This window comes from Seriola aureovittata, chromosome 3 (assembly GCF_021018895.1).
Source record: "Seriola aureovittata isolate HTS-2021-v1 ecotype China chromosome 3, ASM2101889v1, whole genome shotgun sequence".
Classification (NCBI taxonomy): Eukaryota; Metazoa; Chordata; class Actinopteri; order Carangiformes; family Carangidae; genus Seriola; species Seriola aureovittata.
In genome coordinates, this window is record NC_079366.1 from 20522949 (window position 1) to 20644844 (window position 121896).

Consider the following 121896-nt stretch of genomic DNA (forward strand, 5'->3'; position numbering starts at 1 on the left):
CTACACGGATGTACATATTTCACTGAGCGATATGGATTTTCTTTTTCACCATCTTTTTCAGTTCAGGCCTATTTAATGAATACGGTTTGCTGTAGCAGAATAAGCGCATCAGTAATAAGCCAGCAGAGATAAAGATGAAGCTTTTGTTTGCTGTGTAATGATTCTAGTTTAGCGCCTTGATGACAAGGCACCAAACGACAGCCTTTCTAATGAAGCCGCTGTCAGAACCACCTTATGCACTTTCCCTTGACATCAAAATACATTATATTCTCCAGCGAGGCTCTGTGTATCGCAGCCCCGTTGTTAAAATAACCAGGAAAGTTGGTGTGGAGGGAAAAGAGAGAGAAGGAAGGAGGGGAAGAAAAAAAAACAGAGCTACATTAGCATTTCTCTCCTAATGAGTTCATAAGAGTGACCCCTCTGGATCTCACATGAAAAGGAAGATTTCCTGCTGCGCTGTGACCTGAATTCAGTTGTCTCTCACTTTAGATACTACATTTTGCATGTTGTATAAGGAAGGAATATAACTATACACAGGGCATAATTTATCACCAGCAGATTTCAGTTCCTTATCTCCCTGCTAAAAGACCAGTAGTCAATCTGAAACAGGAAATAAATATATGAATGCTCTACACATTGTGGTGACACACAAAGTGTTGATGAACATTATGCATATTTAGCATATTTTGTTTTATATGTTGTTTTTTCCCTCTCTTATAAAGTTGGGAGAGGATATCAGTTTAGCAGACAATATGAATTGTGTCAAACAAAATGCTCTTTGTTGGAACAACATTCAGTCAAGGTCCTCTTTAGATCTATTATTGTCTCATCTTTTATCTGTTCTATTTTCATTGCAATGCATAATACTTCAAACAGAAATTACCCTAATTATCTCCAGTTCGCTCATTGTGCTGTGTGTGTGTGTGTGTGTGTGTGTGTGTGTGTGTTTCAGTGTCTGTGTTTTGTGATGTCAGTCTTTTCAGTGTGTGATGATTTGTCAATATCAGTTCCTAAATTCACTTGCCAGGTGAGTTCAGTGGTGAAATCCCAATACCCTGCTGTCTATTCCACCTGCTAGTCAATCATAACAACTTCCTTGATGTAGAAATTATAGCCCTTAGCACTCGCAGCCATCTCCAAGAAAACGACAGGAAACAAACATCAAATTATGATGAAAAGAGCTTGCAATTAAAGCCAAGAAAAGACACCATCTATCAAACGTGCAAATCAAAAACGGGGGAGGTCCAAGGTGAGTGATTATTTGTGCTGCTCTTTGATTGGTAGAAGATGAGTCACCGTCTTGGGGGGGGGGGGGGGGGGGGGTATGTCTTGAGGGTAAAGTGAAGGAAGAGAGTTGCAGACGTGTGATCTCTTGATTTATGGCAACGCTGTCAGGAGGCTGTCTCAGACAAACTGTCATTAAAATGAAATTATCTCCATGATGGAAAAGGAGGGGAATTTGTCATGCTATGTATATATTCTGGATGTGTTCATTTTGGCAAGGTGAGGCTTGCGTATAGAACAAGTCTACAGCCATGCTAGCAGCTCTGTGATGCTGCATGGAAGTGTTTTGAGCTAGCTGCTAACGTGCGCATAATTTCAGTGCTATAATGTTTACCATGTTCACCGTTCAAGTTGAGCATGCTAACATTTACTATTAGCACTAAACACAGATTGCACTTGAAAGTTATAGAAATGTCATATGTTTTGCAGGTATTACCATGTAAACCAAAATATTGGACAATATAAAAATTTGACCTGTGCAAAAAACACAGTTCATAGATTAGCAAAGTTGCTACAAGTCACCTTCATGGTAACATGAATGTCTGTGCCACATTGTTCAGCACTGTTTCACTCAGAACTCCAAATAATCAACTTCATGGTGGCAGTAGAGGAGGAGCAGTCATCATGATTTATCATCTGGGAACCATGAACATCTGCACAAATTTCTTTAATAAATGTTGAGATGTCTCACTTGACCTGCAGGTGGTGCTAGAGGAAAACGATCAGCAAAGTCATTGGGATTCATCCTCTGGGGACCCTGAATTTCAATACAAATTTTCATGCTAATCCATCTTGAGATATTTAAAGGGGTGGACCAAACAACTGACCAACTTTTGTTATCCACAGAGCCATGCCATCAGCGTGGCTAAAAATGAAACAATGCAGCATTTCTACATTTGAAACATTGTACTTGTTCCCTCCGGAGGATCCACTCCTTCACTCATTCTACAGATTACCAAATCCAATCAGAAGACTCCTCCATTGTTTTACTCACAGAGAGATAAAAAGTGATTCATGCCAAATGGCACCTGACTCCGCCCTTCTATCCTCACTGGTGAGCGATGCTGACAGAAGAGAGAGAAGCACTCAGAAAGCTCCTCAGAGAGAGAGAGAGAGTTAGGGATCACTTTCCCTCTGAGACTTGGCTCACACTCACAGGCGAGACGGTATTAACTTACATTCTCCAAGCTTCAAAAACCAGAATGCTTGCATGCCGCCATCATCGCTGCAAAACATTGGACCAACATGCACAGACACAGTCTCCATCTCTTCGCTGGCTTTCCTCACTATCACAACACACAGCAAGTCCACATCACACACTGATACTCAGGTGCTGCCTCACTGCAGCCAAAAGAAAAATCCTCTGGAGCATATAATATCATGACAGGCAGTCTTTCTCCTCTGTGTGTGTACATGCAGCCCTGTCCCGCTGTCACTCCTGAAGACTAATGGGCAGATTAACACTTGGCTGACTTAGGTGCCTCGAGGGAAACTGATGGTGAGGGTGTTTACATACAAACTTCACCCAGCTGGGACGGCCACCTTCTCTGCAGCGGACAGGAATTTATGGAAATCTGCTGAGCTCGCCTAATGGCACCATAGGTTTCTATTGTTGATAGGGACAGTTATTTAACTCTGTCTGTGCTGTAGCACAGTGATTATATAAATATCTAACTCTTTCGCAGTTTGTCATCTTCTGAGTGAAAGTTTACAGGAATTTCCTCCAGTTGCTCTGTGGGAAAGGGCAAGGTCTCCGCTGGTGTAATTGATCAGAGGCATGACAAGGCTCCTTTTTATTGCACAGGGGCTACATATGTCCAGGGGCTGGCCAAGCTTCACCGCCGGCCATCTTCCGCTGTGCACTGCTGTGTTGTGTGCTACATTCTTCAGGTCCAAAGGGGAAGTGGTCCGGTCCTCTCGGTGCACAGAGATACTCCTTTCATCCCACTGTGTTACTGGAGAAAGCATTGAGCACTGCGTCAGGCCCTGCTGTGTCAGGGTCAGGGGTCAGAGCTGACCTGCTAAGAGGTCGCAGGGCCCCCATCCAGTCTGTAATCAAGCACACAGCACACCTCGCTGACCCCACTCCTCCGTCTGCGCCCGTTGCCCAGCCTCAGCCCGCCTCGGCTGCCTGAGATCAAACATGAAGCGGCGGTACCTCTGGCCCTGTGTTATCAGCCTGGGTGTCTCATCACATCAACACGCAGGGCTAAACAGTAAACACAGCCAGCCTGGTTTTGCTCACTCTGTGTGTGTGTGTGTGTGTGTGTGTGTGTGTGTGTATACCCTTGTGTACGTAGAATATCGAAGTCTGTGCATGACTGCACCCAGTTGCATGAAGGTTGGAGTTAGCTATCTGCGTTTTTCATTTTTATCAATTAAGATTTTGATTCTGCTTATCAGTTCTGGATCTTATCTTATTTGAGTTAAGTAAAACAACAAAAATATGTTAAATGTTTCGGCAAATTGAATATGCAATATTTGCTGATGTCATGTACTGCTTTGTCCACGGTGCATGACACAGGGGGCTGTCACAGGAAAAGTAAAACATTTATTTTCAAGTCAAGTGAGCAAGACAGCCATCAGATATTTTGGCGGACAACAATCGCGGTCACATGTTGTGATTGTGCCGCAGAGTTTCATTTGGGACAATATTACCCTGACGAAGTTCACGTACCACGCGAGTGAGTATACTGCGTATACAGTGTACTACACAGGAGTGTACTGACTGAAGTATCCGATTTGAGACACAGCAACTGACTTTCCCTCTTGTTTCATATCCCACTTCCTGCCCTCATGTGTTTCCCACTGCTGTGATTGTCTGCCCCGCCCTACACCTGTCTCATTGTCTTCCCTCTCTTAGTGTATTTAGTCTCTGTGCTCCCGTCCCTCTGTGCCAGTTCGTCTTCGTTCCTCTATCACAAGCGTACCAGCCATTTTTTCCCAGTGTTAAGTCTTCCTTGTTTAATCACTCTTATAATAGTTTTTTGATCTTGTCTCTGCCTCATCCCTTTGGATTTGTCTGCCTGTGTGTTTTTGACTTCCTGTGTATAAACCAGTTTCTCGGCAAAGAACCTGTTTTTGAGTCCACAGTCGTGCTTTTGAGTCCTCAGCCTCATGCTTTTATCACAGTTGTAACCATTTGTATTAAATGTAATTGCAACCAAATTACATTTTCCATTAACATAATGAGGATATGTTGCTAATTTACATGTCGACACTGAACGTGGTAAAATGCTCACATAACAACATATTTGTTTGCTAGAAGAATATCTGATTTGTCCACATGTAGTGACAACAACATTATTAAAGTTTTGGTTTATGGTTATGTTTAGGCACTCACAGCACTTGGTTAAGGTTAAAGGGAAAAGTGTGGCCTGGTTTAATACAGAAAAAGTTCACAGTGAGATCAGACATAACATGTTTATTCTTCTCTCCATAATCATAACCAAAGCGGGTTTGTTTTTGTTAACCAAACCTAACCACAGGATGGACTGTTGATGCAAACACTGTTCTCATGTGTGACAGTTGTGTGCTTTGTTCCAACCATGCAGCCCAACCACCTCCTGGTGACTCTGCTGTCACTAATAAAACAATGCAGCACAGCCAGCAATTAAGTTTCTTACAAAATGTATTTGCTGTATTTGCAGTTTAAATGAATAAATGTCATTTAGGAAACAGGGTTGTATAGTTGCCATTTGAAATCCGACATTCAATCCTCTTTTAGCTCTGTCTTTGGTCTCTACCAACTCGTGAGAGAAGTATCTGGTGCTTTAGTTGCAAAATGTTCTACTATCTTCACTGGTGCTGATGAGAGCGGTAAAACTGCATCTTGAGAAAGTCACAAAAACATTGAACCAAAGGAATTAGAAAAGCACTGCAGAGTCTGATCTTAGTTGGTTTGTCACTATGAGCAACCCTGTCGACATGCGCTCTCATTTGACCTATTGTTAATATAAATATTATTGATTGGAGCAGCTTTAAGTTGCCATAAATGTGCTTTTTTTAACTTTACTTTGCCTTTTTTTTGGTTGAAAAGTAAAAATTTAAGAAAAAAGTTTAATCTTTGCTGTTCTACACCTGTTTTCTCTCAACTTGAGAAAGCTGAGAAAAAGCTGAATAGGGCCTGTGTACGGGGCCCAAGGAAGCAATGCTTAACCAGGTTGGTGGCTGATTTCCTGTGTGTGCAAGCCTCCACCATCAGGATATTAACTGTTAAAACCACTGGAGTGTGATACTTACTCCTGCTGATTGATTTCTTCTAGTCTCACAGAGGAAACGTCTACAATTCCCGGGAGTTGTTACTAGAGAGGAAAGCATTTCCAGACACAGGCACATGCTGCCAATTTGACAGGTTTAGTTAGGCACCTTGGCTCCACTCCTTTGTTGTATTTAAAAAGCATCAGATGACTGTTTTTTTTTTCTCTTCTTTTTTTTTTTTTTGACGCAGGTTGTGTTTGACTCTGTTTCAGAGTGGGGAAACAACTAATTTCTTTCCTTTGTCTAAGGGTTTTCCCCCCACATCTACCAACATGAAGAAATTGTTGCAAATGAGTCATTTCTTCTTGGCAGGCCTCGGGCAAAAGAAACAAAAAGAATGGCCGTGTTCTTTTGTAGACAAAAGCGATTTACTTATCCTATCCCTGCTTGAATTATTTCTGATAAAAAGTTGGTTATCACTGATATTGATATTTATTGTCTATATATCTTAAATTGTATTTTTGAAAATTGTATTGTCTTTAACATGGTGAAAAGTGATCAGACACCAATTTAAGCATTCTGTGTGGCATTGTGCGAGAGTCATTGTGTCCGTGGAAAAAGAGTGTGTGCATACTTCATGTGTTGGTAAACGAGTGCGTTATTGTTCTTGTCGGTCTGGGAGGGGATATCAAAGGCAGGCCTTGTCTCTCAGTAACTGGCCTTCATTTCTGGGCTGACTCTAAACTGAAAAATGTCACATTTTCCCCTCCCCGTTCCTTTGAGCTCCAACATGTGTTTGCAGGTAATATTTCTGAAGTGCAATGTATACAGTATGGGGGGCCGGAGACGTAGTGTCTAACTGTAAAGCTGCAGCCTGTTTCGTCTTGTTGCTTAAAAAATGTGGCCAGGAGAGCGTTTGAACTCTTGGCCCTAGTCTCGCCCAAGTCACAGCCCAATTTAAGCCAAATTTGAAACAGTAAAATCCCAAAGGATGTATAGTAAAGTAGCTGTGCCAAAATCCTTGTTGCCCTGCCTCGCCCCGCCATCTGCTTCATAAAGTGTAGTCACGAAAGGCCTGTGAGAGTGAGATTTAGTGCCACCACACCTTCAAGAAATTTGAAAAAGTACAGCCTGACCAAAGGGCCACACTCTGTAAACATTCATACTATTTTTCCAAATTTCCTTGTGTGTAATTAAAATAGATATGGGGAAGGAATTTTATTCAGGGTGTGGTGACCTACTGGCCTTGCTGATTTTTCCAGTGTTTGTGCCTTCCTACTGCTGTTAATGTCATTTTCTCTCTTCTGATTCACTTGACTAGCCCTGGCTTTGACTTAGAGAAACGCTCACGAACAAGTTTCCCTTGAGCATTTCTCTGTTTTCATCTCCATCCAGGTTTGTTGCTTCCTAAATGTTTGATATGTCTGGGAATGCCAGGTCTGTCGGGGTCACCATCCCAGGCACTGTGCTGTCACACCCCAAAACAAAGAGGCAGACAGTGGCGAGAGAGAAACCTCTGATAATGATTTAAGAGAGGCCAGTCCTCCAGAGATTACATTTAAAATGTTCACACGTTTCCATGGACAGAAATCCCTCCCACCACACATGAAACATGTGAATGTTTCCTCTCTTTGTAGACTGCCACTGGTCTAGGTTCAGACTTAAAAGGCATTCCCAACCTCTTTATCGAGCCTTTGAGCCTCATTTTTATATTATTCCTTGCTCTACTCCAACAAATTCAAAGACCGCTCTCGTGCTATGAGAATTCCCAGGGTCAATGATAAAACAATTGATATGGAAAAGTCTAGCTCCTCAATGAGATTATGAAAAGGGGAAGATGTGCAACAGCCAACATCAGATATGTTATAATTTTAGACAATAAATTAGTCATGTGCCCTCCATAATGTTTTCACTTTACTTCTACCACAAGTACTTGTACAAGTACAAGTACATCTTGGCATTTAAAGGAAAAGTGCAACATTTAGCACTATCAGGCGGCATACTCACAATCACTCTTACCACACACATAACCATACAGAATAGCCTGTCCCTTCGCACAGCACCTTTTGTCACCATTACCATCAACAATGGTGTCTTTTGTAGCCAGGCTACCCCTTTCCCCCGTTTTCATTCTCTGTGCTAAGCTAACCGGCCGTTGGCTGTAGCCCCTCCATTTAATGGGCAGAAATGGTAGTGACTCTCTCATGTAACTCTCTGCCAGAAAGCGAATAAGAATATTTCCCAAAATGTCAGTGTATTCCTTTAAGACCCAGCATTCATCGAGAGGAACTGCAACATCCAGTCATGGACTTGTTTTGTCAAGATTTCAAGGCTATCTTGAGATGATGGACATGAGCACCAGTGCTGTTGACCCCTTGATCCCTATCATGCAGTCTGGATGCAGTGTGTCAATGCAGTAACATGACACATGACAAGAAGAGGAGCAAAAAGATTTTCACGCTCCTCAGAAAAAGAGATATTTCCTACCATGCTGCTGTTGCAATGAATTCAATGTTGTCACTGGCCAAAGTGCCTGAATGGAGACGTAATTGGTTACAGTCCACAGCCAACACTATAACCATACCGGACAGTGTGTTAGCGACCCAGCGTGTGAGTTGGAGCAGCGAATATGTGTTTTAGGCACCCCGAGTGCTGCTTGGCTTCGGTGCATTAGCGAATCCGGCCAGATGCTCGGCGTGTTCTGTCAGAGGGGATCGGGAAGGATCATGGGTGAAAATGAAATTAATCTTGGTCCGAAATGACATTGCACAACTGCCTCTTCTCAATGATATGAGAAGAGATTAAATAAGAAGAACAAACAAAGGGAAACTATCTGTACCGTGGCTGTTTGATGATGAGAGAGTGATGAGTGGGAAAATTCTTTGTTCTTGCGATTAAGATTAATGTAATGATCTCTCTGACCAAAACAGACAAGATGCTGTAATCGAGACAAGGAGTGAAATTCTCATACAATGTCCAATTAAAACACACCCTTTTTGATGTATAATTAAAATTGGTTAATATATAATATAACCTTTCAGTTGAGCATTACAGTTTTATGAGGCCTAAGTTTAATCTTCTGACACTCTGAAATTACAAAAGATTATTTAAAGGAAAGGAAAGGAAACATAAAAACATAAACATAAAGATTTTGTATTTCTTGATTATGAATTTTCATATTATGCAATTTGTGCTGAAAGTGTACATTTGGTTTTAAACTCATCCAACAAAAAGTGATGGAGTGTTTACAGGTAGATTGTGCAAAGAAAGGTGAAACCCATCTTGGAAAAGTGAGACAACAACTAAGAATAGGCCACATCCAATTATAAGCGCACGATACAAAAACTGTGTGAAAGATGCTCCTTAAAAACAAAGCCCCTCAACTTACCCTTCCTATTTTGAGCAGATGACACTGCCTTAGCATATATTACTCATGCATATTATCTTCACTAATCACACTATTTGTGGGCCTGATTGCAGCGTTGCTTAAGACGGGGTGAGCAGGGGGCTCCTTTGTGCCAGAGCTAATGATGTCCCTTTGTGATAGGGCTGGGTGTGAGGGTTGAGGACACTGGTATAGACTCCGAAGAGCTGCTGTGTGGGTCTTAGTGTGACTGGCAGCTGCAGTAATCCGCCCTTTGTGTCTTCAACAGGGCCCCACTGAGCTCCCCTGACAGGGACCGATGTTCCCAACTCCACCAGGCAGCCCAGATGGGCTGAATGACACAGAGGGAGAGACGGAGGGGAGGGAGATAGAAAGCATCCAGATAGAGAAGGAGTAAGAAAGTCAAAAAGAGAAGAGGGAAGTGAAAGGGGAAGGAAGGATAGGATCAAAAAATGGGTGGAAAAGGGAAATCCTAGGAGGAAAATCTGAAGGAGAGAGCGTGGAGGAATGGTTGTCTGTTTCTAAAAGCCTCCTGACAGCTCTGTTGTTGCTAAGACAGGATGGGCTCAGTGGCTTCGGATCAGGGCTGGTTTGTTTGCCCAGCATTTGTTTTTTGTTCCTTTGCGGTCACCCTGAAGCGTGCCTGAGTAAGTCTTCTGATTGGTGGAGGCACTCTGGGTGCAGCACAATTAAAATCCATGATCGTATGCGACTACAGCAATACACACACACACACGCACTGTCTCGTCTCCTTCTTTCTGTCACACATTCTTTCTGTGTTTATTTACAATTGAGTGGCCTTGTCATGGCGTCTGACATGGAAGTTTTTCTGTGGTTTGGGTTGGTCTCATCTCATTACTCTCGGTGATGTGGCGTGTGGGTTTCCTCCATGGCTCTACATGTGTAATCTATAAGTGAAGGGTTGCACAACAAGCTCCTGTAACACTTTTCACTTCTGCCACGACCACATCCTGCTCCACAACGTCACAAGAGATCATTACAAGAATCATGCGTCTCTCCTGTCACATGGGAAAATGTAGCATGTAAACACATTAGTATTTTGTGTGATTTCCTGTAAGTCTATTTGAAGCTTCGTCTCCAATGAATTATGTTCCTTTATAACTATGTCAATACTCAATCAATCCATTTTCAGGACGAAAGAAATGTAATTTCATAAAAATCAGCGAAAAGTAAGAATGTGGAGATTTTCATGGACAGTGTGGGTTGATATCATGGTCCATATACATGGACATTACTATTCAACCATGACTTTTCTAACTTAACCCTATATTTGTCACATGTATACTGTAAACAAAAAATCATTGCAAGTGAACAATATTTTGTCGGAAGACCTGAGAAAACACAAAATAAAATTGTTAATTAAGTCAATGTTGTTGCAAATAAATGCAATTCATGTAAGTTAATAAAATTAACAAATAAAAGTCAAACTGCATTATGAGAGCACCTTACAAACTTGATTTGATGTGATATTTGGATTGATCATAATATAAAGATAAAACTAGATCAACTGCAACTAACATTTATTTTCATCACTGATGAATATTCATATCATTTTCCTGATTTATCGATTAATTGTTCGTTCTACAAAATGTCAGAAAGTAGTGAAAAATGTATTGCAATCCCAGAACCCGCAGTGATGTCTTTAAATTTGTAGACTAACAGTCTGCGATAGCAAAAGATAGGAAACAGTCAGGCTGTTTTATTTCATGAAATGAGGAAACTAAAAGTCAGTCATGATTTTGTTATATTGTCACATACATTCTATCATTGTATCTATAAACACAGGGAGTAGAAAACAGGAGCTTCATGAACAATACTATTGCAATATTGACCATTTATGGAGGTAAGTGATAAAGTCACTGGAGCTGACATAAACTTGTCAGTTTCTCTATGTTACATCAGTATGAGTAACGTCAGATTTTAGTTGACGAGATTCGGGTTCTCTCTTGAGAAAAGCTCAGTGAGTCATCCAGCTGAGTGCCTCATAACAGATGCAATTATTGTAACAATAAAAAGAATTTATTTGAGAATATCAAAAGCTTTGCAAAACAGTCTGAGATGACTCACTTTCCCTCGTAGGTGCAGTCAGAAAATCTAGTCAAAGAAAAAAAAATGAGCAGTCTGTATGACTTGGTTGATCTGTTTTCTGAATGTAATTTCAGATAATTCATATAATTCACTGTTTTGATTGATTGATTTTCACTATAAACAATTAAAAAAAGAGTAATTATTGTATATAAGTAAATTTAAAATTTCTCTTTCTTTGCCATTTATGTTGATTGATAAACACTGGTAGCAGTCACTCACTGTGTTTGCAGAGTCAGTAAGAAAGGTCTCATCTTACAGCGTCTGTTTGGTCAAAATCTCATGACACTGTTCACTGGTCCCTACTAACAATCAATAAGTGCTGCAAAGCTTTTGGTCAGCAGGTAGCAAGCAGCAGAGTCAAAGTCAAGCCCAAATAAACCCCCAAGTGGAAACAACAGTTTCCTAAAGGCTTAAAAACTAACCCATACCCAAAGTCCCACACCATGATTTTATCTGCTCTTACTGCAACCGAGATGACAGGTCTTTGATTTTAGTGTGAATGAGCTCTTCACTTGAGACATCAAACAGATCATAAAGCAATGGGGATTTGAGAGTGATAGAAACCCCATTGATCTTCCGCTTTCTTCTTAATTTATATTTAACCATTGGCTTGGCACCAAAAAAGATTGTGTTTATGGCCTTCTAAAATCCATCATTAATTTCTTACTGCTAAACCCAGGGCAAACAATGTCGTAAATAATGTTAATCGCAGATGAAACTGTGTGATTTCACCGTCAACATTTCCTCAAACAGCACTGTATTTACCCCGGCTCCCACAACAAGCTGTTGAGCCCTAAAGTCTTGGTACTACACTGCGAGTAGAAGAAGTAATTGTCTGCATTGAATTGCATGAGCTCAAAATGGAACTTGCTCAGATGTGTTTGGAAACTAATTGGGAGACAGAAACAGCAAACAGCTTTGGTGAAGGGAGCCGGGTCAATGTAAATTCAAACAACACAAATTTAGTTTAAATAATATGGAATGCATCAATTCAGACAAGACGGTGTGTGTGTGTGTGTGTGTGTGTGTGTGTGTGTCGGTGTGTGTCGGTGTGTGTGTGTGTGTACGTACCATGGCAGTGTTAAATAAATTCATTAATTAAACAATCTAGTCAAACTTAATTTTTGCTCAGACCGGAGGTACAATTTGATTTTTAAACTAATTTAAAGTCAGAACATTTTGCTTATTTAATTTCATGTTTTATTCTAAAACAAAATATTGGGGTAACACATAATTGAATTTTGTCAATTTTGATATAGTTTTAAACAAAATTTTGGTGGAAGAAAACTTAACCCTTGTGGTTCGGCCTCATCACGCTCATCAGTGCTGTTTTCACTTGCAGCAGGCAGGTGTTTTCAGCAAAAAACTGTAAAAACTGACTGTACACTACAGCTCAGAACAAACTGCTCGGCGTCAAACAGCAGGCAGACTAAGTTAGGGACCAGCTGGTGGAGCATTTAGCAGCTAAAGAGCCGGAGATTTTTCAAAGAAATGATAAAAACTAAATACAGAGCTAAAAAAAAAAAAAAAAAAGAGTGAATATTTGAGTTACAGTTATCAAGTGGCCAGAAACATGAATGTTAATGTTGCTTTGTATTTGCTGGCAGGGTGAATAAACAATTGTTCCCTAACAATGCAAACATAAATTAACTTAACACAGAAAGAACATATTAATTTGTGCAAAATGATGAAAATAGTTGAAGTTATTTTGCTTTAGTAAAACACTGGAATAAAACGACATTAGAGAACTCATGAACACACATTCAACAATTTCTCTAACTTTCCAAAACCGACAATCTACCATTCTTACCCACTCGATGCAGTGATTTGCCGAGTGTTCACAGATGAGAACGTCCACCACTCAGATGTGGTCAGACATGCTGTATGAACTAGTTCCTTATGAGCATACTGACACCTTTAGACTCCTACCCTTGTGTTCCCTTGTATCAGTGTGTGTCCGTATGTGTGTGTTCAACCCTACGTACTCCTGCATATGTGCACGTGCATGACGACAGATGTGTTAAATGAAGGGCAGTTGAGTGGACCAAATCTGATGCATTCAGTCTGTAGATTTCCCAGTTTGGGAGCGGATTACAAACTGGAGCGCTGCAAATCCATCTTTCTATCTCTGTCTAATTGGCATGTCATAATTGCCACTCCACAAAGCCCCAGTGAAGTCTGGACACTGAATGTCTAAAAGTAGGTGTCTTTGCACCCCACGCTCTCCAGTCTGCAATTTTGGTGAGGGAATGTGGTGTTTGAGGCCTGCAATTCAATAGTTCTGGAAAACGAAAAGCTTAAATCAGGGCTACAATTCAACATAATTAATGCCCATCAGCAACCAGTAACTCACTTTTCCTTTTCCTTGAACTAGAAACATTATGTACATGCATGAAGATCTGAAGATAACCAGCTGCAAGACTACAAACAAGCAGCAGGAGCGCACATCCACAGCACAGAAAAGTGGTATATAACAGTAAAGGATGCAACAAAACTTTCCAGGGAGTTTATACTAGTTTCACATAAGTCATATTTGAGCTTGGTCTCAAGTGCTGCTTCATGAACATGATGAAATGGCCTTTTAAAGTACTCTCAGAGGAGCCAACACTTCAAGGGCTTCTTAGAACCCGCACCACTGCCTTGTATCACCCCGGGAGAGGGAGAGAAAAGCGGGCCAAAGAGAAATAGAAAAAGAACGCAAGAGACAGCGAGCAAGAGGGAGAACACTCCAAAACCAAAATGCAAAAGAGTCATAGGGGCCGAGATGAGCAGAGAAACCCTCACAGAGAAAAAGAAACTCAAAATGAAAGAGCGCAGAGCCCAAAAAAACTTTTATTCTGAGCTGATCCTCAGATCAGATGAGATAAGAGCACAGTAAGTTCAGTCTCTGCTTGCAGCTGAGTTCAGGCATTTCTTTTTCCAACTTACTGAATGTAGGACTAAAAGGAGGACCAGAGGAAGAAGAAGGCAAGAGCAGCATGAGCGTGCCCACTAGCTTTTAGTCAGGAAGCCTAATGAGTTCCTGTGGGATGGGGGCTGGCTGTCAATCACCCTCATTCTTCTCCAACACTATGCCGTGTCATCCTGTACACGCAGAACCAAGGGGCATGAAATAATTAGAGATGGCCAACCAGCCACAGTGTGACTTGGTTGTCTGGCAGAGGAAGGAAGTCACAGCGTGTCTCTCTTGTGTGAGGGGACATTTGAATTTGTTGGATTACGGTGTTGGAAGACAGTGTACCCGCCTTCACGACGACGTTAAAATGTGACAATGAGGTAATAGTGTTACAGCATATTGCGTAATGTCACAATGATTCCTGACTTATTGTGAGGGCGATGAAAGAAAAAAAAAAGGAAAAAAAGGTGAGCAATGGATTCAGCATATGATGAAAGGCAGCCCCTGCTGGTAGAGCAGCTGTGAGACTCTTTTTAAAGACGGGATGGCAGAGAACGAGAAGAAAAAGAGGGAGAAGCGAGTGAGTGGGGAGGAAAATATCAGGCCTATTGTTCAGTTGATTTTTTTTTTTTTTTTTCAAAAAGAGAGACGAAACAGAACGGACGGGGGGGACGCTGTACATGAGGCTAGGCGTCTACAATGAAATATTTATCAGTCACCATCTATACAGTCACCCAGAGCATGCAGGGGTTGATTATATAGACCATCCAGCCAATTAACATTTCTGTACCATCTATATTTGGACCTAACCTATTTTTTTTTTTTTTTTGCCATAAATGTAAATAAGAATTCACAAACACCGAAGAAGGGGGAGGTGTGTCGGAGGGGGGGCGACAAAATGAGCCATCCCCGAAACAAAACAAGAAGAGGGTTTAGTAACATCTGCATGTGAATAGACGCTGCCTAACATCGGCAGCGGCTGTAAGGGCTTTATGTAATTGCTGATGAACAATGTCACAGAACTGGCAGATTGGGGGAGGGACGGCTTAGAGGGTCATGTGATGAGAACTATCTTTCTACTGGAAGCAGTGTTTGAACCTTATGACTGTGCAAATCTAAATTTAACTGTAATAGCTTCTCAGACAATTCACGACGCCTCTAGGTAAGTGAAGGTAAGGGGAGACCATGAGTGTGATCTGTGAAGGGGTTGTAATGTGTTTTTATTCCAGTCAAAAGTATGAATGAGTGCTTCAACTAGTGAGTATTTTCATTATTGATAAATCGGCTGCTTATTTTCTCTATTATTAGTTTTTACTATGAAATATTAGAAAGCAGTGAGACATTAAAATATCAACAAGTCCTCTATGGTTAAAAAAAAAATGTTGGCTGTAGGTAGGAAACAGGGAACAAGCAGTGATCTGTTTGTCAGCCCATCCGTCCACCCCAACCTCCTCTGTCTATGGACTTTGTGGCTCTATAACAATGTCATTCTACTTCCTATTTTGCTAAGGCTTTGTCATTACAATGTAAGCAAATGTCATTTTTGGCACTTGCGAGAATGACTGATGTTCTTATTTTTCCTGGAAGAACAGCTTCAAAGATATCCAAGGTGACATGTTTCTTACTTTGTCCGACCAACAGTCCAAAACCCAAAGATATTCAGATTTGCAAACATACAAGACAGAGAAATTGAGGAAATCTCAAAAGTGAGAAACTGGAACTGGGAATGTTTCAAACTTTTGCTTGGCACATGACTCAAATAAGGAAGTATAAATCAAAATAGTTGCCAATTAAATGTTCTGTTAATCACCTAATCATTGTAGCTGTAAGTATAAACATACATAACTTCACATGTGCTTTCTGGAGTTTACATTTCTGTGATCCATCCAGAAGCCCAGGTTGAGTGAGCAGCCAGTGGGCCACACAGCTTAATGGATGGCCTTTTCATTAATTTAGCCCCCCTCACGCACTGTTAACATTCCTGACTGTTCGCTAACCTGCCTTCCGTACCTCTCCACGAGTCTTGACACGGAGTAAAAACACCCATGATCCGAGGTTAATTACATGTCCATCTCTTAACCAAAACACTGCATTGTATCCACTTTGGTTTGTGTAAAAAGCTGGCAGGGAAAAGCAGGAGTGTCTGTGCCAGGGTTGGTGGGATGGGCATCGGCTCAGGGGACGGAGTGTGAGGGTGTAGAGAGCAGCCAAGGTTGACCTACGGGGCGGGGCAGGAGAATTGGCCCGGGATCTGAGGCAGTGGTGTGAGGACGCTGGGGAGCCGCTCTATCTGTGGGCATCGAGCCAGCTGTGATCTACTGTATTTCCCTGTCAGACAGGCCAGTAATGCACTGATGCCAAGAGGAGAGGAGAGGAGCGGAGAGAACTTTTTTTTTTTTTTTAGAATAACCAGAACTATTTGAAAATGAATATTTATTCGATATATTCGATTTATGATGGATTATATACATGTAAAATTTAGGTTGGCCTAGAATAAATGGTTGGAAATGAATTTTTTATCAGAATTCTGAAGTTGTCTAATATGATCACTCAGTGCAGAACAGTAACACAACTAAACAGTGACATCTGTGAGTTTTTGGGTGAAACTGACAGACACTATGGACTTAAACAGAATTGGCAAAAATGAAAAAACAAGTTTTAGTCAAACTCGTAACTTTTAATCAGCCTTTAGCTCAAATCAAACCACATCATTAATCTCGCTTACTTCATACGGGTCAATGATCAACTCCCAGAGTGTGAATCTTTTACAAAAGCTTCATAACCAATAAACAACAGAAGCCAGTACTCAGTGAACTTTTTCCCCATGAAGTAGAACAGGACATGTTCACATGTTGACTGGATTACCATAAAAAGCAAGCTTAACTGTTTGTTTTGCTTAAAAGGACCAGGACTATTGGGACTATTGATTGGCAGTGAGATGGACCAATCAGTTCTTAAATGGTGGACAGGTTGCTGGCGTTACACTGGGACTGATAGGGAAGCCCGTTCTTTGTTTGGTTTCAAACAACGATGATGTGATTGTGACCGGTCATAGATCTGTCATAAAGTATGCGATGAGCAGCTGGACACCTGTCTACTCTGTACATATAACACTTATCACATGTTCATGTCACGACTCCAAGGGTACAGCGTGTCATATATTGTTTAGGGCATGTTGTCCAGAAGCCCTCTGAGACAAATTTGTAATGTTGACCTATATAGCTTTAATAAAAGAGTGCAGTGTTTTGGTTATTTTGAAATTGACAGCTGCAGGGATAGTTTTTAAGTTTTAGATAACACGAGGCCTTCACTTATAATTCTGTGTAATTGAAGTTATTTAAATAGAGCGTTTTGTCAATAATAAACTCGGCAAAATGGTGGGTGTAAGAGGCTATTTAATTCAGCTTACCCCCTTGCTTTTTTGTTTATTGGACTGTAGATACATTTAGGTCATTTTACAGAGACCCCAGAGTCCCAAAGAAATTATTTTTTCCCAATCTTGTGTACACAGAATAGGACTTGAGCACAACAGTATCTTGTACGCTCATTGTGCTATCTACCAATTTCTAGTTTGCATACGATATTTGATATACGAAGTTAATATTTTAAGTGTACATGTTTTGGGACTTCTGGCCTCCGTTAAATTGGTTTTAGTGATTTTTTTGTTTGTTGTTATGGCGCTGCTCAATCCAAAGCTTTTCCTAAGAAAAATAACTTCTTCTTTAAACTTTATAGGCTTGATTTAAGCTGGACATCCTTTAGAGCGAGCAGAGTGAGTCAACACTGCATATTATGTCCGAGCCTCCCTCAGCTGGGACATAGCACTATCTCCTACACTTTGTCTCCATCACCCAAAGGAATAGCTCATAAATGCTCTTGAACTTACTGCAGCTCACATTATCTCTTCCCCTCAACCACCAACTCTCTTCTATTTTTTTTCTCCACTCTTCTCTCCCTTTCCAATTTCCCCTCTCGGCTCTCTTCCCCTTCTCTTCTCCCGTCATTTTACCCATTTCTCTACTTCTCTCCCCTTTCTCCTCAGCCTCTGCTGTCCCCAGGGGGTATGAGACAGGCTAGGAGACTTGCTGTATGTGCCGCTGTCATGGCCTGAGCTCCCTAGTTGGGGATCCTTTGATGGTGGTGTTGGGGATTATTCATCCTGTTCGTTGGGCCGTATACCACTGTCACACAGCACCAGCAGCAGCATCACATGCAGACATGCACATACAGGCACACTCTTGAAAAATAACTACAGCAATATTTCCTACTCAAGAATTTTGACTTTTTCCATTGCCACACTTTGATGTTGGAACAGCTGTTGTTATAAGATAAGATAAGATGAACTTTATTAATCCCACAGGGGGGAAATTTGCATCGTTACAGCAACAGCAGGATATAGACGACAGTAGGTGTCATCATTGTTAAAAAGTATTTACATCATCATTGTATTTATATGAGGTGTAATATAGCACATTGTGTACGTGCAATGTTGCACATGTGTAAAGGAATGGTGAGAAAAACTAGTTGCATGTGTTACAAAGCAACGGTGTAAAGTTTTAATATGATTATTCTTCAGACGTCTTAAATAATGCCTGCAAATGGAGTTTCGTTTTCAGCGTTGGTTTTATTTTCTTTCTTTTTCAGCTGCACAGCAAATGTCTCATCAAGCATTTATTGTTAAATGATAAGTAAAAATGAGCTACAGCTAAAGGATAGTGAGAATCTTTTTGAAGTTGTTTTTTGTGACCACAGCAGTGACCTGCAGCTGTGAACCACACATACTGTACCACATCAAACATGTTTGATATCATCACTCACTGACTATTGTGAATTATTGTGATATATGTTCAAGTGAAAAGAATAGTTGGCGAGAACTATGGCAAGAATAGTTAATGGGAAACTGTTAAAATACCATTTACAGTACTCCATCATCATTTACACATTAAGCTATGGTAAAATAATGCATAAATAAATCCAAATTCTTAAAGTGTTGTCTAAGTAGGCTATTGTATGAAAGACTACATTGTCCGTAATGCAACAGACCAGGAAGCGGTGACACCAACTCTGTTGTTGTTTGACATGCATGGACTTGTGGCTATAAGAAGCAGAACTATTGTTCTAGTAAGGCTTCAGAAATGGTTTCAGTATTTTTGAACTACATTGAGATGAGAAGAGTTTATATCAAGGAGGAGTCAGAACTGAACTATTTATTATTCTGTGTGTGATCCTCACATAATTATCGAGGTCTCGTTTCTGATTGAAAGAGCTGAAATCCTGATGCAAAGGCTTTGAATGTGTCTGCATTGAGTCTGCTATCAAGAACCGCTACTAAATTGGAACTGGTTCCAAACATATTTATTACACCAGAGATCCCTACTTATTGATCCCTGAAAGCAAAGTTTGTATCTAATGCGCTTTTGTCTACATCAGTGGTTATCAATGTGTTAACATGTGTAAGAAGCATGTGCTCAAAAGAGTAGCTAGGCTTTGCTAAAGACAGTAATGATACAGAAAAATGTAATCACTGGGCAAAAATAATTGCTTGCAATGAAGTCGGTCTACATGACAAAGCATATCCCGCCCAGCATTAGAGCTAAACAGATGACTTGACGTGCAACTATTCTTTAAGTCATTCAACATTCCCCAGCTCTATCTTCTCAACTGTGATGCTCTTATGTGAAAGCAAACTGAATTTCTCTTGGTTTTGGACTGTTGGTTGGACAGAACAAGCACTTTCACGTTGAGCTCTAAAATTGTGATCGGAATGTTTCACTTCTTTTGGACCAAATGATTAACAGAGAAAACTGTCAGATTAATCAATAATGAAAAACATTGTTAGTCGCAGACTCTCATAGTCACAATGCTTCAGAATGTTAGGCAGATGTTCAGAAAATATTCATGTCTTTTTTTATTTTACTCTATAACCAAAACAGTCACCAAAGTATCTGAGTGTTCTGGTTTTCTTGCTCAACCGAAACCCCAGGAATCACAAATGACCACAATCAAGACGCGGATGTGGATTCAGATCAAATTTAAATGATGCCTGCTCCTGCTGTTCTTATACTAAATGTCTAGAAGATGAACCAGTTTCTATTTACTTAGACAGATGCTAGAGTTGGTCAAGGATGTGTCTGCTTTGTGTGACTGTGTGTGTGTGTGTGTGTGTGTGTGTGCTGGCTGCAGGGTGTGGCTGCTGGCAAATGGAGCATCAGTTCTCACCCAAACTCCTGTGTGCCAATCTTGAGGGCTGTCATTTTCTCTCTCTTTTTTTTTTTTTTTTTTGTTCTTTTCTTTCAGGGTCCCTTGAGGAATTTGGGAGCATCTCCTTAATGATCCTGAATGGTGCAGCAGTGGCAGTATGTGGGCTGCTGGTGTGTAGGCGAAGGGAGATGGAGCAGCAGAGCTCCACAGCACCTCATTAGGCCCAGGACTCCCGAGCTGGAGCCACATTAAAGAGCAGCCATGCCTTTCAACATGTGCCGGCTGGTCTCCCTTCCGCTTTCCCCACTGCTGGAGCAGTCGCTCACATTTCAGATGCATCCACACATACACAAAATGTAAGGGGGGGGGGGGGGGGGGGGGGGGGGGTGTATAGTGTAGTTTGGAGAAGATGAGAAAAAGGGAGATAGTATGAGAAAAAGGGGGGTTAATTTAATCCTGGCTGTTGTGTTGTTTGGTAGGATGTTTGCTATTGTAATGCGAGTTATTTGGCAACATCAGGACACCAGGAAAACAATCATGGCAGTGATGGATCTTCCCTATAGCCTGACTTTCGGAGCAGACGCTCCCTCGCATGTGCCAACTAGGCAGGGATCACAATAATCCACTAAAGCCCTCCACCTCTTCACACACTTAACAGAAGTGGAGGGAGCTCCTCCTCCCTCTGTGAAGTTTTGCTTCGGAGGCTTCGCGAGGTCAGCCGCGTTGTTATCGTTGTCATATTGATGAAACACTCAGCAGCTTGCAATCGGTTCGCAGCCCGCCCATATTTCAGTTGACAACTCGGCTCGCCTCTAAGAGCAGAGAGATTAAGTTGCTCCCTCCGTAAGTGCATGGAAAGAGTAAAAAGGGTGTTTGCTGAGGATCGGTATTGAAATTGCTGTGGGAATGTTTTCATGCACGTTTGTTATCTGTTTTTATGATTTAGACGAGTTTTGCTGTAAACAAGCAACCATGAGAGAGCTGTTTGGATGATATGATAAAACGCTCTTTTAAGTGTTGAAATCAATAGCCCATATAATCATAAACATGAGGGCATTAGAGAGTGATGTTCTTCTTTGGTCGAAAGGACATACAGTATGTCATATTAATGCAGTTTAATTCAATTAGCTCTTTGCTGGGCGTGCCATGGAAGCCCAGAGGGATATTTTGTTGATGGTATGCAGTGCGCAAAAAGTGAGTCAAGAGAGGATTGCCAGTTATTATGAAGATATGATAAGAACATTTGGTGTCATAACAAGTAACAAACTGAAAAGTTTTAAGTACGAGCAAAACAAGCCCACGATCTCTTTTGCACAAAGTTGGCTACGGTGACGAGTGAGGAACCCTAAGGTTTCATAAAGGGCTGAAAAAGGGTTTTTAGATGGAAGTAATAATTAAAATCAGACTCTCAGTCTGCCTGACTGTTTCTCTGACTGTCAAACAAAGAACTCAGTTTAAAGATGAAACTCTCTTAAAGAAAAAAAACAGCGATTGTCACCACACTGAACAATGTCATAAAAATAAAACACGCACCAAAAAAAAAAAACACAACACAAAGGAGAGCCCAAAGGTTCTTCCTCTCGAGCGAGTCCCTGTCACGAGTGACACAAGCAGTTATTTTCCTATTTTCGCTGTATTTCATTTAAATTTCCATTCTGTGTCTTAGAAATGAATATTTGATCTTTTCCCCCTGAACCTGTCACCGATGGGCCTTTGAAGCTGCGAGACACTGCATTGTGTTTGTGACACTGCGGGATATACAGGAGAAAAAGATCAAACTCCTCTGCGGAGAGAGAACATGAAAAGGTAAACACTGTGTCCTGGCGGTTTACCTGTTTAGAAGCCCTCTTTGTTTCAGATGTTCTGACCACAAATGTTTGGGGGCAACAGTCTTGTACAATGTTTGCTTTTCTGGAAATGATTGTCTACTTTAATGCTTTTTTTTTTTCTGACTTGGACTGTGTTTGTTCTGGGAATGCTGCTTCAGTCTGCAGAAAAACTTTCTCTCAGAGATGTTCTCTGTTCTTTTGTATTCTGCTGACTTTCCTAAGTCTGTTTTTTGTGTTGTTATGTGCCATGCATGCATGTGCGTGCGCTTGCATGTGTGTGTGTGTGTGTATAGTGGCAGCAACAGCAGCACTGGAGGTCTGTGCAGTAGCAACTTGTGGAATCCCCCTTCCTGAGATCAAATGGAAAAGAAGATATATGGGCTCTCGCTGCTTTCCAATTAATACTTCACCTGCATCTACGATAAGATGAAAAGTGATAACAGCGGAGACGGGGACAGCCAGAGGTGTACACAGAGTGTGAAACACAGATGGAATGAGCTTTTTAAGTGTTTTGGAAATCTTGGATTCGCTCTCATGTTGATCAACACACTCCAGCATAACAAGTGTGGAGCAAATATACTCGAAGGTGTGTAACAAAAATGTTGATTCTATGCTCCAGATTATAGGCCTATGTAAAAATAGAGAAAAACATGATAAGCACGGTCGCATAAAAAAGTGGAAATTGAGCACCCTAGTTAGTCATAATTGGCTAATTTTGTTTGTAAGGTCATGATAGCACTTAAAGCCTCTCTGGATCCCTTCCCGCAAAAATGCAACATGCAACACAGGCAACCCTTTTGTGTGCCAGTGAGCACTGATGTGCTTTCTGTTTCCATGCCAACTCACTTTCATCTTTCATCTTTCTTACCAGCTCATCCTACGCTTCAGATGAATTAGGTTTGTTACAAATTCTTTTGAAGTGCACACACAACCCCCCCATACCACCCCACTTCAGCGAAACAAAACAAAAACACTGAGGAGCTACAAATGTAAGCCAGTAATCTTGCTCGTTTCGGCTCCTTGGCTAACCAATGGCACCACGGACAGGATATTTCCACTTCATTTCAATTTGGAATACGTCCCTCGCTCCTTCTACCTCTTGGCTTCCATTTTCTGCTGTTGTGAGCTGCTCTGCACCACACAATTCATTTCCATTATGGAGACGGTCGCTGAGAGGGTTGCATTGTGGGTTGGTAATGATCTTCAATTACACTGATGCCAGTACCTAAGGGGTAAAAGGAAGGTGGAGGTCTCTTAAGGATCAAAGGTTTAGACCTGAAGAGGACGTCTGTGTCCTCGCAGATGCATTTTCTCAAGATGCTCCAGTGAATTCTGCCTCTGGACACAGAAAGCCAATTTCTAGGCCCTGGGCTATGTCTGTCAGTAATAGAGGTGCTGGAAAGTCTGGTATCGGCAGGTGTTCTGGCCTTTGAGATATCAACGATAAAAACATCAACTTTGCTTTCCTCTGCTCCTTCATTTTCACCTTGCATTTTGAACTTGAAGTTGATTATAAAGTTGGACTAATCAATATATATATTATTTTATCTTAACAATGATTGAAATGACTATGCGGAATGTCAAAGTGGTTACAGACAGTGACAAAGAGACTTTAGTTCCCCTCAGCACTAACAAGCATTTTAAGAACTTTTAGCTTATTGTTTTGGTTTTATGGCACGAAGGAACAAGGAAATAATAGGACTGTAGATGTATTTGTGTCAGGTTCATCTGAATCAAGTAAATATTCATTTATTATTGGCTGGGTTAAGCTATATAAGCTTAATTCTCCTTATTTGTTGAATTGTATGCTTGTCCCAGTTATGCAGAAAGACAAAAGTTACATTTTTTGCAAGTTTAGCTGACCTGCTAACTATGAATACACCCCTCTGCTAATGGTTAAGCATGGGGATGGAAATATTCTTCTTTGTGGTCGTGTGGCAGCTAGTGACAGAGAAAACATTGCACAGATAGAGAGAAGAAAGGATTCCACTAAATATCAGCAAATCCTGAATGTTAGTGTCGTGCAGTAAGTCAAGGGAGTGAAACTGAAACCAGGCTGCATTCTACAACAATTATCTAAAGCGTAGCTCGAAATGCACCATGAAGTAGTTCAAGACAAAAAAACTGAAGCTTCACAGTTCTGTGACTTGAGTGTTGTTGAAAATGTGTTAAACTTAAACATGCTGTGTCTGCAAGACAACAGCCTAAAAATATGTCAGAACTTGAAGCGGTCAGCAAGAAGATGTGGGTCAAAGTGGCCAAAAATCTGACCACAAATTAATGCTAATGTTGCTTCCTGTCAACTGTTTGGAAACATGTTCACCATAACAACTTTCTCACAATGAGTTTGCAGGGGTTGGGAAAGAAAAAATAAAATTGTGTATTATCTTCATGTTGTAATAACAAATTTTGAAATCGCTTCATTTCTTGAGTGATTTCATCTTTATTCGAGGCTTGATTAGGAGTAATTAACAGTCTACACATGTGGTACAAAGATTGCTGCAGATTACAACAAGATTGTTCAGATTTTAACACAGATAATTCAGTTCGAGGATTGAATTATGAAAATCCAAAGGCAGATCAAATATGCCTTTGAACCAGAGAAATACTCCTGGATTAGATCAGAAATTAAAAGCCACATATCCAAGAATCCTATTTATTAGTATATTTTATAGTTCATAGATCCCAAAACACTTAAAAAACACACAAACTATCACAGCCTACTTTCCCACAGTCTTCCCAGTACATATCCATCAGTCGCACTTTTGACTGCAGTGACTGTCTCGATAGTCAAAACAGTGACTCAAATATCAATTCAGAGATATTATAAATTGATTCCAAACTCATTTCAAAACACAAAGACACAATTTCTCTTTATATGACATATATAGTGAACCTTTTTAAGTCTCTTCTCATATTGAGCTTTTCACCTCGCCTTCTCCAAACTTTACACCAGTCTCAGCTGCGATATTTGTCCCTGGTGACATCAAACGTGCTTTACACTATCTGGGTGTTCTTTTGAAGTTCACTCGACTCAAGAAAAAGATGGAAAAATAAATAACATGCTGTCTGGAGTTTCACATCCAGTGTATCTGGGCATGAAGGGTCAGCTTTCTTTTCTTGGAGGAAAACAGGGAGGATGCCAGCTTGGAGCAACTGGAGTTTAGGAGACGAGTGGAGTGAAGGAATGAAGAAAGTTTTCAGGTTATCTCTACAGTTCATCTCATGGTGAGCAAAAGGTGAAAAAGAACAAATGCTTTAGGAAAAAAAAAAAAAATCAGACAGTCAATCAAACATAGACTTTGTTTGTCTGCTTGCAAATGAAGACTCATGCAAGTCATTGCATATGAGAGAACAAATCCTAGCCAGAGAGACTTCAATTTGTCCATCAATGTGAAAAAGCCAACACTGGCACAGCAGTTTGCATCTTGCTTGTTGGTTATTGAACCTGTCTGCTTCTTTGCTATTTATTCTCTTTTAGCATCTTAATTATTTTTCCTATGTGCTTTGAACCACTGATAGCCTGAACATGAGAAAGGATAGATAAAAACTGTCACAGTGATGCCACGGCCAAAGAACGTCAAAACACACACAAAGGAGATGCATGTAAACCAGCAAAATGCATGTAGACCATGTCGTCAAAAGATCAGCTTATTTAACGCTTGATTATGCCTGGTAGTTTGTGACGAAAATTAGAGACACTAAAATTCCTTGGTCAGCCTTTCAAAACTGGGATGCTGTGGTAATTTACTTGATTGGAATACAATTTTGAGGTTCAATTAATTCCAAGCTGATTTGGAATACATTACAGGAAGACTGATTTATTTAGGTTAAGCTTCCATTGGTGCTGTGCGGAAAAGTAAGGAGGCTTTAACAGAATGATATTTCATAGTACAGAAGTGAAAAATATTCAAGCCCCTTGAAAAGGCGTTAAAGGAGCATGAAAGGAGCCAAGGGTGATACTATACCCCTACAACATTTGGTTAATTGGAGATTGGTCACGGGCTGTAATATTTGACTGTAATCTGAAAGGCCTGTGAAAGCAGGAGTGTGCAGTGAGAGAGAGAGAGAGAGAGAGAGAGAGAGAGAGAGAGAGAGGAGAGAGAGAGAGAGAGAGAGAGAGAGAGAGAGATCAGCACAAGCTGTGAGGAGCAGCCAGTGATAAGATTAAACCCATTCACATCCCATAATGAAAAATGAGCAGCAGTAGCTCCTTTTTATCAGGCTCATTTCTTACATCGCTGCTCCTCTAGGTTGTTTTCATGTAAATAACTAAATATAAGACTCTACAACAAATGCAACAATGCTCGTTCCCTCGCATAATATGCAATAACATACATCCAATATGGTGTCGAATAGCAGGAGTAATCAGAGGTGGAGAAATAACAGCGTAAATATCAGCCCTGGCCTTATTTTCTCCCTGTTCCTCCGCGTAACCAAACTGACTCATTATGAACTTCAAAGACACAGATAGGAGTTTTAATTAAGAGAAATGCTGCGGAGCAGTGAAGATAAGTAACCCCCCTCCCCCATTTCCCCCTGCACACCCCCACCTCCACACCCCCTACATCCCCACCCCTCAGTGCTCAGACAACATCATTAGGACAGTACAGAGGGTGGTGGTGCGCAGCAGCCAACCATCGTCCCACCGCATGAAACCAAAATCACTGCGTAGCTTCTATGTGGTAATCCTCACATCACAGGTTCTTTGTACTGATGTGGAGTGACACTGTGCATGTTTCAGTATACACATGCAAACATAAACACGGGATTATCTGGCACCAGCAGAAGCGGCAGCGCCACCGCTTCCATCGGTGCTATCAGTCAGCTGTGCCGTGTGTGGAACAGAACCAAGAGGCTTGGAAGGCAGAAAGGTGCATTGTTTCCCAGAGCTTCATCCCTTTTCCTTGCTTTTGTTCAGATTATGTAATGCTGAAAAGGTCATTTTTTGCTCTCACAAAGCTCATCTGTTATGCCAGAACAACCATTAACCAGAGAGTGGAGATAAGATCAGATTACTTGTATTTTAGCCAGTGGAAAGATGCTTTTGAGATTTTATTGACCATGCCTCGGCCAGGGAGCTATCAGCTCTTTCATAGCATAGAAACAAGGGTAGAGCTGAAACGACTGCTCAATCAATCGATTGACAAAAATGATGATAATGAAATCAATTTATTATTTAAGTCATTTTCAATCAATAAAAAAAAAAAAAAATCAATAATGTTTCAAATTCTTTTCTTACATTTACTGGTTTTCATTGTCTCCTATGAGAGTAAATTTTAGAACAGTTGATTAAACCAAAGTAGGAGGATGGCAACAATTATTTTTTATGAATCAATTAATCTGCTGATTAATTTGATTAACCCAATAATATTCAATTTACTACATTGTGAGACCAACAAAAGCAGCAAATGCTCATTTGAGAACCATCATATTTTTGGTATTTTTGCTTGCAAAATTAACTTATCTTAATCAATTGATTAATGGATTAATCCAGTAATTGTTTCAGCCGTAGAGAAAACAAGCAATAAGAAGAAGCCAATTTGGCCTCTGAGAGCTCATGATAGATATTAAAAATAATCATTACATACAGCCGAAAACAAGAGCATAGCCTACACACAGCATTAAAGTTGTTTTTCCTCTCTTTTAGGAACTAAGGTTAACAGACTTTCACATGTTGATTAAATTCTAAAGCAATTTACAGTTTTTCCCAATCTAATTTTCTGCTTTTTTTAAAATAGTGATTTAATTATGAAGCCAGTAGTGATTTGTAAAACATGTAATTGTGTTAAATGTTCAAAATATAATGGATAATAAACATGATTTACTGCACACATATGTAAAACTACATACAAATTTGTACTTATATATACTTGTCTTGCAAAACTTTGTGCCTCCATTCCTGGTGATTCTCACGTTGTTTTATCATATGAAGAAAAAAGCTAAGAGTTGAGACACCATCAGTCTCTGGAGGGGCTCATAAAAGCATATTTAAAACCCAGTGGATAATGTCAAAATGTATTGTCATCAAAGTAAAATAGGCGGTCTGACTCAGAGCCTTAAAAAAGAAATGGTATTATGAAGTGACAGACTTTCAAAGGATGGCATTTTGTATTTGTACTCACAAATAAAACTTTAGTAGGTCAGTTATAATGACAAACATCCCTATGAGGAGAAGATGGTAAAATAAACATGTTAACATTACTTAAAGTGCTTTCTTACACTTAATTAGGCGACAATCAAAACTAATCTTACATCACACTATCTACCGTGCCAAGGCAGGTGAGTTGTGCCTTTGCTCGTCTCTCCCGGTGTTCAGGTGGATCCCTCCTGCCTGAGTAGACTGGGTGAGCTCTCAGACCGCCCACAAGCCCGCGGGCCTGCTGTGCGGCGGAGATCAGTAGCAGCGGAGAGAAATCTGCCCCCCCTGGGGGAAGGCCTGATGTCGGAGAGATTAATTGCAGACTACGGAGCTGCAGCATGCTGGGAGCACACATTGCTTGCAGGCTCAAATATATTCATCTGTGCACAGACACACACAAACACACAAGCCCAATCTCCCTCTCCCCCTCACAGGCAGGATCCATCAGCATGTTGAATCCCAGATGAACATTAAACCCCCCCCCCCCCAGAGGTGCTGCTCCTTTGTCTCCAGGTAGCGCTGCTTGGCGTTCTGCCCACCGCCTCCTGCTTTCATGTGGCCAAGGGAATTATCCTCCCTTTTGTGTGTGTGTGTGCAAGTGTTGGTGTGTATGGTTTGCACTAGAGTGTGACGCCTTCACAGGTACTAGCTTTCATATCTGTTTTCTGTTCTGGCATCAGGCCAGCCAGCCTACCTCACAGGTGGCTTGCTGGCCTGTTTTCCCGGAGGCTCCTGAGCAAGGCAGCGTTGTGGCTGAGGCAGCAGCCAGCCGACGATTACGAGAAGAGCAGTGAGAGGAGGGACATAACTCTCAGGCTGCCACACTCTAGTTAGTGGTAAAGGGTTAGGAAGCGGTTTGCCATGCATGTGTAGTGTGTGTATGTGTGTACAAGTACAGTAAATCACTGAGGCTTTTTTCATGTATACAGCGCGCCCCTGAATCGAAAAGACTTTTCCTGTGTGCTCATGCGTGGCTGTGTGTGTTTGCGTTTCCCCCATGTTTAGTTTTATTTGTACAAGGAGAAAAATTGAAGGTACAAACCCACAGTGTGCCGCACTGCTTATTTTGGGGAAACATAACAACTGGTATTTCCCACTCTTCAAAGAAAGCTGTATAATACTTGGTTTTGCTGTCTTCTGAGTGTGCTTTGTGGAGATCCCCACTGTGAATCCAGCTTAAATGCTTTTCCATCCCGCAAACTCTTCACTGAGCGCAGCGGCTGACTGAACCTTGAAGATGGCTCTAGAGTCTCAGCTAACTTTTAACAACAAAGATCATCAGGAGCTTTGGCGGTGCCATTAGATGTGTGTGCTCATGTTTGTCTGTGCGTGTGTCTAAAAATTCTCGTCATCTGGAGCTTTAGTGTTATCTTTGGTCCTCTACCAGCCTAGCTCTGCGTGTGTGTGTGTGTGTGTGTGTGTGTGCGCGCAGTGTGTGCGTGTGTGTGTGTTGTGGTACTAGTGGTGGTGATGTGGAGGCAGCAGCAAACTAACCACTTCTTTTAATTAGTCTATAAACTGGTTCAGGTGATTCATCGGCCATTCAGGCAAAAACGAAAAAAGAAAAAAAGCCTCGACTGCAAAGAAAGTTGTTGTTTTTGGAAAAACGTTGCATGTTAATTGTTGTCAAATCGTCAACATATATTTCATGACTGTGACTTACACTTAAAAAATGAAGAGCTGGCTAACTGCATATTAAAAAGACGTAAACTACTGGGCTGCGTGTTCAGCGTTTCCTGGCAGTGTTTGTGACTCACCACGGCTCCTCTAACCAAAGTCTTTACTGGAATCCAGCAAAGCCAATCCTTATTCTGACCTAAGCTATCACTAAAATCAGCACCTGTAGGCCTCTGTTCTGTGTTTGTGTATGTACATGCACCTTTGCCCTGATCTCCCAGTCCCAAAGCAGTGCAGGTATGTTTATGCTGCAGGAGAATGAGCCTGCAGGATAAGCAGCAGGTGGCCTCTGTCTTTAGTGACTACAGCTGGGTCCCGTTTGTTGATACTGGGAGGCAGGGGGAGAAGACGCCTGCTCAATATTCCTCCGCTCTCAGTCCAGCCTCTCACTCTGCAAATCTGTATATTTAAGGATGATGTTTGAAGGAAAAGCCTCTCTCTCTCTCTCTCTCTCTCTCTCTCTCTCTCTCTCTCTCTCTCTCTCTCTCTCTCTCTCTCTCTCTCTCTCTCTCTCTCTCTCTCTCTCTCTCTCTCTCTCTCTCTCTCTCTCTCTCTCTCTCTCTCTCTCTCTCTCTCTCTCTCTCTCTCTCTCTCTCTCTCTCTCTCTCTCTATTTACATGAGGTCACTCTATATTCTTTTTAGGAGACTGGTTTTGATTTTTCAGATAAAGACGCCTACTCAGAATGTGCCGTGCAAATGGTGAAACTATTAGTCGTATTAGTTCATCAACAGAAATTTTGATTACATTTAAGTCATTTACTGAACAAAGATGCCAAACATTTGCTGGTTTCAACTTTCCAAATGGACTGGTGGGAAGTAGCCTACATTTACTGGTAAAATTTCAGAGCACTTGTACTTTATTCAAGTATTTCCATTCTCTAAAATGTTATACTTCTACTCTGCTACATTTGGGAAAGAAATATTGTACTTTTTGCTTCACTACATTTTTTCTGACAGATATAGTTATGAGATACTTTGCAGACTAATATTCTACAAACAACACATGTCCAGCTTATGAAATATTAAAGGTTAAACTGGCCAAAAGTAAATAAAGTAGTGAAAATCTGCCCCAAGACAAACAGGTACTACATTACAATGCTGTTTACATATTAATGCATTAGTAATAATAATATATTAAAGTATATCATAATAATAACACAATGGTTATGGTTAATGAGTACTAACTATGTTGATAGTTAAAGTACATTTTGTTGATAATAATTCTGTATTATTATCATTTTCGAATGGTTGACTTTTTGTATTACTGCTAAACTAAAGTGAAGGATGCAAATATGTCTTCTACTGCTGCTTGAATGTTTTTCTGTTTGTTGCTCTACACTGCTGAAGATGTCATCTTGGGCTTTGGAAAATTGAGAAAGATTTTTTTCACTATTTTCAGATTTTGTATTAATCTGTGGATACATTAAAAACCAACATATTGAACTAAATGAAAAATAATCTTAGCTGCATAGTTGAGGTCCTGATGTAACCTCAAATATATTCACACATCACCATGGTACTAAGGACCAGAGCACAAACCTCTGACCATCCAGAGACATTGCCAAGTAATGCAAAACAGAGCCAATTCATTTCTTGGCAACCAAAACCACTACTCCATGATAATTTATGATAGTTTAATTTAAAGAAAAGAAATCAATTTTTAGATTCTGTAATATCACATAGGATACAAAAAGCTGGATGCCTCATCACTTCAGTGCCTAGAGTCAATATTTCTTCCAAAATAAAAATCCATTCTCCCACCCCCCCAGTTCCCTTTGATGTGTGGGTGTCTTGGTCTTACATCAGACATCAGGGTCAAAGCCTGAAAAGGCAAGTCAATTTACAGACAGACATCAGAAGGAGAGGCTTCTCCTGCACAGGTAGGGCCGAGAGAGCCGGGGCTGCAGCTCCACAACCTCCTCATCCTCCTCATCTGTCAGATTTGAATGGAACAGACAGCTCGGACAGCTCAGCTAAAGCAGGTTCATTGTTGGCTTCGTTACACACATCGATTTACGAGCAGGAGCGCAAACAGTTCAGCGCAGAGTCCTGAAGTGTGGGTTGACTAAGGTGGTGTGTCCACCGGCAGCCATAAAGTTTTGTATGTCGGTACATCAAAGCCCCAAGAGAGCATGGTCCAACAGCCAGTAAACCGCTTCATGGTATTAGCAATTTTCCCATGTGCCCTTATCGTCATGGATATCACCAAGTTCATTCAGAGAGACATGAGAGGGATGACAGGAAGCGAGAGCTCACTATGGCAACAGCGGTTGGTCCAGAGTGGCTGATTTCTGACTTGATGTAGTGGATGGGGTACGTGGCACAAATAAAGCAAATCTTGTTTACACGCCTGTGGGTGTATTGGAATTTCAGTTTGACCAAAGTTAAGATTTAACTTTTCTGTTTTGATCTGCATGAAGAGTATTCAGACCACTGAAAGCCAGCAAAAAAAAAAAAAACATGTTTTACTTTGAACTGTATTGAAGTCAAATATATGTCTTTGTATGAGGAGTTGTCAGACATCAAATAAATGCAGGAGCTAGTAAGAATACATACTTTTTTTTTTTTTTTTTCAAATCAGCCTCAGAAGAATGTTTTAATCTGAACCCTCACAGGACTGGAGCCTGTTTCATAGAATTAATTGCTTTGGCTGTTAAAAAATATTTAATTTCTTGACCAAAGTTTGTTGAAAATATGAAATGTGCATGCACAAAATCTCTGAAATGTTTGGCAAGATTTAATTTCTGTACACAAGGAAACTCAATTACACACCACCAGTTAAACATACTGCATTTTTTATTGCTGCATTCATTCTTCATTTTGATTTGTTGATGCACCCAAAATGAGACTGCATTAACATTTCAGAGATTGTGTGCATTCATGTCTCTTATTTTTGAATAAGCTGTTGTGTTGAATTTTAATGTCTCAGCGTTCAAAGGAGTCTCCATTCCTGGGGGGTCAAAAGGACAACGTTCTCTTATAGCTGATATAAAACTAATATGTATTATTACTGGCTGCAGCCCTCACATTATCTATTATATTCAACAATCTATTAATTACAGTTAACCTCAACACACTTCAAATCTTCTTTGGCGTGTTTTATTTCAAAATCTGACCTCTGTGTGATGCAGATTAGGATGTATGAAGGAAGAGAGCAACATATCCAAAAGGCAGAACCTCAAAGCCATAAACAACTCTCCCTCCAATATAATGATCTGGCAGGCTCACATCAAATACAAACATGGATGAAAGACAGAAGCAAAGCACCTCCAACACAGCTCCTGTATGTGCCATTACATGCAGCAGAGTTCATTAAGCTGAGTATGTGAGGAGAGATAAAGGCCCCTGTATTGGGGGCTTTCCCCCTTGCTAGCATACTGTCTGAACATGACTGCCAGTGTCTTTGAATACTGTACAAATGCATGGCTGGGGGCGTATTTTCATCATGCCTCAGATCCCAGATCCTGTCTTCTTTTCACACACATATGGAAGTTCCTTCTCTTTTCTGACTCTTTTTTTTTACTAGCATGCTAGTTAAATGGTACATACAGTGATTGAAATATGCCTTTGATAAGGATGAAGAATTGATTTATGGCCGTACTTTTATCATCGCTCACTCATAACCCACTGCCCCCAAGCACTCTATCCTGTGGAGAGGTTTTTGGGGAGGAAACCACCTGCTTTGATTTATAACCCCCACGGATTGAAAGTTGTAGTCAGGACTGCAGTGTGTTAAATCCTTGACATCTCTTCTAGGTCCAGTCCCACTGCCGGGCTCTGGGCAGTCCAGACTTTGAGCCGGATGGTCTAAATTATCAGTTAGACTTGAACAGCTTTCTTGGCTTACAAGAAAAAAAAAACTACAAAGGATGCAAATGGTAAGAATTAAAGATTATGTGTGATCCACAGAAAGGTGGCAAATGGTTGTGAATATTAGTACTGATTAAAAAAACAAAACAAATGTTCACATACTGAATACTATAGAGCAGGAGAATATGAAGTGTGCCACACATCTCAGGGCAGAGGGAAGCTGTCTAAGGCCAGAAGTACTGGCTATAAAACATGCATGTTTCAAAAATTACAGCCGAAGCATATCCAGTGGAGGAATTCCTGCTGTTTCGTTCAAACAGATGTAGGCCCTCTGGAAGTGACTTCCAGATTCCCTGAATAAAAACAACATTTAGAAAAAGCGACAACTTGTTTGTTGAGTTGAGAAAAGTAGCTGTCAATTTTTCCTTTAACTTGTATTTGTCACCATGTATTTTTATATTATCTATACACATGGGATGCTAACGATGGTGAAATAGTAAATCTCTCTCTTCAGTTGAAAAGGTACAAGAGGACCTTTTTATAGTGGCTCAACTGTCTGTTGTGCTGCATGTCAGGATACCTGGAGACATGTATATTGTATTTATATACACATACTTTACGTCACTTACAAGGTGTACAGAGGTGCAAGTATGTGCATTTATTTACAGTATATATGCATGTGTCCGCATCGACTTATAGATGCTGTATACCCTAAATATCTGTTCTTTCTCTCTCTTCCCCCTTTTAACATGTTTTTAATGTTTTGCATACCTTGACATAGTATGTAGTTGCCTATAGACCAGGAATGTGGGGAAAAATGACATGCAACATTGGCCCCCAGCCAGACTTAAAACTGGAGCTGTTGTGATTATGGTGAGGTGCTAAAATTCAACATTACATAACTATTATTATTGTAACTGTTGTTGTTATAGTTGCCATTATTACTGGTACAATTATTTTTCTTGTATTGCCTATTAATTCTAGTGTTCATTGCTCATTGTGCTCATTGTGACCCCTCTTTTAACATAATACTCCCATTCATCATGTAATATAAACAGAGTGGCTTTATGCTTTGTTTTGTCTTCACTGCGTCAACAGTTGTTTGTAACACCAAGCTACAGATGGGACTTCCTTCAGTGAAACACACTGGCAATAACCCGACAGGGGCTTCCGATACACTGGGATCTGCATTGGAAATGCAGTTCGTCTCCTAGGGCTACAGGCCCTCCTCCATTGTTTCACGGCTATCTTGACACCCACTCACCAGAATGGAGGCATGCCGCAATGAACCCTGGGATCTGTGATCCTGCCACCGATAGGCACAGCAGTGCCACAGATTCCATTAAGCTCCAAATTAAAGCAGGCACATCAAAGGGCCTGTGAGGAGGCAGCATGGAGATGTGACAGGGAGAGGGGGAACGAAAATGAGTGAGGGGAGAATAAAGAAAAAAAAAGAAGCCTCATTTATGCAATCCCCGAACGTGACAGAGCCTAATCCAAATCAATATCTCTGAGTGGTAGAGTGTTGTTACAATGCTAGTGTGGAACATATTAGCGGAAGATGAAAGCATCAAAGTGGTTAGCTAGATGAAATTATGTCTTTTATAGCACGAGAAATAATTGGAAAAATCTGTGAGAGCTGGCATACGTTTTTGCTAACATGACCACATGTGAACTGGAAGCAGTAGCTTTTCTTTAGCCCAAGACACATTTTGCAACCAAAGTTTCACTGATAACTGACTGACAGCTCAAAGAAGACTGTTTTCCCACTTTAACAGCCAACATAAACAGACATTATGTGTAATAACATCAATGGCCAATGGCAAAGACTTGACTTCAAGACACACCCACATTTCCACATAGTTTTTGACAGCAGACTAAAACATTTATACAATGCTATTAATGCTATTGATAATATTTATTTATTTTTTATACAGTGCATCCAATGCATTTACTGTGCATGTTGTCCATCTCAGTGGCCTCAGTCTATATCTGAGAGGCTTTATCTGTGTCCTCCATGCAGAGGGTAGAGCATGGGGGGGGACCACTGGGATCATATTGTCTCTATAGATAATCTCTATTTATTTTTCTGTCCAGGGTGGAAAATTTGCAACAAATCCCTTGGGTTTCTGCAAGTGTTTTATCACTTAGAGATGCTCCTGGAGATGCTACTTGTGATTGGGGAGTGGGAAGGACTCTACGTGATACTGCCCGCATAATTCCCAAGGCCTGTCAAGAAGCCTCTTCTGCTCAAACAACACCCAGGGAGCCTCAGAGCACTCTACTAGCATCCCTCTATGGTGGTGAAAGGGGCAAAGAGGGGTATTGGACAGGAGGGGTTGGGAGGGTGTTTTTTTGCGGCCCTACAGCAGTCTGCCTGATTGCATCGCCACACAAGCGTGCCTTCAAAGCCTTCCCCTCCCCACCACCCAGTTTGACCAGATAAGGGCCCCCTCACGCTGTGGTTCAGCTAGGGGACAGGAAGACACACGGAGGGGTCAACGGTAGTGCCATCTGCTCCCCATGTACAACAAATACTGAGCATCTATATCAACAAAATGCTTCACATATCCTGTCCTGCATATGGACTGGCTCCTAAGACTGTAGCTTTGATCCCTCTATAGGCTTTATATTGAGTCATATACTATGTAATGCATTCAGGATGTTTATTTCTCTGTTCATACAAGTTTCATGAGGACAATGTTGATTGAGTCAGTATGTTTGTTCCTTTATTTGGTGCCTTAGACAAATAATGGAGGGCTATTGTAGCGCAGCAGAGAAGACAGGCTGCTGCCAGCAGGCTGCCTGGTGTATACAGTGTTAACAATCTGCATTAAGGGGCATGCTGATGTAGGTCAGCTCCCCGTGACATCACATTCCTGTGTGTAGCTAACTGCGAGTGCCGCGACAGTGATTGACAGCGGGCACAACACATAAGACGTCTCATTCTCGGAGGGAAGGGCACGTTGGAATGCAATTTAATCTGCAAGTAACAATTCTAAAAATGGAGGATGGTGTATCATTTGCCTTACGGCATTTCTTGGATGAGCATGCCAACATCAACACCATACCGCCCCAATACAGACACACATGCTCCCATAGTTCCTGACTGGTTCTACAGTCTCTCAGTCTACACATCAAGCAGTGTCGGCAGCTGTCACAGAGGCCATATCATGTTGCACATTGGCAGCAAGGCCAGTGCCTCCAGGTTACTGCTCACTAAGGTAGCTTTTACAACAGCTTTTCATCTTTTTCTTTCCATTTCTTTATCTAATACGCCTTGTTTATCTGTCTTCTGCGTCTACTCTCCCTTGCATTTTTTGTATCACGAGCAGCACGGTGGTTCCCGGTGCTAACACATTATCAAGCCAATCAGGAGATAATGACTATCATCTGGATCTATGTTTAATTAAGTAGTTTCCAGTACGTTCTAACAGCACACCTCTGTTTCCCCTATCCTCAAGTCTTCCACCACAAAACTGCTCTCTCATGACTTCGCCTGAAAAAGGTGCTTTCCACTTTTCAGTAGGTAAGACCTGAGGGAGTTTGCCTCTCAACAGCCAGGGCCCCCCAGAATCAGTAATCATACTGAAAACTTCAATTACATCTGTGGTTCCAACCATTTGATGAATGAATGGTTTACTTGCCAAGACAACAAAGGAGGTAGCTGGATACAGTCACCACGCTGGGTAATAAAACCAGGGAATATCAAAGTGTTTAGTCAGTTTAAAGACAAGCATGAACTCTGGCATATAGTATGAGCTGTTCCCCAAGCACGAATCTCTGCAGTGAGTGAAACTGTCATGCGGGGCCTTGTCAAGGAGCCAAAGAAAACAGAATTAGCCTTGCATAAAGGAGAAAAGTTACACAATAGAGCTTGTAATACCTGGTCAAACAAACCTGTGATTGATGCATCTCAGACAATGGAATAGTTCAAGAGTGAAAAAGATCATGGGACTGTGACCCAGTAGTCTTTAGATCATTTTTCTGGGAGAGGCGTAGATGCGGTGAATACTTTGCCCAGTGGTAATCATGTTTTGTTTGGAAAACCCTGCCTTATATTACAACTAATGGGAAACAAATTGTCTGAGCATGTAGTCCCCTCAAACTGAGGGATTCCCTAATCCAAATCCACAACCGATAGAGACAGACAGCTTTAAACCTCATACCTTCTTCTGTTTGGTTTGGCAGAGAGGGATATGACAAGGAAGACCGAGAGTACTGGGCTTGTCTCCTGGCATGGGTATGGGAACCCCCAAAAAATGAATAAGTCACATTATAATCCATGACACCACAAGGAGATGAGATGAAGAAACACTAAAGAGAGCCAAACATATGGCTGCGAGAGAGACAGAGAGAACTAGAGGGAGAAAATCAGAGAGAACAGACTGCGAGAACACATTGAGACACAGCAGAACAATGAAGTTCTTTCATTGGGGTTCGATGATGAAGGGAAGATGAGGACAGATGAGGGTGAAGTGTCAGTGCAGCTTCCATGTACAGAACGACTAAGACCCCGGAGAAAGACGACTGAATCAGTGTCAGGCACGTTATTGCATACTTGCAGATCTTTGGATGTGGAGAACATATGGTGCCTATCGAGTACAATGTGCAGGGATTGATGACGAAACGATACATCGCTCTTTGAGTGCGTATGCCTATGTATGTACACATGCACGTGCACAAGTGTGTGCATGTGTGTGTTGGAGGGAGTGCGTGTGTGCGTGTGTGTGTGCGTACGATGAAAGGGTGGGGCATAGAACAGAGGCCCCTCTAGCCCAGACTTGAAAAGGCATTCTTTCATCATTGCTAATCTCCCAAACATAAACATGAGAGCATCCACACAGTGTCTCTCTCAGGGCCAAAGGGGTGACCCTCCCATGACTGGAGATGAGGAACTGCACGAGTGCAGCACTGTGCGTGCTTCTGGCTGTCTGACTGTTTGTATTAGAAGAGTTTCACCGACTGTTATCAATCAACATATCAGTTTTATAACAGTTGCTTGTGAAGACATTATGAAATTTTGTTGTAGGTGTGTGACATAGAGTGTGTATGCGTGTGTCTGTTTATGATTGCAAAGGATGTGTGTGTTCCTGTGCTGCTGGGTAAATCAGGCTCCAAACAAGGGCGCGACTCGACATGTGAGACAGTTTCATCTGTAACAACCGACAATTAGTTATTTTTCCAGTCACCGTGTAAACCATAATTGCATGTGGTTTGAACAGGAAAAATTATGTCATGAGGACATAATTCGCAGATATACGGACAAAGAGCGATTTGATATGTGTGTGGAAATTAAGTAACCGTATGCTGAGAAACAAATCGGTCGCTGCGCCCAACAAAACAGGAAGAAATGGAAAATGCATCACCTGGGAATGGCTGTCAGCTGGCAAGGTTGAGATGTGAACTTGCACAAGGTGGCACTGGGCATGCTCTCCTCTATAATAGGGACACTTATTTCTCAGGCCTGTATGGCTGCCATGAAATAAGCTCAGCTCACACGACACACGCGCCGGTGTACACACAGACACACACACATGCATACATCCGAGCTTGTACAGTTACACTGCACCATTCCCTGTGTACAAGCCAAAGCTGTTTTTGCAAAGCGTTTAAGAGATAAGGCCAGCGAGTTAATGCAGACGTACTGCCATAATCCAGCCCCCCCAATCCCTCCGCTCTCCTCTAACAGCTTCTCTGCACTTCAGCTGCGTATCTGTGACAGATTAGGGCAGATCACCAAGGATTACCTCCACCAGACACTGCCTCCACACACTGACCATAGACACCCCCTCAACTCAGAGGAGGAGAGGGAGGGGGCTGGATTTAAATTTAATATTGAATAGTTGAATTTATTGATCATGTGTTGAAAGGTGTTTCTTTTCATCAGTCCATGGTTACAAAAGTAGAAAGGTTACAAGCACATTTGTTTTAGTCACATGCACTCCTCACATCCTGTAAGGAGCTGATGTATTGCTAGGAGGATGCATGATGCCCCGGTACCTGTCGTTCCTTTGGGATGCCGCTGCAGAGTGAATATAGGTCAGACCTTGTTTTTGTTGTTATTTGCCTTTGATTGCTGGATAAAAGGTGTCTACAGTCTGGTACTTGCTAATGATCAACCTTTTACTAAGAACAAGAGTAGCGCTCAGTACCCAAAGCCAAATATCTGACAGAGAAATCATTACTTTATTTTCTTTGTTCCAGACTCAACAACTTCATCTTCCTGCGATGTGTATCTCAGCATCCTCCAGTGGTCTGTTTGGGTAATGCACACTGGGAGGGGGAAGGGGGGAGACATGTAGTGAAGGGATGATTTTGTGGATTTGATGTGAGTGTGAGATAAAATGAAACTGATATCTTACCACTTTTAAATGTGTTGCTTTTGGGCATTTTAAGGGCAACTTTTTACATATGAAATGCATTTGAAGTGAGTGGGGAAAATATCTGCCCAACTTTCGGGAGCTGTTCACTGTTACAGTCCAGAGAGAATATTTTACTCATTTCCATTAGAAGAGAGTCTGCATAAATTAGCAACATCCTTTATCCCTCTTCATCTAACTACAGCACTTGACAGCAGCGATCTTGTTTATGATCAATAATATATGGATCTAATTAATATGCATATATAATATGTATACAGCTTGGTTTTTATTACATATAAAGTTTTGATTCATATTCTTTGTAAAGAGACTTTTTTTATCCTCAAAATACCTTCTCATATGTCACTGAGTTGAACCAAACAGATCAAAGGGAATATTTCACAGTGTTATAACATTATGGAGGGGTAAATTATTTTATGGGCAAAGTCAGAGTTGGGTTACAGGCACTAGTCCTAGATCCAAGACTGAAATATAACAACTAATTCTAAAAATGCTTAAAATGCAAAATTGTAAATAACAATAATTCAACAGCAAATCAGCCCTTACTCAGTCTTTAATCCGTGCTTGGATGGCTGGAAACAAAAAGGTGTGTGCATGTGTGTGTGAGTAAATGATGGAGCAGGTGTGTGCGAGATAGGCAAATTGGGGGTGGGGGCGGGTGGATGTGTGGAGGAGGGGGACTGAGACCCCACCTGGACTCAGAACAAGCGGGAGACCGACTGGGGATGGGGACACACACTACAAAGGGCTGGCGGGGCGAGGTGCACTAACGCCATAACACAGCCAAAGTCCCATTGTTCTATCCCTGTTTCATCTCTCCTCCTTCTCTCCAAATATTTGGAGGAACGCTCTGAATAACATACTGGTACTGAGAATATTGCACTCTGTATATTGTTGAAAGGAACTTAGGCAGTCTGAGTTTTTCACTCTTCAAAGACGGTTGCTTTGTTTTGTTTGGGTTTTGTTTGCTCCTGTATTTGAATTGTGTACCGTGATTTCGTGGATATCTCATTGTTCCAGGATTTGAGATTGTTGGACAGAGAAGCACCCACTGGCTCATTTATTTTCATTGCATCATGTGACTCATTGTGATTGCAACACACTGGGAAATGCAAGCTGAAATGATGCAAAAAATAACAACTGGCTCCTGTTTCCCACTGCCACTACTGGGGAGCTGTTTGTGAGAGAAGTTTCATTCTCCTTCATCATTAGGAGTTTCAGTCAGACTGCTCCTATATGAGCTTCCAGGGTGCACATTTCCATACCAGAGCCAATGGGAAGTCAATGATTAAAAATACAAGACCACAGCTTTGCATCAGAGTTCAAATACAGAGCTGAAAGTGTGGAGCTGAGCTATTAATCATGTGATCAATGGGGGATGAGCATGAAGCTCGACAATGCAGGGTGACAGCATCATCTTATAGGGTCGTTTGATGGCTCTTTCCTGGGGACCCCAACATTGATTGGGCCCTGAGGGTGCCCTGTGGCGCTGCCCCGTCACCAGGGCCTGACTGACAGCTCTAATGAAGCTTGCCATCATTGGGCAAGGGACCGCTCCAGAGCAGGCACCAAACTTCAATCGGCCTGTGTGACGTCCAAAGAGTTTTGATTTCTCACCAGTGGCGAGGGGGTAAAAAGGAGACCCCTGTGGGAGACACGCAGCCCCAGCCTGCCTTTGAATATTTCTTCGTTTACCGCATGTCAGTTCTCGGTGTTGGAGATGTACAGAGGACACATGTTTGGGGGGGGGGGGGGGGGGGGTTAGCTGGCTGTACTGCGAAAAGAGAGAGAGAGAAAAAAAAGGGGGGGGCCACAGTCCCACGGGTTCGGGTTTGATGCCGTCACATATATGAATGCAGACTTGTAGCTGTCTTTGTGCTAGTTCACAATTACAGTTGTTCATTCGAGCAAAACTAGGTGTTTTAGTGGTGGGTTTTACTTGATAAGAGGAAAACATGTCAGGTAACTTTAGCTTTCTTCATAGTTTAGTTGAGATGGATGGAGAAGTTGCAACTATCAGTGCTCTCTCCATTTCTCTCTCTCTCACACACACACACACACACACACACACACACACACACACACACACACACACACACACACACACACACACACACACACACACACACACACACACACACACACACACACACACACATCCGCTCTCCATGCAGGGAGGGATATTGAAGAGCAGTGGAACCTCAGAAGACTCATCCTCACTTTGTTCTATTATTCACCATCTCTGGCTTCAGAACTCTCTAGGATCTCCATGGGGTTACACTCTCTATCCTGATGGAAAGACTTCTGTGCCGCTGAGAGCCTGTTTACTCCCTGGCCCCGGCCCTGCAGTCCACTGGAATATACAACCAGTCCCTTCACTTCCATGCTCACATCAGAGCCATCAAAAATAAATCAAAAACAGACTGGTACAAGCCATTTGTTAATCTCATGTTCGCTGGCACTTTTTGAAACCAATGCTGAATCAAAAAGCGTCATTTCGCAGATTGGCAGCCCACTTCAATCTAGCAGCAATGATGACATTCTGGCAAACGTCACTGAAACAATTTACCCCGCTGCACGCCGTCTTCCTTTTATTCTTTTCAGTCAGCACGAATCTTTACATCCTCACCCACTATGATACAATATGATCCCCTCTCAGAATGCTCATTTGTACCAGCATAAATAGTTATTTGAAAGATAAAAGCAAACATGTTTGTTTTTTGTTTGTGTTTTTTCCTCTTCTCAACTCCCCAAAGGCATTTATGAGCACTTTGGTAATAAGGACCACAGAAGGATTTAACTGAAGAAGAGGAGCAGAGGATGCTTTGATGTACTCTTAGTTTAAGTGAAGTGTACGACGATGTCTACAAAAATACATGCAGTGTATACACCGAGTGCGGGTAGACAGATTTCTCTCTGCTGGCCCTTCCTCTCTGGTCCCAAACCACCACAGCATGAAACACAGTCTGTATGCTCCGTGGTAGCAGGAGACTTGTATGGACCTTGTCGACAGCTTCAGATGAACCATTCCCCAAAGAAACACAAACTGGGGAGATTTTTTTTTTTTCTCGCAAACTTGTTTTTTTCCCCCCAACCCAGAAATTTCCCCCAACCAAAAAAAAAAATCTAAACTTTTAAAAGCCTGGGTTCAGAGTTGCTTTGATTTTTGATATATTTCTCAGCTTAAAAGAGATTTAGCAACTAGGCAATGCTCAGAAGACGAGTATTGCCCAAGCGACTCGACACAGTGCCAATGTTTGAGTCAGAGGAAGACTCTGAGAAATAGAAAGGGAAGAAAAAAAAAAAAAAAATCGACAGCGAATGATTTTGTAACTTGTTATGGAACAGTCAGCATTTTCAATTTAATGTCAAATCTTAAACATTGGCTTCAGTTTGATGAGGTATTCAGCCAGAGGCAACACAACGTCTCGAATCTAACCTTTTCATATTTTATGTATTGTTGCATATTAGTTAGTAAGCAGTGAGCAACACCAGCTGGCCAGTGGGTTTAGGACCAGGATGATTGCTCCTCAGTGCTAATATACAGTAAGCAGCTTCAAAAACCATCAAGCAGGCACTTTCTTGAGAAAACATTCTTTGGCACAGTGTGGCTGCTATGATTCCCTCTCTGCTGTGCTATTTGTATTTGTTTAGGGTGTTAATGAAAGGTTGCATGAATAATTTAACATAAACAAAACATGTCATTTCAAATTAACAGCAGCGTGGCAAACGCATAAAGCAGCCCCGCTGCATGTGGTGCAGGTTCTGGTGATCTGATACTGACCTCTACTGGACTGCTCTGCTGCTAAATGCAGGAGTGTTACCAAACCAAATCAGCATTCATCAGAAACACCACCATATGATAGTCCTTCAACTATAAATTCATTACAATCTCAGTTACTTCAATCAATTACTTTCTAATTTTATTCATATGGATTTTATATCAGTAAATGACACTTGTATAACAATTTTACATGTAACCATGCCCACCTTCATCTTTATATTACAGCTCACCACTAGTGACAGCTCACTACTAGACTTTTTAAACCAATGCCAATATTTGAGAATTTAAAAAATGATATTGATTTAGTGTATAATATTCATATTGTTTCATATAAGAACATAACACAAACAACTATTTTTGTTAAGATCTCTTAACTTTGTTTATCATTAGCTTTTACAGTTGAAATATGAATTTTTGTTTCTATAAAACTGTCTCTCAAACATATTTAACATTTCTGTATTGCCGTTTCTTCTCCATGCAATACATCTACAATAATTTAATATTGGCATGTAGCTCTACTTTATAATCACATTTTTATTCACTAATTAGACTCAACAATGTCTTTGTGCCCAGTGTGTTTACCAATTGGGCTGCAACTAACAGTAATTTTACTTATCAATGAATCTACTGCTTATTTTCTTGATTGATATATATGTTGATCTGTCTATAAAATGTGAGAAAATAATAGTTTCCCAGAGCCAAATATGTCGTTGTCAACAGTATAAAAAGATTTTCCATTTACAATGATGTAAAACAGAGAAACACAGCCGCTCCTCACATTTGAGGAATCAGCAAATGTACGGTATCTTTATCTTGGAAAAGATAATTATTTAATTAGCAAAAATAGTTGCTGATTATTCTCTGTCAAATGAAAAGATTAATTGATCAACTAATTGTTTCAGCTCTACTCAAATATTCATGTAAGAGTTGATGAACACTCAGCAGCCTAAGAGCTTTTTCAATTAGATGGGATGTCAGTTAAATATTGAAAACTGATGTATTTACCTGCTCTCCTATAATTTACATATAAAATAGGCAAAGAGTGAGAATGTTAATGTTTTTAGTATGCTTTGTGAGAATTAAGCCTCTACTTCTAATTATAATGAATTTTATTGATTCATTCCCCTCTCTTGCTTTCAGCCACACACACACACACACACACACACACACACACACACACACACACACACACACACACACACACACACACACACACAACTGTGCTGTCCAGTTGCCCTAAAGCCTCATCCCTACCCACAACAAAACAAACCTTTTCCTTTTTGTGTTCCCCTACAAGTTGAGGAAGGCCCACTTCGTCACTACTTTTTAAGTCCCCCCTCCCCTCCTTTTCTACACCCCCCCACCCGCCACGCACGCGTGCGCGCGCGCACACACACACACACACACACACACACACACACACAAACACACACACACACCCCCAGCAGCACTGCCACCCCACTCGGCTCAATTAACACTGCGGGTCCAAGGGTGTGAATTATTTAGCAATGAATTATTAATAAATAATAACAAAGGGGCTCGGGGGAGACGCGGCCCGGTCAATTAGGAGAGAAGGGAAAAGTGAAAGCAAGCAGTGGGGGGGTTGGAGGCAGGGGATCTGCAGCTGATCTGATCTGCGCCTCATCATTATCGCCGCCCGTCAGACACAATTACCTCAGCTGCTCGCTCCCCGGCACTTCAAACAACAGCCCGTCCCTCTGCCTCTGACAGCTCTCTACTTTCTACTACCTCTGCTCAGCCAACACACACACACACACACACACACACACACACACACACACACACACACACACACACACACACACACACACACACACACACACACACACACGCTTGGATGTTAATCATATATTGTAAGGTGCCAAAGAAAAACACTTGCTTATGATTGGCAGGTGTCTGAATAAAATCTTACGTCAGAACACCTCAAACTCACGGCAGCTCAGGTTGATAGCTAAACTACTGTTCTAGGTCAGCAAGAAAGATAGAGTGACGGTAACAAGTGTTTATTCCTGCTGTGAAGTTTGACAACATTGAATCAAAGGGGATTTGATTGACACTGACCAACAGAAAAATACAAATTCAAAGTAAAAACAGGTCTATAACAAAGCCATCTGATAAATTACAAATAGAAAATACTTGTGTGCAACTTTATTAGGACACACCTCGATCATTAGTGCAGCCAACTGGTTCATAAGTCACATAATTAGTATGTTTAGTTGGGTCTCAGTCAGTCGCAGTATATGTATGTAAAACAAAGGAATAAAACATGAATACTTCCAAGGAGGGGAGTGATCCCCTTTATAGGCACTGTACATTAAACTACAGCTAAATATACCAACAACACTTGTGCCTCACCCTGTTTTACACCAATTAACTCCCAGCGGTGAAACAAACCTAACTAGGCATTACAAACAATTAATAAAAACAACACAAAGTAGATGGCAGGATCCAAATACTGCAGAAGAAGTCCTGTACACGTTAGAGAGGCATCCAGTAACTCTGAATACACAATCAACAGTGACAGACTACAGATAATATATATTTGAAGTGAAAGCTTATACAGCCTTTTTTTGGATTTTGTCTTTTCCTTCTGTCTAATTAACTCAAATGGATTTGACGTGGATCATTTATAATTTCCAACAAACCTTTGATATTCAGTCTGCAGATATCAAAAATTAAGGGTTAACTTGTCTCTAAGCCTGAGTTCCTCTGTGTATAGGACAGTCTCTCAACACAGCAATTTAGATTTGATGTGATATTAACACAGACCTGCAGGAAACGTTTGAGTATTTCCCTTTTTTAATGGTATCAATTAACTACAAACTGAGTTGTTTTGAAAATATATCACCCTTTCTATAGCTTATGTAATTGACCTCATCATTTGAAACTGTCTTCATGTTGCTGAAGATGCTAAATATATTTTGAACGTGAGGACAGTGTGTGATCTCAACGAAACCATACAGCTTTACACAGACTTGAATCCACCTGGTATTTAAGACATTGTCACGTCTCTTTTAATTTATTGCTTCTTGGACTGAACGTTTTCAGAGCACCTGCATGTTTCATACCACAAGATGGTGCCAAATATCCAAAAGGTGAGAAAAGTGCTGTTCTTTAACCCTTTCTATTTATTTAATCAGTAAGAATTCAACAAGGTATTCTATGCTTATGTAGATTTTATTTTAATAAAGAAGATAAATACTGTTGCTTTTTTTTTTTTACTTTATCTGTAGGAGTTTGGTTGTGAATATAGTGTTTATTTTTTGTGGTGGTATTGATTGTGTGTTATGATTTTGTAATACTAATCCAAGAGCTCCAGGGGGCAGCCTAATCTCAAATTCAAGATGGTTCATGAGGGCACCATTTAAAACAAGTGTTTTACTAACTTGACAGTGTAAGGATTGTGCAATCAATAATTTAGGACTCTTGAATTGAAATAAAGCAAAACAAAACTCACTGATCAAGTCGTCTCACTCTGCTGTTTTGTTCTGTCGATGCCAGCAACAATGGAGTTGAGTAGTTTCTCTAAATCCATATTACTGCTGTAATACCTGCAATATAGAGCAGCAGAATAAATAATATACTCAGAGAATATCAGGAAAATTACAACAAATCCATCCTATAGCGTAGTATATCTATCATCTGGAAGTTTGAAAGAAGTGTTTGGTTTTAATTCCCAACGTTAATTCTTTTCAAGAATTAAAAACTTAATGAGAAAAATACACAAAGGGTCAAGAGCATTTTATATATAAGACTTTTGTAATGACAAATATGGAATTACTGCAGTGAAGTTATCACTTTGCTATTCAATAATTAACAGGCAGACAAAACCCTGCGCAATCAGATTTCATTATTAAAGTGCAGCTTCTCTCAGTGGCCTAAAGCACACTAGCCAACTCATTAGAAAAAGAAGCTTGGCACATACTTCCCATAAATAACTGCTTTCAGCAGGAGAGCTAAATGCAGTCTTAATCAGTCAGCTTGTGGCCAGTATGAAAGGATAAATCTAGCAGCAGGGTGACGGATAATGGCTGATCAGGAATAAGGCAACAGTAACTGGGCAGAAGATTGCACTGGAGTGTCTCAAATAAAGCTGGTAAGTGATGACTGGCACTCATTACAGTAATACAGTAATAAACCATTTAGTAATACCATAATTTTATTGTGTTCACCAATGACGCAACATTTTCTTTTCACAGTTTCTCTGTAACATGTTGAATAAATGTACATTTAGAAAATACAAGAAAGGGTTGGTTTCAAAAAGGAAAAAAAGACAACCTCCTTACCAAGACCATATTGATTGCATCCAGCCTTTCTGTCATCTCTCTCTCTCATCTTCTCTCTGGGAGTATTGATGACTTTCACCAAGCTCACAGGTTTCATTGCACTGTTCTGCAGGATAGATAAGAAAAAGCATAAGGAAAGGAAGTCAGACAAATGAACAAATGCTTTTATGAATGGGGGCCTGACTCCTGTGTATCTAATAGGTTTTAGTAGAACAGGGGTTTTTTTAGACTGGGAGGATCAGATCAGAGAGTGAAATAATGTCTCCCTTTTGACCAGACCATGCCCTTTTCGTAACCTTATGAGGATTAACACAATCACTGCAGTTTTTTCCCATTACAAGATACCTTATTAACAACAGATTTTATTGCAGTATATTGTTTGTATGATGAAAAGCTACACAAACGCTCCCCAAAGTAGAGACATGTTTTTTGGGAAGTGTTCTCAAAGCATTTGTTTAGTTTTGTTGGGCTTGAAGATCTGTAGGTTAAAAAAACAGATACAACGTTGTCTACTGCACTCAGTTATACAGATCACATTAACCAGACTCAGCTTGCCAAGTGTGTAAGCTTATCTATATTATGCTTAAATATTAATGAACAGATTGCAGTTACCACAATCAGTGGTATTTGGTATGTGATTTTCCAGATTGGCACTTGGACTGGTCATTCTTCAGAATGAGAGCCATGAGCAATTTACTCCTTTACTGACCACACAGATGAGGATTCATTGATTCATTTGAAGGCGAAGAACTCATAAGCCCATATCAAGGAACCAGGCATCAATTAGACTGATTAAAAATAATGATGCATGCACAGATGCTCTATGGCAATAAACATAAATGTACATGTATTTCAATTACAACTAATTGTGTTCTCCCAATTCTCCCTTTGTTCTCTGTCTGTCATACAAACACCTACAACAAATAGAGCACAAATAGAAAGGGACTTTTACATATTTCTCAGTCAAATATTTAGTTATGCAAAAAAAAAAATTATTTAACCTTCCCACACACATAGAGCAACTTTACCAAATGAAATCATTATTTATTATGTTAATCAAGTATGGTGAGGTCAGTCTAGTTCTTCCCAAGCCATCCAGGTCCAAGGTCCAAGGTCATGAGGGGGAGAATTAACTTTCCTTATTATCTTATCTAAGACGGTATGACTCATGTCATTGTTTTCAGCCGCACCAAAATCATATCCAACATCAAATAACACTTTCAGAATTGAGTGATACAACCAAAAACCTTAAGAAATTTAACTTCATTGTCTAAGAGAGCGCTCCAGAGTTTTTCATTTGAAGAGCCCCAAACAGTTACACTTAACAGACCCACATACAAAACATTGCTTGTTTGGGTTCAGTCCCGAGCTGAAGAACTGCTTATATAATGTGAAGAGTTGAAAGACGGGCGTGTGATCGGAAAATACATTCTTGTCATTCTCTCATTCGGAAATTAAAAATAATCTCAAGTAAACTCAAGCTTTCAGAGTCATACTAACCATGATTATCTTTGTCAACAATGCATTACTGCCCAACTATACTAGAGTGTTGGGCAGTAATGCATTATTGAGTAAAAGTAGTGAGTTACAGTGCGTTATTACTTTTTCAGTCACAAGTCCAACATTTTTGGAGTGTTGGCATTTTTTGCTGTCTTACCAGGAGTTGGATGGGGGGGTTGACATAAGTTTCGTCTTGCATCTACTGGTCCAGTCAGCTTGGCACAGGGGCTGAGGAAAGCACAATGTAAAGAGAAATGTCACTAATTGCATCTGCTCCTGCATAATATGTAAAGATATCTCATTATTTTTTCAATAAGTAATGTGTAATTGTCAACATTTTTCAAGTAATTTACATAAAAATGTTTGTGAAACACCAACTTTGGACATTTCATTCAAATAAAGATGCTTATAGAGCAAATATTGAATATGCAAACATAACTAAAGGCAGGCTAACTTCCCGCCACTTGGGGGCAGTGGAAACAAGTTATGAATCCAACATAACACAGAGCACAGGCTTACACTCACTGTGCACTTTATTAGGAACACCTGTACACCTGCTTATTCATGCAATTATTCAATCAGATAATCGTGTGGCAACAGTGCAATACATAAAATCATGCAGATACAGGTCAGGGGCTTCAGTTAATGTTCAAATCAAACATCAGAATGGGGGAAAATATGTGTTCTCAGTGACTTTGATTGTTGGTTCCAGACAGGCTGGTTTGAGTATTTCTGAAACTGCTAATCACCTGGGACAACAGTCACACAACACTCTAGAGTTTTTACTCAAAAAAACAAAAAACATCCAGTGATTGACAGTTCTATGGACGGAAACGCCTTGTTGATGACAGAGGTCAGAAGAGAATGGCCAGACTGATTGGAGCTGACAGAAAGGCTGCAATAACTCAGAGAACTACTCTTTACAACTGTGGTGAGCAGAGGAACATTTCAGAATGCACAACACGTCAAACCTTGAGACAGATGGACTAAAACAGCAGAAGGCCACGCATGGCTCGACTCCTGTCAGCCAAGACAAGAAATCTGCAGTGGACACAGGCTCACCATAACAGGTCCGCTGAAGACTGCAAAACCCTGCCTGATCTGATTTCTGCTGAGGTACGCAGATGGTAGGGTTAAAACTTGGTGTCAGTATGAACCCAACCTGCCTTGTGATAACAGCCCAGGCTGGTGGTGGCTGTTTAATGGTATGGGGAATCTTTTCTTGGCACACTTAATACCAATGAATAATCATTTGAGCATATCTGAGTGTTGTTGCTGACCATGTGCATCTCTTTATGGCCACAACTGACCATCTTTTAATGGTTACTTCCGGCACGATAATGCACCATATCACAAAGCAAAAGTCATCTCAAACTGGTTTCATGAACACCAGATCTGAACCCAGTAGAGCACCTTGGTGGGAGAACAGGAGATCCACAGCAGGAATGTGCAGCAGACAAATCTGCACAAATGATGCGATTCAATCATGTCAACGTGGAGCAGAATGTTTCCAACTTTGGCTATTTGAGAGCAAAGGGAGGCTAAAGAGCTTGCTGAGTGTATTATCACATTTTAAATTGATATGGCAAACATGTTAGCAACAGTTTTTTTATTTACACATTCAACAGTTATGGTGTAATGTTAGCTTTCAGCTGGGGTCCTGTTTCTGGCCACCTGACAAAAATAAGTCCAATATTCACTCTGCTAGTTGCTAACTGTGTCTGTCTGCTGTGGTAGCCAAAGTGGGTTTTTAGGGCTTTTACTAACAACACTATGAGAGTGGTGAGAGTGAACCAAAACAGTAATTTTGTGGCCAGAGAGCTACATTAATTAATCTAAATTACCCCTTTCACACTGTGACATTGTTTTCAAGTTGTCATCTGATACATTGTTTTTGTAAAAGATTGCTTATAGCCTCCTTAATCTGAACACCTCTACCTGAAATCCAAGATGGCGGAGATGATTTCCTGTTCATTGGAGTGCTGCTCAGTGCTTCCACCAAGGGCTGGAAGCTGTATAACACAGCAGTCTATGCTAACTGCTAACAGTGTTTTAACACAGTTCTCAGACCATTTTATTTTCGGCTTTTACAACACAGCAAATTTACCTATCTTGAAAAATAAACTGAGATTAAGACAAACCACAGGTAGATTTGTGAGTGACATGCGCAAAAGGTCCAAAACGTTAAAGTCCAGCAGGACCCCTGAAGGGTCTGAGTCTTATTTTATTAACTACTCTTCTAATGCATGTGTGTTGGCGCTTTGAAGTTTGCAACAAGTATTCACGTGCTAATAAACGAGTTAAAAACAGGACCCAGCTAAGTAAAACCTACTTACCAGCTGCTGTTTTACCGACTGGCACACCTTTAGCCAGCTAATCTCTTAGGTCAGGAGGGGGTGTGTGATTTCGGAACGGTGCCAGTTTACGTTCTCTTGGTTGGGATGGCACATACTGTTCAGTTCCCTGCTGGCTGATTCATGCAAAACAGAGAGAGAAAAAAAGAGGGGGGAGGGCAAAGGAAGCGGATTCGGATGTTGTTAGGAGGGAATGGAATGCAGCTCAGGCTGGGCTGTGCCTCCCTCTGTCCCGTAGCTATCACCACATCTGTTGTTATTTACACATACAGCAGCCCGTTTTCAACCGGAACACCGGTCTCTGGTACGCTGTTTGTGGAAGTATCTCTACCCGGTATGTCCGAACAACACAGCTAAGACGGGCAACGGCTGACGATGGCTTCGGTGCGGATGGTCGGCAAAGTTGCGGCGAGACTTTTGGGAAGTCTTAAGCCTCTTCACTGCGGTCTCAAAACTACTCGTCCGGCTACATTTCTTCAACAGGTAAATGAATCATTTAACTAAGTAATTTAATTCGGCGTAGAGTTGCGACACCACTGTGCAACTATTTAAGTCTGTTGGGCTTTTGATGATCTGGCTTCCTGCTTTTAGAAGAAAACAGTCGGTTTGAGTCGCTAACTTCAATCATATAAGCTGCTCTTAAATTGATTGCTTTTTTTCGGCTTTTTAGGCAACATGCCGTGTTTGTTTTACTGCCTAAAATCAGATGTAAACTTAAGAGAAAAAAAGATCAATCTTTCACTTTCTTTTTGGTGGAGGTTTTTATAACTGGAGTAAGGCAGCTCTCGCTTCTGCTTCTGTCTGTCACTCTAGCTCTCCACCTTTGTGTCCTGTAATTTCCATTCACTACCAACAGAACATATACAGAAAATATATAATAAATTATTAAATTGCATTACAGCACCTAGCTCTGCAGGGGTTTATGTTGCCTGCTGACGTCTAAACGACTGTCCAAGTCAATCAGCCTTGAAAAGTGTTCATTACTGAACATTATCTCGTCACTAAGGCAGCGCTCATTGAATTACTCTTATGAGAAAGCTCTTCAGTCGTACTCTTCAGTAAGAGACATCACTAACATCTCCATACTCTGCAGCCCCCAGTGTGTGCAGCATAGAGGTCATCTTACTTTATCATGTGTCAGTATTGAGCATCATCAGGTGCTTCCCTGTATGTAGAGCTCATTACAAATCATAAGGTGCAAAAGTCAAAGATACAAGGCACCAAATCATCACATGCAATCAGTTGTAAAAAGTGAAGGAGGGAAATGCTGCATAAAGTTAAAACCCACATGCATTCCATGTTTATCACCCATTGCAAGGAATTGCAGAGGTCAGCTGAGTCGTGAGCATGCAGATCTCAACTGGACACCTCAAATCTCTGACAGTGCAGGGAGAAAGGGGCTAAATGCCATGAAAGTCTCCATACTGAGTGAAAATTGATGTACAGTTTCTTGAATTGAAAAAAAAACAAAAAAAAAACAAACAAACATTATGTTGGTTTGGCAAGCTGCCATGACTCACCTCTGCATGCAAGAATGACTAAGATGAGTTCTATTTTTAGACTGGACCGTATATAAAACAGGAGCTGCAGTTTGCCTCTTTCTCAAATGGCATAAGGATTCCTATAGCCACCAAGAGACCAGCAAACCCCATTTAGCCCTCTATGGGTGAAGACACACCAAATGGTTAAGGCTATAGTCTTAGCAAAATGTGAGTAGATAGCAGATAAGTGGATTATGCTGAAGGAGTACTTAGATATGGATAATTTGGATAATGGATAATGATATGGATAATTTGATGACGTTTTACTGCAGTGAAACCTTGTCAGCATTGAAGCTGCTCACAGATTCTGTTCTGTGTGATTGTGATGGAAAGCATTATTTCGGGGTTATTTCCCCCCCCCCCCTTTTATTAGACACAAAACAGTATAGAGGTGATATGTAACTAGGGTCCCTGCAACCACATGGTCTGCATCTTTCCCCCCTAGGCCTCCACAACCTACATGTTGGCTGGAGTGTTTGATAATCAAACAGACAGATTTTAGCCGGAATATCAATTTAAATCTCAAACAATCTGACTCAGTGTTGTGCAGTTTCAGAATCCATGTAGAAATGTATCAAAAAGCTGTTGTCAACTCAGTACTGTACAAGCTGGGAGAGCAATGATGTGGCTGCATTACAGGTTGTTTAAAATTGTGCAACACCTGTAATAAGACCGACATTGAGAAGACAGAACACTCCTGCATAGAATCAGAAAAATCAGTTTTCAAATTCCAGGGAGCAAATTGTCAGTTTTGTATGAGACTGTTTCTGATAAGGTGTAGAAATAAAGTGATTTCATTTTATTTATATGGCAGTTGGTGAAATATACAGGGGTCACTCCAAAGGTTGTGGAAGATGAAATGAATTTTTGACCGTAAATATCTGGTTGACTTGCAAATCCTTGCTAAATCCCTGCTTCGAAAACTGCTCATAACAGCAACTATAGTGCAGTGTCAGCAGACATGACTTGAGTAGTGAGTAGATGTTAGCTTAAGCTGTTGACAATTCAGATACAATCTGTTGTGGGCAGCTAGGGTCATTGTCATATTTATGTTATATTTCTATTATACATTGTAAAAAAAAAAAAAAAAAAAGCCGTTACCCACTAAGATTCCACAGGAGACAAATTACTTTAAGATCTGCTTTAATTTTTGCACCGCCTCCAGCAAAGTATTGAGCCTAGAGGGAGTTTGGATTTTATGCCAGTAAGTGAAGGTGCTGTCAGATAATATGTTTCTCTTCAATAGACAATACTGTAATACTATACAGGTAAATATTATATGAGGGAGCTTGAAATGCCACTAAGCAAATTAGCATATTTGACTGGCCTGCGGGATTCTCAATGCAGATGAGTGATACTGAGTTTTCTCTGCAGCGACTGTCTGTTGTTCATTGCCTGTATTACCAGTAACACATACAAGGAACTGTATGACCTTTTGGGAAATACATTTGTTTGCAGTTTCTTTCCTGAGTGAGATGAGAAGATCAATATCGGTTTCCTCTCCGAGCATGCAGTATTGAAAGGTTCAGGAGGCTAAACGGGATGAAGAGGAGTAAACTGCCACTGTAGGTCCATCGAAAGAGAAACGCATAACTTTCAGTATGTCCAACACCTTATTTTCACAGCCTGTCCTGTGTAGTGAGCTAATAGATCAAATGAGATATGGAGGTTTTAGAAGAACTTATGAATTGGAGCTGTCTAACGTGAGATTAAAAGCCCTAGTGGGGTTGCCAGGTCTGTGCATGGCAGTAACTCTGCTCTGTGATTCTTGGATTTGTTGGAGACTACCTGGCTAACTGCTGTTACAAGACACCACAATGGGAAAGGACTGGAAATATTGCAATGCATATTTTTTTTCACTTTTCACAGAACAGTAGTCAAAACCACTTCTAGTTTTTGTGCTTAGTAGGTTAACCACACTCCCAACATACTGTACCTTTTTGCACTGCACAATGATGATTGAAGTGCATCACTTCATGTATTTCAAAATATATAACTTTGTTCCTCTATGCGTGGTGTGAAAACACTGCTTGTGACAAACAAAACACGCTCAAGCAGGGTTTCAGCATTCAGGAAGAAACTGTTTTGTCATTATTGTCTATCTTTACACATTTATCGTTGGGGTTTTGAGTGTGCTGAAATAATGTAATCCTACGCCTGTAATAGAGACAAATGCTTTCTGTTCCACAGAAACTTTAAACCCCAAAACGTTAGCACAGCTGAGGAAGGCCTCACTTTGTCACCGAACGGGGTGACGTTTTTATCTGACTGCAGGCTCCATCTGCTGCCTTGCATCTTTCATCGTACGGACCGACATGGCACTGTTAAGATGGAGGAGGTTTCATTCCAGCAGGCCAGACAGCTCGTTTCTCAGTGTCAGGACAGGTCATGCCAGCAGTAGAGGCTGTTCTTTATTAGGGCAGCATCCACAGAAATAGAATGGGACTGGTAGAAGCACGTGAACATCACCCTGAGGGAGTCTCTCAGACTTGTGTTTCAGTAGATATCAAGGTCTACTTGAGCTGTGGACCAGCGCTGCTTAGCAGAGCTATAGTGTGAGAAATACAGTAGCTGAGTTTTAAACCCCATTTATACCTGGTATTAACTGGTACACCTGGTGGTTAAGATGAAGATCATTTCTGACATCTATATCTAGATAACACATCTGATATCTAGTTAGTAAGTAAGTAAGCAAGTTATATAATGTGGTCTATATTCTGTCTTGTCAACAATATATAGTGGATACACTGTACATCGGACCAATAATGTGTGAATCCTACAAATTAAGCCTTATCAGTTACACCCATATGGCTGCATGATATTTAAACAACAGCTGAAGCCTTTGGCAAAGGAAAATAATGGGGGTGAGAATGATTAGTCTGCTGCAACAGAGTCTGTGGTAACAATCCCCACTAATAATTTTAGCACTGCACTGTGTGGTAAGAGTATTGAAAGTCATAACATGTTCATAAGACAAAGGAATCCAGATAATCTAACAGTGAACAAGTGAAAGAATTTCCAATCCCTTTTAAATTCTTTTTTAAATCTTTTCTTACCGAGTGTGTTTTTTTTTTTTTTTTTTTTTTTTTTAATATATAAATAAGTTCAAGGTAGTTCTCAATCCAACAACAGACTAGTTACCTTGTGTGCTTCTCGTCCTGGTGTGCCCTTGTGATGAAGCATTTCCTGGTGTTGTGTAACCTAAAGGGGAACTATTATTCACTCAAGCTGGCAGAGGCAATGTTTTTTTGTGGCAGCTTTGCATTTTAGTTCAGGATGGAAAGTTGTTTTTAGTTTTTTTTGGAAGAGTTGTTTGTGCTCCTCCAAATCTGGCTGTTCTGAACCTTTGCAAACACACATTCCTTAATCCATTCAGCTCCTTCATTGTGTTGTGCTGGGATTCAGGGTAAAGCACTGCAATTAGGGTTGATCAGTGGTATTAAAAAGGTTATATTCCCATGTAGGGTATAAATAAATAGATAAATAAATAAAGTCCTGCCTCTGCAGAAGTTCTTTCAAACAGACAGTTACCGTCTTCACATGGCAGAGGAACTATTTGGAGAGCTGTCAGGAACGTAGAGCCTCTGCTTGTAGGACCTGCTTGAAGAAAAGCCAACTTCACATTCCTATTGTGCATTAAAGAGATTAAATCTTCGTTTTGTTTTTTTATACATCAGTGAATTATAATTTTTCATTTTGACACTTTTTTTTTATAGTTTGATTTTCGGTGGTACCGAACATGTTATCTGTCGTCCTGTCGTCATCAGTATCTCACTCTTTTTTCCCTTCGTCCTCCTAACCCGGCCAGGTTATTAACTTGATAACAGAAAAACAAAATGCTTCAATGCAAATCATTTTCATGATAAGAATACTGGCTGTTCTCAGTCAGTCAATTTCACTTCTTGGCAGCCTTCGATTTTCACCCCAGCCTTTAGGCCGTTTATCACACGCATACATTTTCCTTTCCTTCTGTTTCAAGTCAACCCTGCAAGATACTGGCATCCTGTTATGATTACCTGCATGTATGCGGAAAAAAGTCACTTTCCCTTTGCTTAGTGGTATCCAACCTGTGGTGAGTTGGAGGAAATACCCGTAGGAAGTCGAGCAACATGTGATGACAAGTCTGCAACAGGCCATAGCTCAGTTGTGACAGGATTCATAATGGAGTGACCTGCTGGGAGACTGCAGGGAAAATGAGGCTGCTTTTCACCATGATAACCCTGATCATTGCTCCAGCAGACTTTACTGCAGAAGAGGGAGATGAGGGTGTGTCACCCCTCCGCTTTCACACCCCATGTTCTCTCTCTCCTCTCTCCCAGTTCCCTGTTGGCGTGGCATAAAATAAGTCAGATCAAGGGGTAAATATACTTTCAGCTGATTGCTTCGAGAACGAACAGTTGGAGGAAATTATTTGGTGCTGAGCAGCAGGTGCGCAGCGTTGTTCCCTGCAGCTCAAAATTGACTCCCAAAATGTGTGAAGGACAATGGAGAGACAGTGACAGCCCTGCACTCTGGATAGCGATTAGCCGTGTAATTGGAAAGTGTGTTTAGTTTTGATAAGCAGACAAATATTCATTTGAGTAGCCAGTGGTGACGTTCGTTATCATGTAGAGCAGAACAGCCCACTCCTCTCTGCAGGCTATACGTCTTGTGACATGACGAGGGTGTGATTGCCTGTTACTCATATATTTGCAGTGTCTGCGCTCGTTCAGGCATTACAGTGTTTTATGTGTTTAATAATCTATGGGTGTGTCTGTCTTTTTCCATGAGAATTGCCCCAATGAAACATTACATTATTCATGCAACACTGAGATTGGAAATTTCCTCTTTTGTTAGTACTTCTACAGTAATGGATAGCCCTCCAACAGGGACAGAGCTGACCTTTCTTGCTTTTGGTTGCAAGCCTTATTATCTGTCTACCACACGCTTTACATGTGTAAACAAAAGAAAGAAAGAAAAAAGACTAATCAACATGTAATTAAATTGCAATTAAAATTCAGGGCAAATAAGAGCATGAACTGTAATTTATCATGAATTCAAATGAATGTAAGTCATGCAATAGTTTCTGTATCACTATATCAGCTTTTTCCTTCACAGTCTTCCATATTGCATCATCCATAAAGCATTACATTACTTTTTCTAGATTTTGGCCAGTACCTGCGTTTATAAATGTTAGGAAACAAATGTGACAAAAAGATTTTTAACAATATTTCTCCTTTCATTTAACCAACCTACTATGCTATTTCTAGCCATGTAAGCAACAGGTTGATCCTTAACAATATTCAAGGTCCTCAGAGGATGAAGCCTAATTTTGTGATCCCCTGAGTTTTTCTCTTGCGCCATTATGAATTACTGTAATTGTGAACATGTTAGCATGCTAATGTTAACATTTAGCTCAAAGTACTGCTGTGTCTTAATAGGTACAGCCTCACAGAGCAGCTAATATAGCTTTAGACTGTCTTGTTAATACCAAAGGATTGTCTGTACTGTTGGCCGGTGGGTTCTAGGCATTTACAGCAGCAGTCCCCATTATTCCCACAAGGCACGAAAAATCATTACTGCACTCGCTCCCTATGTTTCTGTCATTAAGTGTAATGAGGCTGGCAAGCTCATCTGCTGTTTTTCAGTAGTCTGTTTCAAAAGAAAAATTGGTGGTCTCCGTTTTAAGCTTCTACCCTAGAGGTCTGTCACATGACACTCATCCCCTTAAATATATATAAATAGTTTTTACTATAAAAGTAAAACATTGTTGCTGTGATGTGTAAGAGCATTTTACAGAACAGAGGTAGAACATGTAGGTGAGAGAAGTAAAAGTGTGAGTATTTATCCTACAGACAGTAATAACACAGGGCCAGGAGCATGGCTTTGGAAATTGACTATTAATCATCACACAGCTCTCAAGCTACATTATCTGTCACAGTAGCCACGTCCTGTTGATTTAGAATGGGCTTGGTATATGTGCACAAAGCATATAAACTGCCTGGAGGCACTCAGCTGTTGAATTGACTCACTAATCTTACTCTCTTCACACACACACACACACACACACACACACACACACACACACACTCACATACCCTCCCAGTCAGTAGAGACAAGAGACAAATAGTCTGGCTTCGCCCTTGATGTTTTCACATTAGCAGGGCACCAATCAATGTGCAATGTGAGTGCAAATGTTGCTATAATACTACCTTGACATGAAATGCTAATGAGAGTGACATGATATACACATTTTATTTCCTTGTGTTGTCATATGTGTTGGCAGTCAGCGCCTGCATCACTCAGTTTAAAGAAGAAGCTATGGCTGCGCCTGTAGGGGCGGAATTTAAAATGCAGTTCCAGGCTGTTTAACATGGTAATGTGCTTGCTGTCAGGGGTTAATTATGAGCACTCACAGAATAATATACCATTTATATTATGACAGTTTTATCTTTAATTTCTCTATGTGTATTAGGCCAGTGCGTCCCAGCCTTTTTGGCTTGTGACACCTTATAACGGTGACATGACAGATTATGGCCTCAGTCGAGACGTGACTTGTGAGCAGTTCAACCAAAGGGTGATTTTTGTTTTTGTCTCTTCTGTTGCATTAAAATATTTTTAGAGGCCTTTTCATTTACAATATTGTATTAAAAAAAAATAGAGAAAAGTTAAAAAATATATTTGTCAATCTTATTTGTGACCTCTCAGAAAGATCTTGGGACCCTCTGAGGGAATCACTGTATAAGGCCATTGTAGTTGCAAATCAATAGGTGGGACTGCTTTATGGTACTGTGGATTTATTTTTTTGCATAATATTTGCATCAATGCAATGAAACACATGAACTGTCAGGTATGTAGTTGTAGGGATTAGCCAGAAGCAATCTTTCAATTGCTTCTTTATTACATATAGGCTATAGGATAACATTACGGGATTTTAACCATATCGCCCACTCTATACAGTTCTGTGTATATCACAACTAAAAGCTTTTTAAAATCAGAATATAAATGCTTTTTTTTAGCTTTTGTGGTTTCAGATGGCATTCCTCACTCTTTTTATTTGATAGGGTTATTCACTGATTTAAGTTGCCATAAAGTTGGGGGTCTCACAAGACACAGATTATAAAAGTATCATCAAAATAGAAGCAGCATAGGCTGATAGCTTGACTTTTGTATGACTCAAGCTCCAGAAACACTGGTCTCTACAATTTCACTATTGCAGGTGAATGGCATTTTTTATGAGAACCTAACTGCCTCCTAAACACTCTCCTCTTTCAAACACCACAGCATCAGTTTGTATCACCAGCTTTCTGCTAGATATTTTAAGCCCAAAGCGCAAACTGAGATGACAGCACAAGGGTTTTTTTTTTTCCCAGACTTTGGAAAGGTCCACCCAGAGCCACAGAAAAAAACTTTAACAGTGAGAAGATGATGAGTACTTCATGAGAAGTACTCATGACAAATAAACAGCACTTCATGTGTAAAAAAAATCTGTGGCGTGCCCCTTCAAATATCGATGTACATTCACATGGATCATCTACAAAAAAAAATCCTCTTCTACACTCTCCATGGAGAGCTGGTGTGCTCATGTGTAGGTGGTGAAGCTCTGTGAGTGCTTTCAGCTGAATAATAACATCTGGAGATCTCACACAAGCCGAGCAGCTCAAATTTGTCTCACTGGGATCGTTTTGTTTGTCTCTTTTTGGAATATGCAGTATTTATAAAAATCAAGACAAAACAGTTTTACAACAGACCTAGTTGTTCAAATTTACTTGTAATCCTCAGGTAACATGTGGTGTCTTTTTTTTTTTTTTTTTACGGTGCATAAGCCCTTATAATGTTTCACCTTCTGGCTCTAGCCACTGGATCGCTGTTGCATCTTTGTGGTCCAGCTTATGACTGAGACAAAACCCTCAAGTCACGTGGACAGTTACTCATTGGTGTATGTGAATGTTGGTTTTCATGTTGAACCCCCCACTCCTAAGCAGTGGGGTGTGAAGGACTGCGTATCTGGCTCTTGCTCCACCACTGTGCCTTCAGGCGTGTCTGCTTTCTCGGCCCATAAAAACGGGCGGCTCCCTTGTTCCTGTTTAATGTGATATCGATTGAACAGATTCCCAGCTGGAGGACGAAGGGGTGGGAGAGACTGGCTGCCACATCGTTGATTGTCAGTTGGACAAAGATGTATGCAAGTGGGACCCCTCTGACTCTCAGCTAAATAAGAAATACTGTGGAGGAATCTGTGCGCCACCACAGGGGTGTGGCTAGTGTGGAGAGCTTTTCGTAGAAAAACTGGAGCATGGAATATTGTGAGTCATTACTCTGCTATGACTAGGCCTAACATGTCTACAGTAAAATGTGTGGCCCTAATGCTAAAATGGCTGCTTTGTATCACATCCCAGTGGCTTTAAATATTGAGTAGAAATATGAGTCTGCATGAAAACTATAAGGACGAGGCCTCAGAAATGCCAAGCACAGGACACAGTCCTGCTGACTAGAATAATGAAGTGTTCCCTGTGGATGCACTCTCCATTATCAGGAGTGTGGGAGAGACTTGAAGTCTTACAAAGTGATAGTACTTTGTATAGAGAGGCACAGTGGCATTTCATTAAGCATGAAATACCGTAGCCTGAATTTAAATGAAAAATCCTGCATCAGCAAATGAGCCGGTTAAATCTGCACAATCGCAATCAGCTGATCAAGTTTCACGCCGTTTACTAAGGGAGGGTAAAGCATTTCAACAGGCAGCGACTGCAATAGACGACTTCATATTAGCGTAAAAGCACTCTCAGAGCAGAGCCAAAGCACAGACAACTCAATTGATGCTGCCTTTTGGCAGCCTGTTTTGAAGTGGATGGGTTTTTTTCAGATCCTCTTTTTCAGGAAGCTTTGTATCTATTTACTCTCCTTTGTCTGCCGACACAAGTGTTTACCAAGGGAGGGGTGTACTTTTTAACACACAGAACAAACTGAATAAGCTGTTAAAAAAACTGTTGACTACCATATGTCATCTTTCTTTCCTTCTATCTTTCTCTTTTTAGGCTCAACAGAGGTGGCCTCTGCTTGGAAATTGTCAGGCTCTTTTCTACAGTACCCTCCCGCCCTCCAGTGGTAATATACTGTTACTACCTCCACATGAAAATAAACTGCTATATGTCACAACCCTCTGAAAGTAGATTCCCTGTTTTTGTGTTGCAGATGTGTCTTTGAAGTACAAATATGGCCGTTTGGTTCTGGAGGTCCCGTTGCCATCTAGGAATGAGAAGTGTCTGTTCTTCCTCAGACCCATGTTGATGAGTGTAGGAGACCTGATCACAGATCTGCAGAGAGAGGACCCTGGAGTTACCGCTTCTGTTTTCTCCAAGGGTATGACACAGCATGTGTTAGCTATGCGCAAACTGAGTCGACCACATTCTTCAGGTGTTGTCGGTCTGGTTTGACCATGTTTTTTGGGGGGGTTTTTTGTTGCAGCCCTGGTTTGGCAAGTTGTGTGTAAGCGCTGAAAGCTGCACACAGTAATTTGGCAGGATGCCTGCTGGATATCATTTCATAAATCATTAACTCATTTTCTAGATTGATTTGCAAGATTGTTTAAAAATCCAACCACAAGATTTTAAAGGGTTAATTAGCAATACACTAATACTAATATAATTTTACTTGTACTTTACTTGAGTATTTCCATTTTATAAGGAAAGTATTGCACTTTTTACTCCACTGCATTTGTTTTAGATACAAGTTACTTTGCAGATTCACATTATTAATACAACAAATCAACTAAGAAATTATGATGCATTATTATGGATTAAACTACCTAGCAGTATATGAAGTAGTTGAAATTAGCCCCACGTCTACCAGCTGCAACATTATAGCAATCATGTACACATTAATGTATCAGTAATTATAATCCAGTAAAATAATATTAACTATCCTGAAATGGGCCATTCTGCATAATGAGTAGTTTTACTTTTGCTACTGTAAGTATATTTTGATGTTGTGCTTTTTAACCTCAGAACAGTTATGGGAAAAGTAACTTGCATTGCCAGTATGTTGGTTCATTTGTAGCACAATAGATCAGTGCTTCCCAACTATGGCTTGTGACCCTTTAAAATGATGCTGTTTACTTGTTACCGACAATGCACAAGTTATGGCCCTAACAGGCAACGTCACTGATTTTACACATTTAAGTCTATAGTGTTAGGGAATACTGCTTCATATGCGAAATTCATTGTATAAAGCCTTTTGTGACTGGAACTTGAAAAATGATAAATTGCCTCAAATGTTGAGTCAGCGTTAGTCAGGACTGAGGACTACAAGTTTGAAAATGAAAAGAAAAAAAAATCTGGGGTTGTTGAGTTAGAAAGACGTGACATCTGTATCAGACCTTTGTAGCTCGCTCTTTGTCTGTGCTTATGGCTTAAGACTACATTAACTGCTATCCATATAACACCTTTGACAAGGAAGAAGAATGCATGGAATAAAAAAGATGACATCAGGCAAAGTTATAGGAGTACAGTGCTAAATTGGTGGAGTAGGTCAGATGTAGATGGCACACAACAAGTTTGGTTTTGCAGTGATGAGTAACTTTGTTTCAGCTGTAAATTAGACTTCCTGTGTGGTAGTTTCTGTCTGAGGTTTATATAGTATATGCAGGATTGATCTGTTTAGCATTTCATTATATTCTATATGCATTTTCTGTCTCTGTTTTGTGTTTTTATTGTGTTTATTTGGGCAGTTTGTAAGAAAAGAGATGAAGTTATATGATTAAAGAATGATAAAAGAACTCAGTTGGATGTTCGTCTTCTTTTGACAGAGGGAGATCGTGTTGCCAACACCACGCTGATAGATGCTCTGCTGGACAAGGACTTCCAGCTCGTCATCAACGATGCAGTCTATGACGTCCAGTCGCCTGAAAAGGGTATAAACACATTTCTCTCCAGCCATAAATTACCCTCATTTTGCCTTCCTCTCAGTTACACTTAGTCCTGCTGATAAATAGTAGGTATTATCTCTCCAGGTATGACTCATCTCACTTTCCCATCCTCCATCCACCTTGTTGTGCCCTCTGTTGCAGTGTGTACGTCAAGCGAGCACGCCATGGAGCTGGAGGACATGAAGCATGTTGTGCATCTGCTACACACAGCACTCCACCTGCCTGAACACCACCTGCTGAAAGAGAGGGAGCTGCTGGAGAAACTGGACAACCTCAAACAGGAACTTTCACCTCTAGAAAAGGTACTTGATGTGTTATAGCTGGTTGATTCTGTTTTTTTTTACTGATTTTTTCAGTACAGTATGGGAAGTGACGGATGGCATTTCTTACCTGTTAGTTTTTTCTGCACAGGCTTCTGTGAATTAGCCAGTAACGTGTCGTCCTTGTATTATTTCCTGACAGATGAAGGCACAGCTGTCCCATACAGCAGAGTTCCAGTCATCCAAGGTTCTCTGGACCGGCATGGCCCTGTTATCTGTGCAGGGTGGTGCTCTGGCCTGGCTCACTTGGTGGGTCTATTCATGGGATGTAATGGAGCCCGTCACTTACTTCATCACCTACGCCACCAGCATTGGAGCCTTTTCCTATTACGTCCTTACCAAACAGGCAAGTCTAAGGGACATTTAACCCACGTCAGTTCTGTTCTTTTACAGTTAAGGGAATAGTTCGGCATTGTAGGAAATACACTTATTTCTCGCCAAGAGTGGGATGAGAAGATTGATGCCAGTCTCACATATAAGCATACTTTTAAATATGAAACAGCCAGAAGGCAAAATTCATAAACATGAGATGGTATCAATCATCTCATCTATTTCACAAAATGTCAAACTATTTCTTAAACATACTGTCAGTTAAACCTGAAGTCATGCATATGTTTTTTCTCCCCGCATTAACAGCATAACTACTTTATTCTTTCTTTCAGGATTATTTGTACCCAGATGCTAAAGACAGACAGTTCCTGCGTTACTTTTATAAGGGGGCCATTAAGAAGAAATTCAATGTGAACAAATACAATGAACTGAAGGATGAACTGGCTCAGGTTGGTTGATTTGTTCAGTTTTTATAACCTCACAATGGCTTAATCCTTGGCTACAGGTAGAGACCTCGCTAACATGTTCTGGACACATATATGCTATAAGTTTAACAACTATTTCCAGAATTTAAATCAAATAACATGTAAATTGCCTAATGTAACAGCTTTATACATTAGCAAACAAAACTAAGAGTTACCAGTCATACTAGCAGGTCTGTGAGGCTGAACCTAGGCACAGCAGCACTTTGAGCTAAATGCTAATATCAGAATGTTAACACTGATGTTCAGCAGGTGTAATGTGAAGAATGTTCACCATCTTAGTTTAGCGACATGTTGTAGTGACATGCTAACATAATAATTGTTTAAGAAAATTGCATCACTCATTTATTCATTGTTTCAAGGGGCTACAACAGTTATGATCCCTGCGTCTTCTTAAAATCCCACAGAAAATCATTGGTGTTTGTTCGTGTTCTGTGTGTGACTGTGTTTTCTGTGCGTCAGGTGGAGGAGGACCTGAGACGTCTGAAATATCCAACTCAAATGCAGCTGCCACTTGAACAGATCCAGCAAAAGCCATGAACGAAGCCAAGCCACGACGAGGCGTCACTCACACTAACACACTTCCAGAGCAAAAACATTTCTTTGCTTTTTTTTGATAATGGCCCCTTTTCAACGAGGAATCCATATCACTCTGTGTTTTTGTTTACAATCTTGATAATGATTCCAATTATATCTTTGAAAAATATACAAACTCTGAGGTCTATTGAAATAAAAAGTATTTCCTCAACACTGGGAGCTCCTTTTGTCTGCGCAATGTCTTTTTATGGAAATCTCAAAGATGTTTTGATGCCAGTAGATAGATAATAACCGTGTTCTCTTAGAAGATGGAGATTTGACCAAAACAACAAAATCACTATATGTAACATCAGTAATATCACACAGAATTTATTGTAAAAAGTCAAAACAGTAAGACCACAAAAATACAGGATGAGTGTATGCTGGTAACTTTGTTTTTCCTGAGTTTATAGATCATGTGACACAGCTGAAAGTGTTTTAGGTCCACAGTACATGTGTAAAAGGACACCCCTTCTCCCTGAGGTACTTTCCACACTGGTGTTTGTTGCCGTTTTGGGTGCAAATACGCATTATTAAATTTAGTACTGTAAACTGCTACGACACAAAGAAGAGCACAAACATGAATTCCCTTTTTGATGGAGCGAGCTTGAACAAACAGCATGTTTACGTTGTGACTGGATAATCTGCTATGACAAGTATTTAACCCTGATGTGAACAAAATCATTAGGAGTACTGTTTCCTGGTTGTCATGCTGTTATGTCACCTGCCTCGCAAGATACAGTAAGTTGGAAAATATTTGACATACCTGTAACTGACTGTACAGCTAAAAAAAAAACCCTCACCTGACACTTCTAGCTTCCTCTTAGACAGTGTTTAGTCTAAGGAAAGCTTGCTTGAGCAAGGCCACCAGTTATTTCAAAAGCTACCATTTTCTTGGCTTGTTAAGGTAAAAAGACAGTCGGCTAGAGAATAAGCAAACATTTCTGTAGTACCACAATAGTTAAAACTGGATTAAACAAGCTAAGATAAAATACCACAAAAGGCTATGAAAAGTAGCTGACACAAAATGTGTTCTGTGATAATCCTGCAATTTAAAAGCAATTTTTTTTTTAAAGTGCAAAATGTGTATTGAGCTACAGTGGTTGGGTAAAATAACAGGAACAACTTAAACCATAATGCAATCCAATATAAGAAGACCATGAATTATGCTGTCAAAAATGAGTCCACACGTTTCTGGCAGAAATAAGTGAAAAAAAAAAAAAAAATCACATTGCAGTATTTCTGTAAATATGTATATATACACTGATAAGCCACCCAAATCCCGATGCTTCTCATCTCATGATAAATTTAGTCAGTAAATGATTGCCTAAAGACTAATCACTACACAAATATATTGCATTTGCTGTATAAAGTAGTGCCTCTGCACCTTTTCCCTAAAAGGTTAATGTTTTGTTTTATAAAAGCTTATGAACTTTTCTGGTTTTACAGAGGTGGTATTTGCTGGTCTTTGGTCCACTTCTGCTGTAAAATACTTTGAAACACCTGCATGTTTTACAGGGAGCCTTTAAATTTGGTTTTCTAATAGTAGTGACAAATAAAGCAAGATTTTTCACAAACCAGTCAATGCATACATGTAGCTGTGATGAGTCTATCTTGGTCCTCCAATATACAAAATTACCTTTGAATTACTGCAGGGCTGTTGTATTGGATTGCATTATAACATCTACTGTACATTTACAATTACATAAGAAACCAGATTAGTGTGAGAAAACAGGTTAGGATAGGTTAGGTAAACCTGTAAATAAGATACTGCAACATGTTTACTTGCAGCTGCGCAGTAATCAGATTTCACCTCTACTCTCTACTCTTACTGCTGCCACAGATCGTCCTGCCTGGATTCTCTGTCATGCAGATGCAAACACACACAAAAAAAAAAAAAAACGTATAAACCAGGTGAAGGTTTATAAAATCTGGTTTCTCAAGAAGAAACATTACATAACAAATGAAACCACAATTCCAAATTATATGAGGTTTCAGAGTGATGAGATTGCCTGAGGCCAAGAATGTTCACAGTATTTCAGCTCATGTCAGTACATGTTGCTCCTGTTATTTTGTAACCACTGATTCGATTGGAAAAACTAAACCTGTAAATAGCTGATTATTCAGTGCATATGTAAATAATAGCATTCACAAGCAACATACAGTAGATGACTGGAGAAAAACAGAAATTGAAAAGAAAAAAATCCCCCTTCCAGAGACCCTAATTTCCAGGCATAAATAGAAAATCAGCTAATTTAATGACTGAGATCTGAAACTGTTACTGTTTTGGTCGGAAGTAGAGTTTCTTGGTGAGCATTGAAGCAAAGCAAGGTACTTGCTTCTTCCCAATCGCACTCCGGTCATTACAGTTCCCTACGCTCCTCATTGACACTTTTCTGTTGACCAGTGTGAGTAACTCCGTGAATTCAAGGGAATCCCCATACTTCCGAAGCAGCTCACACAGATCCTGGACATACCAGGATCCGTTGATGGTCTCCCGGTGGGAATAGTAGCCTTAACAAACGGCACAGGACAAGAAAGTTAACTGACTGGACAACATTTAATGCATCTGAAATAATTAACTCTAATATCAACTACCCATCAAGAGCAAATGACTAGTTTCAAACATCCTTGGCAGCTCACCTTCAGCCACAGAATAGCACATGATGAAATCAGCTCCAGCAGGGAGGGTGTATACGGTGCTGGCGTCCACCACCACCTCATTCGTCTTTATCTCATTGTCCACGGCATCACAGGGGGTCACTGGATCATCATGCTTGTCTCCACGGCATGCCTAGTGACAGACACAGCATTAAAAAAAAAAACATAGGTAATACTGCATGTTGTCATGTTCTAAAGGCTTGAAAGGAGTATTGGTTTTTGTTTGCATGTACCTGTAATACAAAGATCTTTGGTTTTCCTACAAGGCTTCTGCACTTGTCTCCTTTGAACATTGATGTGATGTCCTGGATGCTTATCTTGCCGTCGTAGGTATAAACATGGTCATTCTCGCCATGGCTCAGGAAGACGAGCAGAAAGCAGTCTGCATCTGAATGATCGTCTTCAGCAGCTGGTGGGACATCAGGTAAATCAGGTTAAACTCGCAACTGAACGAGCTAAAGGGTACTGTACCACAGGATATCACATGCTGGATCTTTGCATGTTCAGGACAGCAAGGAAATAGGCATTCCAGTAATGATGTTACAGTGCCTTCTGCTGAATATACATGTCATTTCAGTCATATAGGTGATCGTGTACACTTACCTTCATTGATTTTTTGTAGGACTTCATCCTCTTTGTAGTTGTCATAAGCCTTCACTTCAAAGTCCAGCTCTTTCAGTCTAAAAGAGAGGTGAGTATTAGTTGGGCATGTAATAAAATACAAAGAAGAAGAAAAGCATTGGATATTCTTACAAGATGTTACCACAGACACAACATGCAGTCGCTAAACCAGTGCACACAAGTAGCTCTAACAAACACAGTGTTCCCTCTCCTGCGGCTAGCTGCAAAGGGATACCTTCTCTCCAAGTTGTAGCGGTCAGCGTTGGTCCCGTGCCTGTCGCTCAACCCCAGGCGCCAGAAGAAGCGCTCCTGGTTAAAGATGAGTGCGAGGCCTCGTCGTTTGTTGCTCATCTTGTACTCCTCTGCAGGATCCAAAGCTAAAGAGCTGTTTCAAAAAAGAAACATGAATACAGACCACATTAGGTAAGTACTGGACCAAAGTGAAGTGAGAATTTCATGCTGATAACTACACAAACAAGAAGAAACGGTTTACCTTCTGATGAAGGCATCAGTCTCTGTCAGGTTCTCTGTGCATGCTATAAAAAAACAACACATACATGAATAACCCACTTAGACTATAATTATAAAACAATAATGCTTTGACAAGTCTGGTTTTACAGCTTTTTTTAATATTTTTTTTTCTTTTAAATATCTAACAAAAAATAACACTTTCTTTGCCAAAAATAAATAGGATGATTGAGCTTTTCTGGCTTTTGCTTCTTTGTTAAGCAGTACAACTAAAGGTGCATGAATTGCTCCACTGCTGCTGGTATGGGGTCAAGCAGCCATTGTTCTGTCAGCTTTAGTGTCCTCATTGCGCTCAATGGCTGGATGACAGGTGGAGAAAGATGGCAAAGAACAGAGGCCAAAAGTGACACCTCCATGTCCCACCCTACAGATATGTAGGTTAGACTCTGTGTGTGAAGGCAGCAGATCAGGGGTATTTAACAACTCTCTCTGACCAATCAGTAGTCTGCAGTGCTTTCACACCACAGCTCGCCTCAGCTCGCGTGGAACCTTGACAGAGTTGAGGTCCCATGCCGCGTAAAACGGCTATTTGAAGGTATCATCTAACTTTTAAAAAAATATAGATAAGTATATATACACATTTTTGAAAGGTACTTTTGGGCTTGTGTGTTTTTTTTGTTTTACACTCAGTTGCCAGTTTATTAGGTACACCTTGCTAAAACTTATTCATTCTAATATAACAGTTGTACTGTTTAGTTTTTGTTGAATCTGTTTCATAGAGGTTCTGATTCAACTTTATGGTCATTTGGGAGGCTGTACATTAAGCTGTGTTTCTAACATTTAGTGTGTCCTCACTGATATAAATTGTGTGAAGGCAAGAAATATTAGGCCGCCTCTAACACAATATAAGTCAACAGCACCAGAAACGCATAACTGACCATTAAACTGAATGAAGACCTCTTTCAAAGAGCTTTAACAAAAACTGAATATAACCTTCATGAAATTACCATTTATTCCAGGGCTGTTGTATTAAACTACATTGTAGCTAATTTACATACAATTCATATACTATAGGATCAAGACAAACCAATTTATAGCTGGGCTGTCTCGTCTTTCACACTCGATACCTTTCAGTTTTTACTCTGCCCAATAAAAAGCACCTTTATAGTGTCTAAATGACAGGATGACAGCAAATATGGGAAAAATTACATCATGCCTAAATGACACGGCAATAATCAAAAGAGTTTGAGTTAATGATTCATCTCAGTGCGTTTGAACTGAGTGTACTCTGGCCTCACTGGCAATAAAACCTGGTTTCTGCACAGATTTACATTGTTTCGCTTTTGCTTTGAAGACAATTCACATTATAACAGCACATAGGCTTTAATAATAGCATGTGACAAATTAAAGGGAAAAAACAATATTAAGTATCTTAGTAAGGTGTTGTGACACCAGAACATATGCTAAAAGTCTCTGGACTCTACTGGAGGGATGAACACCATTATTCCAAATCATATTCCCCACTGTCTAACATATGTGTTAAGTTGGGTTGAGATCTGGTGACTGTGAAGGCCATAGCGTATGATTCACATGATTTTCATACTTATCAAACTGTTAAGTGATGCCTCGTGCCATATGGATGGGGACAATGTCAATGTCATACTTGAAGAGACCATTCCCATCAGGACCTGTTCCATCATTGGATAAGCGTGATCACTCAGAACAACTGTGCATTGATTTGCAGTGACCCTTCCCTCTAAGAAGACAAGTGGACGCAAACAATGTATCCATGTAAATCTGTGTGTCTTAATGTCAAGCACTCACCCGCCCTGTCTGTTGCCGTTTTGCTGTCTTTGGCAACACTTCCTGTGAAGACGAGACAAAGAGCAATTAAGTTGTGGCATTAAGTCTTGGTGGAATGACATAAAAAAAAACCTGCCACAACTGTTATGCTAACCTAGTGACTGTCTGAAGCGAAAGGTCACTTAAAGTAAAGGCGAAACATTTACAGTATGAAACAACATAGTGCGAATTTAAAAGGCATTGCATTTACTTGATAACTTTTAAAATGCCGTACAAAGGAGACCACAACTGGTATGTCGACTTTTAATTAAAACATGTTTGTAAAGTTGTTACCTGCGCTGCTGTCTTCCGCAGTGTTAGACATGTTCACAGGTTGTTTCTCCCCGACTGACACCACTGGAAAATGAATTTGCTTTGTCAAGACAACACCAGTGAGTCTGATTTAGCCCCCCCCCCTAAATCTCATTGGCCGAATGAGACACACGGAGAACACGATTGGCTCTGACGTCTGTTTCTCAACGCTTAACAGTCAGTACTTCCGCCTTTGACACATTTTTTTTTTCGCCTTTGCCACATTGCAACAGCTAATCATAAAAAATCAAAGTGCAGTGGTTTAATAGATCATAGGCAGTTGAAGGGAGATTAGGATGGGTGCCGAAGATAAGGAAAATGAAACATCTAATCCAGACAAGAGGAATTCTATAAATTTTGTACCTCATAGAATTAAATTTAATGTTTCACGGTCATACCGTCCAAAGCATGAAAGATAATAAAAACAACAACAAAAAAGACCTAGAATTACAAATTAAGAAAGAATTATTATATAAAGTTTTATTTCACATTTTTGCCATTATTTCCTGATAATATAAATGATAAATTATTTTAATCTGCTGATTTTTTTTATATTACATTTTTATTATTTGTCAAATAATTGTTGAGTCTATGCCACAAATGTCTTGTTTTATCAAAATAGTTCAAAACCCAAAGATGTTCAGTTCATTGTGATAGGCTTTATGAGAAAAAAAAAAGTAGCAGATCCTTCACTAGTTAGAAAGAGAAAATGTTTGGCATTTTTTCATTTTTGCTCGAAAGAATTTGCTGATTATCAAAATAGTTGCCAATGATTTTTCTATCAATCAACTAATCAATTAATCACCAGAAAATGGGTGGTTGAATGGATGGATGGATCAACTAGGTAAAAAATAACAAATTAATTTAAGGTCAGAGGTCTGGAACAATAGTATGTTCCAACATGCAAGACTAAATGTTTTTAAGACTTTTCAAGATCTGCAGATACCCTGATTTCTCCCATACAATTAACTTCAAATAAACCTTTACCAAAAAAACCTTTCTCCAGATATATCATGTTATGTTTGGCAAACAGAGCTTCTGTGGTAAAGCTTCTTCAAAAATGTCCATGATGACAATTGACACAGAATTATCAATAATTAATAATCAATATCATTTTTTGATGACAGTTCAATTTTTCTCCACAGTGTTCTCACCAGTCCATTTCCCTCCATATCACTTTCACAAATCTTACATAAGGAAAAACAAAATATATACAAAAACAAAACATATATTTCTTGAATTCAGTGCCAATTCCAATTATAGGGGAAAATAAAGCTTCTGAAACTGTTAGTTTGTTGTGCTGAGTTTAAAAGCAGTTGCTGATTTCCAGAAGAACTCCCTTATTTATCTATCATTGACATAATATTGGAAATCATTTTTCATATATGTTCAATTGTATTCTTGTTGCCTAGAAACAAAATGCACATTGTTGTACCACACCCACTAGAATACTTCAGGTTATACAGGTTTAGCATTACAGATTGGGTCGTTCCCAAGCATCCAAATTAATTGTCTACTCTAAAAACTTAAGTAGTTTCACATTCACTTTGAAGAAGTATGACATTATCGAAACTCTGAAAGTCTGAAAGTAAAATGTATTGCTGGTGTCCTTCAGCGAATCTTGTATCTTGTACTGCTGAACCATCTCGTTCCTGTTGCAGTGTCACAGTTCCCCCTTCGCTTCATACTGACACATACAGGACTCTCTCTGGCTGTCCCGGTACGGCTTACATCCCAAGTATTTAACCATGTCATGCAGCAGAGTCCCCACCGACTCACAAGCTGCCAAGATGGAAAGAAAGAACCAGAGGAACAACATGAGCGAACACACAACAGTGTGAAATATCTTCCATGGAAAAGGATTTTATGCTGCAGACAGAAAAAAATTCTAGCATTCAATTTATGGATGGTTAAATGGATAGCAGGTACAGGAAGATCTGATGAAAGTTTGACAGCCAAAGTGTTCCTGATAGCATAAAACTGTATGCTGATTTCTTGTATACTCACTGCAAAAACACCATAAAGATCAGTATGTAGTGTGGAATTGTAGCCTCTCACCTTGGACAGTCGTCTCCGATCCCAGAGGTTTGAGCTCCTTCCTGCACATGGTCATGAGACAGTGACGGAGCTCGTCATCGCAGTTGCGCTTCTTTTGGCCACAGGTGTCATAGCAACTATCGTGTTGGTTACAGCATTTGGTCATGGAAGGGATGCCTATGTCAAACTGGAAATAACAGCTCAGTAAGTCTGAATGTTTGTAATAAGTGTGTTTTGGATTTGGGTCAGAAATAACTTGGTAAAATTATGTTTCAGAGATGACAAAAGGCATAGTGTGCTGTGACTGTTTTACTCACAGAAATATTTTTTTTTTAAATTTTCTATAGATAATATCATGAATTCTTTTGGCCACAATTATTGTGGGGTTTTTTTGTTTTGTTTTTTTGTTTAAATGAAATGCAAAAATCACCATTCTCACTAAAACATTGTGATTTGTCTCAAAAATCTGTCAAATCTCAATATGGCAATATGATTTTTCTTTTTCTTCTTCCTACTTCACATCAGCCAATATTCAATTTTAATGTAAATATAAACATTCTTGAACCGATTCCCTTAAAAAGAATTGTGTTCAAGAATAGTACTGTGCAAAAGCTTTAGGCACTGTAGATGTTTAGATTCTTATTTATCATGCCTTCCATCAGAGAGGCGTCTGTTTGGTCCCAAATTCAATTTGCATTCATGACTCTGGCTGACACAAATATACAGCCAGACACAGAAGACACTGAGGCAACAAGATGCTCAGAACAACCCACCCACCAAGTACCTTGAAAAGCTGTGATGTGGTTTGTTTCTGTTTACCACACTTTGTATGAAGTTAACAGATAAATAAAAACTGTTCAAGCATTATTTTTTGATAGTATTCTCATTTTAAGTACCTTTGCACAGTATTGCATGTTCTGAGTGAAATCTCAAAAAACTTGTCATCGCTGGTTGGTGGACAAACTATGAAACATACTAATGGCATTCAGCTGACAGACATAACCTGATAGTAGCCAAGCATGCTGTCCACCAGGCATGCTATGGATATCAATATCGAATGACAACCTTCTATGTGTGTCACAGACACACAAGAAACCCCCAGTTCTGTCACACTACCTGAAATCCAAACAGTGGGGAGCCACATCCATTGGGTGGTGGCTGCTTGTACCCAGGACGAGGCACCGGGTTGTTACCTGTGAGACAGGAGCAAAGGTGAAGACATTTCTTATTCTGCCACCCACAGTTATCTTGTTGATGTTGATAAATGTTCTAACTTACACGTGTTTCACAGATCAGTTGTTCACTTTAAGAAAGGTTTAAAAAAAAAAAAAAAAAAAAAGAAGCTATAGTTTACCGTCACTGCACCTATAATGACACACCCTGTCATCGCCATCACGAAAGATCTGTGCTGCATCCTGTAATGGTTCAATCATGTGTACGGTGTAACAGAAAGTTCTCAGAATCATCCTCCAGTCTGGACTCTTCTTCCCTTGTTTGGAGACAGCCATATGTGGGAAACATCCGCAAGAGAACAACCCCAACAGAAAGAGACAAAAGCACACGTGTGAATAATATCAGTGATGTTTGTACCATTAAACCAGCATGCATGAAATCTGGGTCATGACACTCAAGTAAAACACAACCACTACTAATATTCTTAGTTACACCTGTGTTTCACAGATCAGTTGCTCACTTTGAAGGTTTTGTTAGAAGAAAGAAAGAAGGTAGTTTACCACCTACCTATGCCACTTAACACTTTGTACACTTTCCGCAGCCCATTCAGGAATGTGTGAATGTTGTGCGTTCTGTCACGAAGAGTTTTCACAGTCTTCAACCAGTCTGGCATCTCTTGCTCTTGTTTGGAGGCAGACATGTGGGAAAAATAAACCCAACAGAAAAACACAAACGCACAGGTGTGAATAATGTCAGTGATGTTTGGATGTACCAGTGAGCCAGCATGCATGATACCTGGGTCCTGACAATGTTCTTAGTTACAGCTATGTTCCACAAATCAAGTTTTGCAAAGGAGGAGAAAGGTATTGAGAGAGCAAAGAAGCTTGTTTACCATCACTATGCTTATAGCCAAAATACAGGGACCACGCTGCCTCCAGGAATGTTTCAATCTTTTGTATTTTGTCAAAAATACTTTTCATCCAGTCTGTACTCTCTGACTCTTGTTTAGAGGCTGACACATGTGGGAAGAGAACGAACCCAACAGACACAAACGCACAGGTGTGAATAATATCAGCAATGTTTGGAAGTGCAAATAAACAAATCAATTATTCACTTTAAGAAAATATTTAAAAGAAGAAAGGAAGAAGCTCATTTACCATCACTACGCTTATGGCCAACAAACAAATCCAACACATCCAGTGATGGTTCGCTGTTGTGTATGACATTACAAATTCTTTTCAGGGTCCTTATCCAGTCTGGAGTCTCTGGCTCTTGTTTGGAGGCAGCCACGTGTGGTAAACATCGGCAAGAGCACAAAAAGAGAAAAACGAAGATAGGAAAGGCCATCTTCCATGTCATATCAGAGCCAGATAAGAGCGTTTCCCAGCAGGTACGTTTTGGTTTCACTTCAGCCTTTTCATACTCACTCATAAGTCACGGGTTTACTGATCCGGTTGTAGCCCTTGTGTTTCTACTATTGTGTCCCATTCATAGCAATGAAGGTAGGCTTTACAATGTAAAGCAGCCCATCAGCACTACATCATCCAAAATGATAATACAGCTGAATCAACAATTTTAAGAATATTAAAAATTGCAGGACTATTAGACTGCATTAGTCTTAGCTAGGAGTTCTTAGTTCTGCCAACCGGGTGTATTTGTAATTATCAGTTGCATGCACAGACCGCAAAGTGCCTGACTGAAATTAACTTGAGTACAATTTCCCAATATTCCTCCCAAACACACGCACACACCTGACCTAATTCTAACCCTCAAAATGCCATTTGAAGAAAGTGAGGACTTGTATTGAACATCATCAACGAACATCATTGAACATCATTGAACATCATTACTCTGTTGGCTAGCAACGTAGCATTTTGTCTGTCGGCTGCTGCGCTGGTGTTTCTACTATTTTTGTTCTATTTAAAGCAATGAAGGTAGGCTAAATAACAGAAAGACATGTCTCACTCACACACACACACACACACACACACACAAACACACACACAAACGCACACAAACACAAACACACACACACACACACACACACACACACACACACACACACACACACACACACACACCCCTTACCCTACCCTAACCATCACAAATGAATGCCATATCCTAACCCTAACTCTTAAATAAAGTTTTAAAAGCCCTCAAACAGCCCTTTTCTATTTGAAAAGTTACTTGAGATAACTTATGTTGTGAATTGGCACTATGAAAAATAAAAATGGACCTTTTTGGTCGTCACTATGCAGGACCACTACTATTGTTATAGCATTTACAAGTACACACACACACACACACATTTATTTTTCTCAAAAGTATTTGAAAATTTATTTGCAGTGAAAAAAAAAAAACATACTCCACCGATTCCTCTATTTGATAGTGCTCACATAATCCTGACAAATGTTTAAGTGCAGTGTTTTCTTGCGTGTGGTATGTCCCAAACTCTGCCTTGTTAAGATGTCCTACTCTGCTCCTGTGCTGCTTTTAGCTGTGCCCACCTCTAGCTCTTCTCTTGTGAAAAAATGCACCTCACAACTTGTTTTATCAAAATAACAGTTCAAAATCCCAAAATATTGTTCAGTGATATATGAAACGATAAATCTGGAACAATAGTAATGGGGATTTTCTAGGTTATTTTCCTAAATTAACCATCATAAACATTTTACAACTTAAGGTATTGATGAAAATTTTGTTGAGTTTTCCTCCACAGCGTTGTCACATTTACATAAACTGAGCTCACCAGTGCATTCCCCTCAATGTGATAAGTCTATGTAGGAAAGAAAATTGCTTTAAAGCCATTCTTTACTCAGATGTTCCTATTAGGTGCATGGGAGAAGGTACTGGGCAATAATGTTTTATTTTGTGGTCTGTTATTATAAATAATTTCTTGAAATCTTTCTGCAATAATAATTTCTTGCCAATTATAGCAAGAAATAAAGACAAAGTAAGTAAATAAAGAGTTAGTATCTTGTGCTGAGTTTAAAAGCAGTTGCCTATTAGAAAAAAAACTGCTTCATTTACACCTAAGAAAATATTTATTTATCACTAATATATTACTGAAAATGTCATTTTTGTATTCTTGCTGCCTGTAGACAAAACGCTAATTGCACATGTTCAGCTGACCTGCTGTACACTGACTAAAATACACAGGCTTAGCTGTGGAAACCCTTAACAACCTGTTTCTAGTCCATGGAAACAAGGTGTTAGCACATTACACAGTATTGACAAAATATAAATAATCAACTGCACAGGAAAGATATTAATTGTCCACTCTAAAAACTAAGGTAATTTCACATTCACTTGTCTAACAGAAGTGCGACACCTATCGACACTCTATCCCTGAGAAAATCTACAAGTCTGAAAGAAAAGTTTACTGCCAGTGTCCTTCTGTCAGTGTTGTGCTTTTGAACCAGTCTGTTTTACAGTCTTGTTCCTGCTGCAGTGTCACAGTTCCCGCTTCACTTCATACTGACACACACAGGACTCTCTCTGGCTGTCCAGGTACGGCTTACATCCCATGTGCATAACAGCGTCAAACAGCAGAGTCACCGCCGACTCACAAGCTGCCAAGATGGAAAGAAAGAACCAGAGGAAGAACATGAGCGAACACACAACAGTGGAAAGGTGAGTTTGTTCAAAAACATGCACCTGCTACCTCCTCACTTTACATCATATAGTTTTGATCAAATACAGATTTTATTGTAGATTACTACTACATTTAAAACTCGTGTTTATTAGACTGACTGTGATCCAGATAGCACAGGTTAAGGTCATCCAGGTAACACAGATTGCAGTGTTTCAAATAAAGCTCTCTCCCACCCTCTGCTCTCTCCCACCCTCTGCTGGACAAATAAAATAGAGCTGGCTGCTCACACCTGCAAAAAATAAATGTAATAGTGTATGGCAGGTGCAGAAATATCTCAGCAAAGTTTGATAGTAGTTTGATTAACCTCATAGAGATCAAGTGTATCATTTCCTGATAGAATAAAACAGTTATGAATGTTAATTTCTTATATACTCAATGCAAAAACATTATCGTTAAGATTAGTATGTTGTATGGAATTGGGTCATAGCAAGTGACTCAGCCTCTCACCTTGGACACTCTGGGCCAATCCCAGAGTTCTTTGCACGTTCCTGCAGATGGTCTCGAGACAGTCCTGGAACTCCTCATCGCAGTCGTGCTTCTCTCTGCCACAGGTGTCATAGCAACGATCATGTTGGTTACAGCATTTGGTCATGGAAGGGATGCCTATGTCAAACTGGAAACAACATGTTTGTAATCAGTGTGTTTTGGACTTGACTCAGTGGTTAGTTGGTAAAAATATGTGTCAAAGATGACAAAAGGCATAGTACACCGACTGTTTTAGTCCCAGTAGGTTTAATACCATATATAGAATATAACTCAACATCACTCAAACGCATGAAAAAAGCAGTAATATAAAAAAAAATAGCTATTTGTTTGTTTATTTTTAGTATTTTCTACTATAGTCTGTCTGAAGATACTGAGGAGAAGAAGTGCTGTTTTGAAGGCAAGTGGTGGTCACACAAAATATTGATTTAGTTTTTTCCTGTTTACTGCACTTTGTATGAGGTTAACTGATAAATAAGAACTAGTCATGGCATTATCTTTAAAAAGCGTCCTCACTTTACTTTTGGTTCCTAAAGCTTTTGCACAGTATTGCATGTTCTGAGTGAAATCTACGGCTGAAAAACTTGTCATCGCTGGTTGGTGGACAAACTATGAAATACACTAATGGCATTCAGTTGACAGACATAACCTGATATATCTGAAGCTAATATCAGCATGGCAGATTTGTTAGTTTGGCTCCATTTTTATAACCGCATTGTCTCTTATTTTGTGGACTACATATGTTGTGTAGTGTGTACACATCAATTGCAAAAAAAAAAAAAAAAAAGCTATCAGCCAAGCATGCACTCTGCAATGGAATGACAACCCACTTTGTGTGGCACAGGCACACAAGAAACCCACAAACTTTTGTCACACTACCTGGAATCCAAACAGTGGGGAGCCACAACCGTTGGGTGGTGGTTGCTTGTACCCAGGACGAGGCACCGGCTTATAACCTGTGAGACAGGAGCAAAGGTGAAGATGTTTCTTGTTCTGCCACCGACAGTTATCTTGTTGTCAGAGATAAACACATCAGTACAGACCGTTTAATGGCTTACTGTGCCACTCGGGGGGTGATAATGTATAATGTATAATGTATGGTATAGCTCCCAACAGCGGCATATACTCAACATATTACAACATAATACTATATTACACTCAACATAATAAGTTTGTCTCTTACTAATTATCCATAGCCCTATGATATTGACTAGGCAGAACAGGCAAAAGCACAGTTGAGATGTGTCAGTAAACCAGCATGCATGATACTTGGGTCCGGACACTAAAATAAAACACAGCCACTGTTAGTGTTCTTAGATGCACCTGTAGTTCGCTAGTTGTTCACTTTGAGAAAAGTTTTAAAGTTTTAGGACGTAAAAAGTTAGTTCGTTTACCATCACTGCAGCTATAATGACACAGCCCGTCATCGCCCCCAAACAAGTCCAGTGCTGCGTTCAGGTACGTGTCAATCTTGTGTATTCCGTTACGAATAGTTTTCAGAGTCATCCTCCAGTCTGGAGTCTCTGGCTCTTGTTTGTAGGCAGACACATGTGGGAAACATCCGCAGGAAAACCAAGCCAACAGAAAAACACAGGTGTAGCCGTGGTAGAGCATAATCCACCTCACGTCAGGGCCGTTTCCCGGCACGTCGGTTTTAATTTTGGCTGATTTTATTCCTCAAGATGTCGTCTCGATGGCATCTCAGGTTTCACTTCAGCTTGTTTTCATTTCATGTCCAAGACTCCTAGGAGGTACGATTTTAGACAGCTGCAGCAGTGGTCGTCGTTTCCGGGTTTGACGCTGTCATGTGACCGCTGATAAACCAATGGAGATGATGCAACGTCAGTGAATAAAAATACAAGTCTGGGAATCACTTTGAGAACATTAATTGAGAATTGATTTGGAGTTATTATAACAAATGTTCTGTCTTACCCCTGCGTACTCTGTAATAATGGCACAGAAACAAATGAACATTTATTTTATGAATTGATTTATGTTAAATTCATCTGGGTTGATGTTGAACATGTATATGATGCGTTATATAAAAGATATGAGACAAATGATATGGATAGAAGTCATGCTATTATTTTAAATTTTCTCAAACTATTGCGTATTCCTGGCTCTGTATTACAAAATATACATTGGGTTTTGAAAATACAGTAATATTTGCAAGGAAATAAGGAGTAGTTGATATTTGATGCAGTAGGTGCAGAGGAATTAGTGAGTGGACTTACATTTTCTGCTATTTATGCTCACACTGATCATTTAAGTGTGCTGTACTTAGTTGAAGCACCTGGTAGTGAAAATTCATGCAAAGCTGTACAAAATAATAAAAATAAAAAAAAATATGCATAATGATTATGGTCCGGGTTATGCAATAAATTTGATTTACGAATAACACCTGGTTTTATGTTGTTTCCCTTTTCCCCTAGCGTAACATAAAGACTGCCAACATATGGTGATTGGGAGGACAATACACCATGATTTCTTTGTATATAAAAACCAACATGGCTGCAACTGAAACCTGGCTCTGTGAGCAGTCCACGATCAGTAAGGGAAATACTCGGTGAGTGAAATTTCCCGGGCTGTTATGTCTTCTTTGCTTGCAGAAATCAACTGCCTGGTACTGGATATGAGTCCCACAGCATCTGAGGTTTTTCTTTCCCAGGAAAGTGGTTCCACAAAGGGTTTATATCTCGATGCTTCATGTGAACAGTGCAACATCTACTGGCCTGAATGCAAAATGGGCAAATACAAACTTTCGTAAGTTACAAATTGAATGTAAGTATAAGGTAAAGTATGATTGTATTTTATATTCCAAGCATAAATTTATATACTGTCAAAGCAAATCAAAATGTTTTATATGCATCGAATGTGTCAATATCAGTTAAGCTCAATGTCTTATTGAATAATTCCTGGGTGTTTTTGGTTACACACACTCCTACAGTCTTTGCTTGTGTGGCCTACTTTCAGGCAACCAAAACATATTCTTTTTCCTTGATGAAATTAATCTTATCCCGATACAGTTTCATTTTAAACTGAGAGCAGTTATCCAGTGAGTGACCACTTTGTGAACAAAACAGACAACAGTGAATTGAGGAGGGCTTGATTTTATTTCCTGTACACTGAGTTATGTCTCCTTCCTTTATCGTGGTGACATCAGTAGCAAAACTGCTTTCCTTGTTCCTTTGCATGAAATGGCTGGTCTTGGAGGCTTTGGATTTGGTGGGTTGTGAGTCTTGAATGTTGCCAAAAAGTAGATCAGGTGGTGTCGTGTGGCGTAGTGGTCTAAACAGGCGCCCCATGTGTAGAGGCTACAGTCCTCGCTGCAGTTGGCCCCAGTTCGAGTCCTGCATCGGACGGCCTTTGCTGCATGTCATTCCCCCTCTCTCTGCCTCCCCATTTCCTGTCTCTCTCTACTATCCTGTCCAATAAAGGCACAAAAGCCCAAAAAAATATACTTTAGAAAAAAGTGGATCAGTTGCAATTCCGACTTTTCAATAAAGGTAACAAGATCAACAAACTTTGCTCTCCGACCATTCTTTTCAAGTAGATCATAAGCAACATTCCTCCATCTTTCCCTTAACTTGTAAGGAAGTTTCATGATGATGCCATGTTAGAGGGTAAGTCCAGCTCTTTCATTTGTGTCATTTGCTCTGTTAGATTTGAACATCCTTGCAGAAACAGAGAGAATGACTGTAATGCTTTAACATCCAGGTGTCCAGTTAGGAATCTTTTCCATATAGGCACTTGCAACTTTGTATTCATTTCCAAAATGCTCTGCTAGAAGAATTTTGGCCTTGTTGTATCCAAGCTCTGAATGCAAGTGTTGACAACTATGCACTAGGTTTCTTGGTTCTCCCCTGGTGTATTGTTCAAGAAAGTGCAAACGGTCACTCCAATTAGAGGTTTTCTCCTCCACTCCATTTTCAAAAGCTCTGATGAAAGACCTGTAGTGAAGAGGGTCTCCATTGAACACAGGGATATTTCTTGATGGGAGGACAGAGCTTAAATTTTGCTGGACCAGCAGAGCAGCGATGTCGTTTTATCTCTGCATAATGTTTACAATCTCATCCTGATAGCTGTTTGTCAGAGCTTGATGTTGAGGGTGTACCGGTCCTGCTTGATTTTGATTAACAGTTGATGTAACTTGAACTGGTTCACAAACATTTAAAAACATCTCATCCATTCGTGTTTCTCTGCTTTGTTTAGGCCTAAGAACTCGTGGTTGAGGTATGGCATGCATTTCAGTAACATTCACCTTTTTCATCCAGGGTTAGTGGTACAAACTTGTCAGCATCAGGATTTAATGCACTTGCTCGGGGGAGAACACCTCCTGTCCTGGGAAGGAGAGTCTCCAGAGGTGATTCACTTCAAATATCAGTTTCCTCTAATGAATATCAGATCTATATTAACACACACTGCTCTCTGATTATCTTTCAGCTGTCTTCTTGGACTGAACTCAGGCCCTGCAAACTGAGCCAGTGTTAGCCGCCTTGTGGAGGCCGTATGCAACTGGCTCTGCCGTCTTCACCCAGTAGCCAAGTCATTCAGAGCGACCTTGAGGACTATCACAGGGTGGAGCCCTGGAGAGAGATCATCAGTTTCACCTGTACCTCAAGTTCTATTAGTAAGTTATATGATAAGTTTATGGCGCAACAGTGACTCACTATCACCTCTTGAGGAACAAAGTGGTGTTACAAGATGAGACGGACTGTTCAGGACAACCAGCACCAGTTACAGTGTAACAGTCAGGCAAGATATGTGTTTAGTCCTCTGAGGTGAATAAATTCTAAAATCTCAGTGAATTGATTTTTTTGTGATGATCAAAACCACAGTTTTGAATATGCACGGACCACTGTTTTGAACTTAGAAGTTTACAGTGAGCATTTAATAGTGAATAATATGTAATGTTTCAAATGAACCTAGATATGTTTCATCTTCCCAAAAGTTTTTTTTCCAGACAGACTTTTTCTTCATTTTATTTGGTCTTCAAATATGAAAGGCAGAGTGATTTTGGCAAAAACTTGAAAATGAAAAAAAAAATGAAGTATGCCATTTGCAATAAAAATTTCATAAAATAGTTCATTGTTAATATTCTGTAGATCAACTAATTGATTGGCTAATCACTGCAGCTCGATTTTGTACCAAAGAAATATCCTTAGCTGATTTAGGTGGCTACAGAAATTTAAGGAACAAGTTTAAAAACATGGACAAATAAAAGCAAAACTGTTTCCATGGATTCATACCACTTGACATAGGTGAAAAAATTTTTTATTTTTTTGTAATTTGATTGAACCAAGTCTTTAACATCTGACTCAGAGAAACAAATACATCCAGTCTATGGTAATAATTTTACTTTATTTAAATGATTAGGCGAGCATTGAAGAAAAACCTTTTCTTCTATAGTTACTTAAATAACTGCATAATTTTCAAACATTCCAAAATGAAAATGTACAACCATTAATGAATGACAGTTTCAGTGTCCTTCCATGTTAAGTCCCAACCACCTTCACATTCTGAAGTGGACAACATAAAAATGTTCTCTAGTGGCAAAACTCTTTATGATTCACTGGTCTTCATCCGCACTTGGAGTTGAGTAGGAAGCTAAAAGAAGCATTGCGTGTTCTTTGTCTTCTTCTTTTGTTTCTGTGTTCTTCAAAAAAAAAAAAAAAAAGGATTTGGCTGGAGGACAGCTTATATTCATGTCAAGCATGTCATCAAGCTTTTTGATGACAAAAGCTGTTGGTTGATCTTAAGAGAGTGATTTTCTTATGCAGAATGCCTCTCACTACTCGAAGCACATGCCTTTACACAATCAAGTGTCCTTGTCCTTGTTTTCAGGAAAAAAACACAAGAAAAGCAGAGTAAACAAAAGAAAATGTCTGGGGCTTTCTACAGTGTGTGTAGATTGGTTTATAAAGTTGTAACAAGGCGATTCCTGGGGTCAGGCTGGAGTGAGGAAGAAGAGAAGTTGGTGGAGGGATACGAGGAGAGGGACATTTTAAAACCTCAACAATAGAGCTATATTATTTCATTAAGTTTTTGCTCCTAGTGTAAAGACTCTTCCTTAAAAAAACATGAACATACACATCTATTAATATACATTTACATAATCTAAAAGCGTCCAACTCATCCGCCTCTGAACAGGTTATTTAGTCTGTCCAGCTCCCGGCAGTTATCCATGGTCATGAGCTCGGCCTTCTTGCGCATTCGGTCGTCTCTGTATACCTTAGCGGCATACAGCAGGTCTGTTTCTGGATGAGACAAGCAGGAACACAATGTGAGTGATTAAACAAGAGAGTGCTGATAAAAAGGTGAACAGCAGATACGATTACTGAATTCAGTAAGCTAGTTCTGAGGGTGTATTTTTCCACTCACTTGTCTGTCTCTCCTTCCAGCAGTTATTTCTGACATTTGCTACATAGTCCTCCTCCACATTTTTCTCAATCTGCTGCAGTGCAGAGCCCTTATACTCTGACTTGAAGTCTCTAGTGACGTAATAGTCGACACGCAGGTTTTCTGTCTGCCGTTTTACGGTCTGACCCGTGGACCTGGAAGAGATGGGGAAGGTATAAGCTGTGAAATTCTGACAACTCTGACAACTGTAGTAATCTTCCACATGTTGAATCCTGATGGTATTTTATTGTATCTTTATGTCCGTTTTGTAAATTGCAGAACACATTTTCTGGAAAGAACTGAGAAAACAGTGTTTAATATATCCAGTATATATAGTGAACACAGATGTGAAAGAAGCACTACATTAAGATGAGATAACAACACCGTCTTGTGCATGACACATAGTTTACAGATGTTTTTCAGTTGGCTCTGCTTGTACAAAAGACAAAATACTGTGTCAGCTTTGACAGGTAAACCCATCATGAAATTAGAAGTAATCAGTACTAAAGATCTGACAGGTGAAGAAGTGAATGCTGCGTATATGTTTTGTGATCTGCTGTGTGTGCACTTACGGTCTAGAGTAGAGGCTGTAAGGTGGAGGGGAAACCATCATCTGGCTCAGTATTGACACTAAAATCAGGACCACGATGGGCATCAGCTGGATAAACATTGAGAAACCTCCCTAGAGACAAACACAGTACAACAACTCAAGCAATAAATTGTGCAATTAACACATGTAGCATTGATGTGTATCAACTAAAACTGTAATATTACACGAGCAAATAATGTTAAATTCATGTGTGTCTTCAAAAAATTCAAGATACAAAGTCTGAACCCATTTACATACATCTCCTCTTTCTTCTGTTCTCTCTTGGCGATAATCTGTCTGATGGCTGTAACTCGTCCTGCCGTTGGTAAAAGTGTGTGCACTCGCTGTAGGTGGAAATAGTGTGAGGTCAAATTCAAAAGGTATGGGATATGTCAATTACATGTTCATACAAACAAACATACATACATACATACATACAGTACATACTGCTCTACATTATGAGGAAAATCGGGTCAGATGTGTAATTAGAGTAAACAAAAGTGCACCCAGTATCCCAACATAGAAAAGAGCTATAAGTCTGACTTTAAAAAACATACTAATTTCCAGAACCAAATTTAGCATATTGCTGAGAGCACTTGTCTAGAGGTAATAGATCCTGTTGGTCACAAATTAAGCTCTAAAGAGAGCCAAATTCAGGTGCATTTGGCATCTGTGGATTTCTTCTATCACATGAGGAAGTCCATTGAATTAAATTATTTTTCCTCCCAAATGTAGGAGTGCTGTGATTGAACCAATAAAAGTGCAAAAGAAATCCAGAGATACTAATTTGAAAACATGGCATCACAAGAATAGATGATAAGATTCCTCAAAGACAAAATATTTATACATTACAAGGCAGTATGGTCATAAGTAAGTTTAAATAAGTAATAGATAAGTGGAAAATTATGTAAACTCATCAGTAGCAATGGCCTTTGTGTCTGTCTGAATCTATATGCACGTAAGTGCTCACTTACAGGAGGGGAAGCCGCCTCCAAAGAACATGTTGAAGAGGTCCTCAGGAGTGATGTCAGCTTCAAAGCCCCTGTGGAAGTCAAAGCCTCCTCCGTGTGAGTGACCGGGGGTGCTTAGCTCCTCCGATCCCGTCACGTCATACTGCCGTCTTTTGTCTGGGTTGCTCAGCACTGCATATGCATTACCAATCTCTGGAGAAGGAAATAGTCAGGATATCAATGATTAGATATTCAACGGCTTGGGTCACATGTTTTATTGACAAAGTTTTGAAACAAATGCTGTTTTGTGTAGTCCCACTGGATTTGCAGGCGATTGTAAAAACTTCTCCACTTTTACCAGAACCAACAGGTGTGAGTCAGGGGTCAAATCTTCATGTCAAGTGAAAAACAACAAACAAGCTGACATATTTTCAATATCACATGTTTAGAATACACAAGCACCAAATTATAAAAAGGAGCAAACTTACTTTTAAAGGCCTCTGTTGCTCCAGGTGCATGATTTTTGTCAGGATGGAACTTGAGCGCTAGTTTCCTGTAGGCTTTCTTGAGCTCATCCTCATTGGCTTCTTTACTGACACCCAGCACTTCATAGTAGTCCTTACACCGCTTTATCCTGGAGGAGAGGGACAGAAGGTGAAAACAATGTACTGTGGAATATACTTGAAAGGCAGGTGATGTCTTTGCCCTTAGTGCTGGTTTCTTTTTCACTTTTTGACCAATAGCGGGTGGATGGTTAGATTGCAACTGAAAGTGACATGTTGATGGTTTTTGCCTTAGTCACACAGGTGAGTGACATTGAAGGTCAGTGTTAAAGCGCATTCCCTAGAGAAAAATAGTTCAGACTTACCAAACTTTTAATACCACAGCAGCTCGTTTTATATCCTCTGTGATTTTCTAATTTGATTTTAATTCCAACACCTGACATTATACAAAGGAAAAACAGAAGATCTCTATAGATGAGTAGCCTGTTCACAAATACTTGAAGATGCACGTGCAGTTGGAAATTTGTTATCAAACCAAATCACACATCTGTCAGCTCTGGCAAGCTAACATGACACATATTCAAGTGAAAAAACAAGAGCTATTAGCAAAAATAATTCTAAACTAGGCTATACAAAAAGTTAGGTGGACAGGAATAAAATCTAAATTTTTAAAACTTTCATGTATGAATGACACGTATACTTTATCAATTATGGATGCAAGATTAGAGCAGGCACTGGCTGGGCATTAGGGCCAGGCTAAGTGATTGAAATCAATATTACAAAATGAATATCAATATTTTTCAGATATCAATATGCATCACAAAATAGCAAATGTATGAAAAATCAAATATAGAATAAACAAATTGATGCTCAATTAAATGAACTGTTCAGCTCTTATGCAGACATCAGACATAATAATCCATTTTGTTAGATTTTGATTACAACTTGCTGGGAATCATTGAATTGGACAACTAAATTAAACAATAATATAACCATATGATCAAATCATCATGATATACTAAAAGTCAATAATACTGAGTTATTACCGATCTTGACTCATGACTGGAATAGGACTGATGAGATAAACACAGTAAACAGACTTTGTCTTAGAAGACATGATGCAATTTTTAACCAACTGACACTTCCTCAAAGGATTTAGTCTAAAAACACCAGGGTAAAGGGTGACTGACTAAAATTAGAGCATGTAGTGGTTACCTGGTATCTAGTTCACACCGCTACATGTCTCTCACTCTCCCCTCATGGGCAACAGATCGAGCTGAGGAGGTTCCCATAGCAATGTCTGTGTGCACAACACCGCAGAGACTACTGTGTCGTGCTTCAGCCGCAGATGAAAAGTCAGATTAAGTGTGATAGAAACAATGCTACTGCCACAGGGCCAATTGTAAGAAAGCACCAAAATGGTCGTCTGAAGAGGGAAGGTTACAGAACCAACTAGTGGAAAAAGAAATACAACAATAAAAGGGGAGACCTAGTGAACGCTTAAATTCTCACCTTTGCACACCTTCAACCTGGTCTTTGGTGAAGCCTTTAGAAACATCACCTCCACCAGACTCTTGGCTTTGCCTTTCTGGCTGGGCACCAGAGCTTTCTGAGCTTTCTGCTGGTCTCCTTCGATATGCGCCATTTCCTGTTGAGCTCCCATTCTTCGTTAATGCATCCAACAAAGCTGAAGACGCAGGAGGGAAGAAGTCATACGCTAAAAGATCAATTAAATGACAAATCATCCTCTTCAGTGTCTTCTATGTGTTCAACTTTTTAACAGCTTCCTAAAGTGAAACCTGTCACATAAATATATGCACAAGAAAAGCTTTAAAATTGCAGCAACAAGACTTGAAGAGCAAATGATCTGATGAGTGATTTCACACAATGTAAATCTGCCAAACACTAACTCACAACGAACATTGGGGTCCTTGCCATGGAAAGAGCTGAACACCTGTCAATTACAGGTACAACCTCATGGTAGCAAGTGAGTCCAACAGAATCTAATTTGGAACATTGGCAAAACTATAACGAAGCACTGGCTGCAGTCACCCAGTGAAGAAGGTTGTGAGTGCACAGTGGGAGAAGACATGACTTGCAAGTACATCAAACCAAGAAATCACACAGTCAAAGTCTAAACTCAACATCAGCCATCAGTTCCAGGTGACTGTACTGAGGGATAGGGAACAAAAGATGATATTTTTCAGCGGTTCAACCTGTGCAGCCTGCAGTAACTGAGGCTAAACGTAAACCTCCTTGACCTCTTTTTGGTCACCCGTCTTTCCTCCTTTACACGTGACAAATTTGATTTCATGTACATATTCACTTCATTACTGCCATGTTGGATTCTACACATACATTGCAGCAAATCATGCATGGTCCCCAACATGATGTGACTGTACAGCAGCGCATTGCCAGAGGGCCTTAATGAATTGAGATTTGTTAACAAGTTAATGCTGCAAAATCAACCACACCATTTTATTTACAGACCCAGTTTTTCAAATATCAGCTAACTCCATTTGCCAATTCCTAACCAGGAGGTGGCTGGTTGACCATTACCAAGCTGTCAATGATCAACAAAGTTACTGTTGCACAATTCACCGACGACAACTAGTATAATCTAGACTAATGCACTATTCAACTACAGCCCAACAAAGGACACAGTGCACACAATCATTGAGCTGATGATTGTATAAAGACAAAATATGTCCACTGTGCCATATTGACAGGTAGTTTGGACTTTAAATTCACATTCACTTAAAATTTGTCCCTTGTATCTTATTTACACTATATCTATGTCACAGAGGCTATTATCTCTGGTTTGGCAGCAGAAATGCCTTCAACTCATAATGAGCTGAATAGTTTATCAATGCATTATTCATTGTTATACACTTTATTCTCGTGAAATAAGTGCACAACTATTTCCTCTTACACAACCATAATCCTCCTTTCACATCGACCTTGAGGCAACTTAACATTTTGAAAAAGTCAACAGTGTAAGGTTTACTGTATATTTCAACTATTTCTATTATTCTGCTCTGTATTCCAGTGGTATACATTCGACAGTTTTTGCATGCTGAATCCTACACCCCCCCCCCCAGTCCTCAGCCAGTTTGTAACCATCGTACTGATGAAATGCAAGTGTTTTGTGTTCTTAACTGCCTTGAGGAATGCCGATGTGCAGGTGCCTGCTTCTCCTGTCAACCCCTCATGAGGGATTGCAACACCAGTGGATGTAGCACACTACCTTGTCGCCCCCAGCCAGACCTATTCACATATTGCATTTGCACAGTTCCAGTGCACATGTAAAACCTCTCTCTGTCAGTTAGGCAGCAATCTTGTCAAGCCTTCTGCATGAATGGGAAAGCATCCCACACCAGCAGATTCAGAGAGTCACTGGCTTTATTAAGTAGCAGTGTAAAGGCAGCCATGGCTGCAAAGGTAATATGAACTACTAAAGTAATATAATGTTCAATTCTTGTTTTCATACTACTGTTTTCACTGCTCCTTTACTTCTTCAATTAAAATCTGAATTATATCAATAGCAGGATATGTTCAATATAAAAAGCTAATGGCATTGTCACTCACAAGGTTATTTTTCTGTTATATTGTCAGTCTGTCTATTAGCAAGATATCTGAACAGTTATGAGCAGTTGCAAACTCCCTCCACTGTTTCATACCAGCAAACCAAGCAATCAAGATTGTGAACTCTAGTCTAGCCAGGGCATCAATGTAGTGAACCCAACACGCAACCCTAACTCACCTGCTCCCTTCAATACGCACTCAATGTACATTTTTTTGTAAAACATCTATACTCCTCAGGCAGTACAGCCTTGGCACCTAGTTTAACACCTTTTGTTTATGTCTTCTCTTTTGCATAATACCTTTTCATATGTCTTTCAGTGTACATCACTTATCACTTTACATCTCAGCATACATCCTGCAGTGTGCATGTGTACTTGAGTTCCTTGAATATTTGCTCAAAAATCTGAAAACTGAGCTATCTGAGCTGCAGATTGGTGGCCATGTGTGTGCTCTTACATGCCACTTAGTTTTTCAAGGTCTAGCCTTGGCAAGACAGTTATCTACTAGCTCCCTCTGGGCAGCTTGGGGACTGTCATTAGTGCTTACACAGACAGACACACACACACACACACACACAGTTAAAACTGAGGGTGCAAGCAAATATTATGCAGACACAGAACAACATTGTGCATCTCAATACTTTCCATTTCAACTGGCAAGTTACAATTTAACAACTGAGGAGCTATAGGTCAGTCACAATATTGTATATTTAAGATCCTATTAGAGCTACAATCCACAACACCCGTCATCCTTACTACACACCCGTTTACTGTGTCCTCCCAGAGACAGTTGTGTCCTGGATTAGCCCATACTTCGAGGCTCTCTCCGGGTCGATCATTCAATTAAAGGATTGGCACTTAGCTCTGTGGCCTGGACAACATGAACTGCTCGCCCTACATCCATCCCCAGGCTCCACTTGTGTGCTCTGTCCTCACCGAAATCCCGACAAAATACACAGCTTTTACACAGCAGCATTAATAACGCAGGCTGTTATTTTGAGTTAAGAGTACAATTAAATCTCTTCAAAGGTCAACTAATCTTTAAGGCGCTAAACCGAGCGACAGCTAGCGTTAACACTGCTTGATTGTGGATTGATGTTTCGTGTTACAAGTGGTGTAGTTAGTTTGTGTTAGCTGCTGATACTATGAAGCCTCTCCGTGCTTCACTATTGGCAATCTTCAACGACTTATTAGCTTAACTTCACCTTTTAAAAACCTGAATGTACAGAGAGCGAAGCGCAAGCTAGGTTAGCCAACACAACGCTAGGCCTTCCACTGAGCTAACTCGGATGTTGCTTTATTTCCTGTCTCTAAACCAAGTTCAACGCTTGACTAACATTACCTTATAACACACCTATCTGTAACCACTGTGCAATAGTCAACTGGTGACATGCTGTGAGCTTAAACCGTGAGGTATGTTAACAAACGTCAGTTACATGCTAACACCTGGTAATGTAAAGTACATACGGAGCTGTGCTGGGCTAGCTCTGTCCGGCTAAACAACGACAAACGGCGTTACCTTTGGCTTTGTCAGTTGGGTACAGCTTCTCTGCTTTGTTGAGAAACTTCACCGCTTTCTCCTTGTCTCCGGCTTCTAGGGCTTTTGTCGCTATATTTATACATTTTTCAGCTTCGTCTCTGTTCCCTTCCATCTTCTTTCCCCTTCCTCTCCCGGCAGAGTCAGCTGATCAGCTCTAGCATACCACGTGGTCACCAGCACTGACAGCAGTCTCGGAGAAACACCTTAATAATAATTACAATGGACTGTGCACTGTGTTTCTTCAAAGGCAGTCTATCTTACTGTGTGTGTTTGTTTTCAATAAGTGGGGGAAAAGATGCACGTTAAATGGTCAGTAGTGGAAGATTTAGATTTCCTTCACTGAAGATAAATTACCAATACTAATACTAATAAAATATTCAAGTATATACAGGTAAAACTCCTGCTTAAGTAAAAGTGCAAGGCTATCAGTAAAATTTATTTAAAGCATGGCTTTTACTCTTCTGAGTCTTTGAGAAATACTGGACAATTTTACCCCTCTGGGTGTCAGTTATTTAAATTAAACAATTTTAAAAGTTCCTTTTAAATGTGTCACAACTGAGAAATATGCTTCTAGTACTATCCCTGTATTTATTTGTATATTTCTCATATACACAGATGAATTTTTAATCAAGGCTTGTATGGAACTTTTTGAAGAAAATTTATTTATCACACAGTACTGATAAGCCCTTCGAGAAAGAGTTTAGTTCAGTGATTAAATGTCCTGAAAAAAACTCTCAAATACCTTATATTTCATGTCACCATTAAGTACAGGACATAAGTTTATCCAGAAGATTTATTCAGTTAATAATATTTACCAATGCAGAGCAATTCATACAGCACATGATGAAGAAAATGAACAACTATTTACAAGAAGATGGTTCAAACTGCACTTGGACATTAGATCTTATAAAAATATCAGCATCCTTAAAAATTGTTTAAATCAGATTAATCTCATGGGAAAAAAAACAAAAAAAACAACAAAAAAAAAAAAAAAAAAAAATGGCAAAACAAGTTAAATAATCTCAAACTTTATATTACCATCTATAACCCTTTTCAGTTTCTGTTGTTCTGGTTCTGACAAGATCTAGTGTAATTCACTGGAAATAAAGTCATGTTAAGGCAGTTCATACAAGTCCACCACCCGAGGCCAGGTTCTTGCTTTCAATGAGATTTTGGACCAGGCAAACAGGGTTGAGAGACGACGTGTCAGGTTTTTACCCTCTTCTTTGTCAGGTTTCCTGCCATGGCTTCCTTTAAGCCGGTGTACGTGAAGGCGGAAGTTTGGCTGAAAAGGAGCCCATGGTGTTGAGCGCTGCATGGATGCGGAAGTGTAGCCTAGACTCCATGCTGTAGTCTTTGTAGTTCATCCTACAAATGAGATCACTTTTTAGCACCTTGTGTAATGTTAGAACAGATGCTTCTAGAATTAGCTAGTAGCCTCTACTTTGCAATGCATTTGGTTCCATGTTTGCATATTATTTTCCCTTCAGAGGACTCCCCAGCAAAAACAACATTCACTACAATGGCAAGGGATCAACTCCAGGTGAAATCTAAACAGCAATAAAAGGAAGTGCTGCTATGATAAACAATGCAATACAAACGCTTTAGGGATTTTTCCACTTTTGCATCAACTGTTCAGTGTAGGTTGTTGCTGTACATGAATACACATAATAATAATTTAGGTAGGATTCACAGCTATAAAGCGTCCAACCTGTGAAATAATCTTGTAGTGACTTGTGGGATACACTTAATGTTGGAAGCAAATATCTTATAATTATTTCTGTAAGAGACACAGCTTTCTTTGCCTAAGAAACTGAAATTCAGTTCCAGGTTATGAGCAGTTATATTTCGTCATTTTCGGCATTGATTTTAAGCGAAGACAACATCCAGAAGCTAACTTATCAATACAAACATGGATTGGCTGAAAACACTTACTTTGCATTTTCAATCACTGTGATGGCCGTGTTGATGTCGCCTTTCTGCTTGTGCAAAAGGCCCAGCTCATACATGGTAAAAGGCACCAGATAGTTTTCATGCTTGAGATCATTTTCACTGCAAAATAAATGAATACAATGGAAGTCAATTCAGTGGGTCTATTCAGTAGTGTTCGGAAAATGACATTAAATTTATCTTCAAACTTTAGAAACACTAATTTGACAAGCTCTTGGAAAAGAAATGGTTCTATTGAAATTCCCATCCTGATAAGACTATGAACACACTATTATAAAAGTGAATTTTCTGATGCCAACTCAGTTCTTGGGTGATCAAATTCTCTTCAGGGCTGTGCGTTAAGATGGCCTCACCTTGAAATGACGTTGTTGAAGCAGAGCTCAGCCTGGACCAGACGGCCCAACTGTCTTAGACACAAGCCCTTTAGCAGCAGGACAACACACTGGTCATCCAGGTGATACTCTGATGGGTCTACACGTTAAACAAAATGCTTGTTAGTTTCACTTTGTAATAGATTTTTTAGTTACCAAAGTGTTTATTAAAGGTCTGTTGTTCCTCTCACTTGGATCGTTTCTGAGCTGCTCCTCTGCTTTTTCCAAGGTGGTCAAGATTCTTCGAGTCAGCTCAGGTCTTTTGCCAACTACTGTGAAGCCGTTCCACACATACATCATTTCCTGTGACAAAAAGATGAGTTGTTTAAAATGGTCTACTGAATTTTTTGATTCACTGAAAGTAAAGAGCGTGCACATGCTCTCACCAAGGCAGGGACGACCAATTTCACAGGGTTAGCGGAAGAGTATCGCTGGGCCTTCCTTGCTGCAAACTTCTCAGTCGGAATCGATTTCCCAGCAATTCTCAATCTGAGTCCTTCCACCTGCCTAAAAACCACAAGTTCTCAAGTTATTGCATTAATAAATACACTAACCAATTGTAGTGATAAATTATTGTCCTCTCCCTTGCACACCTGAATAATTCCACCACATTTTCTCCCAGTTTAGTCACTTCTTCCTCTGGGAGCATGCTCAAGATGGCAGCTTTCTGGTATACATAGATGGCCTACGAGAAAGGAGCAAACATCTTGTTATAAAGGGGGAAAAACAGAAATACAGAAGATACATCAGGTAATTTGACCACAAGGCAAAAAGGAGAAGGGTTACATTAGATACCTGGGACCACTTGCTCTCCTTGCAGAGAAGGTCAGCGTATCGATAAGCCTCCTTCCAGTTTTGTTCGAAGGAGTACGCCCACATCAGCTCCCAGTAACACAGGTGGTGAATCTGACGCCACTCTTGCTGTGCTGCGATACATGCCAGGAACTTGTCCTGAGCCTGCACAGAAGCTCAAACTCAGTTCTCTTTCACTGCAACAACATGAGCTAAGACACATTCACGAGACATCATCAGTACTCACAAATGTGAAGTTTCCTTTGAGCAAAGCAATTCTTGCAATGTAGAAAAGAATGAGGGCTCCCTATGGACAAAATACAAATACATTAATACAAAATAATGCAATTTCACCGAGTGAGGCAATAAAATACAACGTCTGTCATCATTCAGAATCAGCAAAACAAACTGCTCACGTTAGGGAACTTTTCAACATAGGGTTCAAGCAGAGCTTCAGCCTCAGTAAGGTTTGCTTCACCAGTACCTAAGGGAAGAATAAGAGTGGATTGAATCATTGCAGACCATTAAAACCTCCCAATTAATGAATTAGGCATTTAAATCTGTAAGAAACTGCAGTCCTGCCCTACAGCGTGCTCACCGAGTATCACTGTGATGTAGAGATGAAACATCATCAGAGTCAGGGTGCTGAGGATAGAGCGAAGGCTGTTGCCGGCTGCTCCCTGTCTCAGTTCTGACAAACCCAACTCCTGTGAGGTAATTAGCAAATGATTATTTGATCTGACATTAAAAACCTTTACTTTTAAAACACCATTACTGAATTATGACAAGAAATGGGTTCAGGAGACCTACCCTGTCTCCTGAGAAACCCAAAAACTCCATCAGTCTGAGGACTCTGGACGGAAGCAGGGACAGCATCTGATAACAAAAAAAGGGATACAATTTAACACAGGATTACTATAGCAGTGCAAAAATGGAGTTTAAATGTTCTATCACACTGCAAATTAACAGTGAGTATTTATTTGTCCTTAAAATAATCCACTGACAAATTACCTAGCTTTAGTATTACATGCTTTCTATAGCTCTCACCAGATTAAATGATCCAATGCCCATGTTGACACCTCCCCTAAAATGAATGTGCGTACTCTTCTGTTTTTCTGGGTCTTCTGTGGCAGCTGCCATGGCCTGGCAATCCCTGGTTGGAGAGATGACATTTTAAATGCACTAGAATTCACATCAATACGATAATATTTTCTCCATTTTTTTTAATCATCTTTCAAGCATCATTTCCCCCACAACAGAAGTCCCCGCCAAGCTCCTCACTTGTAAATCTGATAACTGTTTCGGATTCTCATCCCTCCTTTGATGAAGCCGATTATACTCTCATCCAGGAAGGTGAGAGCCGCCTTCTGCAGCAGAACCTCAGCATAGCACAGCTCTGCGTGCATCTCTTCTGTAAACGGAAATTAATGCCACAGGGTTGGTTGAAAGGAAAGAATACAACATTGCTTTAGGAATAAAGAAATGAGCAAAGGAGATTATTGGTGAAAAGTATTCAGAGGAAATTATACGCAGAGAGGTCGTGTTGACATCAAGCAGCAACACACTGTGTTAAAGACACCCCACTTGTCACTAATTAATATTATAGGCCACAACAAATTGCATTTTCTTGTAATGCCCCCCCAAAAAAAATTAGCACATTTATGCCATGTATGTACATGTACATATTTGCTTATTGTGCTTTTTTCCCTATTCATCAATGACAGGCATCCAGATCTTGGATCTTATATCTGATCATTTACAAGTCACTGTCCATTTGCTACTCAAATTCTTCTGAGCCTCCTGTGAGTCAACATATCAAGTGTATATATAAATGTATATTCTGTAAGGAGTATAGTCAGAAGATACAGTAGTTCATCACTCACCCTCTGTCAGACTGTCAGCTGGTTGTCTATACCACAGGCTGGTCAGAGTCTCCACTATTCCAGTTTTCTTCCGAAATCTTGTGACGTTAAAGAACACACAGTGGATGGTGGTAATTTAACAGACCATGTGAGATGTAGCAGGACAGAGTCTCTAGTCTCTAGAGCAAATGATCTGTGAATTCAACTGTTTTTCATGTATGACTAATTTTCTTAACTTTAGAAATCCCTGTGCTGTCCCAATGTAGAATTATGAACTTTATGGAAATACAACTACATAAACTTGACTCTATTTCACCATACCTCTGACATGTCTGCAGGGATTCTCTCAATGACGTCATGGCAGCGTCCATGTCCTTTGGTTCAAAGGTCATGCCTGCCTGCATCACCAAGATACTGCTATAGCCCATTGCGTGGTACATGCTCTGACTCTTCCTGAGGGGGACAAATGCAATGATTGTTGATCACTTAATATTCCAAGTGGTAAAGTACGTAACAATTAGAAAAGTAATCAAATGCCTTTAACTAACAATGAGAGTAGTACCAGCAGTGTGAAACAGCTGAATATACACATCCAAAGTCAGCTGGAGTTTGTTTGAGTGTCGGTACTAACCAGGGTTTTAGAAAAGCCAGGGCATCGGCGAACCTGTTGTTCAGAAAAAGTTCGAGGGCAGTGTTGCATTCCCTCAGTGCAGTCTCCAGATCCATCTTCGAGGATCTGGATGAAACATTGGGAAAATGTATGTTAGGCATCTACATCCCAACAGACATATGTGAATCCGACAGCAGGTCATGCATAAGCATTTGGGAATACAGAATCATCACAAATGTCACTATGAAAAAACTTCAGCCTTCACTTATTTTCACTGTATTTCTGGTTAAACTTGTGTATTACTGGATTAAACTGAGTTGGGCCAATGCAGATTTGAGGACAAGTTAAGGAGCAAGGTATCACTAACATATCTCTACTGGCCTCTAGTGTGTGCGTGCTGCATTACAATGAATAGATTTCATATTTCTGAAGATATTTCCACAGGATTCTGTTTTATTATCACATGTAACTGACAAGACATTAAAATACTGAACATGCACAAATGCCTGTAAACATCAAGAGAAGACTGCATTTGATTTCACTTACGCTGCATGTCCACTGGCATGGTCTAGCTCCACCTGAAAAACAAAAAAAGACAGACTTTGATCTTTAAACTTTATGGTTAGAGAGTCCATTAAAACTGCGAACATCTGTTCATTATTTAGCTTGTTTCATTAATTTAGAAAAAAAAAATGTTGTGTAGAAAAGATGATATCATAGTCAACTTCAGTCAGACTTCTTTGAGCTCATCGTGAACTATAGCCATGTCTATGTAAGGCTCTGTCTGATAAACTACATAACAAGACATCTTAACCCTAACCCAAACCTGGCAGCCTCTGCTCCACTAATAGGATACATAAACATTTAACTAGTTGGTTCCTTTCGTTTGTCTTGCATTTGAATGGTAAAAATAAAGTGAAAAGACAGAAACAGAATTTAAAAAAAAAAAGATCCATTAAGTGTTGGAAAACTAAAACTTGTCATTACCCAATTGCAGAGAGATGGCAATAAAAGATAGCATACCTGTTGCAATGAATTGTCTTTCGTCTCCATTTGATGTTGGGTTAGATAACAAGAAGTTAAACTAAAACAAGAGAATGTATGTTTTTCAATGAAGGCGCCCTCTCCCTTTGCAATCAAAATGAATAGATCCCCCACGATATTTATAAGCTAAAGGGACGGGAGTGGCCTTGCGGAACCAGCCCACAAATTTGTCTCTTCACAGAAAATCATTGTAACAGCACGTAAAGATTTGACCTGTCCTGAACTTTGTGAGCAGCCATTACAAGAAATATTATATCAAAATGTTATTATTCGATTTAGATAAACGGAATATGTGTATGAATATTTTGCTAAATATTACTGAAAGTCATAAAATTTAAATGCAAGCCGATGCTCCAGAATGAAAACGCTCCTCTCTACACTGGGAGACTTAATGAGATGCAGCTTCGGGGCAAGTTGCAGGTAACAACATGTGCGCAGGACAAATGGAACTCAAGTCACCTGGTGAACCAGAGGCGGAAGAAGTAATCAGATATTTTACTTAAATAGAAGTACCAATAATGTAGCAAAATGTCAAAATTAAAAGTTGGCTATTCGTTTAACAGAAAATGTATTATTATTTTTTTTTTATCACTGTATATTACATGTTAGATTGTTAATACTGATGCATTAGAGCGTCGGAAGCATTTGACTGTTGCAGCTGGTTGAGGCCTAGAAAAAACAAAGCTCTGCTACACAAAGGATTTTTTATTTTTTTGATTTTTCTTTTATCTTTTCACTTTTTGTGAAAACCACTTTGGGCCTTGATCAATTATTTAAATGAAACCAAATGAAAACTCACAACAAACCACTGGTTTAATGTCTAACAATACACTGTATTTTATTATCCAATTATATGTTTTGGTTTTTAAGATCCTAGTCTGAAAAGTACCCAGTAAGTTCAGGTGTCAGGTAAATGTACTGGAGTAAAATTACAGATTTCCTTCTGAAGTGTAGAAATAAAATAGCACAATATGGAAATATTCAAGTGAAATGTTCCTGTACTTGAGTACAGTAGCCTACTTGGGTAAATGTACTTTGCAGCACCACAAGTAACAAATTATCATAATATCATCAAAGGACAAATCCCTCCAGCAACTGTGACCTGTCAATTATGGTTTAACTCGACTATGACGGCACAAGGGGTGATTTACTTAGAATTGGTTACCATTTCTGGTTATCTGCACGCATGTGATATCCCTGCATAACTAATTCTTTAGGGTGGTTTTGTCACTTCTCCTCCTGCTCTCCCCTCTACTTGAAGTTTCTTTCCCCCTTTTTTTCTTTAAACACACTGCTATTAAAGGATCTTAATAGGTGATGGAGAATTGAAGCCTAAAAAAAAGTCTGCACATGCAGGAGAAACAGCTGATGACTGATCAAATATAAAACCAGTAACAGATATTCCATTATATTCAGTCTTCTACTGTAATGTAGAGTATTTTGTCATTTAGCAGTGTATGTTTTAATGAAGTTTCATCTTAAGTGCTGATTTGGAAATTCTTCTTTTAACAGACAAAGAATCCCCTCTCAACAACACTGATGACAGAAATATCCACTTATCCACACATATAGGCTACGAGTCTGTAGATTTCTTCTAGTCATGAGATATGTTTTTCTTATTCAACATAACATTTGATAACTCTTGTGTGAGAAATGTGTGAATGTGAGGGACAACTTGTCTTTCTATTGCTCCATTCCTCACAAAAAAATGGATCCAGTAAGTATTGAACCCATGATAGAACTAGTATATTTGTAACTTAAATTAAGAGGTCTCTTTTATGGTTAGAATACAGTGCATTTTCGGGTTTTAAGGGAAAAGGAGACAAATTGTGCCATTTTTTATTGTGTCACTTTAATCATTATATAATGACCACGATGCTGCATGACTTCTGCACGTCGTGCATTTTGACGTTTCCCTCAGTCACCCTTATGACCACTGCGATAACCTACATTACCCATAAGCCTCTGCGCACTAGCTACGTCATTCAGGGGACAGCATGGCGGCGTCGGGTCCCTCCACGGACGGCAACACCAACATCCCAGATTATGAATACGCTGATGTGAACACCACAGCTTTTCACATCGGCTCGTTCAGAAACGAGTGGCTGAGCAGACTGAAGGCGGAAGACTTCTCCTACCAGCAGGAGGACGACGACGCCTTCGATGCTAACTTTGCTAAAGAGATGGGGGTCGCTGCGGAGACCATGACCGAACTGAAATCCATCTGCAGGTAGTCAGACCGGATGTTGACCCAACGTTTGGTAACAGTCTCCAACCATTAAACGGTCATTTGTGTCTCACACTCATTTATCATCTGACTTCACTTCAGCTTGCCACCAGGGTACAAAATAACTATAATGACCATTTTTGTCTATTGTTTTCCTGACACTCTGCACTATGACATCAACACAACATCACTGTGATTGGGCTCGAGTGAAGTAGGCGACTAAAGCACGTGATGAATATCAATCCAGTTTATGCTGAGAACAAAAGCAGAGGAATAAAGTATAGTAAACTGTGTTTTTAGAGTTACAAGCTACTTTACTGGTGCACATACCAAACACGTGCAAATTAAAAGCACAAACACGGTTGTTATGGACAGTTGTTACAGACAAGTGGATATGAATATAAAAAGAGGTCGTTTTTTAGGTTCTCTTCATGGATAGCTTCTCCATCCTTAATTTTGGTTTTGGCATTTATTGCACAGGAATTGTGATGAAGAGTTGGTGTCATGCAAAACCTCCTGCTTGTAGAGCTACAATGATGATTAATCGAATCCATTTGTAGATTAATCAGTAATTAAAATAATCTTAGTTTCCACCCTATTTGAATTAAACGCTTTCTTGTCCCACTTTTCCCATGCTTTGCAAAAGATTCAAAGGATTTTGTTTTTATTTCTCTCTTTTCAGTCTCGATTCACTCCGTTGCCATCCTGAGGATGAGCAGCCTGATACAGAAGTTGTACCTCCAGACCCGACACTTAAAACACTAGTGTATGAATCTTTCTCAACTGTTACAATTTACAGTATATTATGTCCTGGATATGCCAACACCATGCAAACAAATTCACATGCTATGCTCTGCGATTTGTTTTGAACAGACAAAGGAAAAAGAAACAAGATTACAGAGCTTCTCTGAAAGTCACTAAGAATAGACATGACCTCTACGCAGATGAACTGGTGAGTCCACCGGAGTAATACTGAAAAGCTGTCGATCAGTAACATCCTAAATTAGAGTAGTGGAATAGATTTTAACAGTCTAAGTTTGACAGAGGAGGTGCCAAGCATCCGTCTCATAAACGTTCACGTATGTTATGTAAGGCTTGGTTCTCTCTGTGATTTCCAGGAGCGTTTAACTGTTGGCAGAAGACCAGAAGAAGTGGCTGACTTGGTCCCGGAAGGAGAAGTCATTCTAACCATCAACGTCTACTACCCTGCCATTTTTGAGAAAGTAAGTGTTTAGCTTTCTCTCATGGTGCCCAAACCACTGAAACTCTCACCATCTTTACCGACATTGTTTCTTGACTGTTTCTCATCCATTTCCCCTCAGTTTAACTACATCAGACCCCACATGACTCTGCTGATGACAGGCTCCCACAGCTTGGCAGAGCTCAGGGATGCTATTTGCTGTGTCAGCGACTTGCAAGTGTGCGGCGAGTTCAGCAACACGCCGGACATTGCTCCAGACTTCATCAGCAAAGTAAGCAGCACACATACACCTCATCTGAAGCACTCTGCAAGATCTGAACATAATCATTTCGTCACACTATCCACACGTAGTGGTCTCGGTATCACTAAAACAAATTCATTTAATTTGCATAAGAAAAGTATCTACTGTGTTCTGTTTTCAGGATCATTACAAGTCAGCTTTCTTCTTCTTCGAAGGAGTTTTCTACAATGACATGCGTTTCCAAGAGTGTCAAGACATCAGCATGTAAGTTTGATCTCTTATCGCCTTAGCTAACTCATTAACTTAATTAATTAATTTGTCGATAATCAGCTGTCATCAGTCAGTTCAGACCTGGTGCTTACATCTGTCTCGTGTGATGTGATCACATGTGGGCAGCTCTAAGTTCAGGTGTGAACGCACCCAAGACGAATTGTGGACGCATTTTAAATTCGATCACTCTGATCACATTTTAAGGTGTTCTGGGCCACATTGAGGGAACCGCCTACTCAACTGAATTCCTCTGCCACGGTCCAATTTGTCCCACCACAGTTTCATAATGAACCGAAAATATTTTACTATTTCGAATGGCTAAAATCTTATTTCATTGTAGAGCTGTGTGTAGCGCATTGATTCGCATAAAAACGACAACTTGTGATAGACAACTTGCAAAGTACTTGCTATAACCACAGTCATAATAATATTTGTAATTATAATATTGTTTAATTAAATATTTTTTAATCCATATGGTGTGAGATTCGAACCAGGGAACTGTCATGAAAATGCCCTACCAGATGTCTGGTAACAGCCAGTGTGCAATAATGCAATACTTATAAACTTAAATAGGGTTTTTACTGTAGGGTCGGCTGTGCACTGGATGTACACCAGGTCAAGACATTTATTTCAGGAGTTCTTATGTAATATAAAAATAGTGAAATATCTGTTTGAATGTCACCGTGGTGCTACTGTTAACACGGCAGCTTATACAGTCTGATCTTTGTTTGAACGGATGCATTTATTGACTCCTTGTGATTCCTGTTCTACATCATACTCATAAACAGACCATAGATAGTGGTTGGAAATATTTGGAGCAGAACATTGCACTTGATCTGCTTCCATTCTCACACCAAAAATACCCTAAAAGCTTGTGCCTGGAAAAAGTTGTTCGAAAAGGTGATGTTACCACAAAAAGTCAAAAAATGCTCTTGGGCATATTACTCTTCATTCATTAACTTTAAATCACACTCTTGCAATTATCCATTCCCTAGAGTCATATATCCAGTTAAAAAGTCTCCTGTCTAGAAATCTTTTAAAGAGAAATTTTAAAGAGATGAACATGAAACTACCAGAAATACAGTATAATGTGCTTTATAACTTCAGTATTTTAAACAGATGTTTAAAAGAAGTACATTTTTGTAATATATTTCCTGGTGTTTGTAACACAGGACTGTGATTGAATGGGCAAAGGCCCGCAACTTCCCACCCCACAGCCAGGCCAAGATGGAGGACACACGGTTTGTGGATCTGAAGATAAAAGTGGGCTTTCCTTACCTCTACTGTCATCAGGGAGACTGCGAGCATCTCGTCATCATCACAGACGTCAGGTTAATGCTGTCTTTTTTCTGTTTTTTTTTTCTCGTTCAACAGGTGTTCAGTTCTGTGATCGAGCTGCTTTTCAAAATCCACTCAGCCTTTTACTGAAAGGCCTTATAAATATGAAGGTCGGAGTAGCTGGAGAACAGGAGTTGAAGAGAGATTTACAAATCAGAAAAGATGAGATACCAGAAACGAGAGTCAGACCAAATTTAAATAAGTGACGTACCATCATACTAGGAAGAAACACGAAGCATCACTTACTGGGAATCCACATTAAAAGTGGGACATCAGTGATGCGTAAGTGCTACTGAAGCGTTGGGTCTGTTCAGTGCAGACGGACTCTTTCCTCCGTTCTCTGTCGTCAGAACAGCCGGACAGACTGTCTGACTGACAGAAGTTCACTCACTCAGCACGGGACACCTGGTGTGCCGTGTCTCAGAGTTGGAGTAGATTGATTCATTTGATAAATTGGAAGCTCATTTGTTCTATGAGAAAAACACTAGAAAGCTGCATTAGCAATACATTAAGGCATATTCACATTATCACAAAAAACAGCTTTTGCCAGCAAAAAGCTCATTAGCCTACTTTATAGATCAGAGTGTACAACACATACACAACACACATTGGCCTCATATCAAGCCCAGTTGGCAGAATATCAACTGGTAGATGAAGCTACCAGGTTTGTTACAAAAGCACAGTTTGAGTGTCGGAAACACAGCGATCAACACTCTGATTTTCTGTCGGTCTGCAAATATATTAATAGTTTAAGTACTTGTCCTTAAGTTCTGTCAGTAAAGTACAAATTTGAAACATTAAAATATCCATGCAGTGATCTATGATCATTTCAGCTCGTTGCAAGTAATCATGAATAATGAGTAATCAAACCTGGGATCAAACCCTGTACCTTAATAAACTATACTCTTTTATTACTCCTGCACAAGACTGGACTTCATTGACATTAGCCTGCAAGATGACGCTTTTTAGAATCTCTTTTTTGAATCACTACGAGCTTTCAAAATAAAGCATCTCCTTGTCAGATGGGATTTGACTGCTCTCACAAGACTTTTTAGCTAATTTGGTTTCATAAGACTAATGGATGCGTAAATGTCTATGAGCCAATTTATTGTTGGTGTGAACATGGTAACCACACATGAATGCAGCTCTTAATGTCACAAATGTTAGATGACTATGTCGTCATCACTCGCAACCGCTAAGAAACGACTCCGGTCCCTTCTCCTCTCTTCTCACACATTGCAGACTCGCCCACAGGAACGACTGCCTGGACAAGAAGCTTTACCCACTTCTCACTCACAAGCACAGGGTCACCACCCAGAAGTGTGCAGTTTGCCATGTCTTCATTGGCAGGTCTGTTTTTTAAAAAAAATAAAAAAAATGAGCGTTAGACAAAGAATATGGCAGATTTTAAAACTTTAAAATGGATTACATCTCTTGTTTTTGCAGGTGGTTCACTACCAACGACCAGTTTGCTCCGAGTGAACCGTGTCTGTTCTGTGACAAGTGTTTCCGCATGCTTCACTACGACTCTGAGGGCAGCAAGCTGGGGGATTTTCTGGCCTATCCCTATGTGGACCGCGGTGCCTTCAACTGAAGCTTTTCTTTAGTGAACGGCTCAGATTACTGCTTTAATGCTGTATAATACAGTTAAATATCTTTGTATTTCAGAAAGAAATGTTTTAAGATTTTGGAAAATGTATACTTTATTTTAAAAGTTTTTCTATGTTTACACATTAATGCTTTGGTTTAAAAAAAATTCTGCTTGAAATAAACAATAACATGTACTGAAAGATTCATGTTCAAACAGATGTGTAGGACAAACACCCGTGGACTAAAATGAAGCCAGCAAACCTTTAGGAGTGACCCAAAGGTGCAGAGAGAAAGAGGACCCGTCAATATCAAAGCCCACTACCCTTGATATTAAATTATAAAATCCCTCCACGTCAATGAACTAGTAGAGGTACACTTGAGTTTTCCAGGCAAGTTACTTCCTCGGGTATTTCCATTCTCATTTCTTTTTCCCAATGCTGCCTTACATGATTAGTTAAGTTTTTGCACATTGAGGTGATACCGTTGTTATAATTTGTCTATAATCCATTTGTTACTTTAGCCGTGATAAGCATTTAAAAACAAGTGAATCATTTCAGAGGGGTTTTATGGACCTCTAATGTTCTTTAGAAAGAAAATGGCAGACCTTGAAGGACATAAAAATCCTGTCTAGTCAGTTGAAAGGCAGAAATGCTGAAAGTTATTAAGCTGCCAGTCTGATACGGTTCCACAGAGGGCAGTTATACCACATTGGGTCCATCGCCCATATCTGTTGATCATGCAATGCTGGTAAAAAGTGTGGATCGTAAACTGGATAACATAGTGCTTTAACCTCTGTGTAGCTGGAATTATTAACCACTTCTAACCATACCTTGATAGAAAAACTCACCTTTTGATTCTGTGATTGGTTTATTTATGAGCTGTATCAGGACAACGCAGCACCAGCTGTTTCACTGTGAGCTGTTCATTTGTAAATGTAAAAGGTTACTTACATTATTTACTTTGTTAAAATGCATGAGAGTGCAGCTTCAGTGCTTTTCATAGTTGCATTCGAGTAATAATCACCAGGCTGTGAGTCTCTCTGTCATTTCATCCTAAAACTTACCAAAACGTAGTTTCATATCTCAAAAATGTTTTAACTTCAGGAGAAATGTTTTATGCTCCTGGGTCCTCGTCACTCAAAGTAAGAAGCTTATTGAAGTTGAAAATAGGTTTACAGGGCCATTAAGGCTACTGAAGTTCCTACGGCGAAATAAGTCTACCTATTTGAAGAAATTGCAAAAAATGTTGCCCAGTCGGTCAAACAAAAGCAGCCAATGGGTCAAGTTCTTAGATCCCTCCGTGTACCCAGAGGCCTACAGAAATAAGCCACATTCCTGTACATCAAATTTATTTTTATGGATGCAACAAAAAGAACTACAGTATAGTAATTGTAGCGTGACCACTATGGTTAAACAGGCTGATAACTACAGAGCCAATGAGGAGGACTCCTGTTTTCAGCAACACAAAGCGGACTGATCTTCGAGGTGCTCTACACAACGACAACAGCAATATTTGAGACCAACGCAGGATTTCTATCATTGTGAACAAATGATGAAAGACAAAAGGTGAACTATATGTACTGCTTTATTATTGAATGCTGAAACAGGTCATCAGACAGGCACAAAAATACTCTTATTTACACCTATGTTAAAAAGAAAAACAACTTTAAAAACAGACACTTGCACATGGTTGAGAATAAAGCATTTTCTTGGCAAAAGAAACTTTGGCAAAACTGCAGAATTTTCGGTGTGTGCATCTGATGTGAATAGGTATCTATGGTAATGGTGTTTTCTAACTACAGCTATGTCTCCGTACTTGAAATCATCTGTAAGAGAAGCTAAGATCAAACTGCTGATTATGAAAATGTGAAAAGGCAAAGTTTAAATGCACAGGAAACATTAGAGTAAAATAAAAACCATCTACTCCATTTAAAAAAAAAAAAAAGGACCAAATGGTACTAACCTGCTCTCTGTTAGCATGCTCATTAAGATCTAAGTTCACAGTGTTGCAGATCTACAAGTTCTTACTCTTTACGCTGTTCATGAAATTCAACAGATGTGACAATGTATGTGAGAAGAGTTGTCTGAAAGGTAAAGATTACACAAAGTACAAAAATAAACTATGCAGTCAGTCAGTCAGTCAGTCAGTCAGTCAGTCAGTCAGTCAGTCAGTCAGTCAGTCAGTATCTTGGGGTTGGAGGGGTTTGATGTACTGAAGCCTTTGAGCAGCAAAACTGTCGAAAACAGTCAGTGAACTGGAAACCAGTGACAGTGATCAGTCATCAAAAGGAACAGGACCAGAGATCCCAGTTTGAACAAAGGAGTACAGCAGCACATGTCCTCTCTTTCCTTCAGGCAGGTAGGACACTCAAGTGGACTCTTCCTGAGCTTTTGGGGCACTACAGTCAAAGAAAATAAGTTAAAAAGATGTCAATAAACACAATTAAGGGTAGGTGGTGATATTTTATATATGTTCCTTATTTTAAGTAACCATGCAAAACCTAGTTATTATATTGTATTGCCTGTGTAGCCCTAATCTGATCTTGTTCACCTATGCATCCACAGTTCAAAAACTATTCAAACACACACATATATATATGTAAGCCACACTGAGCGAAATGTTTCTTCATTATGGTGGACATGGTGAATTAAGCAAAATAGCCCCCAACAAATTGACCATTTACGAGTATGTATGTGTAACGTTTGGTAAAAACTAGTTCCCAAGCTGTTTCAGGAAACTACAGAGCCATTTGTGACATATCTTTGATGATTTATGCATTCAGTTGGAACAAAAAGGGCTTAGGGCTGTGAGTGTGAAAGTGAAACCAGAATTTCTGTTCCACAAAAAGTCAGACGTTTATAATAAATCAAACAACAAACATTTGAGCCTTGGAACAGAACCTTTCTCGACAGTAAGCCGTGTGGTTCAGGCCATGTGTCTGCATGAGGACTGCAATTTAATTTAAAATCACAAACGTTTAATTACTAATCGTAAGAGCAGCGGATGCCGATGTATCTCAGGATACGGGATGGAGAGCACACCCTCGGAACACGTTTCATCTTTATCTACAAGAAAGCCTCAATGAGACACTGCACTGAGCTATAGAAACGTGTGGAATAGAAGCTAACCTGGAGTTGACGTCATGATTTCTGCTCATTTGTAGACAGAAAGAAAATATAAAATAATTTACGATAAAGTCTCTTATCCAGTTAAAATGTACAATTTTATTAGTGTAACTCTTATATAATGTATGTGAGAGGAACCCCAGACCAAATTTTAGAATCACAATCACACACTGTGTTTTCTGTGTGTTTTAGGTAAACTACCTGTGATTCTCTCCTGCGGGGGCGTCTTCTTGCAGCTTCTCCCGCTCCGTCTCCTGCGTCTTCTCCTCTGGGCTGATATCGCCATTCGTCAGCTTGTCTTTTGGGCAGTGCACAGAGGGACAGACGGACTCAGTCAGACAGAACATGACTACACAAACTAAAACCACCGCAGAGACAGGAACTCACAGGAGCATGTGACGACACATGCCGAGCTGCAGACCTTACTGAGATAAATACGATTTTCCACCCATTCGGCATGCCTTGCTCTAGAAAGAGACCTTTCACGGGGACCATCGTATTGGTGCGAGTACAGTACGCACATCAGTTGAATGAGTCACTGAAGTGAGGATATGGCTGCAGAGCTCTGATTACTGCAAGTGTCTCTAATACAAATGTCAACCACAGATGACGTCCTAAAGGGAAGAAGTAGTGGACTAGAAGCACATAAATGCCTCTGTTCTCCGGCTGGTTGTCATATCCGACTCAGCTGGTCACAACCACTTTACCAATAGCCGACAGACAAGCCCCGTTCTGCGACTTTTATCACCTGACCTCGCCAGCTTCCAAATAGCTCACATGTATGACAGCTTACTTTTACACTTCCTGTGCACATTTAGAACATTTGTAAGTTGTGTGCAACAACAACAGCAGCAGCAATCATGAGTATTGATCATCAGCATCAATTGCTAATATTTGAAATGTGCTAGAATTATTGCAGATGCGTAATCCAGGAGGATCATTGTCACTCATTTGGAGCGTTTGTGTCCAAGTGATGAATTTAAGAGCAATATTCAATCTCTTATAGCTCTGTCTTTGGTTTCTACCAACCCTTAAGAAAAGACATCTGGCTCTTCAGCTTCTAAATACTTCAATATGTTCACCAGCTAGTTCCTAACTGTGTCCGTCTGCTTTTTTGATGAAAACAGCTACGAGAGCCACGAGAGTGAACCCAAACATTAATTGTGGGGCGCTTCAGGGGCTGCAAATCGAGGATATAATTCTCTGTGGGTTCAACACAACAAACGACCTCTTTTATATTGTCATGTTGTTTTCACGTCGTCATTTTACACATTTTTAGAGCAATTATATCGGCTTTAAACAAACTGAAAATATCAGTTACTGGGTAAAAAGCAAGCAATAAAACTACTAAAATACTTCAGCTGTTTCAGAAGATTTTGTAACACCAAAGAATGAGTCCTCATTGATAAAATAAAAGGGAGTAACGGTAAAAAAAAAGAAAGAAAAAAAAGTGAGCTGGGTGGATGAAGAGCTGCAGGCGACAGACAAGAGCTGCAGTTTGGATGAAGTCAAACAGGTCCTCAATACTCTAGCACCAATGAAGGGAAACCTGTTACTGCACCCGTCATATGGAAACCCACTCACACCACGCTTACATCACCGGCTATGGTCATGGTTGATCGTGGTAAGCATGGTGGCGTTATCTCGACTCTATGGAAACTCAGCATCAGTAAAACCACTGGAGACATTCTCTACAGTGATCACTTGTTTATCTACAGCATGAGAGATGAACATCCCCAGGACTACTCAGACCCCATGATGTGACCAGAATGTTACGTTGAAACAAGCAGCTCCAGTGAAACAGAGCATTAGCCGACCAAAAGTTTAGACAGAATCACTATCATCCTGTTTCACTAGCTAAGGTAAATGTAGTTAAATGTAATTACATATTTCTTACTGTAATTCAACCTCTAGAGTCAGGTGAACAAAGGCCTGTAGCCCTGTAGGCAACGTGAAAACTGCAGCCGTGTGAGATGTTTGCACACAGATTTCTGAACATATTTGTACACCCAGAATACTTGCCTGCCTGTAGGTGTTCCAGCCAACTGAAAGAGGAAGCATGCATTGTCAACAAGAGACTCTATAATGATTAGTACCCGAGTTGTTTTCCTTGGCTTGTTCGACTCTCTTCAGCGCTCCTTTCTTGGCCTCTTCATGCTGCCGTTGTTCGACTAAAGACTTGTTGAGCACCTGGCTGAGCACGCTGTCGCCTTCTCCGACCAGAAACATGCTCTTAAACTTGTTATACAGCATGGTGGCCTTATCCATGATGTCCTGACTGGCCTTGAATCTGCGAATCTGGAACGTGAATAAAAACATGCATCGCCACTCAATAAAAGGACTTAGAAGCACACCCTCCTGTAGATTGATTGCTCAGTTTGTTGTCTTTCTATGGACCTTGGATCATTCACTGTACCTTTTTGAGTGTGGCAATGAGTTCACTGTGTTTCTGCAGGTGCTGGGTTGTGACCTGGAGGGATCCGATCTCATCTAAAGCCTCCAAGCACTTCTTCACATCCTGGGGGGGGGGGGGGGGGCGGGGCGGGGGGCATTATCAAGCTTAACCAAGGGGTATCAAAAATTGCTCTCTACATATATAGGACTGCACAAACTGAAGACAACAGAAGTCTCAGTTCATCTGGTCAGCAGCAATGTTAAGCTGCAAAACAACTTCCTCAGACTGGAGTAAAGCTAGTCTGATGACTTGTTTACCTAAAACTCCACTGTCACATCCCCCCAAGAATTTCAGTAATTTGAGCAGTTCCAATTGTCTCAAGATGTTATCCTGTTGACCTATTTTGTACTGTGTAGATCATGCACAGACCTGCACCCCCCACTGAGGGAAAAATCAGCGTAACTCAGGGAGTGGACCTGTGTTACCAAGTGCAGCAATTTAGGCCAAAAACAGAGGATGGGAATCTGGGGGTCATTCAGTCACAATATCGTCACAGCGCTTTAACTCATAAAAGACGCACAACACAAGGGTAGAAGAGGAAGAGGAAACTGAACTACTAAAAATGAACAACAATTTGAAAGAACAGAGTCTGAGCTTTTTGTCTTTGTCAGTTCAGTGTATGTCAGGGTAAATTTAAAAAGGTATGAGCCGTAAAAGATGTATGAGATATCCTGTATTTATGATCCGACGGTGAACTTACAGGGTTGTCAATTTTCAGTGAAATCTTGATTTCACTGTGCAGTCTGTGGAGTTTCAAGTCAGTTGACATTTCTGAGGAAAAATGAAAAACAAAAAGGAAATGTTTTTAGTTAAATTACTAATTTTCTTTTTAAAAACAGAACTTCAATGATGTTTGAATGTAACACAGAAACATATTTCCATCTATTGGAAATATCAAATCAAGTCACTGAGGGTTAATGAGTTCTGAATTCAAGACTCTGAAAACAGAAATATGAACAGAACTGACTGTTTGATGCAGTGTTTATAATGTAAACTGAAGGACTAAATGAAAACGGAAAAAAGTAGAATTACCACCTCACAGTTGTCATTAAGCCATACTGAGGGTCTCAGTTGCTTTCCCCCTTAAGCCGAATGTGGCTCAGCTGTGTGAGAGGAAGCGCTGCCAAGTCTCTGGCAGCAAGGAGTAGGAGGAAGTAAATGAAACCTATGTTCTGAAGAAATGTTCATGTTCTGCATGTTCTGACTTGTTAAGATTGAGAAGATTGGATCAGTTGTACTTTTTTTTTTGGAATACTTGATGCGGCCCAGCCTCACCCAGACTCTACCTCCAGCGGCCCCTAGGTAAGTTGAGTTTGAGACCCCTGCATTAGACGTTTGTGTTAAATGAGTCATAATTAGCATATGAATTCTTGAGTTATGGCCAAAGTAACGACTGGAGGCATAAAAACCGTGTGATGGATTAATTGATGTATTGTTTAAAACCACAGGTCTGATTTTTTGATTGATTATTGGATCATGATGCTGTGCTACACAATAAAGTCACATGTCTCTGGGAGTGGCCACAAAAAATGAGAAATATGTAAAATAAATAATAATAAAGTTGTTCTTTTCTTTCTTCAGGTTACTTGGTGCCTTGAAATCAACTATTTAATTTTAATATATAAACGACAGTGCTTACCTTTCTTCTTAACTCCTGTCCTCTCTTCATTTTTCTTCCCATCATCTTTGTTCGGCCTGCGAGACACATTAGCCCACAGAAATCAGAAATCTATCCATTCCTCTCCTAATGAGTTTCTTACGTCTCCATATCAACAGTACAAGCACAATGTAGTTGATAAATATAATGTATTCTCTAATTCCATTCAATATTCAGATATTTACTCAACTTAAAATACTGAGCATTTTCTGGTTACTTAAATGTCACATTTTCTCTTTATGTCCTTGTAAAGACTTTTGGACTGTTGGCTGCTAAAAAAAAAAAAAAGAAAAAAAAAAAAGAAAAAGAAAAAAGAGATGAAGACATCACTTTGGTCTATGGTAACTTTGTATATGTAGATCGACACTTACTCTCTTAATTCATCTGCTTTCCGTCGCCGCACATCTTTGTCGATTTCTGAGCTTTGCTGTTTCTTTCTGCCTTTATTTTTCTGAGATGAGAAGAAATTTGAAATGGTATCAGTGAGAGCATCACTGACTTTCTCAACGTCGCAATCTTATCAGAAAACATGTTGGTGTTTCACTGTTGATGGATTCTAACTATGAGGATATTTGTGTGGACTGGACACCTGCCTCTTCATCGTCAGAGCCAGAGGAGCTGTCATCCTTGGACTGCTTCTTCTTCTTGGCTTCAGGCTCCTTCACGTCTGCATCCTTTCCTTTGCTGTCCTCCCTCTTCTTTCTCTTCTCCTCCTCTCCACTCTTGGATTTGTCCTCTAGTGCCCTCTTTCTTTTTCTGTCTGATTCAGCAGTGTCCCTGAAATATAGGAGGAAATATCTGTTAGAGACTTAAAAGATGAATGTTGCGCAGTTTAAATACAGCTGCTCCATGAGTCCACAGCCATAATCAACTCACACTGTTTATGAATGCAAGTTTAAAGCAGAATTTTATGCTTCTCTTTGACTCTGTGCATCTTGAAATCTTATGGGTAAACTGTCTATTTTTCATTGTCAATTTGACAAACATGAAATCAAAAATGATAAAATATTTATACTGTTCATTTTCATAAAACAAATCATGCATTGTGTGTTCATATTCATGTGGTTACATTTCACTGCCTGAGCCTTGTTGATCCTGCTGCTGGAGCAGAAGCAACTTCTCACTTTTGGGCTTCCTGCCTCTTCGCTTGGGGCCCTCTCCACCTGATCACACACAAACACACACACACACACAAAATTCAGTTCATGCTAAATGTGAGCTGAATGCAATGAATTCCGTTCATAGTGCTACATGTTTGTCAATGTGATTAATGTATTTCTCTCATATTTCTTGCTGTGTTTGTCTCATTGTTACTGTCTCACACAAGCTATGACACAAACACACACACACGCACGCACACACACAAGCTTGAACTTTCTTCTTCATAGCACAAAGTCATAAACAGCATTGTGGGTACAATATCAAGGGCAATAGATCCGACCTGAAGGACTAACAGGACTTGCAGGAGCATCGTCTTTTTCAGTCTCTTGGTCAGTTTCACTCTGAAGAAAAATTGAAAAGGCGTCATCTTATAAAATGTTTTCTACAAACTAAAAAAAACATTCTCTATACATACTGGTTTCACTCGTAAACCCATCAATAAATACTACCAACCTTTTTCTTTCTTCCTCTCTTGGGTTTAAGAACATCTGTGGATTCTTTCTGAGCGGCGCCCTAAAATGTGACACCTTTGTTAATTTTGTTATGATCTTTATTCCCTCTTAAACAAATCAACAAGAGCTGCAACTGAGAGGAGAACAAAATAAAAGCTGGATATCACTGTCAACAAGACATGTTAACATGTATTCAGTCCTTGGATTATTTGATCAGTCACTTCATAAAAAAAACACACACTTTTTTTTCTGGAGCGGTAGCTAGACCTCTAGTGTACAACTGTGGCATTACATGCAATGCAATATTTAATGTGCCAGTGTTTCATTAACTGTAGGCGTGTCCCAGTTTCATACTACATACTTTAGAACGTCACTGCCAATTCAGCTTTATACAGACAATGAAAAAGGTCTGAAAAAAGATGTAAGTTTAGCTTAGTTTAGTTTGACAGGATCTTTGTGGAGTTGTTTCTGCAATTTTTTTGCAGCTCTGAGAACCTCCTCCACCTCCCTTGTCAATTGCATTGTGGGACAGCACACTTAAGTATCAAGTGCTTTTTAGTGCATACTGACTTTTCTTTTGGGACATGTTTTCCTAGAAATAGTTTGTATTAGTATGGAACTGGGACACAACTCCTGTCTCGGTAAAATACTCACCACTGGGAAAATGTCAAAGCAAACAACTTCAATAAACTGAGCCCCTCTCAAATTACATGACGACATTAACTGAGTTACAACTTACCTTTCTCCAAAGCACACAGAAAGCCATGCAAAAATAAAGTTACATCAACTAATTGCAAACAGTAGGATTAGGCAGTATACAGACAGGGAAAAGCAAGAAATGGAAAGCACTAACAAGTTGTCAGGGTTGTAAAGCAGAGAAAGATGAAAAAAAAACAAGCAAAAAAAAAAACTTTACAATTATTTATGTTACACGCATAGAGTTAATATTTCCCTGACATTAGCAGCATTTTCAGTGGCCTAGCACAAGCTTATCTGATATTATTCGATCTTAATTATTTCATTGAAAACTCAGGGAGTGCTTTCTCACATTATTCAATCTGTTTGCAGATCACCCATCACCTCAGTAGCATTAACATAGCAAAACCCAGGCCAGGCACTTCAATCAAAACATCAGGCACCGGCAAAACTTTGTGGCCGCCAACAAGAGTTTTGAGTCAAACAGAAACAAACCACCCAATTGAAAAACCACCACGTGTCACATGCTTTCCCACGGGGAGGGGATGAGACAACCTGCACCGCTTTATGGTATCCCAGCATGCAAAGTACGTACATCCTGGTCCTGAGGACCCTGCTCAGAGATCAGAGACCCTTCCTCCTCCTCCTCCTCCTCCTCATCATCCTCCTCCTCCTTCTCCTCCTCCTCATTCTCATTCTCCTGCTCAGCCTCAACTCCTGGAACCTGAATGCACCCGAGACACAGCATAGGACGCAGTGTGGTGGGGTAAGCAAGTCTTGAAAGGGAGAAAAGTTAGCGAATATCCTTCTGTTGCACACACTACTCTTAGCATACAAGCCCTTCAATCTATTAATACAAATTGACACTGTTCATTTGCAAGCTATTGCCTGCTGTTGTATGTAATTCATTATGAGGCAATCACACGACACACATCAGAGAAAGATCAGAAAGACAGCAAAAGAAGGAAGAAGCTGACAACACAGGTACAAACCAGTAGCATGTCAATGCAGTGAAGCGACTGTCTACATATTTACTTGTGCAGATCTGAGGAGCAAAAACTTACTTTGGATTTTATCCCCTTGTCGTCTGCATCCTCCTCTCCTTCTGGACTGCTGTCTGAATCCTTTTCAGTGAAAGATTCTGGAGGAACCGGCTTCAAACAAAAAAAGTAAAAAATTTGATTAAATGTGAAAACTTAAAAAAAAAAAAACCCTGAGAAGCAGGCGGCTCAGAATCAGCCATGCACACGCAATAATGTCAGAATAATGTATGAAACAGATGTTAAGCTTTCACAAGGGTTTTATCACAGAGCTTTGAGGTAGTAGTAATAATAATAAAATGGAAAAGGGGAAAACACTATTTTAGTAAAATGAAATGACATTTGTTTTTGATGGTCACCAGTTATCAGTCACTGTCTGTCAGGCTTAGCCGACTGATCTCAGTGCTCAAGACTCACGAGAACTTTATCGTCAACTCATCCATTTATAAGTGCACAGTAGGGACAAAATTTAATTTCAAAACAAAGTTTCTGGGCAGGTGCTTCTGGCTGCTGAAAAGCTTTATATTAACACATTTAAATGCTGGCTGCTAGTCTCCTTATTTAGCAGACCTTTTGACTCTCAGGTAGAATTTTTGCTGTTTACCGTAACTTCTCTCAAGCTGCTGAAAAAACTATTCAAAAATTATAAAACCACTTTGGTTAGCTTTAGACATCCACAGCAAACCCCGGATCAGGAAGTGGGGACAAAATCAAACACAAAATCCACAAGTCAACACAAAATAAAAACAGTCAGGGAGGTTGAGCAGCATCTGAGGAACAGCCGATTCAAGCCCAAGTCCAACTTCTGTGGGAGGAATACCGAAAAATGTTGTTGGTGGAAATAAGAGGAAAAGGATGTACCTTGGGTGCGGTGAGCTCAACTTTTGGGTTGTTCTCAATCTCCCACAATCCCTCATTGAAGCCTTTCCTCTTGTTGGGCTTGGCGTACTTGTCTTTGTTCGGCAGGTACGGAAAAATATCTTTTGGGCCAAGAAATGCTCTGTTGGAAAAAATATCATTTCAAGGATGTTTGTCCATTTAATACTTTCTGAACCATTAAAAATGTAGTGTGTGTTTACTGTGAGCACACAGACGAAACAGACAGGTCACTCTATTCAGACACTCATCCAACATGTATGGATTTAAAGAAACACCTACAACAGGGCACAGTGATGGCTGAAAAGACAAACTGGATCTTTAAACAGTATAACAAATAACTTCATCAACCTCTGTAAATCTACTGAATGCTCACACTAAAATGTTCACAAGCATCAGACATTTTCGCCACACAATTCTTCAGAAATTCTATGGCAAAGGCAGATTCTTGTGTAAACTATCACATGGACAACTCAAATTAAGAACACAGTTTACTTTTTCCACCGTTTTCTAAAAATGGTAACAAATTTTCAGTTTTACCTGACCACATATTTCCTGCAGTTCCAGCTCAGACTAAACGAAACAATACATATTACTTCACATAAGTATGTAAACCAACCAAACAGTTACTGGTGTGTTACTAACGTTTCATGGGTGCCAAAGAAGAAGATGGGAAACTTGATGTTGGATGGCTTCACAGCACCGTCTGGGACTTCATCGATCTGTCACAGAGATGAGAAAGAAGCAGATATTTTCTTACAGCCATAAACAGCATGAAGCTGTCATTAGAGCTGGAACAAATTATGTGTCTGCGGTTTGTCTCTGTGGGAGGGATGTCGTCATATGTTGTTTTTGTGTGGGGGGGGGGGGGTTTTGCACCTGCATTTCAATGTATATTAAATGCAGTTTACCTCTAATTGTAGCACTGCAACAAACAATTATTTCACTGCAAGTTATTTTCTAGGTAAATCAATTAATTGACTCGTCCATAAGTCAGGAAATAGTGAATAATGCTGTTATAATTTCTCAATGACCAATATAACTTCTTTAAATGTCTTATTTCATCTGACCAACCAATCCAAAGATATTTAGTTTGGTATCATGTATGACACAAAAAGCATCATATGTACAAATCCGAGAGGCTGGAACCCCAGATTTTGCATTTTTGTTTTAGAAAAAAAAAAAGACTGAAGCGATTTAGAGCTTCATCGATTAGTTGATTAATGGAGGGGCAGAAAAAGAATCAGCAGTGTAAGTAAGTTAGTGTAATTTTTATGAAACAATTTTATGACACTAAAGTGAATATCTTTGAGGTTTTGACTTTTAGTCGGAAATTTTTTTTTTCGAACAAACATTTGTACTATTTTCAGACACTCGATGAACTAAATGATTAATCGAGAAAATGATCTGCAGATCAATCATTTGTGAAAACAATCGTGTTTTTTTCTGATTAATCGACTATAGCTGCTGCAGGGCCAATGAAATGCTCAGAATAAATGTGCCTTGCTTTGCCTGATTTTGAGCTCCAGACTTACTCGTGCGGGCCAGTGAGGATAGCCCTTCATCTTGGCGAAAATCAGATCACCAGGTTTCCAGTCTCGAGCCATGCTGAGGGTATTATCAAGCTGGAAAATAAAGACGAGTAAATTAGCAAGACCATTTACATGAGCAACACTATGGTGCATCTACGCAGCAAAGGGAAACGTGTATACATCCACTCAGTGCCCCTCCCCCTAACCACCATCACCTACATCCTCCGGAGTCCACAGTTCATTCAAACGTGACAGTCATGTTTCGTACGACAAAACTAGTCCTGCATTTCACACATCCACTGTCTGTACGCAATTTGATCCCACTGACACTCAGCAGAAACTAAAATCCGAGATAACTAGCGTGAACGAGATGTAAGCACAACCTCATCAACAAACACGCATGCTACCTAGCTTGTAGCTGTTTAAAGCTACCGAAACCACAACGACCCCCCTTCATTCACCTCTAGTGTGTGCCGACGTGTAGAGGAAACCTGAATGTCGTTAGTACTTCTGTAGATTGTTGATGTAGCACAAATTTTAACCAGGGAAACACACCGCTCCTTTTCCGCACAGTCGGATGCACGTTTTCCACTCCCGCGCAGGACGTCGCCAGACTGTACCATTACAAGGTAAAACGTGGGAGGGTCTATTTTAATTAATTCCGTTATTTGTGTTGTTGTTTTTGTTCTGTTTACTAAGAAGAACCAAAACTCCCATATAATTAAATGCTGGGTGTTTGTATAGCTGTAGGGGGCAGGCAATTGGATTTTAGAAGGGGAAATATTAGTGAAAGTAACCGCGCTGAGCACCTTACCATTAAATAGATCGTCTATGTAGGCATTTTGATGGGGGAAAAAAGTGGGCGTCAACTTCCACGCGTGCGCACTTATCCCACCCCTAAACAAATAAATATAGCCACGTTCACCGTCATTGCCAAAGAGTCTGGTTTGGGTAGATATACAGCAGAAAGCCTACACAAATCACAAAATGTACTTTTAGTGTTCTATGTATTTTTTTTGTCCAACATACAGCTCACATATTCTTGGTACCTGAAAATAGGATCAGAGTGGGAGCTCTGCTGCTGTTCCTTTTTTTTCTCTGTACTGATGCTGAGATTGTCATTTTGATGCAGGGTGAATCATCTTAAATTACATCTGGGTTTATCTTTTATCCAGGGACAATGGAGGTTTTTGTGGTCGTCTATGAGTGCAAGAAAAACATCTCCCCCTCATACAAATCTGTCTTGTTTGTTCATTTTTTAATGCATGCAAAAATTCAGTCACCCTTGCGCAAATTACACATTTTGTACAACAAGAAGTACACAGCCCCTGCAGCAAACTGACATTAAAAATTGAGCATTTCTTCAATGTTGCATAATACACTGTTACTTTTTATTTAATGAACGTAGGAAATAGGAAACTGAACAGTAGCCAATTGTGGCATGTTTAAATGTTTGAAAAACAACTCCATTAACACTTAGGCCTTAATTGACTCCGTAGGACTTGTAAGGCAGGTTAAGAATCGTCATTATGAATTGTCTGCCAATAGCAAAGCTGATAACTTCTCTGACTCTTCAACTCTAATCAACTGACTGAAGATCTGAAAACGAAAATAACACTTACATTAACATTTGAAAAAAAAAATGCGTTTGCTGCAGGGGTTGTATTAGTGTCTTTTCAACATCACTTCATCAGGACATTTCATAGTCATTCATGTTTGAATTTCATATTAAGTGATCATATACAGTACAGTGTTGTTGGTTCTCTTGAAAGTTCAATTAATCAGGAAATTAAAAAGCACTTAGTTAAACCAGTGTTATAAAAATTACAACTGGGAAAGATATAAACATTTGAATACTTTATGAAGTCTCATGGCATCCCTTATTCTTATACATTTTTTTTTTCTCGATTAACACAGTTTCCCTAAAAGGCTTCTTTATCCCTACTCCCCTATCATTGTGTCATGCTGACTCCATTTGGTTGGCGTTCAGTGACCTCTAGTGGCAAGATCAGGCTTAACACATGAAATGTAGGCACAAGTGCACTGATTTCTTTCCTGGGACACTGAGGCTTCAAATATGTTTTAGCTTTCAAATTTAAAAGGCTTTGACATGGATTTCTCAGGGTGAAGGCTTCTTAAAATAAAACAAAGCAAAACAAAATAGAAAGAAAGCAGGGTCTTGCATGACAGTGCATGTGACAAACTGCGGTCTGCATATCCTGTAATAACAGCTCTTTCCATGACTGATCTACCATACTGTGTAAACTGTAGATCCATCTTCACAAACTCATATTATTTGTCTTATTATTGTTCTCACAAAATTATCTTAAATTCTAGTTAGGGCAGCAACTAATGAACATTTCATTATCAATTAATCTGGCAATTGAATCTTAAATGCCCATCACATATTCCTGAAATGCAACGTGACGTCCTACGATATCACATTTTTTCCAACCACCGATCCAAAACCGAGAGATATCAAAGATACAACAACATAAACACAGAAAAAAAATGCACATTTGCACATTTGAGCTGAAGCAGGAACCAGACAATTATCAACATTTTTGCTTGA

General features: G+C 40.0%; 8 protein-coding genes and 1 long non-coding RNA gene across 13 annotated transcripts; 2 read left to right on the forward strand and 7 right to left on the reverse strand.

Annotated features, from left to right (window-relative positions):
- Positions 1 to 24341: 24341 nt before the first annotated feature.
- Positions 24342 to 51935, reverse strand: LOC130166253 (uncharacterized). Of its 2 annotated transcripts, none has more exons than XR_008827127.1 (5): positions 51845 to 51935; positions 49666 to 49736; positions 48009 to 48114; positions 47180 to 47273; positions 24342 to 25060 (listed from the first exon to the last, which is right to left on the reverse strand). It is a non-coding gene; the product is annotated as an uncharacterized LOC130166253 (long non-coding RNA). The 2 variants fall into 2 exon arrangements; XR_008827128.1 differs by lacking the exon at positions 24342 to 25060 and adding an exon at positions 39503 to 39810.
- Positions 51936 to 52070: 135 nt separating this feature from the next.
- LOC130166249 (calcium uniporter regulatory subunit MCUb, mitochondrial-like) lies at positions 52071 to 66189 on the forward strand. Its single transcript, XM_056371720.1, has 8 exons — positions 52071 to 52345; positions 62421 to 62490; positions 62578 to 62745; positions 64190 to 64294; positions 64451 to 64611; positions 64772 to 64975; positions 65292 to 65408; positions 65904 to 66189. The coding sequence occupies exons 1-8, from the start codon at positions 52238 to 52240 to the stop codon at positions 65979 to 65981; spliced, it is 1011 nt and encodes a 336-aa protein (XP_056227695.1). The 5' UTR covers positions 52071 to 52237; the 3' UTR covers positions 65982 to 66189.
- A 142-nt stretch (positions 66190 to 66331) lies between these two features.
- On the reverse strand, positions 66332 to 72008 carry LOC130166252 (caspase-6-like). The gene is made up of 8 exons (XM_056371723.1): positions 71904 to 72008; positions 71592 to 71633; positions 69793 to 69835; positions 69535 to 69684; positions 69282 to 69358; positions 68912 to 69087; positions 68661 to 68811; positions 66332 to 68531 (listed from the first exon to the last, which is right to left on the reverse strand). Exons 1-8 carry the CDS (start codon positions 71932 to 71934, stop codon positions 68296 to 68298), a joined length of 906 nt encoding a protein of 301 aa, XP_056227698.1. The 5' UTR covers positions 71935 to 72008; the 3' UTR covers positions 66332 to 68295.
- Positions 72009 to 72379: 371 nt separating this feature from the next.
- LOC130166250 (group XIIA secretory phospholipase A2-like) lies at positions 72380 to 77068 on the reverse strand. 2 transcript variants are annotated; one of them, XM_056371721.1, is made up of 7 exons: positions 76289 to 77068; positions 76024 to 76143; positions 75699 to 75812; positions 75313 to 75447; positions 75075 to 75151; positions 73980 to 74145; positions 72380 to 73703 (listed from the first exon to the last, which is right to left on the reverse strand). In XM_056371721.1, exons 1-7 carry the CDS (start codon positions 76560 to 76562, stop codon positions 73585 to 73587), a joined length of 1005 nt encoding a protein of 334 aa, XP_056227696.1. In that variant the 5' UTR covers positions 76563 to 77068; the 3' UTR covers positions 72380 to 73584. The 2 variants fall into 2 exon arrangements, with proteins under 2 accessions (XP_056227696.1, XP_056227697.1); XM_056371722.1 differs by having other exon boundaries at positions 76024 to 77068.
- A 359-nt stretch (positions 77069 to 77427) lies between these two features.
- LOC130163159 (group XIIA secretory phospholipase A2-like) lies at positions 77428 to 81059 on the reverse strand. The gene is made up of 4 exons (XM_056367069.1): positions 80664 to 81059; positions 80149 to 80225; positions 79234 to 79399; positions 77428 to 78703 (listed from the first exon to the last, which is right to left on the reverse strand). The coding sequence occupies exons 1-4, from the start codon at positions 80881 to 80883 to the stop codon at positions 78585 to 78587; spliced, it is 582 nt and encodes a 193-aa protein (XP_056223044.1). The 5' UTR covers positions 80884 to 81059; the 3' UTR covers positions 77428 to 78584.
- A 3552-nt stretch (positions 81060 to 84611) lies between these two features.
- Positions 84612 to 92973, reverse strand: dnajb14 (DnaJ heat shock protein family (Hsp40) member B14). Its single transcript, XM_056372588.1, has 8 exons — positions 92814 to 92973; positions 89223 to 89397; positions 87696 to 87841; positions 87232 to 87420; positions 86516 to 86601; positions 86241 to 86350; positions 85651 to 85823; positions 84612 to 85526 (listed from the first exon to the last, which is right to left on the reverse strand). The coding sequence occupies exons 1-8, from the start codon at positions 92944 to 92946 to the stop codon at positions 85402 to 85404; spliced, it is 1137 nt and encodes a 378-aa protein (XP_056228563.1). The 5' UTR covers positions 92947 to 92973; the 3' UTR covers positions 84612 to 85401.
- A 575-nt stretch (positions 92974 to 93548) lies between these two features.
- On the reverse strand, positions 93549 to 99106 carry LOC130166812 (tetratricopeptide repeat protein 39B-like). Its single transcript, XM_056372587.1, has 17 exons — positions 98966 to 99106; positions 98441 to 98545; positions 98131 to 98262; positions 97831 to 97907; positions 97229 to 97358; positions 96995 to 97100; positions 96758 to 96823; positions 96546 to 96654; positions 96364 to 96431; positions 96195 to 96254; positions 95951 to 96112; positions 95749 to 95840; positions 95542 to 95662; positions 95347 to 95458; positions 95138 to 95255; positions 94770 to 94886; positions 93549 to 94202 (listed from the first exon to the last, which is right to left on the reverse strand). The coding sequence occupies exons 1-17, from the start codon at positions 99067 to 99069 to the stop codon at positions 94088 to 94090; spliced, it is 1794 nt and encodes a 597-aa protein (XP_056228562.1). The 5' UTR covers positions 99070 to 99106; the 3' UTR covers positions 93549 to 94087.
- A 2349-nt stretch (positions 99107 to 101455) lies between these two features.
- On the forward strand, positions 101456 to 107352 carry snapc3 (small nuclear RNA activating complex, polypeptide 3). Its single transcript, XM_056371922.1, has 9 exons — positions 101456 to 101693; positions 102373 to 102456; positions 102564 to 102642; positions 102809 to 102913; positions 103013 to 103162; positions 103314 to 103396; positions 104575 to 104733; positions 105983 to 106090; positions 106187 to 107352. The coding sequence occupies exons 1-9, from the start codon at positions 101461 to 101463 to the stop codon at positions 106332 to 106334; spliced, it is 1149 nt and encodes a 382-aa protein (XP_056227897.1). The 5' UTR covers positions 101456 to 101460; the 3' UTR covers positions 106335 to 107352.
- Positions 107353 to 107896: 544 nt separating this feature from the next.
- On the reverse strand, positions 107897 to 119942 carry psip1a (PC4 and SFRS1 interacting protein 1a). Of its 3 annotated transcripts, none has more exons than XM_056371919.1 (17): positions 119786 to 119942; positions 119328 to 119417; positions 118438 to 118514; positions 117778 to 117916; positions 116941 to 117030; positions 116472 to 116600; positions 115182 to 115241; positions 115009 to 115069; positions 114637 to 114730; positions 114161 to 114344; positions 113939 to 114018; positions 113550 to 113605; positions 112611 to 112681; positions 111872 to 111973; positions 111552 to 111753; positions 109657 to 109753; positions 107897 to 108728 (listed from the first exon to the last, which is right to left on the reverse strand). In XM_056371919.1, the coding sequence occupies exons 2-17, from the start codon at positions 119397 to 119399 to the stop codon at positions 108698 to 108700; spliced, it is 1545 nt and encodes a 514-aa protein (XP_056227894.1). In that variant the 5' UTR covers positions 119400 to 119417; positions 119786 to 119942; the 3' UTR covers positions 107897 to 108697. The 3 variants fall into 3 exon arrangements, with proteins under 3 accessions (XP_056227894.1, XP_056227896.1, XP_056227895.1); XM_056371921.1 differs by having other exon boundaries at positions 119880 to 119901; XM_056371920.1 differs by lacking the exon at positions 116472 to 116600.
- Between the last annotated feature and the right edge of the window lie 1954 nt (positions 119943 to 121896).

Bases quoted from the DNA above. Each gene is read 5' to 3' on its own strand.
- psip1a (XM_056371919.1), bottom strand. From the start codon at position 119,399: ATGGCTCGAGACTGGAAACCTGGTGATCTGATTTTCGCCAAGATGAAG. The intron at 114,019-114,160 runs GCAGGTGTCCAG...TTCTCATCTCAG, and splicing joins CTGGCTCTGACGATGAAGAG to AAAAATAAAGGCAGAAAGAA. The intron at 112,682-113,549 runs GTAAGCACTGTC...ATTTTTCCTCAG, and splicing joins GACAGGAGTTAAGAAGAAAG to AAATGTCAACTGACTTGAAA.
- LOC130166812 (XM_056372587.1), bottom strand. From the start codon at position 99,069: ATGTTCGCAGTTTTAATGGACTCTCTAACCATAAAGTTTAAAGATCAA. The intron at 98,263-98,440 runs GTTAGTACCGAC...TGTCCCCCTCAG, and splicing joins CTGGCTTTTCTAAAACCCTG to GAAGAGTCAGAGCATGTACC. The intron at 97,908-98,130 runs GTATGGTGAAAT...TAACGTCACAAG, and splicing joins TCCCTGCAGACATGTCAGAG to ATTTCGGAAGAAAACTGGAA.
- snapc3 (XM_056371922.1), top strand. From the start codon at position 101,461: ATGGCGGCGTCGGGTCCCTCCACGGACGGCAACACCAACATCCCAGAT. The intron at 103,397-104,574 runs GTAAGTTTGATC...TTTGTAACACAG, and splicing joins GAGTGTCAAGACATCAGCAT to GACTGTGATTGAATGGGCAA. The intron at 106,091-106,186 runs GTCTGTTTTTTA...TTGTTTTTGCAG, and splicing joins TGCCATGTCTTCATTGGCAG to GTGGTTCACTACCAACGACC.
- dnajb14 (XM_056372588.1), bottom strand. From the start codon at position 92,946: ATGGAAGGGAACAGAGACGAAGCTGAAAAATGTATAAATATAGCGACA. The intron at 87,421-87,695 runs GTAAGTTTGCTC...TTCCTTCTCCAG, and splicing joins AGCAACAGAGGCCTTTAAAA to AGATTGGTAATGCATATGCA. The intron at 86,602-87,231 runs GTAAGTGAGCAC...TTCCACCTACAG, and splicing joins TGGAGGCGGCTTCCCCTCCT to CGAGTGCACACACTTTTACC.
- LOC130166249 (XM_056371720.1), top strand. From the start codon at position 52,238: ATGGCTTCGGTGCGGATGGTCGGCAAAGTTGCGGCGAGACTTTTGGGA. The intron at 62,491-62,577 runs GTAATATACTGT...TTTGTGTTGCAG, and splicing joins TACCCTCCCGCCCTCCAGTG to ATGTGTCTTTGAAGTACAAA. The intron at 64,612-64,771 runs GTACTTGATGTG...ATTTCCTGACAG, and splicing joins AACTTTCACCTCTAGAAAAG to ATGAAGGCACAGCTGTCCCA.
- LOC130166250 (XM_056371721.1), bottom strand. From the start codon at position 76,562: ATGAGTGAGTATGAAAAGGCTGAAGTGAAACCAAAACGTACCTGCTGG. The intron at 76,144-76,288 runs GTAAATGAGCTT...CACATGTGTCAG, and splicing joins TGGCCATAAGCGTAGTGATG to CCTCTAAACAAGAGTCAGAG. The intron at 75,813-76,023 runs GTAAACAAGCTT...CCTCCAAACAAG, and splicing joins TGGCTATAAGCATAGTGATG to AGCAAGAGATGCCAGACTGG.
- LOC130163159 (XM_056367069.1), bottom strand. From the start codon at position 80,883: ATGCTCTACCACGGCTACACCTGTGTTTTTCTGTTGGCTTGGTTTTCC. The intron at 80,226-80,663 runs GTAAACGAACTA...CCTGTCTCACAG, and splicing joins TCATTATAGCTGCAGTGATG to GTTATAAGCCGGTGCCTCGT. The intron at 79,400-80,148 runs GTAGTGTGACAA...TGTTGTTTCCAG, and splicing joins CCCCACTGTTTGGATTCCAG to TTTGACATAGGCATCCCTTC.
- LOC130166252 (XM_056371723.1), bottom strand. From the start codon at position 71,934: ATGTCTAACACTGCGGAAGACAGCAGCGCAG. The intron at 71,634-71,903 runs GTAACAACTTTA...TCGTCTTCACAG, and splicing joins TGCGGAAGACAGCAGCGCAG to GAAGTGTTGCCAAAGACAGC. The intron at 68,532-68,660 runs GTGAGCTGCCAA...CCGTTTGTTAAG, and splicing joins GTGCTATTCTGTGGCTGAAG to GCTACTATTCCCACCGGGAG.